This window comes from Phoca vitulina, unplaced genomic scaffold (assembly GCF_004348235.1).
Source record: "Phoca vitulina isolate PV1807 unplaced genomic scaffold, GSC_HSeal_1.0 scaffold1, whole genome shotgun sequence".
Lineage (NCBI taxonomy): Eukaryota > Metazoa > Chordata > Mammalia > Carnivora > Phocidae > Phoca > Phoca vitulina.
The window spans coordinates 56140328-56284506 of NW_022589704.1; the positions used below are offsets into that span (position 1 = coordinate 56140328).

Here is a 144179-nt window from a genome sequence, read left to right on the forward strand (position 1 = left end):
TCCATTAGGAGAGAGGAGCCCAAGATTGCATGCAAGAAGCAGCACATAAAGTTGTCTTCTCCTTCACAAAAATACGAGCTTATGTGCAGCACAAGTACCGAATGAAACATACGGACACATTTCCTGAATTTCTGGACTGGTCTCTATTTCGAAAAGTCATACCCATTTTCTGTGTGTCAAGTTTCTTGGCAGTGAGGGGAATTTTAGAACATGAGCAACATATTTGAATGGCAGCATCAAAGAAAAAAAATATAAAAAATATATATTAACAACTGGCCAATTAAGTATCTTTAATTTTCCTTAGATAACTAACAATGGAACTTATAGCTGAGACTTGATCTTGTAAAATTTTTTTAACTGTAAAAACACACACACACCACCACCACCACCAACAGAAAAAAAGAATCTTTGCCTTAAGTTGAGTTTGAGCATTTCAAAGCTGGTATTTGCAAACTCAGAAAAAAGAGCCTTTCATTAATCCATGATTTTGGAAACAGTTACTCTAACCCACAACCACATACAAATACAAAAATCCTAATGGGACTATTTTCTTACTAAGCCTGTAACAGTTTACATTCACCTAATGGCCTGGGGTTATGAGCAAACTACTCAATTAGAGAATTTAGGCTGGTTGCCCACATATTTTAGAGCAAATTATCCTTTCACAAATGCAGAACCCCCTATATAAAACGCCTAACCAGTATTTCCTGTAAAAAAATACTATTCCCTAAATTCCCACCTTGAACCTACTAAGAATTTCTCTTTTTGCTAGGGCAAAGATTTTATGGAAATATTTGTTTTTATATCACATACCTTACTGTTGGTCTTCCTGTGGGCTTGTGTTTTGACTTTAAAGCAGCTAAGAAATTATAATCAAGACATTTCTAAATAAGATATTTCTTTTCTGAGTACTTTTGCTAAGTACTTAAGCTAAGAACCTTAAATTGGAAGGCATAGATCCTGCCAATTCTTTGATAACAGATCTTCTGCTTGGGGGGTTAAATGAGTTTCATGGTTATCCTTAACACTTACTATTTCTTCTTAGGCCTCTTTCATTTAAAAGGGGGTCGGTGCTTCCAATCTATAAACACCCATTAAAAGTTCTCCACCCTTTTATACTTGGCTGCCGGTCTTAATTGTCTGCAGATGGGTGGGTCACTGCATTTTTATTTCAAAGTAGAGATTTGCAAAATGTAAACGAGCCTATTAAAAGTTCTAAATCAAAACTCTCCACATCCACTAAAGGGATCCATGTATGAATGGAGATAGAACACAATCTGAAAGTGTCTTTTGTAACAAACATTTTCAACCACATCTAGGTAAAATTGTATATCAACACCAATGCATTACACATGTATTCGACATAAACACTGCATTGTTAGAGAGGTATTTAAAAATTTCAGGCAAAAAAAAAAAATTTTCAGACAAAACTTGGAACTAAGGAAAATATGTGTTTGCAGAACACCATTTTTTCTTTTATTATAGTTGATAGATAAGAGATGCCACGTAACTTATCCCGCATTATACATGTTCACTGGGTTGAGAAGAAACAAAAGCATTTTTATATTTTAGACAACAAAATTGAAATTCAATACAATAGAGACCCGAGGTACTAACCAACATATTGGATTGCATTGAATATAAAAATCTTAAAATGTGACAATTTTTGGTTCACCTACTAAATTATTTGTTTCTATCCTGGTAAAATTCCTTTTTAAAAAGTAAACCTCAATTCACAGTTGCTTGTGACTGAGAACTGAAACCTGAGCTAGTTGTTCTTGGCACTGTGGTGTTCTGGCTTATCTTGCCTAAGGGACTGACAGTTTATCTCAGATTCTACGGTTTCTTCCATTCTTCTTTCACTAGCATTTCCCCTAGTCTTGCTTTTCATTAGCCCACCCTGATGGCTGACCACTTCTAGTCGATAAATTAAACAGAAGGAAAACACAAAAGTGTGCTTCTTTTATCTCTGGAAATCAAACCCACCACAAACCAAATTTAGTCTGATTTCTCTGGGTCTAAAATAAAATACCCCAAGTAGCACAAGGTATTTGCTAGAAGACCTGCACTAAGAACCAGCCTTAGATACTCATCATCTTGCCATGGAGGATGCAGTGGGATTGCTTTGGACTATTTTAGTCACTTTGGCTTTGATCCCCATAATCTGTACCCAGCGGTCAAATTAAGGTTTGACATCTGACAACTATATTTCCTTCATCCTTTCTCTAAATGCAAAGCACAATTTATTTAATTTTAGGGGAATGGGGTTTTCCCTAAACTCCAGTTTTAATATACTGATTATAGTGACAATATCTAAAAGACAGTCCAGTCTTTGAGATTGCATTTTCTTTTTTTACGTAATTTTTCTGTGTGACAAAAGGGAAGCGGAGGTTGGGTATCTAAATAGAAACAAACAAACAAACAAAACCCCAATTTAAGCTACTCTCCCTTAGCTTGCAAAAATACATTTACAAGCTCTCAACAAAATTTTACTTTTAAAAGCCATTTTAATATTTGTTATCTTTTTCTGAGTAAAATAAGCTGATGCTTTTACATGTGGATCTTATTATGTGAAAAGCTGTCTAAGCCTGCTATTGAACATAATCATATGAATTACGAACTGTGACTTTATTTCTTTTATAATCTTTGTAGTTCTTGCCATTACTTTTACATGTCTATGTCTGGCATTATGTAGCTTTGAAACTATGCCAAAAATATTTATTGTCGTATATCTGGCATTCTCATACTATGTGGCTGATTTTGGTTTCCAAGCTGGGCAAACCTTATTAGCAGATACAGTTCTTGGCATTTGTTTGAAAAAAAAAAAAAAATCATATGTAATTTTAGTACCCCCCTGAAATACAACCTTTTGCACTCTTTGAAACATGTATGGAGTTGAAATTCCAATGCTTGAACTATCTCTTTTTCCAATGTTGAGTAATTTTTCTGTTATGAAGCACATAAAATAGAGCAAAAATAACTACAACAAAAGAAACATAAAAGAATGAACTTAACTGAAAACGAGGACATTTTGAAAAATTCACATGGTTGGTCTGTGTAAAATATTTCCCTAGTACGTGAAGCCCAGGAAACTGGGTGGGGGGGGTCCGCATGGTACAATGCGGTGCCAGTACTTTGTGGTTCCATGAACTAATAATAATGATAAGAGGCAAAATATGTATGAATACTTCTTTTGCTAATCTCTTTGCAGCTTGGCTGGTAAAATTTTTTAAGGAAATGTTATGAATATAGTCAGTTCCTGTACTGGTTTACTGTGCTCAGGACAGCACGGTGCTCTTCATGTAGTTCATGCTCAACATATATTTGTGTAGATAGAGTGAACCATTAGCATTATTAAAGATGTTTTTAAGGTATTATTAAGATGTTAAGGGATATTGGGGCGCCTGGGTGGCTCAGTCGTTAAGCCTCTGCCTTCGGCTCAGGTCATGATCCTAGGGTCCTGGGATCAAGCCCCGCATCGGGCTCCCTGCTCGGCGGGAAGCCTGCTTCTCCCTCTCCCACTCCCCCTGCTTGTGTTCCCTCTCTCGCTGTGTCTCTCTCTGTCAAATAAATAAAACCTTTAAAAAAAAAAAAAAAAAAAGATGTTAAGGGATATTTATATTTCTTTTAAAGATTTATTTATTTATTTTAGAAAGAGAGAGAGAGCACACTCGAGCAGGAGGAGGGGCAGAGGGAGAGGGAGAGAAGCAGTCTCCCTAACTGAGTGCAGAGCCCAACGCAGGGCTCCACTTGAGGAACCTGAGACCATGACCCGAAATCATAACCTGACCTGAAACCAAGAGTTAGATGCTTAACTGACTGAGCCACCCAGGTGCTCCTAAAGGATATTTCTAAAAGAAGGTAAAGCCCAACTCATACAAATCTAAAATGAGCTCATATCAAATATTTTATTTAATGCATTAATTAATGAGGGAACCAGTAGAATGTTATAAGAATTCCAAGAACTACATACATGTGGGCAATATGGAAAGTTACAATACATTTACAAACAGAGGCAAGACTGATCTATATACAGGACAATAATCAATTGTATTCTACTGGATATAATTTGTTTGCCTTTCTTTGGACAAAAATCATCTGAATTATCCATTTTCTATAATTTACAGAGTAAATACCATGTACTTTAGGTAGTAAAGGTTCTATTATTTTAAATTTAATATAAATGATATAAATTATATTATTATAAATTACTCTGTATATATTCATTGATTTTTTTCACTCAAATTTTTTTGAGTACCTATTGTGTATCACTGCATTTGATGCTGAGGATACAACGGTAATTGAAAACAGCCCTCAGAGATCTATAGTTCAGTGTGAGAGACAGACATTGATCAAATAAGCACAAAAATAAATGTACAGTTGTAACTGATCAGAGCCACAGAGGAGTCTGAGAGAAGTCTGCAAGGCTCTGCGAGGGTAAAATTTATAGAATGGTAATCTCAATATAGGTTAATTTGACTTTAAGTGGCATCTACATTTCCTGATTTTTGTGTTTATCAAGGGTGATACTATAAATTAGAAACCTATTTATTTTATTTTATTTTATTTTATTATGTTATGTCACCATACATTACATCATTTGTTTTTGATGTAGTGTTCCATGATTCATTGTTTGCGTTTAACACCCAGTGCTCCATGCACTACATGCCCTCCTTAATACCCAACACTGGGTTAACCCATCCCCCCACCCCCTCCCCTCTAAAACCCTCAGTTTGTTTATCAGAGTCCATAGTCTCTCATGGTTCGTCTCCCCCTCCGATATCCCCCCCCTTCATTTTTTCCTTCCTGCTATCTTCTTTTTTTTTAAACATATAATGTATTATTTGTTTCAGAGGTACAGGTCTGTGATTCATCAGTCTTACACAATTCACAGCGCTCACCATAGCACATACCCTCCCCAATGTCCATCACCCAGCCACCCCATCCCTCCCACTCCCCACCACTCCAGCAACCCTCAGTTTGTTTCCTGAGATTAAAAGTCTCTTATGGTCTGTCTCCCTCTCTGGTTTCATCTTGTTTCATTTTTTCCTCCCTTCCTCTGTGGTCCTCTGTCTTGTTTCTCAAATTCCTCATATCAGTGAGATCATATAATATTTGTCTTTCTCTGATTGACTTATTTCGCTTAGCATAATACTCTCTAGTTCCAACCACGTCATTGCAAATGGCAAGATTTTGTGTGTTTTTTTGATGGCTGCATAATATTCCATTATATATATATATATCTCACATCTTTTTTATCCATTCGTCTGTTGATGGACATCGTGGCTCTTTCCATAGTTTGGCTATTTTGGACATTGCTGCTATAAACATTGGGGTGCACGTACCCCTTCGGATCACTACATTTGTATTTTTGAGGTAAATACCCAGTAGTGCAATTGCTGGGCCAGAGGGTACCTCTATTTTCAACTTTTTGAGGAACCTCCATACTAATTTCCAGAGTGGCTGCCCCAGCTTGCATTCCCACCAACAGTGTAGGAGGGTTCCCCTTTCTCCACATCCTTGCCAACATCTGTCATTTCCTGACTTGTTAATTTTAGCCATTCTGACTGGTGTGAGGTGGTATCTCATTGAGGTTTTGATTTGGATTTCCCTGATGCCGAGTGATGTTGAGCACTTTTTCATGTGTCTGTTGGCCATTTGGATGTCTTCTTTGCAGAAATATCTTGAGAAACCTATTTTTAAAACATTCTATCTTACTGAGTCAATTACTCAGACAAAACCTAGTAATTCTCCAATACACAAATAAGTCTAATATTCACATACTTCAATATTATTGTAAAAATACTGTGTAACATAAACTTCTGTGTTAATAGATTAATTGGGCTCATAAAAGAGAATCATAGATGGTTACAATTAGTAGAGTCAAAACTAAGTCAGCGAATCTTATGCCAGTTGTTCCTTCTAAAGTCCTCCCTCAGTACCCTTGTCCAAAACAATTATTTGTGATATATCTGGCCCACAGAGAGATGTTACTTTTTAGTGTTTTAGTTAATTTAGAATCCATGGCCTCCTGTATTCAGAAATGCTCTAAGTCTCTGTTGGGTTACCCAGGGCCGAGTATCACTGAGCACATTTGTTGCCCATTCCTCCATTCACTTAAATGTATTCCCTTTGTGTTCAAAGATCCAATTAGAAGATTGCTTTTATGAAGCTTCCTTTGATAATATAGAATAAGATACAAGTGCCTTCATTTTTTGTTTGTTTTTTGTTTTTAAGTAGGATCCACACCCAGTGTGGAGCCCAACACGGGGCTTGAACTCACGACCCTGAGATCAAGACCTGAGCTGTTATCAAGAGTTGGATACTTAACCGACTGAGCCACCCAGGCACCCCCCCAAATGCATTCACTTTTTGAACAGGTTGTAGAAATCCACATCACAAAAGCTAAATTTATATATATATATGAATGTGACCCTAGCAAAACAACAAAAATACACATAGTATATGGAAAAACACATGTTTTTTCCATAGTGGTAGTGCTAAGCCATAGCTATGAGCTAAGTCATTTATAGTTGTCCAAATACTCCTTTTGATCTTACGTGTGAAGCCACTAAAAATGATCCAGCACCTTTAGCCCTTTACCTTGTGTCTTAGATCAGGTTTCTAGAAGCAGGCCATTAGATGAGGATTCATAGGCAAGTGATTTATTAAGAAAGTACTCCTGGGGGAAAGCAGTAAGGGGATGTGGAAAGCAGGACAGGAAAGAGAAGACAGTCAAGCAAGAATGAGTCTTAGGCCAACTCCCATAGATGGTAGCTTCACCATGTGCCTGCATGGGAACTCTGGAATGAAGTCATGCCTCAGAATTGTCCTGACTGGAGGTGGGGGGGGGGGCTGGTCTTTCATACTCCTGCACCCATCAGTCCCCCTTGGGTGAAGTAGAATGGGAGGAAGTAAATTCCTAAACACTTTCCAGTGTTGGCATGGTGAAATCCAGTTTCCCCAGGGCATCTTCCAAAAACCAGCCTATTATTTGCTGTTGGAAGCAGAAACACACAAAGAGGTAAAAAGGGATCTGAAGGGTGCCTGGGTGGCTCAGTCGGTGAAGGGTCTGCCTTTGGCTCAGGTCATGATCCTCGGGTCCTGGGATGGAGTCCCTCATCAGGCTCCCTGCTCAGCAGGGAGTCTGCTTCTCCCTCTGCCCCTCACTCCACTCTCGTGCTCTCTCTCACTCTCTCTCTCTAATAAATAAAGAAAATCTTAAAAAAAGGGATCTGAAAATATTGGGGAGAAACATTGATAGTGTTTGCCACACCTTATCTGGTCCCCTAACATCTATTCTCTTCTTCTTCCTGAATACATGATTAGGCTACATTTCCCAGCCTTCTTTGTCAAGTGTGGCCCTGCAACTGTGTTCTCATTAATGCACAGAGTGGAAGTGATGTGTGCCACTTCTGGGCCTAGGATAGCTCCATCCATACTGTCGTTCTCCTTCCTGTTGGCTGGGACTCAGAGTGACTCAGCTTTTATACTATAAAGATAACGACAGTGACCTAAGCTATGATGGTGCAACATGACAGAAGGACTGGGGTCTCTCAATGACTTCATGGAGCAGAACTTCTTGATGATCCAAAGCAGTCACGCTGGAGTGTTAGGTAAGAAGTAAACCTCTTCTTCGAACCCCTTGGTTATTGTTGGGTCTCTAGCACGGTAGTCTGGTCTTTTTCTAATTACTACAAGATATTTTATTCTTATCATAATGTTATATTATAGATCCATTTTAAATTATTTTTGATTTCTTCTATTAGAATACATATCGTAACATATTGTAAGAGAGCAAGAGATTTGCCTATCTTTTTCTTGCTGGCAAAAAATACTCAATAAATACTTATTTAGTGAATAAATGAAAGTGTAGTTACCTTGTCCTACAATAATTAAAATTTATAAAAGCACAATACAATTAAAGAGCTTGCTATAATACTGTTAGGAGTGATATAGAACAAATGGTAAGGGTTTAATGAAAAGTAATCCAAATGATTAATGAGATAAAATATTGATATATTAAAGATGGATAGAAGATAAATGATATAATCTTGAAAAAACACGGCTGAAGGGCACCTTGGAAAGTGTCTTTTCGCACTGGAAAGGTGATTAGAAAGAGGTCGCCGACCAACCGTTTTTCCATGTCTGCAGAGGAAAAACTAGCAGAAAAGAGCTTAAACTGACTTGACAGAAATAGTGATTAAACATTAGAAAAGGCTCCAGAGTAATATTGTGGAATCTCTGTCCCTGGTGAATTTTAAGGACAAACCATCTGTCTTAGACATTTCAGGCAGAGCCTTGCAGGAAGAGAGAGGTCTGGATTAAATGACTCCTTGATCTGGCTCCTTTTCAATTCCAGGAGCCTGTGCCACTATCCAGGGTGTCAGGGGATCTGGCAGTGACATCTTTCACTCCAGTGACCAGCCAGACTGATGACTAGGCTTCCCCTATCTGTAACTTGAGAGAGTTATTTCTCTGCACGAAGCTGTTGGGGTGGGGTGCATAGTAGAGAGTAGAAAGACTAATTTTCCAAAATAATGATATTAAAAAGTATATTTTGTACCTAGAACTCTAAGATACTAAGTAATTTCTATATGATCAATACAAACTAGAAAAGTCCTAAGATTTTTGACACATTTTAAGTGCTAGGTTCTATTTAGTAAAATTCGTTTTTATAGCAATGATGGAAAGGTAATGATTGAATGTTGACTTTGAATTGACACAGAACAGAGAGAAACACTACTGCTGATATCCATTTATAATACTTATTTACACTGGTATCGTAACACTAGCAACAATTCTATTTATGAATTCCGCATTAAAACTTATACTATATTTATATTACTCATCAATAATAATGTTAGAAAGTCCCTAAAGACAAGCTTTCATTAGGAAAGATTTTCTTAGTCTTAGAAGTTTGCTTTTTCATTACTTAATAATATGGAAGCTATTGTTTTAAAGGAAAACATTTTTTTCATTGGGATATATATTTTTTTTGCATTTTGGCACTGAATTATAAAAAACAATTAAAATGAAGGATATAGGGGTGCATGGGTGGCTCAGTGGGTTAAGCGTCTACCTTCGGCTCAGGTCATGATCCCAGAGACCAGAGATCGAGTCCCGCATGGGGCTCTCTGCTCAGCAGGGAGTCTGCTTCTCCCTCTGCCTTTCCCCCCTACTCATGCTTGCACTGTCTCTGAAATTAATAAAATCTTAAAAAAAATAAAATGAAGGTTATACATATTGTGGGGATTTCCAACTTTACTAACAGATAATTTTAGTGAAACTTTCCAAGCTCTAAATCCAAACATAAACTTTTGAATTCTTCCAGAAAAGGTGGAAAAACCCTGCTTTTATATTCTAAGATGTTGTAGTGATTGATTGATTGATTTAGTTAGTTAGTTAGTTTAGATAGTTAAATGGTAGACAATAATAAGTTACAACTCAATGGGAGTTTTTTTTTCACCGAGGGGGGATATCTAATCAAATTTAGAAGGAAATATTGACTCCTTTTTATGTAATGAATCTTGAAAGTAAGTGTTGCTCTTAAACACATGAAGTGCTTGAGGGCCACTGGTCTTTGCATATTATATTATATTATGTCAGTGTTAACTGACATGGTAGATAAAAATGTTCTCAAATCACAGCGGTGGTTGTGATTCTCCCCTCAGCCTTTTTCCTTTGGTAGGAATGATCCAGACACCTTGTGGACAGGTCAGACACCGACATTTTTTGATTATGTACCTTTAGATGGATCAACACTAAAAAAAAAAAAAAAAAATGTGATGTTTTCTTTTACTCTCCTCAAAACTTTTCCCCAGAAAATTCTTCATTTGTCAAGAGGAGAACTTTGGAGGTGGTTTTGGAGAGAGACTTAGAACATTTGTAATTTGAGGAAGATTAAATCTATTTTCAAGGAAAAAAAAAAACACATGAAGTGATGTTCAACCTCCCTCATAATTAGAAAAATGCAAAACTACAATGAGATACCATTTTTTAAAACCTATCATACTGCCGAAAATAAAAATGTGATCATACACTGCGTTGTCTAGGGTGAGGAAAGAAGCACACTCCTGGTGGGAATGTGATTTAGTACAATCTCCATGGAGGGTAATGGGAAATATCTATCGAAAGGATAGTTACATGTATCCTTTACAGATGTATATTGACACACAAAGAAATGGCACCCGCACAAGGTTTTAGACTGCTGTGTTGTTTGTAGCGGTACGAGATCAGAAACAAGCTACATGTCCATTAATGAAGACTAGATGAAGAATGCTACGTGCTTTCAATTGAATGCAGCCACTGAAACTGCTGAGAATTGATTCTTAAGATATATGCAGATAGTGTTTCTTTGTGTAAGAAAAAAGAGCAAGAAGTATATCCATATATTCATAAAATATATCTGAAAAACCCAAGAACTGCCAACAGTGGTTGTCTCCCAGGAAGGGGAACTATGTTACCCGAGGTCAGGGTGAAAGGGGCACTTAATTTTTCTCTATGCCCTTTTGCAACTTTTGAATTTTGTATCACATGCATGTATTATCCATTCAAAAATAAACAAAATGGGGGCGCTGGCTGGCTCAGTCGGAGGAGTGTGCGACTCTTGATCTCAGGGTTGTAAATTCGAGCCCCATATCAGGTGTAGAGATTACTTAAATAAATAAAATGTTAAAAAAATAAAATAACTAAAAAAGGGAAATATTGTGAATAGTATAGTAACTCATTTATTCTTAGTTTGAGGATTTACTTACATTTAATACAAAATTATCTTCAGTTTCAAAATGTAGAATTAAAGCAATTCCAAAATTTTTTAGATTCTGCTCACACTTTGTGTGGGTTATAATGATGGATTATAATTAATATTTAAAATGTGAAAACACACCTCAAAACAATTTAAAAATATGCTCTATGTAAAGAGCACAAGATATCATTCTTTTCTCCTTCACCCTTAAAGTATGAGGTCCTTGAAGCCAGGGACCCTGTACTCGTTCACCTAGAAGGATAGAATGGGAAGAAACTACTTCTTTAAAAAATTATTTTAATTATAAAAGTAATATGTATTATATATATTTCACATTTGTAGTTGTTTTCAAATTGACCTTAAGCAACTGCCAATTTATACTTCCACTAACAGCGTATGAGAGTACACATTACAGATCACATCTTAAGTAGAATATTTGAAGTATTTTACTCCACCATCTCAGAGAAATAGTCATAAATAAATTTGGCTAAATAATTTAGATGGAAAATAAGAATAACTTACTGATATATAGGTAGAATTCCTAAAGGAAGCATAAGGTCTCTGAAGTACTCTGAAAGAGCCATTCTGCAAGAGGTTGAAAGTGAAATTTAAACAGCTTCAGTGTACAAAAAAATGGAGTAGTGCATTCTCCAGTGATATCATCTCAATAGAAATTACTGAAAGATTTCCAAAACAGTAAGTTACTTCTCAATAGTACAACAATATTTCTAAGATATAACAAAGGCAATTTGCTCATATTCATCTGTTGTGGAGGGTCAAGCGTTAATGCTAGAAAAATTAATATTAGGGGCACTGAAAGATGGCATCTGTAAAGACAACTGAATGTAATGAGAATAATTTAAATTTGCTATGAATCATTACAAAGAGAAATAATATTCCAAAGTCTTCCAACAAGTTCTTTTTTCTTTTTTTCGTCCATCAAGTTTTGCTCACCAGTGCCAACGTGAACCATACTGGAGCCTAAGGCAAAAGGAAAAGTCAGGAATACTGATCCTGTCCTTATTTAAAATTTTGATATTTTATTCATCATGAATTCTTTTGCTTGATTTTTTAAAATATTGAATTAAATTATTATTTATATTGATTAGGGAGTCCTTTGACACTTCTCTATATTTTGGACCTGAGGTGAACACCTCACTTACTTCACTGTACTTCCAGTCCTGATGATCACCTAAATCATAAAATGCTGTCAGAAGAGAAATAAGTAATTTAGGGCGCCTGGGTGGCTCAGTTGGTTAAGCGACTGCCTTAGGCTCAGGTCATGATCCTGGAGTCCCAGGATCAAGTCCCGCATCGGGCTCCCTGCTCAGCAGGGAGTCTGCTTCTCCCTCTGACCCTCCCCCCTCTTGTGCTCTCTCTCTTTCATTCTCTCTCTCTCAAATAAATAAATAAAATCTTAAAAAAAAAAGAAGAGAAATAAGTAATTTAAAGCCTCTCTTAAGCACCATTTCCCCCATGTTCCCAATATTCTATGGAAAGATATTAAAATAAGAAAAAATAGGATTGATAAAATGCTAATTAAAAAATTTTTTTTTACAAAGTCAGCAAGGTATATATTCTTATCCATATTTTATAGATGAAGTAGAGGCTCAAAGGAGTCAGTAATTTGCTTGTGACACACAAACAGCATGTGACCTAGCTAAGACTGAAACCTAGATTTGCCTTTTACCAAAGCCCCATTTCTTTCCAATGCACAGGGTTCTTTCTCAGGGAATTATTGACATTTGAATCAAGCCCTGAACGAAGGGTAGGGATTTGCCAGGAGCAGAAAAAGGGATAAGACAGCACAGGCAGTGGGGGAAATTGTGGCTAATGCCTGGAAGTAATGTCCACAGGCAGATTTACCATGAAGCTGAGGAGGCTGACGTGTCATGACTCCTTGGAGGAAACTGCTACGAAGCTTCTTGACGGGGACTGTAATGATGTGTTCACAGGATCATATGTCGTCTGCAAGATTTGCCCAAGTAAGATGTTTAATGTCAATCAATGAAGATTGCTGTGTCTTTCCCTTCTGGTTTTCCCTCCTTCACAGTTTCCCTTGTATTAGGTGGCTTTGCAATTGGCTCAGGCATTTTGCGGATCCAGCTTAGGGATAGTTGGAGATATGTTTTTGGGTTTAGTGGGATGTATTTACATGGTTTATAGCCACTCCTGTGGCTAGCCTTCTCAGGGTAAGAATAACTTCTAGGCATACTCCCATTGTCCATTCTGACTCACTTGGCATGGTGGTATAAAGGTGCAAGGCCACAGGCTATCAGAAAATGAGCGGCACCTGGGTAGTGGGAATAAATTGCTAGTGGAGCAGACACAAGGTTTGCAATGTGTGGAGCCAGAAGCTAGTCTGGGGAAAATTCTTTCACTCATCAGATGAGTAAAATTGTAAGTGGAGGGTTGAGTTCTCATTAACATCTAATGAAATTAAAAGTTCTTTCCTATACAAAATGTACTTGATAATGCACATATGCAATTATACATAATTCACATTTTTTTCTTTTTTGAGGGGAATTGTGCAAAATAGTTTATCAGAATTCCTGTGTTTGTAGGGTACATAGCTGTAGCAACACTAAAATTACAAGCATTCTATGGATTTTCTGCATCCCAATGTATTGTAAGTTCTCTTAGCCTAACCGGTTTATCTTAGCCTGACAAAGTCTTGTGGTTTAGGAAACTAGGTATGCAAATCTGCCATTAACATAGTGATACAGGGAGAGAGCACACAAGTGTTTCAGTGATGAAACTCCTGCACATACTCATAAAGAAACCAGTGTATGTAATAGGAGCAATAAGTTACACATCTTCCACCTCATCACAATACAGTAACAAATTTAAAAATGCATTTTTATTGCTCCTTGCCATGTTTTAACTTCAGGGTTAAAAAAAAAAAATTTTTTTTTTTTTTAGAATTAATTGATTATTCTAACATTCAGATTTATCTGGAAGAAAGTATCCTTTCGGAAGCCAAAGATTTAAATGGAAGATTCACAAATCCTCAAAGTATCAAAAACAATCTTATTACATTGGGATTTTCACTAAAACTGTCAAAATTGTGCAGAAAAGAAAGCATTCATGAGGGCCAGGAAAATATAGATTATTAAAATTACAACAGAAGAGATAAAGATTATGAGAATCAGGACACTTCCAAAGAGGAAATGAAAAAAGCAGAAGAAATAGAAAATAATAAAGCAAAATAGAATTGTGTAGTCAACAAAGGTTGACAGCAGCTTCAGGCTGATGACTTCATTGACTTTATTTTTTTTCTTGTCAATATTTTGGAAGAGGTTTTTTTTTTTTTTTTTTTTTTTAAGATTTTATTTATTTATTGCTAGAGAGAGCATAGGTGAGAGAGAGTGAGCGAGAATACAAGCAGGGGGAGCTGCAGGCAGAGGGAGAAGAAGGCTCCCTGCTGAGCAAGGAGCCCGATGTGGGACTCGATTCCAGGACCCTGGGATCATGACCTGAGCTGAAGGCAGCCGCTTAACCGACTGAGCCACCCAGGCATCCCAAGGATTTTTTTTAAGTTTTTATTTAAGCACCAGTTAGTTAACATACATTGTGATAAAAGTTTTAGGTTTACAGTGTAGTAATTCAACACCTCCATACAACACCTGGTGCTCATCACAAGTGCCCTCCTTAATCCCCATCACCTATTTCACCTATCCCCCACCCACCTCCCCTCCCACCATCAGTTTGTTCTCTATAGTTGGGTCTGTTTCTTGGTTTGCCCCTCTCTCGCTCTTTTTTTCCCCTTTGTTTTGTTTCTTAAATTCCACATAGGAGTGAAATCATATGGTATTTGTCTTTCTCTGACTGACTTATTTTGCTTAGCAGAATACTTTCTAGCTCCATCCATGTCATTGCAAATGGCAAGATTTCATTTTTTTAAATGTTTTTATTTTATTTTTTTAAGAGCGAGAGCATGTATGTGAGTGTGGGGGTGTGGAGCAGAGGGAGAAGGAGAGAGAGAATCTTAAGCAGGTTCTCCTCCAAGCACGGAGCCTACCTTGGGGCTCCATCCTATGACCCTGAGATCATGTCCTCAGCCGACATCAAGAGTCAGATGCTTAACCAATTGAGCCACCCAGGTGGCCCAAGATTTCATTCCCTTTTTAATGCCTGAGTAATTCCATTGTATGTATATACCACATCTTTATCCATTCATCAGTCAATGGACACTTGGGCTGTTTCCATAGTTGGTTATTGTAGATAATGCTGCTATAAACATTAGGGTGCATGCATCATTTTGAATTAGTACTTTTGTATTCTTTGGGTAAATACATAGTAGTGTAATTGCTGGATTATAGGGTAGTTCTATTTTTAACTTTTTGAGGAACCTCCATACTGTTTCCAGTGAATAGACTATTTTTCCAAAGAAGACATACAGATGGCCAACAGATACATGAAAAGATGCTCAACATCACCCATCATCAAGGAAATATAAATCAAAACTACAATGAGATACCACCTCACACCTGTCACAATGGCTAAACTCAACACTAGAAACGACAGGTGTTGGAGAGGATGTGGAGAAAGGGGAAACCTCATGTACTCTTAGTGGGAATGCAAACTGTTGCAGCCACTGTGGAAGACAGTATGGAAGTTCCTCAAAAAGTTAAAAATAGAACTACCCTATGATTCATTGACTTTAATAAGGACTGTAGTCTTTCATTATGGCCTGTTACAAAAAGTAATGTCATCCAATACTTTAATTAAAGACGTTTTTTCCCTTCAAAATTGTGACTCTAATAATATTTATATAGAATCAAACAGAATATAAAATGGGCAAAGAGATGTTTCTCAAAAGGCTATTTAAAAATTTTTAAATAGTTATACTCTTATGAGTTTATTCTAAGGCAAAAAAAAGGTCATAAATGTTGTTTTGTTTGTAAATTATTTTCAGCAAGACAGACCTTACTTATACTGGATGGGTTTTCAGACTTAATGAATACATTGAAAGCCCTCAAAAGCTGTGTTTATTTTATGCAACACAAGACAACTAGACATAATAGGAAAATAGACGCATAATGAAAGTGTTAACAAATGAATAAAGCAGACAGCAAATCCTGCCCCGTTGCTGTGGGGTCTACGCTGGCTCTGGCGGCACTGATTAGTTGGCCATTATTGTTCTCTACTGCTGTGACTGAAAACTCTATGTATAGCTTTAAACTTTTTTACCCCGCCTGTGGCTTTATCCAACAATGGGAAATAACTTTTCGACAACAGTAACCTGCGGTCGAAAACACCCGTGCAGTGTTGTCCCGCAACACAGCTGCTATGAAAGGTGAGGAAAAGGGATCTTAGCACTCTTTAAAGATATTAATAAGTGCGCAGGGTGGACACCATGTGTAGCTCATTCCTTTAACCTGGTAAGAGAAAAAGCTGCCTCCACAGTTGTTAACCACATTGGCATTTACAGCAGTGATTTTCCTTTCAGGTTCCTCTCATAAATGGAGTATTTTACATACATATACCAACTTGGATTAAAAAAAAGGCCAAGTAGGGGCGCCTGGGTGGCTCAGTCTGCTAAGAGTCTGCCTTCAGCTCCGGTCATGATCTCAGGGTCCTGGGATCAAGCCCCGCATCCGGCTCCCTGCTCGGCGGGAAGCCTGCTTCTCCCTCTCCCACTCCCCCTGTTTGTGTTCCCTCCGCGCTGTGTCTCTCTCTGTCAAATACATAAATAAAATTAAAAAAAAGTCTAAGTATAATATAATGAGTTACCTATGCAAAAGCTGTTAAAGCCTTGCAACATAGGCCAAAGACATTTTATGCATCCTAAAACATATTTCTCAAAGATGGGGAAGAAAAACCTCAACACAAAAAAACCAAAAAACTTATTCAAAAAGTTGAAAAAATAAAATACACAATTTTAACTGTAATTCAGAAGGACACTTCGAAATGCTTCCATGAGACATTTAAGAAGTTGAATCACCTGGGACACCTGAGTGGCTCAGGCCATTAAGTGTGGGACTCTTGATTCCAGCTCAGGTCATGATCTGAGGGTTGTGAGATCAAGCCCCACATCTGGTTCCACATTCAGTGCAGAGTCTCCTTGTCCCTCTCTCTCTGCTCCTCCCCCTGTTCATGTTCTGTCTCTAAATAAATAAATAAAACCTTAAAAAAAAAAGAAATTGCCATTTTTTAAAGATTTATTTATTTGAGAGAGAGAGAGAGCATATGAGGGAGCGGGCCAGAGGGAGAGAGTCTTAAGCAGACTCCATGCTGACTGTGGAGCCAGACGTGGGGCTCAGTCCCACGACCCTGAGATCATGACCTGAGCTGAAACCAACAGTCAGTTGCTTAACCGACTACACCACCCAGGTGCCCCAGAAGGGCACCATCTTTTGTCATCTTTAAATCTATTCATAAAGAACTGAAAATAATTTCCGATAAAAAATTAGTGGAATATAAAACAAATGTAAAAAAAGGTACACAATCAATAAAAATTATTCTGACAAATAACCAAATCATCACCAAATGCAGGAATTCACTAGAAGGAAGAGATACATTTCAAATAGAAATACTGAAAAGGCTCTAAGATTGTCTGATAATCCAATTAACGAGAGGAGGGAACTATATGAACACGTTGAAAAAGGATTTAAAGTTCTTGTTGATTTGACTCCAAATGGTTACTCTGAAAAAAGTAATATAAACTCATGCCATTACAACAAGGACATCAAAGCTGGGTAATAAGTGTCATTGATTAAAAGAATATTTCAGATTAATTAGTACACAAGGAAACTTGAAAGTTGCAGACATCTTGTAGCACATTCTAAAGAATCTAACAACCTGATAGCACTTTCTCCACATTTGACAGCCATTCTAAAAATTTACTATATTAAGACAAAGCTGAAATATTTGCCTAAACTGTCAATAATGCAAAAAAGTTTTTTAATCAACCAGAAGACTGAATTATCTTTCTACTTTTTATAGAAAATGATAAGGGGCGCCTGGGTGGTTCAGTCAGTTAAGTGTCTGTCTTCTGCTCAGGTCAGGATCCCAGAGTCCTGGGATTGAGTCCCGCGTCAGGCTCCTTGCTCAGCGGGGAGTCTGCATCTCCCTCTGCCTCTGCCTCTCTCTGTCAAATAAATAAATAAAATCTTAGAAAAAAAGAAAATGATATTACAAAATCATTGTCACATGGAGAGGCAATTAAAAAGTATGCAGGCTCAACTTTGATGTGGCCAAGATGGAGAAAGCCTATTAGATCCTATCCCTCTGATGATTACAACTAAAATCTCTCTTTAGACAAAATACAAAAAGCAACTATCTGAGGACTTTGAAAAGTAAAGAAAAGCAGATAGATTGGGGAAGAGAGTCAAAACCTGGAGAAGTGAACTGTATGGGGGTGAGTTTCCCATTTTTTCTTCTTTTTGCTCATGTCTTAAACCAAGGGTGGGCCCCTGCAGAGCTGGGGCTTTCATACAGCTAAAACTCAGAGAAATCCTTCCTATCCAGAAGACCAGGAAAGGGGATCCCTGTGGGCCAGAGAATGTAGGAGTAATACTTTTTCTTTCACATCCTCATAGAACTAAAGAAAATAGTTTACTTTCTATTGCTAGTTTATTATAAAGGTTACAACTCAAGGCAGCCAAATAGGAGAGATGCATAGGGCAGAGTATGGCGGAGAAGGGATGGCACAGAACTACCATGCCCTTTCCAGGCGGGCCCCCTCCCAGCACTTCCATCTGTTCACCAGTCTGAACCCTGCAGTTTAGGGGTTTTTATAGGGGGTTTTAAGTATTTTATAAATCTCTATCAGGCTAAAGAAGTGCTTCTTTGGACCCTCACTTTATACCACATTCAAAAATTAACTCTGAACAGATAAAAAAACTGAAGGGTTAAAATTATGAAACTCTTAGAAGAAGACCTATGGTCCAAATATAAAACTTTTGTGTGTCAAAGTACAGTATCAAAGGAGTGGAAAAACAACCCACAGATTGGGAGAAAGTGTTTGTACATTATATATCTTTGAAGGGTTTAATATGTGGAGAATATAAAGAAACTCTAAACTCAAGAACAAAACTCTACAGGTTTTAAGATTTTATTTATTTATTTGAAAGAGAGAGAGGAGCAATCCGGGAACCCTGTGATCATGACCTGAGCTGAAGGCAGACACTTAACCAATTGAGCCACCCAGGTGCCCCTCCTTAAACTTTTTAAGTTGTTCACAATTCAGCTACATTCAGATCTGCATGGCATTTTATTTATATATTCCATCTGTTATAGATGGAATAATACAGCTTGAATGAGAGGTTTGGTTTAGTATCTACTGTTTGGGAAAATTAGCTCTTATGCTTCCTAAAAAAGAGTTGTATAGCTAGGATTTCCAGTTGTCTAATTTCAGAGGTTTGTCAAGGAAATCAATCCTACGTTCTTTCTCATGTATTGATTGGTTCATGTCTTACAGTTGCAAGTCTTTTCCTCCATCTTCATTTTTCCCCTCTTTCCTCATTTCTTAGAACTTTTTCATTTCTCTCATCTCTTTTCCATTCTTCCTTCAAGCTTTTGCAATTTCCTCCCCCCGCCCCCCACAAATCCCTGGCATTTTCCAATTCTCTCTTTTTAGAAGACATTTTTTCTATACCCAGTTTTCCATTGGTTGTCACTTTGCAAATCGTCATGACTTAATTCCTGTTAGCTACTGCTTACACATGTTTTACTAAGCTCCTGAGGGCAGAAAATTTGTCTTCCAATATTTTATGCTTTGTAAAACACCATGTACTCTTATAACTCATATTAACAATAAATCTCAGTATAAATTAGCTAACATTACATCTTCTTTGTTTTATGTGTAAGCTTTAAATGCATAAGAGTGAAGACTCAAGTTTCACCAGTCATGTGTATCATTAATTTTTAGGTAGCATTAGAATGCCACCTTTTGGAATTACTGGGCACCAATACAAGAATTTATTTTAACCTTAGTTTATATATATTTTGTTCCAGAATAAGCAAAAGAAATATTTTTCCATCGTAAGAAGAAAATGCTGCTCTCTTTTTCAATAACTGGATTGAACTCACATAGAATTGTCTACATGCCAGGATACCTTGGGTTCTAGTTTTAAATCATGTCTTTCAGAACAAATGCTCTCTGGAATTATGTATTATTGATGACAATAGGAATCTTTACTATTAGACTTGATAAGTATCAATATCAAAATATATATTTTCAGAGTTATTTCACACCAGTCTAGACTCTATTTCCTCACTTTTTTATTGGAACATGGGAACCACACTTAGCACACATTTGCTTTAGAAAAGTGCGATGAACAAGTCCCACCCTGAAGTGAGCAGCTATTGAGGCGCTGCACTGCTCATTCTGCTGTATACTGAGCTCTTGGCCTTTGTTGCTGTGCTTTCCCTGATTTGTTGTCCCACTGCTCTGAGGTACTATTTTTTTTTTTTAAAGATTTTATTTATTTATTTGTCAGAGAGAGGGAGAGAGCACAAGCAGGGGGAGTGCAGTAAGAGGGAGAAGCAGACTCCCCGCTGAGCTGGGAGCCTGATGCGGGACTCGATCCCAGGACCCCGGGATCATGACCTGAGCGGAAGGCAGACTCTTAACCGACTGAGTCACCCAGGTGCCCCTCCGAGGTACTATTTATCTTGTCTACCAAACCCACTTTCAGGAGGTAGCTGAGAGTAGCTTGCAGGGCTACCTCTCTCTTGGGCATTTTTAGTCTGGATTCTAAAAGGTGAAACAATCTCAATCACAGGATTTGAGGAGTGTGACCTTCTTGCTGTCATCATCCAAGCTTACTTGATGAGCCACCAAAAATATTTTGCTTAATAAGAATGGTGTGTATTGACCACAGCGACTTTTTTCAAGACACGTTTCTAAAGGCAAGGGAAACAAAAGCAAAAATGAACTTTTGGGACTTCATCAGGATATCAAGCTTTTGCACAGCAAAGGAAACAGTCAACAAGAGGCAACCGCCGAATGGGAGAAGATATTTGCAAATGACAGATCAGATAAAGGGCTGGTATCCAAGATCTATAAAGAACTTCTCAAACTCAACACCCAAAAAACAAATAATCCAGTCAAGAAATGGGCAGAAGACATGAACAGACACTTCTCCAAAGAAGACATACAAATGGCTAACAGGCACATGAAAAAATGTTCAACATCACTAGCCATCAGGGAAATACAAATCAAAACCACCTTACACCAGTTAAAATGGAAAAAATTAACAAGACAGGAAAAAACAAATGTTGGCGAGGATGTGGAGAAAGGGGAACCCTCTTACACTGTTGGTGGGAATGCAAACTGGTACAGCCACTCTGGAAAACAGCATGGAGGTTCCTCAAGATGTTAAAAATAGAGCTAGCCCACAACCCAGCAATTGCACTACTAGGTATTTACCACAAAGATACAGATGTAGTGAAAAGAAGGGGCACCTCCACCCCGATGTTCATAGCAGCAATGTCCACAATAGCCAAACTGTGGAAGGAGCCAGGATGCCCTTCAACAGATGAATGGATAGAGAAGATGTGGTCCATATATACAATAGAATATTACTCAGCCATCAGAAAGGATGAATACCCACCATTTGCATCGACATGGATGGAACTGGTGGGGATTATGCTAGGTGAAATAAGTGAAACAGAGAAAGACAATTATATGATTTCACTCATATGTGGAACATAAGGAATATTGAGGAGGACCACAGGGTAAGGGAGGGAAAACAGACTGGGAAGAAATCAGAGAGGGAGACAAATCATGAGAGATTCGGGACTCCGGGAAACTGAGGGTTATAGAAGGGAGGGGGGGTGGAGGGATGGGGTAACCATGTGATGGCTATTAAGGAGGGCACGTGTTGGTGATGAGCACTGGATGTTATACACAACTAATGAATCGTTGAACAGTACATCAAAAACTAATGATATACTATATGTTGGCTAACTGAACATAATAAAAATTAAAAAAAGAAAGGCATTAGCTTTCTTCTGATTCCTTAAAACATTACCACAATGTTAGCATCTTAACACTCATTTATTCTCTCACTGTTCTGTAAGTCAGAAATCTAGGCACTCTGTGACTCAGCTGGTTCTCTGCTCTGAGTTTTACAAGGTTGAAATCAAGGTATCAGCAGGTTGTGTACCTTTCTGGAGACTCAAGGGAGAATTTGTTTTGAGGTTCATTTAGGTTGTTGACAGAATTCACTTCCATGCAGTTGTAGGACTGAGTTCTCAGTTTGCTTGCCAGCTGTCCACCAGGAGATGTTCTCAGATTCTAGAGCCTGTCTACATTCCTTGGCTCATGCTCCTTTTCCTCCATTTGCAAAGTCAGCCACAATGGGTCACGTCTTTCTTATGCTCTGAATCTCTGACCTCTTCTTTGGCCTCATCTTTTGCCTCAGCTTCCCTCTTCGGCCAAATCTCACTGATTGACTCCAGCTAGAGAAATTTCTCTTGCAAGGGCTCAAGTGGTTAGACTAGGCCCACCTAGATTATTCAGGATAATTTTCTTAAAAGTAATCTCTACATCCAACGTGGGGCTTGAATTTACAACTCGGAGATCAAGAGTCAGATGCTCTACCAACTGAGCCAGCCAGCTGCCCCTATTCAGGATAATTTATAACTTTAATTCTATCTGTAAATGTCTTTCACAGCAATACCTGGATTAGTGTTTTACTGACTGACTAGGAGATGGTAATCTGGGAGGGACATCTAGAATTCTGCCTACTATAAGGTATGAGACCCATATGATGAAAATGACAATTTTTTTGGAGAATGTATAAAGACACTTGAACAAATATAGACTTATGCAATATTCCAGGAAGGAAAGGCTCATGTGGAAGGATATTTTTGCCCCTGAAATTAATTCGCACAATTAAAGAAAGTTTTATAAACATTGAAATGGGATTTTGGGGGGGAGGTTCTTGATAATCTGATTCCAAAGATAAGAATAAATGAATAAAAATGACATTAGAGTAGGAAAAAAAAGTATATTCCCCAATTCATTTTATGAGGCTAATTAGTATAACTTTTATGGCCAAACCCGAAGAAGGACATTACCAGAAAGAAAAATCACAGATCAATATAATAAAGTAACATTCAGCAATGAAAATGAATGAACTAATAGACAACGTCCACATAGGTGAATTTTAAAGACATAATCTTGGTCAAAACAATTCAAGACATGAAAAATACTCACTCTAGGATTCTACTTACATAGGAATTCAAAAACAGGCATAAGCTATATTTTTAAGAATGAATAATTAGAAAGAATGTGAAGAAAAGCAAGAAAGTAAATATGCTAATAATCATGGTAGTGGTTATTTCTAGGCATTTGGGGGTTATAAGGGATGAGATACACTGGGGCCTTTTGGGATATTGGTAATGTTTTGCTTTTGACCCAGTGGGGTCACATGAGTGTTTGGGTCACAGTCTTTAAGTAGTACACTTCTTTTTTATGAACTTTTCTGTGTTTGCTGTATTTCCCATCACAAAAAATAATTCCAGTTTTCTTTCTTCCCCATACTTCCTGATTCTTCCTCTAGTTAAAAGCATCTACAGTGCCTCATAGAGACTTAGAGTTGTTACAGCAAGACTACAAAGAGAACAAACAATTTAGTCTTTTTTTTTTTTTTTAAAGATTTCATTTATTTGTCAGAGAGAGAGAGAGCACAAGCAGGGGGAGTGGCAGGCAGAGGCAGAGGGAGAAGCAGGCTCCCCGCTGAGCAAGGAGCCCTGGGACTCGATTCTAGGACCCTGAGATCATGACCTGAGCCGAAGGCTTAACTGACTGAGCCCCCCAGGTGTCCCAACAATTTGGTCTTTAAAAACAAAAACACTTCCAAAGTAGGTTCTCAAGAATAAAAAAACTTTGACAAGAGTGAAACATAGCATTTGACTCTATTTTCCTTCTAGCCCTGGCCAGATAAGCTAAAAAAAACCCTGAATTGGGGGGAATATATGCAGTGTAACTCTGAAGAAGATTGGGAGTGGGGCAAGATAGGGAAGGATGAGGTTTGATGGGAGTGGTGGAAAAAGAGAGCAGTGTGGCACCTGGGTGGCTCAGTTGATTGAGCATCTGACTCTTTTTTTTTTTTTTAAAGATTTTATTTATTCATTTGAGACACAGAGAGAGAGAGAGAGCATGAGCAGTGGGAGAGGCAGAAGCAGGCTTCCCGCTGAGCCAGGAGCCCGATATGGGGCTCGATCCCAGGACCCCAGGATCATGACCTGAGCCGAAGGCAGACGCCCAACCATCTGAGCCACCCAGGCACCCCTGAGCATCTGAGTCTTAATTTTGGCTCAGGTCATGATCTCAGGGTCGTGGGATGGAGCCCCGCATCAGGCTCAATGCTCAGTTCAGAGTCTGTTTGAGATTCTCTCTCTCACTCTGCCATTCCCCCCACTTGCTCTCTCTCTCTCAAATAAATAGATCATTATAAATTATTATTAATAAATAGATTTCATTTATTGGAGAGAGAGTGCATGAGCGGGGGTGAGGGGCAGAGGGAGATGGACAAGCAGACTCCCCGCTGAGCAGGGAGCCTGATGTGGGGCTCCATCCCAGGACCCTGGGATCATGACCTGAGCCAAAGGCAGATGCTTAACAGACTGAGCCACCCAGACACCTCTAAAATCTTTTTTTTAAAAAAAAGAGAGAGCGAGCGAGCATCAGAGTTAGTAGAGTGCCAACTTGGTAGACAGGGCAGGAGGCCTGGGCTAAGGGCAGGAGGCCTGGGCTAAGAGCAAGGGGACAGGACCCATGGGCAGAAAGAGCTAGAGGGGGGTTGTGAAGGGTAGCTGATTATATACTTTCAAGTTGGGAGGGGGTTAGGGACAGCACAAACCTTCAACCCTCCCCTTGCCAGGCCCAGACTCTCTTCTTCTGGAGCAATTACCTATGGAATTTTGTTTCAGGATTAGGTTTTTGGGATGTCTGGCCCCTGGCTAGTTCTTCTTTGTCTCCCCCCTCCTGTTTTTTCCCCCCTTTACAACAGACCTTGATGGCTCAGTTAAAACTAGAGAACAAATCATTAGCAAGTGGAAAACATTTCTTCCCTGTTCTCTTAGGAAAAGATATTCTGAGGTGAGGAGATATATTTGCATTAACTACACAGGCCTTTTAAAAAATATACTTTGAAACAGCAAAAGATGAAAAATGAAATGGTTAAATTTCCATATCAAAATAGATGAAATGTTTCTTTTCCTATTTTCTTCTAGATTGGAAAAGTACCTGACCCAGAGTACACAAGAAGTAAAGTTTGGTCCTCTTCTGTTCATCCTTTCAAGCTTACAAAGCTGTAACTAGAGATTTTAACAGTGAGGACAAGCAACTCCACAGTGAATTATCTGGTAGCTTCCAGTATAATATATTATTCTTACCAACTAGATCCTATGTTCAGTTTCTTACTTTACCGTACCTGTTTGCTTTGTCAAAGTTTAAATGTAGCACATTAAAACAATGACACTCTTTAAAAATTACGGAAACACTATTTTAAAACCTGAATGTAACTAAACAAAATAGAAAAACCCCATGAAAAATGTTTGCACAAAGGGTTAAAACATGTCACAGAGGTAAAACATGACCAAAGCTTTTGCTTGCTTTTCAACCCTTCTCCACTGTTTGTGTGGTTCAAGTATCTTTTGTTATTTAGACTTGTCATTTACAATTGACTAGGAAATTGAACGCTCTGTATACAATGTTTCAAATCTGAGGTGAATGCAGCCTGGGTGGTTTACTCGTGGGCCCACGTATCGGGACCCGTGAAGGGAGTATTCTTGAGTTCAGAGTTTTAAGATAGAAAACTTGGCTTATGTTATCCACGGGTTTGAAATCAACATCTGGCATTTGAAGCTTACCACACACGAGTGAGGTAAGCGTCCTGTCATCAAATGACCCTTTTGACGTCCACGAGTGATTAAAGCAAGCATTCCTGGAGCCTAGGCTTAATTTTCTCCACTGGCTTGTTTGGGAACTGGCCTCTTCTAAGCTCTGTAGTAGTATTAACTTGCTCGGCTGCCGGCTGAATGACAGCTGATCCTGGGACTCTTTAAGGCGGAGTCCTTGCCAAACGCACCCATCTCCACCCTCAACCCCACTCGTCTCTCTCGGCGGTCTAAGACCACCAGGATCAATTTCGGGGTTTTCTTTCTCCAGTAAGAGTTGGCAGAAGAGGCTTGAAAACAAAAAGAGGAGGCAGAGGAAAAGAAGTAACAGTAGTGGTAAGACTCCTAATAAATGGCAGTACACCCCTGAGACGCGACGATGAGCACCCTACTTAGCCGCGGAAGCCAGATGGCCAGGCGTCCTCCGGCCAACCGCCCGACAGGCCCGCCCCAACTGCCCGCCCCGGTCACAGTCACGTGACTGCGGAGCGGCGCGCGCCGGCCGTGGCGCCGATTGGCTGGCGGCGGGAGCGCGGGGTTTGATGGGAAGGAGTTGGCCGGGCCCATCCCTCTGTCAGTGGCGGCTGCTGCCTGCTCCGGAGACGGCTTGCGCGGTGGCCGCCGAAGCTGGCAGACGTGGACGCAAGCGCCGGGCTCTGCCCGCTTCTTGCAGGTAAAACGCTCAAAATGAGGGCAGTTGCGGGGGGGGGGGGCGGGGCTCGGCAGAGGGGAAGCGCGCTGAGCTTTTCTCTGGGAATTACGCTCCCGGTTTCCCTGCTTGCCTCTCCCCGGCGCCCCCGCCCCACTCCGAGTGGCCTGAGAGCGCTAACCAACGTCGCCTCCTGCTCCCCTTGATTTCCCAGCAAAGTGCCAGGGGTGACTCTGGAGTAATAGAGAACCCTTTTGGCAACACCCCTCCCCACCGCCCCCAGTAAAGGAGAGATGTTTTCCCAGCCTTGTTCTCGGAGAGTCCGGGGGGTGACTGGGTTGAGTTGAGCATCGGCTCTTTGGCCCACCTATGTCGAGACGAAGGGTCAGAAGGTTCAACGCTAAGCTGTCGCTTCGAGTGTTTTGTCCATCTCTTTTTGTCTGAGTTTGCGGAGGCGCCACGAATTGGACAGATCGGGAGAGACCGAAAACTGTCAGTGTCATGCTGCTCGGCCCAGGCATGTGGGCGTGGATTACGTGCTGCTCAGAGAAGCCTGTCTACAACCGTTGTTCTTATTTGAGGGAAGGTGGGCGGTGTAAGGGGTGGAGGGATGGGCGAGGTTGCGTAGGTGTCATAGGCAAGTCCTTAGGAGAAGAGCAAATTTAAACTACCTCAATAGTTTTAATTGATGGCTGGCTCGGTTGGTGGAGCGTGGGACTCTTGATCTGGGCTTTGTGAGTTCGGGCCGCATTGGGTGTAGAGATTACTTAAAAATAAAATCTTTTAAGAATAGTTTAATTCTTTAATATTGTGTATCGGGATTGAGAAAGTTGGTATTAGTGAACTCAGTTTTGCTGATGGTGCCCTCATAGTAATAAAACCGGTGACTCACTGAGTTTTCCATGTTCCGCTTTTCCCAGTTGGCGTCTGGTTTATGTCAATTGTTTTCTCCTATCTCTTTGGCCTGGGTGTCATCATTAACATAACTGACCCTGTTCAACAGCAGTGTGTGTGCATGTGAGTAAGCTTGGCTTCAGGCATGTGTTCAGACTGGCAGGGAGTGGCAGGGAATGATAATCTCTTGTTCTCAGCAGCCCCCATAGTTCCATTTTAGGAGAGAGTTGATTTTGAACATGTTTTTAAAAACATGAGTGGTGCATTTAAAATTAGAATTCTGAGACGCCTGGGTGGCTCAGTCGTTAAGCGTCTGCCTTCGGCTCAGGTCATGATCCCAGGGTGCTGGGATGGAGTCCCACATCGGGCTCCTTGCTCAGTGAGGAGCCTGCTTCTCCCTCTCCCTCTGCTGCTCCCCCTGCTTGTGCTCTCTCTCTCTCTCTCTGACAAATAAATAAAAATCTTAAAAAAAATAAAATTAGAATTATAAGTTTCTCTGTCACCTATTAAGAACAACCCACCACTGTTAATAAATTTACAGTGTTTATATATTATTAACTTGACAGAGAATCTAAGAAGCTATATGGCTATCAACCAGGTATGATTTAATATAGAGATCTTTCTACTTAAATAGTCATTTCTTGGTAGTGTTTAGTTCAGAATGGACATCAACTTATCATGAAGACCAGAATTAATCAGCTTTTATATAATAAAAGTGCTTTTAGAGGTGTACTTCTTTTCAGTAATTTTATTTTTGAGCAATAAATGTGGTGGTTTGGGTATTTCAGGATTTCCTCTTCAGTTAGGATGTTTGAAAGAGTTCTAGAACAAATCACTTTTAATCTTAAATTGAATAGTACAATAGAGAGGCACTGTTGATGGTGACTGAATAGTTTGCACTTAGGTTTGGAACTTGATAAACATAAAAGTTAACTTTCTTGGCTGTTAAAGGCCTGCAAGATTATTTTAATGGAAGAGTCTGCAGAGTATTTTGTTTTATTTTTTAATACTAGAGCAAATGAGGGCAATACAATTTCAGTTAAAATACAAACTAATTTATTTTTCCAATTTTAAAATTATGAAAATAAGTACTTTATAAGAAGTTAGAAAGGTGTCTGTGTGAGGAGTATTGTCTGTACTACATGTGCTTCCTGATAATAGTGATAATAATGGCTATAATTTATTCTGCACTCACTACTTGTTGGACACTGTGCCAAGTGATATATAATTTCATTTAATTCTTACAACAGTTCTGTGAAGTGTAGGTATTTTCACCACTACATAGATGTGGAAACTGAGGTTAGAGAGTTTAATTTACCCAAGACCACATTGTTAGTATGCAGCTGAGCCATATTTTGATCCAGACCTTTTTTACTCCATTATTTTACTTTTCTTGAAGATTTATTTATTTTAGAGAGACAGCAGGGGGCGGGGTGAGGAGCAGAGGGAGAGAGAATCTTAAGCAGACTCCGCGCTGAGCACTGAGCCCCATACGGGGCTCGATCTCATGACCCTGAGATCACGACCCCAGCCAACAAGAGTCAGATGCTCAACCTACTGTGCCATCCAGGTGCCCCTCCATTATTTTAATACGAACTTGAAGTGAGCTGAAAATTTAAGAACGACATGGCCCAAGATTTTAAATTCTGACACCCAAACCTGAGTGAATATCAGTTAATAGGAAACATTGAAATAATATGGTGGGCATTGTTGTTTATTGAAAAACACATTAGATGCATCCAGCTCTTAAGGTCATGTCAGGTGCCATTGTGATCAGAGGGGAAAGAGACTACACATTCATGGAAGAGTTCTTGGGGATAAGCCACTTGAGATTGAGCAATCTGTTCACTCAAGGACAAACATTGATTTATGCTTCAGAAAGAAATGCTAGTTATTTGCTTCCCATATATTTCACATGTGTTGGAAGAGATGGACTAGGAAACGGCAATGACCACAGCAGTAAAAACAGTTTGTATTGAGAAATTAGTTATGTGTCGGGCACTGCTATAAATACTTTCGAATGCATTATGTCACTTAAGCCTTTCGACACTTAAGAGGGTCCTTAACTATCCTTTTCCTGATGAAGATATTGAGTAACTGAGAGGTTAAGAAACTTATTTTCCCAAGGTTTCATAGTAAGTAATGGGCCACAGGAATTGGAGTTAAGATGTTTGTGTGGCAAGGAGGGAAAAAGTGTTTGAAAATAGAAGAGGTATGAAATTAAAGCTATATAGAAAGAGTTGATTTATTTAATTTTGTTATGCTTTCATATCTGTTGGAAGGTACTACCATTCCGTGAGTATTATAGCAAATTAGCTTCTTTAACAAATACTGGAATTTGGAATTTTAGGAAAATTGCTGGAACAATGAGGGTTAACTTGTTCTTTATGATCCTGAAAGCATGGATAGGCATTTAATGACTATTTACCCTAATGTTGTTTTAGAGGACAGATTTTAAAGCATAATACTCTGCTTCAGGGATCTTAAAGGCTAAGCCATAGTTTGATTCATTAACATCAAAACAATTCTCCAAGCAAATAATTGATGTCAAGGTTGGTATTAATTACAATATTATGCATACATTTCATATTGCACTTAAAAAATGATGTGCAGTAAACAAGTAAAGGCAGTACTTGCAGACTTTCAGTACCAATTCTGCCCGTTGCTGGTGCTAGCTGCCAAAATGATTTGGCAAATCATTTAGCTACTCTTCCATGCAGATTTAAGCATTCAGATTTAATCAAATGAAGGAATTGGGCCACATGATACACTGTACCAACACTGTCTCTTGTGTTTATAACTTACTTTCCACTTCAGTAGCTCTGTTTACCAGCTATTTGAGAATGTCAGTGGTGCTTTCATATATTTAATATATAAATATTCCAATCTAATTTATATAAAGCAGATTTTATTTTTGATTTTGTGTTATTGGGAATAACTATTTGCTTCATAAAAAAGTCACAACTAAAATGCTGTGTCTGGCTATGCTACATAATATTTTTGGGAGCAAATTACTTCACTTCCCTAGCCTCAGTTTCCGACATAATAAAATGGGATGATAGTGGTATCTAAATAGTAAAATTCATGTAAAGCATTTGTTTTAGGGCCAACTAGAGATAAAGTGTTTATCAAATATTTAACTGGTATCTTTATTGTTGTCATTACTTTTTTTTAAATGTTATTTTAAAAAATTATTTATTTATTTTTTTAGTGAACTCTACCCCCAACGTGGGGCTTGAACCCGTGACCCCAAGATCAAGAGTCCCATGCTCTATCGACTGAGCCAGCCAGGCACCCCTGTTATTACCTTTAAATATTAAAAATTCTGATTTCTGACGGCTACAAACTTAACTCGGAGGCATATAACTGTTACAAACCAAAATGTATAGGTCAATTGTGTACAAAACACTGTGCTAGATACCATACAATTAGTTCCCAAATAGTAGGGAATTACTATATACTTTGAAAGTACCAAATTAAATAGTTTATATAAATCCCCGCCCACAACCAGTCACCTTTCTTGGTGAGTATTTTTAGCATCTTAAGAAGGTTTTAAGATCTATTTAATGTTTTAACTGAGAAATTTATACTTCTATTCATTAAAGTTCCTGGACTTCCTACAACTGCATTTTAGAAATTTGAATACTGAGTTAATATTGAAGGATTAATAGTACTTAGGTTGAAACTTAAATGTGACTTATAACATTCATTTATAAACACCAGAATTTTTTAGGACAGTTTATAGATATTTCTGGTCCTAGAAATCAGTTTGTAAGTGAAAGTATTTTATACTTAGAATCTTTGTTATTTCTCTAACCAAGAAAGTCCGAGATTGGTATGCCTTATGCTAATCCAATCTATAAATAGTGTTGCAGAGTGAATGTGTTTACTTGGTACTGGTGTCATTTTTTATTACATTAATGGTTTTAAAAAAATGTGAGAATTATGGCCTAACTTTTTTTGTGTGTGGAATGAAGTAGTTTTATACACTGATAATATGTAACTATACCTGGTAAAAATATGTAAATTTGAAAGTATACCTATACTATTTCTTGTTAAAAGAATAAAAACTTACATAATTATGGACTGGTAAATTGATTTAGAATCTAAGATGGCTGATACATTTTCATCCACATGGTAATATTGTAATACATTTGAGAGTCATAGAAAAACGACTAAAAGAAGATAGATACACAGCTAGCTGACATGAAGGTCTGCTGGCTTGAGGGACTTAGACACAATTTCAGAGAGAAATGTTTATTTGGGTATTGGAACAGTAGTGAACAGAGCAGAAGTCTGAAGATAGGGTAGCTTTGTGTGTTTTTTTTGTTTGCTTTTTTTTTTTTTTTTTTAATTAGAGAGGCACAGGGAGAGGAAGAGTGAGAATTCCAAGCAGGCTCCACAACCAGCGCAGAGCCCAACTCGGAGTTCCATCTCAAAACCCCGAGATCATGACCTGAGCTGAAATGAAGAGTGGGATGCTCAACCCACTGAGCCACCCAGGCGTCCCTGAAGATAGTAGCTTTGAATCCTGTTTCTTCTGAGCTATTGGGCAAATCACTGAATGTCTTTTCACTTAATTTTCTTATCTGTAAAATGGTAATAATGAAGGCTGTCCTGTGAAAAGTACTGGTATATTAAGTCTAATTTACAGAAAAGGAAATTAAAGCTCAGAAGCATTAAATGATTTGCTCAAGCTTACTAATAGTCTTGTAACCGTTATTTTCTTATTCAAAATACATTGGCTTTCTGTTATTACTTGTAAAATGATATTATTCTAAACATTGTAAAACACCCCTAATTCCAAATAACTAGTTTAGTTGGGAGACAGCTGAATGATAGAAATGTATCTAAGCATGTAGAATTAAAGTAGTATAGTAAAACTTTTCTTACAACATTATGGGACCCACTTTAAAGAACAGCAAGTTGCAAAGTGGTATGAATATACACTGCTAAAATGCCTTTCCATTTAAAAGCCTTTTCAGCTTTATTTTCACTTTTAAATATGTCCTGGTGTGGAAAAAGGGATTTCTTGAAGGGTAGATTCTATCCCAAGACTATCTGAACTAAACTTCCACATAAGTGGAGTTCAAAGAAATTAATATTTTATAGTATTTTTGGGCAGTATTGCAACATCTAAATTTTATAGTGGGTATAGTGTGTGTTTAACTTAAAATTTTTAAATACTTGCTTTATTTCTAGCTGTGAATTCCTCTGGACAATTGATGATATTTATCATTGTGCCCAGTTTCTACACATAAAAGATGGGTGGATTATTTTCTCGATGGAGGGTAAGTTAGTTTTCTTTACAGCCAGTTCTTAGTCTAATATAAATCTAATTGTAAAAGTCTTCTTTGTGGTATAGACTTGAGTAGAGCTTGATATTATACCTAATTCTCTTTAATTTTCTTCCTTCTCTTATGAATTAGTTGTATATTTGGACTTTAATAGTTGTACTTGCTATATAGGTATCTTAATGACTCTGTTTAACATAATTATTTTACTTTGACTTATGAATTATTTTTATTTATGCATTCATGTGCAAATGGTTATCTTTTCTTGTTTTCTTCTATCTCCTACATTTCAGTCTTGTTGAACTATTTGAAATTATAGTTGTATGCTACATAATACTTATGTTTTATGGGCTATATCTTTTTGTTTATTATGTATTTGCTGAAGTCATACTAAATACACTTTTAGGAATTAGAGGTTAAACAAAATTTGAAATGCAGTTTGATTTTATTGGTTAAGGCTTTAGAGGAAGTATCTCCAATTTAGTGCTATAAAATAAAAAATATATTAATGTTCTTTTCTAATATGAGAGAACAAACTCAGACAAACTACTTTGCTTATTTTTAACTCCTTTTTACCATAATGAGTCTAGCAATACTTGGTAGACTAGTTGCTCTGTTACTGGAAATGCTTTGTTTTGGGTTGGTATTCTATTGACTCTCTGCTCCTCCCTTTAAAACTTTATTACAGTTCTGCTTGAGGATCAAATTTATCTACTTTTCCTTTGTCTTTGTTAGGTTGAACCATATGAAATTGCCAATATTCAACCATTTTGACTTACATAAAAAGCAATTTCATATGGTTCAACCTAATGTTAACAACTCTTGTGGGAACTACAATGAACTGATATCCATTGCCCTCCTATATTATTGAGTATATAATTGGTAAGTGGTTTCTCAAGTGTTGTATGAGACATTTTGGCTGGTTTTTATTCTGGGTGTCTAAAAATATATATATATATATATATTTTAAAGATTTTATGTATTTATTTGAGAGAGAGAGAATGAGAGAGAGCACATGAGAGGGGGGAGGGTCAGAGGGAGAAGCAGACTCCCTGCCGAGCAGGGAGCCCGATGCGGGACTCGATCCAGGGACTCCAGGATCATGACCTGAGCCGAAGGCAGTCGCTCAACCAACTGAGCCACCCAGGCGCCCTGAAGATCAGATTTTAAAAAGACATCTAAGAATACTTCATTATAGCAGAGTTTGTTAAAAATATTTTTTAGGGCACCTGGGTGGCTCAGTTGGTTGAGCGACTGCCTTCGGCTCAGGTCATGATCCTGGAGTCCCTGGATCGAGTCCCGCATCAGACTCCCTGCTCGGCAGGGAGTCTGCTTCTCCCTCTGACCCTCCCCCCTCTCATGTGCTCTCTCTCATTCTCTCTCTCTCAAATAAATACATAAAATCTTTAAAAAAAAAAAAAAAATCTGATCTTCAGAAAAATACTTTAGGAATTCAGAATGAAGGTAGCCTATTGATTTTGACTTTCAGAGTCCTCAGTGAACTTTTAGCAATAGTAAATCAGACCATCTTTAGTCTTGAGCTTTTAAATATATGATTTCTTTTGAATAGTAATATCTAAGAAAATTTTTCTTGGAGGAAAACTTCTTTCTTTATAAAAGCATGTTCTATTGGGATTAGGAACGGTAGAAATTAAAAAGAAGAATGGTAGAAATTGAGCTGTTGGAGTTGAAAGTACTTCTAGGACTAAAAAGTCAAGTAGGAAAATGCTTATTTCTGTAACCTTATGTAGTTCTGTTTATAATTATAATTTTATTTAAATCTAAATCTCATTAATAAATAGGAATACATATTGCTTGACACCATTTGAAAAAACTTATTTTTGAATTAAAATGTTCTATGATTTTATAAGTCAAAGTGTTTCTAAGTTAGGAGTAACAAGTTTTAATGTCTCATATCTGTTTCTATAACAGACAAAACCTTCAACTGTAGAAGTTCTGGAAAATATAGATAAGGTATGTTTTTTGGCTCTGCGGTGTTTTAATTCATCTTAGGTATTGCATAAGTATTATTTCAGTATATGTATATTGTTTTGGAGACTGGACCTGGTTTGGGAATTTACAGATGATATAAAGTAAGCCTGAGAACTTTAATGTTATTTTATCTCAAAAAAAATCGGAAGTCTCTGAGTGACTTAAGAAGTCTGTGTCACTAGAACCTGTTAGGTTGAAATTAGATGTATATAGCATGGTGTAAAGCAATGTTACCAGATAGGGTAAAGTAGATTATAAGATAGTCTGCAACAGTTTTTATCAATCCGAAAAGTTCATAAACTTCATTATCAAAAATGGTTATTGCTTAGGAATATTGAGAGTGATGAATAGATGGAAAGAATCTAGTATGGGTCACTGTTTCAATTTTTATTAATTCTTTTTGTAGCCAGATTTTTAAAATTAATTAATTAATTTTTAGCCAAAATTTTTTAGACCTTATACAGAGAGAATTATTATTTATTTAGTTTAATAAATATTTATTGATGTCAATTTCATGCTTGATCTTTGCTAATTTGGTATGTCAAAAATAGTATCTTAATTTTTTATTTATTTTTAAAGATTTTATTTATTTGTCAGAGAGAGAGAGAGAGAAAGTGAGAGAGCGAGCACAAGCAGGGGGAATGGCAGGCAGAGGGAGAAGCAGGCTCCCTGCTGAGCAAGGAGCCTGACATGCGGTTCTATCCCAGGACCCTGGGATCATGACCTGAGACGAAGGCAGATGCTTAACCTACTGAGCCACCCAGGCATCCCTTAATTTTGCATTTAAAAGGGTGACTTGTCAGGGGTGCCTGAGTGGCTCAGTCCTTAAGTATCTGCCTTCGGCTCAGGTCATGATCCTGGGATCCTGGGATCCTGGGATTGAGCCGCACATTGGGCTCCCTGCTAAGCAGGAAGCCTGTTTCTCCCTCTCCCACTCCCCCTGCTTGTGTTCCTTCTCTCGCTGTGTCTCCCTCTGTCAAATAAATAAATAAAGTCTTTAAAAAAAAAAAAAAAAAGAGTGACTTGTCAGGATAGGCATTTTCATATGTTTTTAACTTCATTTCTAATTTTCTTTTTCATATTATGTTCTTTTAAAAAAATATTAAGGTATTATATTTCATTGACTTTTAAGAGTTCTTCCTATATAATCTATCATTTAAAAATTTTTTTGTTAATATTTTGATGTCTTTATGAAATTTGAGATTCAATTCAATAATATAGAACAATTTTCTCTTAACAGGAAATTCAAGCATTGGAAGAATTTAGGGAAAAAAATCAGAGATTACAAAAATTATGGGTTGGAAGATTAATTCTCTACTCTTCGATTCTCTATCTGTTTACATGTTTAATTGTATACTTGTGGTATCTTCCTGATGAATTCACAGCAAGACTTGCCATGACACTTCCATTTTTTGCTTTTCCATTGATGTAAGTAAATTTTTCTTTTAGTTGACCTTTCTTCTTTTTGACCAGTTAAAATATATTCAGTCTCTTTTTATTGTGAAATAGTAATGTTTCAGATTGAGTAAATTTGCTTTTTTTTTTCTTTTGCAAAGTATTTAAAAAAGTAAGCCAACTGTATTAAGCTTTAATTTATAATTCAACATACCTGAGGAATATGACTCAGTGACATCAGTAATAATGGCTCTATATGAGAATCTTTTGTAATTCTCTAATAGATGGTCATGCCCCCCTAGGGATATAGGGCAAGGAGTGGGCATTTCATTCTTTTTTTTTTTTTTTTTTTTTTTTAAAGATTTTAGGAGTGGGCATTTCAGATTGTAGGTAGTTGTAACTGAGGGAGGGTTTGTAAAACAAATAAAAAATAACTGCCCCAGTGATTCTGAATGTATTCCATTCATCCCGTCTCTTTTCCCATCACTGCTATAAAGCAATTGACTCTTACTATAGAAATATTTTATAATATAGCACTTTACTGAAGGTGTGCCATGATTGAGAATTTTGAGAGACAATTGAATAAAAATTGGTTCATTCACTCTACAAATATTTATAGGTACCAGTTTTGTAGATGTTGGAATATAATGGTGTATGGTATACAAAAATACAAAATCTCTGAATGTAGATCTTAGACTACATACATTAAATTAAGTAATAAGTATGATGAGTATCATGAAAGAGAAGTGTCAAATGCTATGGGAACATTTACCAGAGGCTCTAACACTATCTGTGGTGGAGGTGGGGTCAGGGATGAGTCTTTGTATTCATTTTCTATTGTTGCCACAAATTTAGCAGCTTAGAGCAACACCCGTCTGTTGTATCACAGTTTGTGTAGATCAGAAGTCCAGGTGGCTTGACCTGGGGTCTCTGCTTAAAGTCTTGCAGGCCTAAATCAAGGTAATCAATCAGTTGGACGGGGATCTTATCTGGAGTCTCTGCGGGGGGGCGGGGAGAATCTTCCAGGTTTAGTCAGGTTGTTTGCTGACTAGTGCCGCATCTCTCTCACTTCCAGTTCTGCCCTCAGCCCAGGGAAAGCTCTGCGTTTCAGGGTTTAACTGATTATATTAGACCCACCAGGATAATCCAGGATAATCTCCCTTGCTTAGAATCAGCTGAGTAATACTTAATTATATTTGCGAAGTCCCTTCAGTTATATTTGCGAAGTCCCTTCACAGCAATACCTGGATTACTGTTTGATTGTATAACGGAGGATGGAAATCTTGGGGAGGAAGAGAGATAGCTTTAGAATTCTGCCTACCACCGCCGCCCTGAGGAAGTGACCTTTGAGTTTGAGACTCAGAGGATGATTATGTGTTGCAAGGGTGGTGTGACATGGTGGATAATCTTTTAGGCAGAAGAAATGGCATATATGAAGGCCCTGAGGGGAATAGAGAATGGTAGATTTAAAGAATTGAAAGAAGGCCAGGGGCGCCTGGGTGGCTCAGTTGGTTGAGCGACTGCCTTCAGCTCAGGTCGTGATCCTGGAGTCCCTGGATCAAGTCCCGCATCGGGCTCCCTGCTCGGCAGGGAGCCCGCTTCTCCCTCTGACCCTCCCCCCTCTCATGTGCTCTGTCTCTCTCTCTCTCTCATTCTCTCTGTCTCAAATAAATAAATAAATAAATAAATAAATAAATAAATAAAAAAGAAAGAAGGCCAAAGTCTGGTTTATAGGGAAAGTCTGAATAGTGAGGCAAGGGGTATTTCTTGTGGGCCTTATAATCCATAGTAAGGATTTTAGGACTTAATCTAAGAGTAATGGGAAGCCATTGAAGATTTTTAAGAAGGAATATGATGTGATCATATTGTTATTTTGAAAATACTATTGAGGCTGCACTATGGAGAATAAGTTAGAGGGGAATAAGAATGGATCTAAAGCAGCAAGTTAGGTTATGGTTGTCTAGGGGAAAAATGATTGACAGTGATTTGCAACTGAGTGGAGGCAGCAGAGTGGAAGAGAAGCAGATGGGCTGAATGAGGCTTGAATGAGTATTGAAGAGTATTGAATGAGACTTGAATGAGTATTGAAGGGGTAGAATTGAGGTAGTATGGAGAGGCTCTTGGTGATTGGGTGGGTGTGAGGTGACAGGGAATAATTGCCTCAAGGATAAAATTTAAGTGTATGGCTTGGGAAATTTGTTTGATGGTAGTGTCATTCATCTAAATAGGGAATACCATCTAAACAGGGAATCCCATGAGGAAGAGCAGGTTTGCTCACTGAGACTAAACTACCTGTGTTCTATTTGGAGAGAGCTGCCAAGTGGGATGGTTAAGTATGAGTATGAAGCTCAGGAGATAAATTTGAGTGGGAGATATTAATTTAGAATTTGGCATCTTATAAATGTTAAACAGAGTCATTATCTGTTCATTCAGTAAATACTGGGCACCTGCAGTGTGTTAGGTATTGGGCTAGACCCTAGTGATTGAGAAAGTAGTGACAAGATCTGTGCCTTCATGGAGCTTACGTTCTATTGGGATCGGACAGGTAAAAAGTGAGAGACAAGTAAACAAAGAAGTGCACTGAAGGAAATAAACAGGGTGATAGAGAGGAACAGTCCTCTTTTGAGAAGGTGGTATTTGAATTGAGAACTAATGTATGAGAAAGAACCAGCTTGGAAAGAGTTGGAATTTGTGGAAGATAATTTATATAGATACAGTGTATGATGGCATATGTATCCATAGAAAGATGTAGGAAAGGATTATCCTCAAAATATTAATGGAAATTCTCCTTGGGCAGTGGAATTTTTAGTAGTTGTTTCTTTCCATATGTTTTTTGGTATTGCTTGAATTTTTTACATCAGTGTATTCTTCAGATCCTAAAAACAAAAACAAAAATCCAAGAGTTGAGGGAAGGTCTTTACAGGAAGAGAGAACAGAAAATACAAAGGCTGTGAGGTAGGAGAGAGCATGACTTATTTTAGGGTCAAAAAGATCAGTATAAGGAATGTGTGATGGAGAGAAAAAGTGATAGGGGGTGTGCTTGCAGAATCAGATAGTATCTAGATCATGGGAGGGTCATGGCCTAGGAGTTTATATTTCATTTTGGGTGAAATGGGAAGCTTGTAAAGGTTTTAATGGAAGAATGGCATGATGAGATTTAAGTCAAGAGGATCATGTGTACTGCCTGTGGAGATTGAGGAGGACAAGGGTAGAAACGGAGATCAGCTAGGATGCTGTTATAGGAGTTTAAAGGTAAAGATGGATTTGACATCTCAGTGGCAGTGGAGATGAATAGATGACTTGGCAGTATTTCAGAACTACAACTGAGACAACTTGGCAGGAGGAAGTGGAAGGTAAGGGAAAAGAAGGAATTGGGTGATATTTAGGTTTTTTAGTTTGACATTTGGCAGGTGTAGGATCTCTTTCTTTGGGACTGATGTAGTAAAAAATTTTGTTTGTTTAGTCTTTAGTGCAGGGCATATTTTCAAATTGGAACTCCTGGAGATCACAAAATTATAGCTTTGTATATAGATAAAAGAGCCAAAAATTGAGTGCATGCATATTACCAAATAAAACCTCTGCCATTTTCTTTATTTTTTTTCTCTTTTGGGATTTTTTTGAATGCTTCTTATCCCAGGTGTGGCAGTAGATTTTATAATGCTGAGACCCTTTCCCTTGTTCATTTCTAGTTTTTTATAAAAAGAGGGGAGGAAAGAAATTTAGAAAGGGAATAAATGTGTTTGAAGCATCTTTAAAAAACTTAGAAAAAACTCATTTGACCTCCATTTCCATATCAAAATTGATTTTTTGATTATGAAAAATTTTTATCTAGTTGCAAAAGAATGTCTGACAGGGAACTTTACTGTGCTAATTGTAATGGCTCTTCACAAACTGATTTACTGGGTCTGCTATTATGCTGCAGAAGACTTTTTTTGGGCAAATAAATCATATTACTAATTGTTCTTCAAAGTAGAAAAATGTAATTTCTTTAAAAATACCTGTTATTTCTTCAGTTTGATCTTTCTACTGTTTTGAGTATGAGGCTCTATTATCCTTACTGTGTCCTTCTGCCTGTTCTGCATCACCTGCATCTAGTATTTCTTGGTTTGTTAAGCTTCAGAGCCATTTCTCACTTTGTCTCATTCACATTTGTGACCTGGTTCTCAGCTGCCGCAGCTTCTATTTCACTGAGCTCTTCACTTTTGGAAGCATAGGCCAGTTATCAAACAAAGAATAGAATTGTCCTCCTGATTGATGACAATCAAAAATAAAATACAATAACGTGAAAGTAAATGTTGTGGTATGTAGAAAGAAGACTTACCACAGGATATTTTCTTTTGTGTGAGCTATTGCCTTAGCTTATTCCTGGACTTTTTTCCTTTGGAAACAAAAATTTTGAGGTGTAGACCAGGGTTTACTTAAAGAAATGGAAGCAGAAAGAGCAATAAAATGTAGTGTTTTACTTATCACTGTCTATACTGATTATATATCTTAGAAATCTACCTGATAACTGCAAAAAGTGACTGTTATTTCTGCATTCCAGGTTTCCCAAATGCTTTTACTGGACAGAGAAGTCATGGATTCAGGACTGAGCATATATTACATAATCATAACTATCTTAAAATTATCTTTTGTGATAGAATATCAATATTCTATATAAGATGCTGTGATTTTTATTATATTTTCTTTCCTTCATATGGAGGAACTTGGTATGATTCCAACCTATAATTTTTTTGCCTTTCAGAGTCAATAATTTATATCTCTGATCTTTTCAACTATTACTGAACAAATTATAACCTAAATGCTGAACTTATTTCATAGGAGTCATTAAGGCTATGGTCCATGGTGAGGGAAGGTTTGGATTACAGTTTAAATTTTGTATTTCTTGATTATGCTGCCAAGTATGCATTACTGTGGGAATTGGTTCATTTTCTAAGAGTGAACAACCATTAAGCTTTGTCTCTACCCTTAACTAATTCTACAAGCAATCCTAGACTTTTACTCCTGGATACTTTATTCTTACAGATTATAACTTCCTAGAAATTTCGTTCTCTATAAGATCATTACAGAGGCTTATTGGCATAAAACATTGACCTTCCCAGAGGATTTAACAATATTTTCCTTCTGTTTTTTTTTTTTTTTTTTTTTTAATTCCTCTTAAAATGCGGTTAGGGAGGGGAAAAGTTAAGCAAAGAAACTGAGGAAGGTTGTCTTATCCCTGTTTTTTTTATGTTTTCTTGTTTTTTGTTTGTTTGTTTTTTTTTGTTTGTTTTTTCCCTACTTAAATTGAAAGCCATTTGAGGATAGGGCTTTGCTCTTACACAGCTTTTAATGCCTCCTTCCTGCTCCCCCTCAAACTAACTGGTAAAAATATTTCCTCAATCCATCTAGAAGAGTTGACAAGCATAATTTGTAGCCTTTTGAGGAAAGTTAAACATTTCTTCCATGGCACTCTAATAAGAATACAAAGTATCTTTCATCAGCTGTAGTTGGCTCTTAAAGGAGAAGGTATCTGTGAACATCTCTTCGTATGTACTCAAGGAGAGTATTTACTAAGAGGTTTTGGTAGGTAAGAAATCATTTTGCAAGCATCCGTTTTGCAATGTTGATAGATACTTGAATATTGATGGTTGATAGATATTTGAATATTGATAGTTATTTACTTGATAGAATTCTGTACTTAAAGAATAATGTACGGAGACATAATTAAGAGACAGATCCTATTCTTGGATGGGAAGATTTAGTATTGTTATGAGATCAGTTCTCCCTAAATTGATCTAAAAATGTGTGGTCACAATAAAAATATCAACAGTACTTCAAAAATCTTGGCACACTTATTCCATACCTTTATTTATTTATTTATTTTTTTAAGATTTTATTTATTTGCGAGAGAGAGAATGAGAGACAGAGAGCATGAGAGGAAGGAGGGTCAGAGGGAGAAGCAGACTCCCCGCCGAGCAGGGAGCCCGATGCGGGACTCAATCCCGGGACTCCAGGATCATGACCTGAGCCGAAGGCAGTCGCTTAACCAACTGAGCCACCCAGGCGCCCCTCCATACCTTTAAAAAAAGGATTTACTTATTTATTTGAGAGAGAAGGGGGAGGGGCAGAGGGAGAGAGAGAGAATCTCAAGCAGAATCCCCGCTGAGCATGGAGCCCAACAAGGGGCTCGATCTCAGGACCCTGAGGTCCTGACCTGAGCTGAAATCAAGAGGGACACTCAACTGAGTAAGCCACCCAGGTGCCCCTCCATACTTTTTAATGGAAAAATAAATACATAAGAATAGTCCTGAAAATTCTAAAAAAGGAGAGGAATGAGAAGCAGAGGTCTGCCAGGCATCATATACATTATAAAACTTCATTAATTAAAAGTTTGCTATAGTGATTGCTTCTTGGCCTTTTGGCTAAGATCAAGTGTAAAAGTTTGCTATAGTGTATAAATAGTGTATAAAATAATTAAAAGTTTGGCACAGTGTATAAATAAATAGTGTAGAATTAATTAAGTTTGCCACAGACCAAAGAAAGAGACACAAGAATCCAGAAATAAATCCCAAAAGAATTTTTGCATATGATATAGTATGATCTTTATGGTTTTTATATATGATAAAATGACCTTTCAAATCATTGGGGGAAAATGGTGTTGAGTTATATATATATAAAAAATTAAAGTCAATTCAGTGAAAGAAAAAAAGCTTGATTCCTGCCTTATTCCTTATACCAAAATAAATCACTGTTATTAGTTTGTCGGAATGTGAAGGTAATTCTTGCTAAAGCTTTTGATAGTTAAATAAACTGACAGAATAGTCAGCATAGTTATATATTGACACCTGTATATCTTTTCATTTTTAGCTTTATATATTGCTAAATCTCATCTAAAAACAATAAATTGGATGGGGTTTATGTGGTTGTTGGAAAGACAGCACCTAAATTTGGCAGAAAGTGCTTCATAAATGAAAGTTGGTGAAAAACCTTCATGTTTTGGTTGGAGGTTTATGGAATGTTACTTTTAGTAAAAGTGAGGAAGGTTTGATTATATTGATTGAGTTTTAGGTATTCTGCTATATTTTAACATTTAGCATTTTTAATTTTAGTACAGTTAAGCACTAAATATTAAGGATTTAAAATATTTACCATAATTAAAGTGTTATTCTGTTATATTGAGGTTCCAAGTATTCCCTGTTAGTATACCTTTATAATTTTATAGTGCAAGTCACTAGATTATATATAACAGAAATTCATACTGTACTAATTTTTCAAATAGTATCAGTTTCATTCAGAAAAGAACAACTGGGATGATTTGATGAAATAAGGGAGAGTTTTTAGTATATTTTAGAACTGATTGTATATTTGAACTTACTAATTTTCCATACTAATTCTGTGTTCAGCTATAAGAATCGTCTTGTTTTTTTTTTGTTTTGTATTTTTTTTCACGATTTTATTTATTTATTTGACAGAGAGAGAACACAAGCAGGGTGAGCTGCAGAGGGAGAGGGAGAAGCAGGCTCTCCACTGAGCAGGGATCCCAACGTGGGGCTGGATCCCAGGACCCTGGGATCATGACCTGAGCCGAAGGCAGACATCCACCCAACTGAGTCACCCAGGTGCCCCCATCTTGTTTCTAATAAGTTTTTCAGTTGATTTTTTTGAGTTTACAAGTATTGGGGCACCTGGGTGGCTCAGTCAGTTAAGTGTCTGCCTTCGGCTCAGGTTATGATCTCAGGGTCCTGGGATCAAGTCTCGTGTTGGCTCCCTCCTCAGCAGGGAGTCTGCTTCTCCCTCTCCCTCTGCTCCTCTTTCACTATTGCTCTCTCAAATAAATAAATAAAAAATCTAAAAAAAAAAGTTTATGAGTGTTCAGACATTTGTGAACAGCAATAATTTTACCATCTTTCATATTTTTTGTCTGATTTTTTTTTTCTTTTGGCTAATTATGTTGGCTAATACCTTCAGGACAATGTTAAGTAATAGAGAAAATAGTGAATATTCTGGACTTGTTCCATGGGAATGCTTCTAATGTTTCCCCATTGGACATTATTTTGACTTTTGGATTGAAACATTTTATCATGTTAAGGAATTTTCTATCCACATTTAGTTTTCTTTTAAATCAAGAAAGATTGTTGAATTTTGTTAAATGCTATTTCATTATCTATGGAAATAGCCGTTTGATTTTTTCATCTTATATCCCTTAATATGATAGATTATATTAAATATTGAATTCAAAGATTGAAATCGTGAATTCCAGGAAAATATCTACTTTCATAATTGTAATCATTTTTTATAAACATTAAAGTTTTTATTTTTTAATGCTCTAGGATAGTTTAAATAGAACTGGCATCTGTGCTTTATAAGTTTGGTAGTATTCTGAGTTTGGGGCTTTTTATGGAGGGTAGCTCTTAACTTTTTAAATTCAGTAGTAGTTAATCTTTTTGGTTCTCTGCCTCTTCCAAGGTTAGTTTTGTTAATTATATAGATGTAATTACTCATTCTACAGTTTTAAAGATTTATTTATTTTTTGCAAGAGAGAGAGAGAGCAGGAGGGACAGAGGGAGAATCTGAAGTAGACTCCACAGTGAGCCTGAAGCCTGATGCAGGGCTCATCCCACAATCCTGAGATCATGAGTCTAAGATCACGACTGGAGCAGAAACCAAGAGTTGGATGGTCAACTGACTGCACCATCCAGGCGCCCACTCATTCTACAGTTTTAAAATATATTTCTGTAGAGTGTTTTAATAGTAGTAGTCATCACTGTCTCTTACTGATTTAAAAAATTTTTTGTATGGGGCACCTGGGTGGCTCAGTTGGTTAGGCTTCGGACTCTTGATCTCAGCTCAGGTCTTGATCTCAGGGTCATGGGTTCAAGCCCCGCATTGGTCTCTGTGCTGGGTGCTGGGTGTGGAGCCTACTTAAAAAAAAAAAGTTAAAAAAATTTTTTTGTATCTATGATTATTGCTTCCTTATTGTTTCTTATTTTGTATTGTTTCTTATATTGTTTCTTATTTCTTATTTTGTATATTTGTACATTTTCTCTTTTGTGATTGTTTTTATTAGTTGTTTATGTATCTTTTTTCTCTCAAAGAACCAGCTTTTAAAAAATTACTTTTTATTCTTTTTTTCCTCTTAGGCTTATTTTATTCCTGTAACTTAAATTGGGTACTTAATACATTTATTTTCATTCTTTCTTATTTATTAATACAGTAAATACACTATACGTGTATTTGAGGTCATGATATTTTTTGACCACTGCTTAATTTTATTCCTCGTGTTTTGATATGTAGTGATTTGCTTTGGTTATTTTCTAGATATCATGAATTTTTTTTAAATTTAGTGTTGTAATTTAAGCATTTTTCCCAGGTGACAAATGTGTATTTGTATATTTGGTCTCTGGTTTAGTTACTGTTTCTAGTTTTACTGTATTGCTTTCAAAGCATATTGTTTAATATTTCTACTTCTTTGAATTTATTGAGATTTTTTTTTGGTCGTATGCTATTTGGTCAATGGTTGCCTTTCACAAACACTTGAAGATGTATTTTTTTTTTTCAGGTGCATAGAGTTTAATAATATCAGTGAAAACTATCTTCTTATGTTGTATAGTTCTTCTGTATTCTAGTAATATATTTCAACTTCTCGCTGTTTAGTTTTGCTTTATGAATGTTCCTTTAAAAGAAACCTTTTTTTTTTTTGAAATAATTACAGATTCACATGAAGTTGCAAAAAAACACAAAAAAATGTACAAGCAGGTCCCATGCATCCTTCACCCAGCCTTCCCCAGTGGTAACATCTTGCATGAGTATAGTAAAATATCACAACCAGGAAACTGATGTTGGTTCAACTCATAGAGTCTATCAGATTTTACCAGTTTTACATGCACTTTTATGTGTGTGTTTTATATTTCTATGTAATTTTATCACATCTGTAGCTTCATGTCACTACCCCACAATTCAGATTCAGAACTGTTCTAAAACCACAGGACTTGGATTGCTTGCCAGGCTCAGTTGGTGGAGCATGTGGCTCTTGATCCTCAGGGTCATGAGTTCAAGCCACACTTGGGTGTTGAGATTAAATAAATAAATAAATAAATACATACATACATACATACATACATACATACATGCATACCACAGGGCTCCTTTTTGCCATTCCTTTGTAGTTATACCAACCCTCCTCACCTGCCCCATTCTTAACCCTTCCACCCACTAATCTGTTTTATATCTCTGTAACTTTGTTATTTCAAGAATTATAAAATGAGGTCACCTAGTTTATAATCTTTTGAAACTGGCTTTTTTCATTTGGCATATTCTTGAGATCCATTCAAGATGTTAAGTGTATTAATAGTTTCTTTTTATTGTTGAGTAGTATTCCATGGTAATGATGTACCACAGTTGTTTAACTATACACTTGTTGAAGGACATTTGGATAGTTGCCAGTTTTTGGCTATTACGAATAAGGCTTCTGTGAACATTTTTATATAGGCATTGTCTGAACATAAGTTTTCATTTCTCTGGGGCATATACTCAAGAATGTAATTTCTGAGGCATATGGTAGGTACATGTTTAGTTTTTAAAGAAACTGCTAAACTTTTTTTTAGAGTAGATGTACCATTTTACATTTCCACTGGTTGCATATAAATGATCTCTTTTCTCTACATCCTTGTCAGCATTTGGTATTTCACTATTTCCTATTTTGATCATTTTGATAGGTGTGTAGTGATATTTCATTGTGGTTTTAATTTACATTTCCCTAAGGGCTAATGATGTTGAAACTCTTTTCATGTATTTATTTGCTATTTATATCTCCTCTTCTGTTCATGTCTGTTCATGTCTTCTAATTTTCTAATTGGGTTAATGGTCTTTTTGCTGTTGAGTTTTGAGAGTTCTTTATATATTGTAGATACAAGTTATTTGTTGGGTATATGGTTTGCAAATATTTTTTTACCAGTCTATAGTTTGTCTTTTTATTCTCTTAATAGGACTTTTGCAGAGCAAAATTTATTAATTTTTCCTTTTATGGATGTGCTTTTGTTGTCAAGAACTCTTCCCTAACTATAGGTTCTGAAGATTTTCTTCTTTGTTTTTTTTCTATGCATTTTTTCTTCTAACATTTTACATTTAAATTCATAAGCCATTTTGAGTTAATTTTTATGTAAGGTGTGAGGTTCATGTTGAGATTCTTTTATTTTTTTCTTTCTTTCATTTTGCCCATGGGTGCTGAGTTGCCCAGCACCATTTGTTGGAAAGGAACTGCATCATTTTTTAACTCTATGAAATCACTTTCTTTTTCTAGTTTAAAGCTTTCTTGGCGGGGGTGGCGGGGAGGTTCTTGAATTCAGCTTTGTGGGGTATTAAGATACAACCCTTGTTTTGTTAGTATTTGCCTAATATACTTTTGCCTATGGTTTTATTTTCTTCAACTTGCAAAAACTCTTAGTTTTAGGTGTTAGTTTATATTATAGGGTTGGGTTTTATTTTTATGATCTAGTCTGAAAGTCTTTTGCTCTGGTGAGTTCAGCTCATTTACATTTATTGAGAGGAAAGATGTTGGTCTAGGTTTCGGAACATAATTTTGCATTTTTCCTTTTTTTTTTAAAAACTTAAAAATAAATCTCTATGTGGTATGTTTACCTTACTTTTGCCCAGTTATTTGTAGGAGGTTTGTGTGAGTATGGGCGCATGTCTTTCCACATTCCAGGCTATCTAGAATTTTCATTATGATCCAGGATTTAATGTGCTAGTTTGTTCAGCTTTTATCTTTCCCCAGCCAATAGGGTTAGGCAACTGTGTATTTTTTCCTAATACAAAACCTCTTTTCTCTCCTGCTGCCATAGAAACAATGTTCTTTGTAAACATGGTGTTTCTGAATGGTTTCTCTTTAAGTTCTGTCTTTTCTGTTTTGTTGTTGGAACCAAACTGAGGAGTTTCTGCCTATAGCACGTGTGTCTTATTCTTGTTATAAATATGGGCTTTAGGCCTTACACTTTGAGAAGTTTGTCTTGCTACCTCTTTGTGAGATAAGCAGTTTTCCTTTTCTGCTTGCACTCTTGATCTCCATGATCTCCATTACTTTTGGGAGACTGTCCACATATTTTGAGAGTTGGGTTTTAGCTATATCTTATTTTACCAGGACAGGAATTTGTTTTTGTTTTTGATCTCCTTGTTGTTTAGAGTATTTCCTTTTTTTTTTTTTTTTCCAAATCTATTTATTTGAGAGAGAGAGAAAGAGAGAGCGAGCAAGAGAGCACAAGCCATGGGATGGGGGGAGAGGCAGAGGGAGAAGCAGACTCCGTTCTGAGCCAGGAGCCATATTCGGGGCCCGATCCCAGGATCATGACCTGAGCCCAAGGCAGACGCTTAACCAACTGAGCCATCCAGGTGCCCCTGTTTAGAGTATTTCTAAGAAGAGAAGAGGGAAATGGAAATTATGCCACTGTTGTCAAAGTAGGACTCAGTAATAGTGTCTTTAATAGCATCACAAAACATGTTGCTCTATTTTCATAAATTATATTTAATTATTAAGAAAGCAAAAACCTTTATTGGAATAACTAGAGCATAGATTTCTGAAGTACCTTTTTTCCCCTAAACTTTGTTTTAAAAATACAAAAGAATTTCATTTAATTTAGCCTTAAAGATTAACATACTATATATGTTCTGCTGTTCAAGTCTTGAAGGAAATGTGTATTGTTTGATAGCTCATTTTCTCCAGCAGTAGTTCTGATAAAAACCAAAAGGAGAACTTCTTGTCTGCAAAGGAGATTACTGTGTTTTATTTTGAAGTAAGGGAGTATATTTCAAATCTTGTAGTTTTTACACTTTGAAAATTATGTATGCTTTTGAAAAATATCTAAGAAAATTTAATGATTTCCTACGGAATTCTAGTCACTATCTCTACAGTTCCTTCCAGTGTTCTCTGTTTTCCTGTACTTTTTTCTTTTTTTCTAAATCATCTCTCTGCTGCCACTATTTCAGCGGGTTTGTAGTGGAGAAACAGTATGAGTTTCCTGTTGTAGGATCCTTGAGGGTTATGAGCAGTATGTCTAACCTCTCCTCTCCCTTCCCTTGATAAGGACGATGCTCAGTGTCTTTTATTGCTTAGGTAGTTGTCTGAGTCATAAAAATGAATCACCACAACATAAAAAACATGTTTTGGTTATCTATTGCTATAATAAGTTGCCCCAGAACTTAGTAGCTTAAAACAACAAATGTTTATTATCTCTCACAGTTTCTGAGGGGCAGGAAGGAATGTGGGAGCAGTTTAGTTGGGTGGTTCTAGCTCAGGGTCTTTATTCATATATAAATTGCAGTTAAGCTGTTGGCTGGAGCTACAGTTACCTCAAGGCTTAACTAAAGATGGAGAATTTACTTCTAAGCTCACACATGTAGTTTGCAGGCCTCATCTCTTCACTGGCTCTTTGCCAGAGACCTCTGTTTTTTGCCACGTGGGCCTTCCCATAGAGTTCCCTGAATGTCCTCATGTCATACTAGCTGGCTTCTCTTAGAAGAGAAGAGAGAGGGAAAGATGGTGAGTGGAAGAGGAGAACTAACGTGGAAGCTGCAGTCCTTTATAACCTAATCTTGAAGTTACATACTATTACTTCTGCCATATTCTATTGGTTACACAGGCCAGCACTGGTAAGAGAGGACTACACAAGGTGTAAATACCAGGAGACAGGGTTCACTGGTGACTACCTTGCAAGTGAACTCCCAAGAATAGCAATGATGTATTTTAGAGTAAAGAAATAACATAAATTCAGATACAATGTTCTTCTTTTCTTTTCTTTTCCTTTCTTTTCTTTTCTTTACCTTCTTTCTTTCTTTTTTTGAGAGAGAGAGTGCACACCTGCGGAGGAGTGGGGGCTGGAGGGGCGGAGGGAGAGAGAATCTTTTTAAAAAAAATTTTTAAAATTCTTTATTTAAATTCAATTTAGTTAGCATATAGTATATTTTACTAGTTTCAAGGGTAGAATTTAGTGATTCATCAGTTGCATATAATAGCCATTGCTGTTTACATCAAGTGCCCTCCTTAATGCCTATCACCTAGTTACCCCCCCCCACCTACCTCCCCTCCATCAACCCTCAGTTTGTTTCCTAGAGTTGAGAGTCTCTTACGGTTTGCCTCCCTCTTTGTTTTCATCTTATTTTCTCTTCCCTTCTTCTATGTTCATCTGTTTTGTTTCTTAAATTCTATGTATGAGTGAAATCATGGTATTTGTCTTTCTCTGACTGATTTATTTCTTTTAGCATAATACCTTCCAGTTCCATTCACATCATTGCAAATGGCAAGATTTCATTCTTTTTGATGGCTGAGGAATATTCCATTGTGTATTTATACCACATCTTCTCTGTCCATTCATGTGTCGATGGACATCTGGGCTCTTTCCATAGTTTGGCTATTGTGGACATTGCAGCTGCAGCTATAAACATTGGGGTGCATGTGCCCCTTCAGATCACTATTTTTGTATCCTTTGGATAAATACCTAGTAGTGCAATTGCTGGGTGGCAGGGGTAGTTCTATTTTTAACTTTTTGAGAAACCTCCATACTGTTTTCCAGAGTGGCTGCACCAGTTTGCATTCCCACCAACAGTGTAAGAGGGTTCCCCTTTCTCTGTATCCTTGCCAACATCTGTCATTTCCTGAGTTGTTAACTTTAGCCATTCTAACCAGTGTCAGGTGGTAGCTCATTGTGATTTTGACTTGTATGTCCTTGATGCTGTGTGATGTGGGGCATTTTTTCATGTGTCTGTTAGTCATTTGTATGTCTTCTTTGAAGAAATGTCTGTTCATGTCTTCTGCCCATTTCTTGACTGGGTTTTTTGTTCATTGGGTGTTGAGTTGGATAAGTTCTTTATATATTTTGGATACCAGCCCTTTATCTGATAAGACGTTCGCAAATATCTTCTCCCATTCTGTTGGTTGTCTTTTGGTTTTGTCGACTATTTCCTTTGCTGTGCAAAAGCTTTTTATCTTGATGAAGTCCCAGTAGTTCATTTTTGCTTTTGTTTCCCTTGGCTTTGGAGACGTGTCTAGCAAGAAGTTGCTGCAGCCGAGGTCACAGAGGTTGCTGCCTGTGGTCTCCTCTAGGATTTTGATGGATTCTTGTCTCACATTTAGGTCTTTCATCCATTTTGAGTTTATTTTTGTGTATGGTGTAAGAAAGTGGTCCAGTTTCATTCTTCTACATGTGGCTATCCAGTTTTCCCAGCACCATTTGTTGAAGAGACTGTGTTTTTTCCATTGGACATTCTTTCCTCCTTTGTCGAAGATTAGTTGACCATAGAGTTGAGGGCCCATTTCTGGGTTCTCTATTCTGTTCCATTGATCTATGTATCTGTTTTTGTGCCAGTACCATACTGTCTTGATTGCAGCTTTGTAATAGAGCTTAAGTCTGGCTTTGTGATGCCACCAGCTTTGGTTTTCTCTTTCAGCATTCCTTTGGCTATTCGGGATCTTTTCTGGTTCCATACAAATTTTAGAATTATTTGTTCCAGCTCTGTGAAAAATGTCAGTGGTATTTTGATAGGGATTGCTTTGAATGTGTAGATTGCTTTGGGTAGCATAGACATTTTAACAATATTTGTTCTTCCAATCCATGAGCATGGAATATTTTTCCATTTCTTTGTGTTCTCAATTTCTTTCATAAGTATTCTATAGTTTTCAGAGCACAGATCCTTTACCTATTTGGTTAGGTTTATTTCTAGGTATCTTTTTGGTATAATTGTAAATGTACCAAATTTACAATGTATCGAATGTAAAATGTAAAATTCCTTGATTTCTCTTTCTTCTGCTTCATTGTTAGTGTATAGAAATGCAGCTGACTTCTGTGAATTGATTTTATATCCTGCGACTTTGCTGAATTCCTGTATCAGTTCAAGCAATTTTTGGGTGGAGTCTTTTGGGTTTTCCACGTAGAGTATCATGTCATCTGCGAAGAGTGAAAGTTTTGACTGCTTTCCCTATTTGGATGCCTTTTATTTCTTTTCGTTGTCTGATTGTTGAGGCTAGGACTTCCAGTACTATGTTAAACAACAGTGGTGAGAGTTGACATCTCTGTTGTATTCCTAACCTCAGGGGAAAAGCCCTCAGTTTTTCCCTGTTGAGGACGATATTCGCTGTGGGTCTTTTGTATATGGCTTTTATGATATTGAGGTATGTTCCCTCCATCTCTACATGGCAGAGAGTTTTTTTTTTTTATCAAGAAAAGATGCTGTATTTTGTCAAATGCTTTTTCTGCATCTATTGAGAGGATCATATGATTCTTGTCCTTTTATTAATGTAGTGTGTCACATTGATTGACTTGAGGATGTTGAACCACCCCTGCAGCCCAGGAATAAATCCCACTTGATCATGGTGTATAATCCTTTCAACGTACTGTTGGATCCTCTTAGCTTGTATCTTGGTGAGAATTTTTGCATCCATGTTCATCAGGGATATTGGTCTGTAATTCTCCTTTTTAGTGGGGTCTTTGGTTTTGGGATTAAGGTAATGTTGGCCTCATAGAGTTTGGAAGTTGTCCTTCCATTTCTATTTTCTGGAACAGTTTCAGAAGAATAGGTATTAATTCTTCTTTAAATGTTTGGTAGAATTCCCCTGGGAAGCCATCGGCCCTGGACTCTTGTTTGTTGGGAAATTTTTTTTTACTAATTCAATTTCTTTGCTGGTTATGGGTCTTTTCAGGTTTTCTATTTTTTCTTGTCTCAGTTTTGGTGGTTTATATGTTTCTAGGAATTTATCCATTTATTCCAGATTGCCTAATTTGTTGGCATATAATTGCTCATAATATTCTCTAACAATTGTTTGTATTTCTTCAGTGTTGATTGTGATCTCTCCTCTTTCATTTATGATTTTATTTATTTGGGTCCTTTCTCTTTTCTTTTTGATAAGTCTGGCTAGGGGCTTATCGATCTTATTAATTCTTCCAAAGAACCAGCTCCTAGTTTCACTGATCTGTTCTAGTGTTTTGTTTTTTTATTTCTATATCATTGATTTCTACTCTAATCTTTATTATTTCTATTCTCCTGCTGGATTTAGGCCTTATTTGCTGTTCTTTTTCCAGTTCCTTTAGGTGTACGGTTAGGTTGTGTATTTGAGACTTTTCTTGTTTCTTGAGGAAAGCCTGTATACTTCCCTCTTAGGACTGCCTTTGCTGCATCCCAAAGGTTTTGAACTGTTGTGTTTCATTTTCATTTGTTTCCATGAATTTTTAAAATTCTTCTTTAATTTACTGGTTGACCCAATCATTCTTCAGTAGGATATTATTTAACCTCCATGTATTTATGTTCCTTCCCAATTTTTTCTTGTGGTTCAAGTTTTATAGCACTGTGGTCTGAAAATATGCATGATATGATCTCAGTCTTTTTGTACAGGTTGAGACCTGATTTGTGACCCAGTGTGTGATCTATTTTGGATAATGTTTCCTGTGCACTTGAGAAGCATGTGTATTCTGCTGCTTTAGGATGAAATGCTCTGAATTTATCTGTGAAGTCCATCAGGTCCAGTGTGTCATTCAAAGCCCTTGTTTCCTTGTTGATCTTCTGCTTAGATGATCTGTCCATTGCTGTGAGTGGGGAGTTCAAGTCCCCTACTATTATTGTATTGTTATCAATGAGCTTAATTTTATTTTTAATTGGTTTATATATTTAGCTGCTTCCAAGTTAGGGGCATAAATATTAATAATTGTTAGATCTTCTTGTTGGATAGCCCCTTTTATTATGATATAATAAATATAATCATCTCTTATTAAAGTCTTTGGTTTAAAATATAGTTTGTGTGATACAAGGATGGCTACTCCAGCTTTCTTTTGATGTCCATTAGCATGATAAATGGTTCTCTACCCTCTCACTTTCAATCTGGAAGTGTCTGGGTCTAAAATAAGTCTCTTGTAAGCAGTATATTGATGGGTCTTGTTTTTTAATCCATTCTGATACCCTGTGTCTTTTGATTGGAGCATTGAGTCCATTTACATTCAGAGTAATTATTGAAGGATATGAATTTAGTGCCATTGTATTACCTGTAAAATCGCCATTCTTATGGATTGTCTCTGTTCCTTTCTGGTCTTTGTTACTTTTGGGCTCTCTCTCCGCTCAAAGGACCCCCTTTAATATTTCTTGCAGGGCTGGTTTAGTGTTCACAAATTCCTTTAGTTGTTGTTTGTCCCAGAAACTCTTTATCGGAGAGAGAGAATCTTAAGCAGCTTCCACACCCAGCGCAGAGCTGACCCAGGGCTTGATCATTGGATGGCCCTGAAATCATAACCTGAGCCGAAATCAAGAGTTGGACGCTTAACCAACTGAGCCACCCAGGCACCCTTACAATGTATTGCTTTTATAAAATTATGAATAATGTTTGTATGCGTTCTGCCATGTTCTTTGGAGAAAGAGGTATTTTGCTATATTTACATTGAATTTAAGAGATTATCTTGACAAATTTGTGATTAGGATCATTCTTTGACTTACTTTTAATATCATTTGATGTTTTACTGATGTAAGGCCCAAAGAATTCTCCTCATAAAAATCTTTGAAAGATGGTGTTTAGCTCAGTTTACTTATCAAGTACTTACTTGAAGGTAAGCTTTTTTTCTTCTAGATAGCTTATTTTATTTAGTAGAGAAGATCCTTCAAATGTTAAATAATAGGGAAGTAGTAATAACTTATATTTGTACAATGTGCTGGATTTGGGGTAAAATGTGATTTTCCCTCAGTGCATGGGAATAGACAGATTTTTGGAGTTGATGCTTACTTAGTAAGAAGGGATTCTATAATTTGTTTTTTTTGGGGGGGCGGGTTTCATAGACTCCTTACAGAGTGATGAACACAGTGGTCTCTCCAGAGAAATACACTTACGCACACAAAGGCAATTTCATAATTCTGGGGGACCCTCAGAAGGTCTGTGGATTTTAGATTGAGAACTCTTTTGAAAGCAGATATAGACCTCTGATGTCTCTGAAAGAAAGAGTACTTCCTGGTTTTCAAAATATAAAGGAAAGCACTGTACTGAACTCTAACTGGAAGTGTATATTTGTTTTCATTTTATATGGCTTCTAATTCACTTATCCTAATGATGGTTTTTGTTTCTCAATTTTGCTTCCTCTGTAGCATCTGGAGCATAAGAACAGTGCTTATTTTCTTCTTTTCCAAGAGAACAGAAAGAAATAGTAAGTTTAATTTCTAAGTTTTTATAAATACATTTTAAAAAACACCTTCTTATAGTGCATTGGTTTGTAACTGAATGGCAGGTTGTGAAATGGTGTATTGAAATGACAATCTTGTAAATATTGATGGGTTGTTTACTATCAAGCATTTTGAATAATCAAGAGGATTCTCTTTTTCATTTGTGTTATTTTTGTCTTGTTCATTTAGACTTTTTTTACACAAAATAATTCATTTCATTAATTCATCTCTTAAATTGAAAGTATTTGTTAATCTTTATACAAAACCTACATTATTATAGAGTAGAATATAGTTAGACATCTTTTGATTTGTTCTATTAATTGTACTGTTCTCTTTAACCTCACAGCTCCTAGGCTTTTGTTTTTATGGAAATATGCAAATTATGATAATACTTCCTTCTGTATTCTGTGTATCTATAGATTTTAAAGTTTTTCAGGTCTTAAAAGTATGAGTTATAATTAAATAAAGATATAAATTTCATTTAAATGAACTTTATTGTGACTTCTTTCTTGTTTTAACTTTTCATTGTGGAAAATTTCACATACAAAATTACATATACAAGAGTAGGGTGAATAGTATAATAAGTCCTCATATACCTATCACACAACGTAAACAATCATCAACTCATTGTTAGTCTTTTTTAATTTTTAACCCCACCTACTTATCTACCTACTGTATTATTTTGAAGTATATCCCAGTTATATCTATCCATGACAGGCTTTTTAAAAAAATACATTATACAATACATTATCATTAATGTAATGCAATACATTATCATATCTGAAAAAGAATTCTTAATATCATAAAATATTAAATATATTTTGTTTGATTCAAGATCCAAATAAGGTTCATACAGATATATGACTTTCAAACTTCCCCCCTGAGTTATGACTTCTCTTCAACCTGGCTTAGGCTCACTGGGCTAGCCCAATGACCATTCCTTGCAGATACCCTTGATTCCTTTGCCCCTCTTTTTCATCCTACTTGTCTGGCAAAAACTGTACCTTCTTTAAATATAATTATATGCTTAATCTATGACTGGCAAAACTCTATCCTGGTTAAAAACTTTTATAAGCTTAATCTATCTCTGCATCAGAAAAGCTAAATTTATTAGAGGAAAATCATACAGCATAGTCACCAGACTTATTTTATTTTTTATTTTTTTAAAAGATTATTTTTTGTTTATTTGAGAGAGAGAGCATGAGTTGGGGGGGGTGGAGGAGCAGAGGGAGAGGGAGAAGCAGACTCCCTGCTGAGCAGGGAACCTGATGTGGGGCTGGATTCCAGGATCATGACCTGAGCCAAAGGCAGATGCTTAACTGACTGAGCCACCAGGTGCCCCTGACCAGACTTATTTTAAATCTATTATTGTAAATACATGTACTGCTGCACAGTCCTATTTCATAGTTCCCTAGAAAATTTACTTTTTTCTCTTTGAGAGTATTTTTTGAGATTGTATTTCTCTTCAAATAAAATACCTGCCTTCCTGCAAATAAACAAAAACCAAACCAAAATAAAACCAATCAACCAACCAACCAAGTAAAAATTCAAAATACACAGACAAGCAAAATCGCACAAAAATCTACCTGGTTACTCTCATGTGATAGTCTTACTTTATGGAGAAAAAAGATATAAACAGATGAGAGCTACCTCCACCACCAAATATATCAAGTTAGCTCCATCTGTTACTCAGTATGTTGTCATCCTTCAATGGTAGTCTGGAAGACTGACCTTGATTCCGTCTATGGCTAAGCCCTCCATTTATACTTTGGATTCTGGATATTCTGTCCATCTCAAGAACTTTGTTCTTGCAGTTATCTCTTCCTGCAGTTATCCTCTTTTGTATTAACTATTTCTATTGGACTGTCTCTATTGGTGTATAATCTCGCTTCCATATAATGAGCTCGGGGGGAGAAACCCTATCCTGACTTCATATTCCCTTTAATCTACCATGCATTTCTCTCTCCCCTTCAAAGTCCAATCAGCTCTACCTCCACAGTTATTTCAGATCTGAACTTCCAACCCTCTTTACTACAACTACTGTTCTAATTCAGGTGATCATCATCTCCTACTTGTACTAGGAGTGGCTTCCTAACTAGTCTATTTTTAAAGTATAAATGAATTGTGTCTTTTCTGCTTCAAATTCTCTAATGGCTTCCCATGGCAGCCAGAGTAAATCTGAATTCTTTTAGCCTACTTTCTGGCTTATGCCCATTCTCTAACTTCATCTCTCTCTACTCTTCTTTTTTCACTTTTGTTCCAGCCACACTGGCTGTCTTTTCGTCCTACAGATAAGTTTTAATTCTCTGAACCTCGGTTTCCTAATTTGTCAAGTGGAAACATGTATTATCATCATCATAAATATGAAATATTTGTTTAGGAAGGATTATTATGAGTATTAAGTGAAACTATATACCAAAGTATATAAAAATTGCGAAGTGTTAATATACATGTAGGCCGATGGTAGTGATTTTTCTGTTCCTTATTCTTTTTTATTTTTCTTGTCTTTTTAATTTTTCTTGTCTTATTTAATGGGGTAGTACTCAGTATAATAGTGAGTTGAAGTGGGAATAGCAGATTCCTTGTCTAGTTCCTGATTCTCAGTGGAAAAGCTTTTAATGTTTATCATTAAGTATGATGTTTGCTGTGGTTTTAAAAAATATTGATACTTACTATCATATTAAGGAAATTAAGCTTATGGTGTTGTTTCCAGTGATATTTGGTAATATGGTAGATGCTAGGAGGACAGGAAGAAGTTTAAAACAAATATGCTCTCTGACCTCATGGAATTAACAAAATAGTAGAAAATATAAGAGTGCTTGGATATAATATAATATATATAATATATATATTAATATCCTCTTTTGTATTATATAGGATATATAATATAAGAGTGCTTGGAAACACTTTTCTAAGGAAATTAAATGTATGAATATTTTAATTTACAAATAGGCACACCATGATATGGTTATTGTATCATGGAACTCTACATCAAAAACTAATGATGTAATGTATGGTGATTAACATAACATAATAAAATTAAAAAAAAATTAAGGGATTGCTTAAAAATTTATTTCAGGGATCCTTTTATTTAAAAAAATTTACTAATTCAATTGAATAGGTATTACATGTACATTTAAAATAGACTTCAGAAAAAATTATCTTACAGTCCTACATAAATTTTTTTTTTAGCATAAAGTCAGGTGTACTATATATGTTTAAGCCTGAAGCTATTCATTGTGTCCTTGGTTTTTGTTCTCTATTAGTTTTATTTCCTTTGTTTTATACCTTGGACCTAGTATAGATTAAGGGTTGGCAAACTATAGTCTGTGGGCCAAGTCCTGCCCACCACCTTGTATAGGTCATGATTTAAGAATGATTTTTAGGGGCGCCTGGGTGGCTCAGTTGGTTGAGCATCTGTCTTTGGCTCAAGGTCCTGGGATCGAGCCCCGCATCAGGCTCCCTCCTCCTCAGGGAGCCTGCTTCTCCCTTGGCTACTCCCCCTGCTTGTGCTCTCTTTCTCTCTGTCAAATAAATAAATAAATAAAATCTTAAAAAAAATTATTTTTACATTTTTAAATCATTGAAAAATTCAAAAGAATATTTTTTGATATTATATTTATTGAATTTGAAATTCATATTTCTGTTTTTATTGGAGCAAAACTCTGCCCATTCATTTAAATGTTGTCTGTAGCTGCTTTCATCCTACAGTGGCAGAGTTAAGTAGTTGTGACAAACTGTATGTAGTGCTCTCAACACTTCAGACTGTTGCAGGATGTACAACAAATCACAGTGACAAAATTATAACTTGACATTTCATGTGCCATATGTATTGTGACAATTTTAGTTTTTTTTTTTAATTACCAGTGCATATTCAACGTGTAAAAACAACAAAAGAAGAAAGGGTTGGACTTAGAATGTTGCATTTTTGGGCACCGTGGACTGTGGATTATTTTGTTATCAAAACACAAAGCATTGTATTTATTATTCAATGACATTATAGCTGTGCTAAAAGAATACAAATATACATTGACATTACCATACTAAGTACTCCTGACATTCCCAACTCACGGAAAAACAATGGTCAGAAAAATTAGAGCATTTAAAATGGAATATCTCATCGTAGCTGAATTTCTTCATAAAAATAAAAAGTGAAAATGGTGCTTCAACTAAGTAAGTTTGAGTGGCTTATTAGTGAAGCAGGGAAAGCCATTTATTTACTGATGGTGAATTAATTAAATTGTGTTTGATTGCAGCAGCTGAAAAAATGTGTTCAGAGAAGGTATACTTGCTTAATTAGTAAGTAGCCTTTTGGCAAGAACAATTGCTTGAAGAACTGAGAATATTGGAAGCAAGATAGTCAATTTAAAAACATGGCAAATGATTTCAAGTGATCTTCCTTGGCTCCGATACAGCTGAGTTGTAGTTTATTTGAGGAATCAATACTGACCTTGAAGTTATTGAATTAACTTCTATATAAAGTCTGTGTAAAACAACTCCAGGACAGAATATTTTCAAAGTTGAAAAAATGCCAATTCAGTCCAACCTGAAGTGGAATCTGCTAAGATGTATTATAAATATTGGTGGTAAAATATTTCCAAAGAAGATATACAGATGGCCAACAGACACTTGAAAAGATGCTCAACATGACCAATCATCAGGGAAGTACAAATCAAAACTACAATGAGATATCACCTGACACCTGTTAGGCTAAAATCAAAAAAGATAAGAAACAAGTTTTGGTGAGGATATGGGGAAAAAGGAACCCTTGTGCACTGTTGGTGGGAATGTAAATTGGTACAGCCACTGTGGAGAATAGTTTGGAGGTTTCTCAAAAAATTAAAAATAGAAATACCATATGATCCAATAATTCAACTATTGGGTATTTACCCAGAAAAAAATGAAAACACCAACTTGAAAAGATATATGCACCCCTATGTTTATTACAGCACTGTTTACAGTAACCACAGAAGTAACTGAAGTGTCTATCAATAGACAAATGGATAAGGAAAATGTGGTGTGTATGTAAATATATACGTATACAATGGAATATTACACAGCCATAAAAAAGGATGAGACTGTGCCGTTTGAGAAAACATGGATAGACTTAGAGGGTATTATGCTAAGTGAAAAAAGTCAGACTGAGAAAGACAAATAACATATAATTCTACTCATAAATGGAATCTAAAAAAAATGAATAAACAAAAAGCAGAATCAGGCCTGTAAATACAGAGAATAACCTGATGATTGCTAGAGGAGAGGAGGGTGGGAGATTCAGCAAAATGGGTGAAGGGGAGAGGGAGATACAGGCCTTGAGTTATGGAGTGAGTAGGTCATGGGAATAAAAGGCACAGCATAAGGAATACAGTCAGTGATACTGTAATAGTGATGTCATGGGACAGATGGTAGCTACATTTGTGAACATAGCATAATGTATAAACTTGTCAAATCACTAAGTTGTATACCTGAAACTAATGTAGCATTGTGTGTCAACTATACTAAAAAAATGTGGGAAGCAGAAAAATACTTATTTGGATTAATTTACAAACTTGTGAAACTGTAAGTGTTTCAATTTTGTGGTTGTTCATTGTGTTATGTGACAGTAGGTACTTTGCCGAGCATATTTGAACTGACCAGGTGTTATTAAATTAGTGTCAATGGGGAACTTCATTTACTGTCATGAACTTAACCATTGTCAGTTATGTGAACTTTAATCAGAAATAGAAACTGACTATCATAACTTGCCCAGTCCCACAGCAGTTTGATGGCTCAGCAGTAGTAAAGTTTTATTGTGGTATTTTGAGCTCAGGGCCTAGAGTGTAATATTTCTGCATGAAAAGAATCACCTTCAACCACTGTGATTGAATGCTGACTGGCTTTGGAAAATTAGCTTTTGCTGCAGACTTGATAATGGTTCTTAATGAATTCAACCTAAGATTGCAAGACAAAACAGTCCTTATGTGCAAAACCTATACTGCTATAAAGTCAATTAGAAAACAAATATCATTGTAATGACACAAAGTAATTTTTAAAAAAGACTGCGAAAAGTTAAAACAAGAAGCAAGATCTCCATTCCCCCCAGAAATTTGCAGCAAGTACATGATCCAAGCTTAATAGTTCCAGCAGTGTTTTTCACACTTGATCTTAGCCAAAAGAGAAGCAATCCAGCAGTGATTTTCAGACTTCAAGAAGTACAAAGGAAATTTCCATATTTCAAAATCCATTTTAACTGTACAGTTGAGGGGCTTCCACTTATCTTCAGTTGAAAGTGATTAACGTGCAACATAATGATAAGAAAAGGCAAATATCAATAGAAGAATTAAAGAATTCTATAAATGCCTTCCAAACAATGAATACTCAATTAAAATCATGTGCTTGAGGATTGATTTCAGTATTTAGCAGTACCTGTATGTGTGAAAAAACATTTTCAAAAATCAGATGTGTCAAATTGTATGACAGATCAACATTAACATATTAATATTTGGAATCAGTTTTGATGATAGGGAACACTAACTTTGAACCTCATTTAAGTGAAATATTATCTACTCACCCAAAAGAAAATAATTCTGTTCTTTTCAGTGATAGACCTATGTTACAAAAAATTGAGCTCAATTATTATTGCATTTGAATTTTCTCAATAAAGACTTGTGGAAATTTGTTTACTCTTTTGCTTTAAAAGTACTGATTGGTTTTGCCTTTTGGCCCATAATGCCTAAAATATTTACTGTCCAGCCCTTTATAGAAAAAGTTTGCTGACTTCTGGATTAAGGGATAAATATTTGGTTGGTCTTCTCTAACTGTAGATGACTATTCTCTTTAAATAGATGTTAGCAGACTTTTTTTTTTCCCCTTTAGTAGCAAGTCGGCTAACACATTAAAAACTAAAATATTTTGAAAAATTATAGTAAAATCTTTGTATAAGTTTGTATTTGGATTTTTACATAAATAATATACTTTGATTTGGGTATTCAGATGTTTGCTACTCTAGAACTTTAATGAAGAAGTAATAATTTTATTTATAAATTTAAAAATTAATAATTACTTATTTTATTTGATAAAATGTTTAGGTCTTTTTAAATTTTGGAAGTTGTTTTATTCTGTGGGGTGCCTGAGTGGCTCAGTCGTTAAGCGTCTGCCTTTGGCTCAGGTCATGATCCCAGAGTCCTGGGATTGAGCCCTGCATCCGGCTCCCTGCTCCACGGGGAGCCTGCTTCTCCCTCTCCCACTCCCCCTGCTTGTGTTCCCTCTCTCGCTGTGTCTCTCTCTGTCAAATAAATAAAATCTTTAAAAAAAAAAAAAAAAGAAAGTTGTTTTATTCTATATAAAGTCAATTTTTCTCTACTTAGCTTTGTAATATATAGGCAACAATATGAAATATATATGTATAAAGATTGAGATAATTTTTATCTGTACACATCAGTGAGAAATTCTAAGATAAGAAAGTTTTCTTATGGTTGCTTAATATATATTATTTGGCATACTATTTTTAAGGTATCTAAGTATCTTAATATCTGATTTAGCTTTGATTTAAATCTTGTTTTCTAGATGAAGCACTGGATGATTTAAAATCCCAGAAGAAAAAAATAGTAAGTTAACTTATTTAAAATTAATTTATATAAAACAAATACATAAGAACTGAATAAACAGCGTTTATCTGTTATACATTATGACCGTCCAAGTAACAAGTATGCTTTTAGATAGCATTTTAATGATGAAGCTGAATTATGAATATTTTTGCTAGTTAATAATGATTGACAGGAAAAGTAGTTATGTGGACTTTTTTTGAATCTGAGAATCTTTGCAGTTGGAAGCTGAGAGGCAACTAAATGAATCATTGGAGGATTAAATGAGGCAGAGGGTAAAAAGGTAGGTATCCAGATTGATTATTAGGGTTTAAAAAAGGATCATCCATCTACATATGTCACTTCTCAGGTTTTCTGGACACAATAAGGCTAGGTAAGCCTAGGAGAGAGGGAATCAAGAAGATTGGTTGTAAAAGTCAAATTTAACATGAAAAGGCTGAAGGAAGGGGGAAAGAAAGAATTTTTTTTTCTTTCATTTTCTATCAGCAGCTCTGATCACATGGGTATCTTGTGGGGTCAGATAGATGTGTCCTTCAGATGTTTGGAAAGGGGGCCAAGCATGAGAGAAGAAGAGCCCTAGATATTTAGAGGGTGTTATCATACTCTCTAATAAGTGAATTGAACTTGTGTTTGACTTGAATTTACATATGCTTTTTTATATAATTATTTTTGAAGTATGAAAATGATAATTGATAACAATGGCTTGTTATGTAGAAACTTATTTAATGAAATTTAATCAGATGCATATGATCAATGTATTTTAGTGTAACATGTAATAAGTAACAATTATGTATGAAACTAATAAAAATAATGAAGGTTAAGATTAATGTAAAAATTGTTCTGTGAGGGCGCCTGGCTGGCTTGGTTGGTAGAGCATGCAACTCTTGATCTTGGGGTTATGAGTTCAACTCCCCACATTGGGCCTAGAGCTTAAAAAAATTGTTTTGTGAATTGGTAATAAAAGACACTGGTCTTGAGGGTTTAAGTGCTTGAAAAATAAAGGAACTTTAATTCTGAGAGGATTTCCTCTTTGAGCTTCTTCAGTGGTCTGTGAGTTATTTATCAACATTGCATTGACATTTTTAATGGTCCTGAAACAGAAATATTCCCTTATTTCTTATTATATTTCTTGCATTCCATGCATTATGTAACAGCCAGAAATTCAAAGTGAGGAAATACTAGTGGTTCTCAGTAATATAGAAGTTGTGATGTGATTGGCTTGGTTTGCTGATGTGATAAAAAGAAGAGCTGATAGAGGTGATCGGAGCCAAGCCCCACTTGTACCAAAATGGAGAAATTTTTATTAAAGTAGAAAATAGAAGGAGGAAGACAAAGAAAAAAGAAGAAAATTAAAAAAAAATTTAAGTGAAGAGAAGCTGACCCAGTATCAGTGCTATCACATGACCAGAAAGCAGAATCTTGGAGAACAGGTGATTGGGCAAAAACTTAATAAGTAACAGAGCCGACTTGGAACTCTGTGAAAAGACAAGCCAAGCTATTTAAACTTCTTCTTTAATAGCCCTTGAAGGAATCACAGCATAAAGCTGCTTCATCTAGGCCTCACAGTTGGAAAATTCAGTTCAGGGTCAACAGTTGTCTATATCTAAATGGTTCAAGAGGCGTCAATATTACAGAATAGTTTAGTGTGTCATGTATCTTGCAGTATGATTAAAGAAAAATAAGTTGGCTGCTCCAACTCATTTTATTAATTAGGGAACACAATTTGCATTGACTTGACTGTTGTTGGTTATGACTGTTGCTACTGGAAACTAGTCCCTGGCCTTTATTACTCAAGCTCTTAATAGAGCTGCTTTGTTTGAGTTGCTTTACACTTTGTTTAGAACAATAGGTGTTAAGGGTGAGTTAGTAAGGAGTATGGTGCTTGCTGATCATTGTGCTGGTAATGAGAGGAAAAAGAAGGGGCACTACTTTTGAACAAAAGCTAAATTTAGGTAATCAAATTGATCTTGTTCATGGATATTTAAGTTTAAACTCTACATTTTTTAGCTTTAAAAATACTTTTATTATTGAAATGCCTGTAGGAAAATAACTATCAGTCTAAAATTATCCAACTCCTATCCCTCCTCTTTCAATAACAAAATGAATACAAATTACATTTACTACTTGACATTTATTAAAGGTGGTTTCCTTAGGGATGCACCTCTTTATTCTGAATAGATTTGTAATATAATTTGTAATTTGTGTAAGTGTAATTTGTAAGAATGAACGTGAATTATTAATTGATTAAAAAGTTAAATTAGGAAAATTGGTATCTTGACAATGTTTTAAATCAAGAACTTAATGTATTTATTTATTAAAATAAAACTAAGAATTAATCTTTAATTATCTAAAAAACTCCCAAGTTTAGATGTGTACATTTTGCTACTCAAAAAAAATTCAGCTTTTAAAAAAAAAATTACTGTTTAATAGATAATCCCTTTGCATCCATGAGCATTCCATCAAACAGTTCAAAATCAAGATCCATCAAAACACGAGTCGAAATTTAAGTGGGTTCATGAAAATGCTGTACTTTTCCAAGAATAGTATTTCTGTTTTTTTTTTTTTTTTAGATTTTATTTATTTATTTCAGAGAGTGTGTGCTAGTGCACAAGGCGGGGTGGGGGGTGGGAGATGAGCAGGGAGGAGGGAGAGGAGAGGGAAGGGAAGGGAGAGAATCTCTAGCAGGCTCCAGAGGCGGGGCTGGGTCTCATGACCCTGAAATCATGACCTGAGTGGAAACCAAGAGTTGACTTACTGAGCTCAACTGACTGAGGTACCCAGGTGCCCCTTAAGAATAGTATTTGTATGTGGTAATTCCTTTCTGGCATTTCTCAGGAATTTATGTTTTTCTGAATCCTGAGAAAAATCAGTTGAGAAATTAGGAACATGGGAGGAAGTGTTATAATTCTCTGAGTATTATAGCCTAACAATTAACTACAAATGTTACTGGTTCAAAGGAATCCACTAATGCCAGTTGAAAGAAAGAGCAAGAAATACTGACATGCTGAGCTATAGGTTAATATGGACATTTGTGGGAACAGGACAGGAGCATGCAGTAGAGAAGTCTTACAATCTAATTAGTCAGTCTTGCTTTTGTGGCCATATTATGTTTTATGGGCCCCGTTTCTTGTTAATGGTGAGTTATTCTTGCAAATAAGTAATAATAAGCTTATACACATGGTATATTTTATGTACAGTCCTGTGAATGACATCCCATGAAATAAATTTTAGAAGCAAAAGAAGTCCTTAAATTAGCAAGTTCAGCATGTAATTCTGTGTAGGGCTGTTGACTTCACTAGTCTGGAAGTTTCAAATGTTATATTTTTATATTACCCAATAACGTTTGCTGCCATTTTCCAGTATTTGAATATTCACTGTAGGCTACAGATCTTTGTAAATACTTTCACAGAAGAAATACAGAGAGAAAAGATGTGACTATTATTTTGGAATACTCCTATGTGAAATCAGAAAATGATGTAAAATCTGAACTAGTAAAAACAATATTGATTTCAGCAGTATAACCAAAATCAGGGTAAGCAGACAGTATTTTCATCATTGTAAAAAAGATGAGTTTAAATAATGCAATGTGTACCCTAACACTTTGAGTTGAAGATGCTTTGGGGCACACTCCTAATAATTTGACCAGTCAATATGTAACAAAAGAAATTTTTCTACATCTAGAATATTTGCCACAAAGCAAAGATCAAGAATATTGGATAGAGCAATTGATGTTTTGTGTGTTTTAAAATTTTATTTCAAGAATGATAATTTAAATATTAAATATTTATAGGATTACCTATTAAAATTAAAAATTTTTTTCTGACATTTGTATTAATGTTCCCTTCTTTTAGTGTTATCTATGATAAAATGTCTATATCAAGTAGAAATAATTTTTACATGTTATTGAAATATGTAATCTTGTCAACATATTGATTCACAATAAACTGTTTATTATTTTCTTTTTTAAATAAAAAGCCCTGAAACTTTTGGTGTAATGTATCACAGAAGAACAATTCACTCATCTTTATATCATTCATTACTATTTAAAATTAAAAAAAAATATTATGAAAAACACAAAGGAACTTCTATCTTAGGGAATTCTGAGAATGTAATACTTCATTCCTGAATCCTGGGATGAATATGTTGGGTATTTGGAAACACTGCTGTTTTCAGACCCATTCTGAATAATTGGGTTATCACTAAAGATTATGTGTTATTGTGTTAGGTACTGTTATAGGCTCTTTATCTTATCTTATTATATTTAAAGTGCCTAACAGTGCTATGAAGAAAATATTAGTGTATCTGCTTTACAAAAAGAGAAACCGAGGGCAGTGGAATTGCTCAGTCTTTCTAGGTAATTAAGAACGGAGATGTGCTTTGAACCCAGATTTTTTCTGACTTCAGAGTTTAAAGTTTATGTTTTTTACTCTGGTCAGAATGTCTCTATTTAAAAGAAGTTATTCACTTAAAATATTGTATGGATACATGTGTTAATTAAGCTATTATGTGAAAAATTTTTGTTAGAAGTGCTAAAGAAAAGGAGAATATATTTACATCTTTTAGTGCTTTAAAAAATGACTTTATTGAAGATACTTTACATGAACATAGACATAAACATGAATACTTGCTGAATGATGTACCAAGTGTTGCAATCATTTGATGAAATTGCATTTTGGTTTTGAGTTTTCTGTGTTGTTTTAAAAATCACAGTGTTATCTAATCTTTTTAAGTCTAGCAGTCATCTTCGTCTAGAACTGTGCTGTCCACATCAGTGGCCAAAAGCCCCATGTATCTTTTAAATTTACATTGTTTAAAATGGAATAAAACTACAATTGCATCCCTCAGTTGCACAAGCAACATTTGTCACATACGGCTTAGTGGTTACTGTATTGTGAAGATAAAAACCATTTCTATCATTCCATAAAGTTCTTTTGCCACAACATTGGTCTAAAACATCAAAAATTAATTTGTAGAGATCAGGGATTTAGTTCATTGATATTCCACGTAGATTCCATATAGACTATGTAGATTTAGGGATATATGCTATGTCCTTTTTCTATCTTGATTCCCAGTTTTTCTCAACTCTAAAGTGACACTGCAAACATTTCCTTTACATCAGAACATTAAACTTACTTGTTTTGAGAATTTATCATAATTTTGAAATAATTAGGAAAATGTTTAGTTTCACTAAACCAAGGTTAAATCATTCATCTAAGCATTTAGCTTCTTAAATGTTGAATTGAGTTTTTAATGAGGAATCCATTAACTACTATTGGGTAGCATATTTTTAACTCTATTTTTTAACTTGGTAAATGTGCTCTGTGTTGTATTCTAAAATAAATGACCTTTTGAATAAATATGACATTTAATGAATCTAAGTGGCTATCAGGGGCCACTGAGAAGGAAAAGGTCCTATTCCAGTTTTTACAAAGCATTTTCTTCTACACATTAGCTATTCATCATAATACAACTGTCTTGTACTAAAATTAAACTTTTTCTGATACTGGGCCATAGCTGCTAAAATGATAGTTTACTAGTTATTGCTTTTTAAATTAAACCCTGTATTAAGCCATAGAGTGGCTTGAGTGTATTGTAAATAAAATGCCATAATAATGAACTGTTTTAATTACAGTCCCTAGTGTGTGTATAGAACTCAGTTAAATTTTTACTTAAATTCTTACTATGGTTTCTTTCCCTCTAAAGTTGTTTGCATCTAAGTAAAAAAGGGGGAGCTTCAGCTTTTAAAGTCATTTGAGCAAATTCCATGGCTGTTCTCCCAGTTAGTGAGTTTTCACTGCATTTGCAGCAAGCTAATTGCTTCTGCTAATAAATAATCTAAAATCGATGCTGACAGCAGTTAATTGGCACAGAGATTTTATTTTGTAAAGCTCTTGGCTAACGACCTTCTTTAAATTAATAGCATTAAGTGCTATGAGGAAATAAATCTGAGGAATTGCCTGTCATTTGCTTGTCATGTCTAATAACTTCCAATAATGAAGGCTGATAGATTTTTGCACATTCCATTATTGAAGTTGGTGCATGTAATTATTCTCCTCATTATATGTAAACAATTAGCAGTATTTGGTATTTCCTTGCAGTAAAGCTGTTAAATACAAGTAACATATTAGAGGTTAGAAGCCATTTTAAAATCTGGATTTTAATTATTTGAATGTAGGAAGTCTTTGATGCTATCTGGATATATTATATGCTGTTTATGCATTGTACTTGAACACTTTTGGAATAGGACTTATAAAAATAAGTTGTGTATGTTTTAAAGTGTGACAATTTATGGAAATTTTTGTTCGTAGCTTGAAGAAGTCATGGAAAAAGAAACTTATAAAACGGCTAAATTAATTCTTGAAAGGTTTGATCCAGACTCAAAGAAAGCAAAGGTAAGGCTGTTATATCACTGCTATTTTATTATAAATAGTGCATTATATTAGGTCACTGTAATAATGTTATCGTAATTGACAGGAGTTTGAGCCGCCATCTGCTGGAGCAGCTGTAACTGCAAGACCTGGACAAGGTAAATAACTTTGTAGAAACTGCTGCTGCTGTTGGAAAGATCCATATTTATCCAAGTGAGTTCAAAAGTGTGATAGAGGTGTGTAAAAACTTACGTAGAATGCTTTTATGTGAATTCATGTTTGGTAACATGGGTTATGACTTGGAGTGGATGGCAATAAATATATTTCATTTTGATTTTTCAGGAATATGTTGAAAAGTAAAGATGTTATCTGTTGAGATTAAATATGTAATTGGTTTTAAGCTTTTGAAATTTAAACAATTTCACCAGTATTTTGTAAGGTTTTTTTCCCCTTTCAAATAAGAATCTCTTAGAATACCTTGTGAAAATTCTTACGGGGCACCTCGGTGGCTCAGTTGGTTAAGCATCCGACTCTTGATTTTGGCTCAGGTCATGATCTCAGGGTCGTGATATTGAGCCCAGCTTCCGGGCTCTACACTCAGAATGGAGTCTGCTTAAGTTTCTCTCTCCCTATCCTTCTGCCCCTCCCCTCCATGCTCTCACTCTCTCTTTCTCTCTCAAATAAATAAATAAATCTTTAAAAAATTCTTACATTTTTATGATTTATTTTTGAGGAATTTAATGAAGATTTTTGTCAAGCTTGAAGTTTCTTCTAAATACTTTAGGAAGATAACATAATTTAGAAATTTTGAATTTCTAATAATTTAGAAAAAATTGGAATTACTGCTATATAATAACATTAACTCTCTTTTTGAAGTTTTATTACCAGATTATTAGAGAAACCATCATTATTATATCATTAAATATTATGTAAAAATTAAAAAGTCATTATTTTAAGTGGCTACATGAAGTAATTCTAAGACTGACATGTGAAAAGATATTTTTGGGTTTGCATTGACTTTCCTCTTTGTTCTCTTCTCTAGAATATAATAATATAGTTTATAAGGCATTTGTTGCAATATAGAATATATTATTTTTAAAAATGTAACTTTTATTCTTATAAATCATCAGAATTGTAACTTGGAGAAGTCAATTCTTTTATAAATGTCCACAAAGACCATGGGTACTAAATAAGCCATAATAGTTTTAGGTTTTCTGATTGGCAGAGCTATATGGAAAGAATCCCACCCACTCCTATTTTCTATAAGTAGGATTTGGTTTATAGAAATATAAGCCTGATGTTTTGATGAATATAAAAGTTTACATATGATTAAAATAAATTAGATACTTGCACTGAAACTCCTGCCTTCATAATCTGTTTAAATTTTTCTATAATTTATACTTTCTAGTAATTTTAAAAAGAGTGGTCTATAGGCCAGGTTTCTATAATTTTTATGATATTTTGTATAACTGGCACTTACTTTTCAAAAAGACTTTATTTTAGCTTGAGGAAATATATTTTTAAATTTGTATTTTGCAGAAAACTGTTGCTGTTACTTAAAAAAATCTGTTCTCTCATTAAAAAAAAGACATATGACCTCTTTACTGACATTCTTAAGTATTTATTAATATTTAGGGAACATAATTTCCTTGAAGAATTAAATTCATTTTTCTTTAGAAGCTTTTGAAACCCAAATACATTTTTTTCCTTCTGATGTCATATTGTAGTTATAGAAAAACCATTGCTGGTCTCTCTGCTCTTGATTCCTGTGGCACTGCTTTTGGATATCCTTTTAGGGAAAATTAACCCTTAGCTATAATATAAATGAATTGTTTATTTAAAAGATGTTTTAAATAATTCTTAGGTACAAACATCATGGAGAATACAGAGATGAATATAATATGGTTTTTTACCTTAAGCTTGTAAGCTTGTTTTTCTTTAAAAAATATTTCTTCTGGAGTGTCCTATTCTAGTATTACTAGTTCTTCCAGGTCTGTAAGTAATTAATTGGTGTTCGGAATTTTTTCCTTATTTAAAAAAATTCTAAACTATATCTCAATTTCATTCTACTTTTTGAGAATTATAATTGAGTTTTGTTGTTTAATCTTTTCAGATCTCTTTTAGGTTCCTATCATTTTGTAGGTGACTTAGTCATACATTCTATTTATGTTTAAGTTCTGTGTTCCTGTGAATTTAGTCAAATATTTATGTCTTTGCTTGAACCATTGTTCATTCATTCTTTCTTTCCTTCCCCTCTTTCTCCTCTCTCCCTCTCTCTTCCTCCCTTTCTTGTCTTTTCCCTGTTTCTGAACTGAAATAGAAAGAGGGGAAAAAGTACTAAATACGTGTGTGTGTGTGTGTGTGTGTGTGTGTAATGCAAGAGAGCTAGTAAAATAAGTACATATATATATTTTACTAGCTTTCTTGCATGATTGCTGAACCAGAACTGTGATTCATGTGTATAAGGTATCTTTTATTTTTTATTACTTAGTGCTAATGATATATATTATGCTGAGATTGATTATAAAATTTGAGAATAGTGTTCTTCGATTTGCTTAGGTTTAGCACTAAAAGGAGTGTGATATTTACTGGACACAATACTAACCTGACCATCTCCTCCTTTTTAATAAAGTTAATCTTTTAGAATATTTTTAGATTTATAGAAAAATTGCAAAGGCAGTACAAAGAATTCCCATATACCCTTGTACCAAGCTTCCGACATCTTACATTAACATAGTACATTTGCTAAAATTAATGAACCACTATTGATTCACTATTATTAACTTAAAGTCCATAGTTTATTCAGATTTCCTTAGTTTTTTATCTCATGTCCTTTTTCTGTTTCAGGATCTCATCCAGGATACCATATTACATTTAGTTGACATGTCTTAGGCTTTTTTGGCTGTGCCAGTTTCTCAGACTCTCCTTGTTTTCCATGACCTTGACAGTACAGTTCTGACCCCTTTTTTATAAGGAATTTTTATTAGTGGGTGCTTAATCTTGGAAAATCAGTGTTATCATTTGATATGAAGGAATAAATGAACATAAAAGGCAGATATATGTGTATATATACATATTTACATTTAGTAGAATGATATGGTACTTCGGTGTTTAGCATTTATTCTAGTTCTGTAGGAATCATAGACTGAGAGTCGGGAAGGCTTGTCCTTAGCAGATTAAAAAGTAATGAAGTTTGGGGGTGCACCTGTGTGGCATTGTCTGTTAAATGTCCAACTCTTGATCTCAGCTCAGGTCTTGATCTCAGGGTCATGAGTTCAAGCCCTGTGTTGGGCTCCATGCTTGGCGTAGAGCCTACTGAAAAAAAAAAAAGTAATAAAGTTTGGATTTAATGAAAAAATGGTATTTGCCAGTGTAATTTTCTGAATAGATTCTAGAAAAAAAAGAAATTGAGATATTTGGGGTTGGTAAGAAATTACATTTCTTTTCAAAGTTTTAATTGCCCTGCAGGAATAAATTTGACTTCTATGTACTAATCTCTGATTTGTTTTTTATTTTTTGGTTTTTTTTTCAATAAATGTTTACTTGAGTGTGTGCTCTTTGCCAGGCATTGTTTTAGGCCCTGGGGACATAATAGGGAACAAAACAAACAAAAACTGTGTGTGTGTGTGTGTGTGTGTGAAATAGCCATATATATGTTTATATATAAAATGTTAGATGGAGGAAAATGAAATAATGCAGAATAGGGAGTGCCTTGGGTAAGGTGGGTGCGTTGAAGTTTTAAATAAGGGTTATCAGGGAAAGCCACATTGATAAATTGACCAAAGATATGAAAGAAGTGAGGGAGTGAGCCATGCAGATATCTGAAGGGAGAACATTGCAGACAGAGGAATTGGCAAGTGCAAAGACTGAGTAGACAGCAGGCCCAGATTGCTCTGGAAATAACAAGACCAGTATGGCTGCACTGGATTGAACAATGGGGAGACTAGTAGGAGGGGCAGTAAGAGGAAAGAAAGGATCATACCATGTAGGGCCTTATCGAGTGTAGACCATTTTAAGAATTTCAGTTTTCAATTACTTTAAAAAAATTTGGTTTTTGTTTTGAGCAGAGGATTGACATGATCTAAATTATGTTTTAAAGGGAAGGTTACTCTATTGAGGCTGTAAAGGGAGCAAAGGTAGAAGCAGGGAGACTACTTGGGAACCTATTGTAGTAATCTAGGAAAGCATTGATGTTGGCTTGGACCATGGACCTTCAGTAACAGTGGAGGTGGTTTAAGAAGTAGTCAGATTCTGCATATATTTTAAAGTTCGAACCCAGAAGATTTCCTGATGGATTGGATATGGGGTGGGAGAAGGAGGAATCAGAGATAACTTAGGATTTTGGCCTGAGTAACTGGGAAGATGGAATTGTCATTTACCAAGATGTTATAAATTGCAAGAGGAACACTTTTTGGGGAAAAGGGAAGTTTGAGGTGATGTGGTGAAGAACAGGGTTTCATTTTGGACATGTACATTTGAGATGCCAGACATTCAAGTAGATATTTTAAGGAAGCAGTAGAATATAAGTCTGGCAAACAGGAATTATCTGGGTTGGAGATTTAATCTGGGTATCATCAATATGTGGATGGTATTAAAACCCGTGAGATTACCAAGGATGTAAACATGGAGAAAAAAGAGAAAAGGACCAAGACTGCCCTGGAGCACTCTAACCTTAAGATGTTGAGAGTAATGAAGAGGAACCATAAAGAGAAACTGAGAAATGGTCAGTGAGAGCAAATCCTGGAGAATGTGGGGTCCTGGATGCTAACTAAAGAGAGTGTTTCAAAGTAGTGATCACCTATGAGAAATACTGCCAGTTAGTTGAGAGTCGAGAATTGAACATTGATTTTAACAATGTTGAGGTCCATAGTGACCTTGAAAATAAAGGTTTTGGTGGAAGAATGAGGGCAAGAGCCTGATTAGAGTGGGCTTAAGAAAATAGGGGAGTAGAGAGGTTGGAGACAGAAGAGACTATTCTTTGAATGAGAGGGAATGGAAAAATGGGTAGCTGGACGGGGAAAGATTATGCGTATGTGGGTGAACATAGGCTGTATGAAAGAAATAGCATGTTTGTATGCTACTGGGAATGGCCTAGAAGACACATAATAATTGATGATGGAAAGAGTGGACACAGTTGATGGAAGACTGTCCATAAGGAGGCAAGAAGGGATAGGATTTAGTGTACAAGTGTGGGGGTTAGCTTTTGATGGGAGTGTGCATAGTTCATCAATAGTAAGGAGTGAAGACAGAGAACATGGGCAGATACAGGTAAGTGGTGGGAATTGTCTTTTGATTGTATCTGTATTCTAAATGAGAGTGAGAATGGGGAAGATGTTGTTGGGGGCCTGAAGAGAATATATAAAATAAATCTCTAGGGGGATGAGAGAGTAAATGGATTAGGAAAATGTAGGAATGCCAGGGACACTAATGTCCCCTTAAAGTTAACAGTCATGAATTTGGGGCACCTGGGTGGCTCAGTTGGTTAAGAATCCGACTCTTGGTCTCAGCTCAGGTGTTGATCTCAAGGTCATGAGTTCAAGCCCCACGTTGGGCTCCACGCCCAGTGTGGAGCCCTACTTACAAAGAAGGAAAAGAAGAAGGAAGGAAGGAAGAAAGAAAAAGAAAGAAAGGAAAGGAAGGAAGGAAGAAAGAAAAGAAAGAAGAAGGAAAGAAAGAGTAAGTAAGTTAGGTGACAGTCATGAATTTAAAGCATGGTTGTGCATGCTTTCCAGTTGTGTTTAGCTGTATGGGTACAGGCGTGGAGTACGAAGAGAGTTGGTCTACAAGGTTGGGGTTTTACCTAATGGATTAAATGAAGTGATAAAGGGGCAAGGGAGGTGAAATTGTTCACAAGGGAGTGATTATAACAATGTATTATCGGATCTAAGATGATCATGAGGGAAATAAGGACATGAGAGGAGGATGATGGACAGTCGGAGGTGTTGGTAGTATTAATATAGGGGTCTGCAAACTACAAGATCTGTTTAATATGGCTCTTGACCTTAGAACTGGTTTTACATTTTTCAAGTGTTCTAAAAAATAAGAAAGAAGAATAAGAATATGCAAGAGAAACTGTATGTGGTCCGCAAAGCCTAAAATATTTACTATCTAACACTTTACAAAAAAAGTTTGCTGACCCCTTTAATAACAGTGGATCATAGATCCTCTTGGAATTGAAAGAATAATAGAGGAATTAATCTGGAAAGGTAACTGTGGTTTCAGAGTGGGATGCTTGAACTTGAAAAGGGTGCAGTTATCCTTAATGGCAAGGTTCTAGGATTAGGTTATGACTATAAATCCTTAACAGACTCTCCTATATTTGTTTCAAAGGAAGCTATATATGCATTCTTTTTTACCTTTGTACATAACCCTGCATCTCTACTAATGAAGTTAACAAAAGAAAAGTCAATTATATTCTCCCACAGCTAAATTTGAAATCAATAAGTATTGCAGAAAAATTTAATGGCTCTAGAAAATGGATTATAATTTATTAAGTAGGTTTTTAGAGTTTACTCACTTGTGTTCCATGGCATATATGGAAGATTAAAGTAGAAATCACTAATCTTTTTTGATCTTGATAGCAGAGGGAATGATACTTCATATTTCGCTGTTTTGGGGGATGTATGTCTGATTAAGAAAATCTGGAAAACACTGGTAAAACAGTAAAACACTGGTAAAACAGTAAATTCACTTTTTTGCAGTGTTCTTTACTTAAGTGTCATATCTATACTGTTACAGTTATCTATTGTATAACAAGCCACCCCAAAACTTAGTGGCTTAGAACAATATTAATTTGTTTTGCTCATGAATTTGCAGTGTTGGCAAGTTTGGTAAAGATTGTTCATGTCTGCCTCACATCTCTTGGAGCTACCTGATTGGGCCTGGAAGATATACTACCAAGATGGCTTATACACATGGCTGACAAGTTGGTGCTGGCACTTAGTTCCTCTCCACATAGACTTCTCTCATGGGGTCAGTTGGACTTGCTCCAATGTGGTGACTGGGTTCTAAGAGCAAGCAGCCCAAGAGACAGAAAGTAGTCCGGAAAACTGGGGCACCTATATTCTCTTGGTTAAACGGTAACAGAGCACAGATTCAAGGGAGGAGATATAGACATCCTCCCTTCCCCATTTGATGGGAGGCAAATCAAAGAATTTTGGACCTCTATTATAAAACTGCCACATGTACCTTAGTACAGGTAACAAAGGCATTTAGATCCCCATCCATTTTTCAGTGTTCTTAAATGCCACCATTACCATGAACCCTCCCTGTATCCCATCACCGAATTTAATCTCCCCATTCTTGGACCCTCCATGGTACTTTGTTGGTTCCTTTTTTTATGGCACTTACCTGGTGTTTCATGGTTTTGTGTTATCTTTGCTTGCCACCGCTATATGCAACTCTGCATTCCATTCAGTAGTGCCTTGCTCAGAGTGGTTGCTTAATAAATATGTTGAGTTGAAGGAAATAAAAGAAAACTTTTTTTTTTTAGAATTATTGAATTTTATTTAAATGTTGTAAAGTAGTAATTTACCAAATGGGACCTTGATGAACTGCAAGGTACAGGTTGTCTAAAGTCAAAAGAGGTAGGAGTCAAATTAAAGTAGAAATAAATCATCAAGGTGATGAAAAAAAGTAAATGTTGAGATAAAGAACTATAAAGCAAAACATATTCTTTTTTTAATTGAAGTATAATTGACATACAACATTAAATTAGTTTTAGGTGTACAACATAGTGATTTGACAATTGTGTGCATTACAAAAGACTCTCCAAGCTAAGTGTAGTTACCATCTGTCACCATACAAAGTTATTGCAATATTGTTGACTGTATTCCCTATAGTGTACTTTTCATCCCAGTGACTTCTTTGTTTTATAATTGTTAATTTATATCTCTTAATCCCCTTCACCTATTTTCCCTCCCTGCCCCCATTCTCTGGCAACCACCAGTTTGTTCTTTGTATTTATGAGTCTATTTTTTATTTTGTTTGTTCATTTGTTTTGTTTTTTTAGATTCCACATATAAGTGAAATCATATGGTAACTTGCCTTTTTCTGTATGACTTATTTCACTTAGTATAATACCCTCTAGGTCCATCCATATTGTTGCAAATGGCAAGATCTCATCCTTTTTGATGGCTGAGTAATATTCCGCTATATGCATATGTGTGTGTGTGTATGTATGTATGTATGTATCTATTTATATCACATCTTCTTGATCCATTCATCTGCTGATGGGCACTTAGGTTGCTTCTATGTCTTGGCAATGATGCATTGAACATAAGGGTGCATATAACTTTTCAGAAAATTAGTGTTTTTGTTTTTTTCTGGTAAATACTCAGAAGTGGAAGTTGTATGGTATTTCTACTTTTAATTTTTTATTTTTTTGAGGAACCTCTATACTGTTTTCCACAGTGACTGCACCAATTTACATTCCTACAAGCAGTTTACAAGGGTTTCCTTTCTTCCACATCCTTGCCAACACTTGTTATTTCTTGTCTTTTTGATACTAGCCATTCTGACTAGTGTGAGGTGATATCTCATTGTGGTGTTGATATTCATTTCCTTGATGATTAGTGATGTTGAGTTTCTTTTCATATGTCTGTTGGCCATCTGTATGTCTTCCTTGGAAAAATGTCTACTCAGGTCGTCTGCTTATTTTTAAATTGGATTATTTGTTTATAAATAATATAAGCAAAATATATTCTTAATTTAAAAAGCAGAAGAATGAAATAGTAAACTAGAGGCTGGCAAATGGTATATGTGATTAGCATATTTTCTGCTTGAAGGTAACTTGTTTGTATGATCTGAAGTTAGGCTGAAATTCTCAATGTAGCAGGCAACACATATTTAGCTGATGAACAGTCTTAATTCTATCTGCATCTTAATTCCCCTTATATGTAGCATAACATACATAGGTTCTGAGGATGAGGATGTGGACATGTTTGGGAGGCCATTATTCTGCCTACTGCACCATCTAAGTTGGGTAATAGGCAGTTGGAAATAGTTGCATTGAAATGCAAGAGGAAAGTAAATTTATTTCATGCATGTTAAGCTCATACTCTATGCTAGTTACTTGCCAAATCCTGGGGCTGCAAAGATGCAGTTTTTCTCTAGGAGCTCTTGGTTCAAAAGAGTACGCACACGTAAATAATCTTAACATACTAAGGACTGCAGTGAAGGTAGGTACAAATCATAATGCATTATAAATTTTAGTAACAATTTGCTTTGAGAATGTATTGGGAAAGGACTCTTCACATGCAAAGATAAGAAGAGAGAAACAAGTTGGTACCTTTAGGGACTGCAAATAGTGCTATATGCCTGAAAAAGGGAGGTAGTGTTTATGTGAGGGAGGGATAATTATGAAATATTTTGTATGCAACATTATGGAGTTTGGGACTTTATCTTATATGCAACACGGAAAGCCTCTGGAGGCTTTGCATTTTAGAACACTTTTTTTTTTTTTTTTTTTTGGTAATATGGAGAATGGATTGGAGAGAGCAAGGCTGAAGACATGGAATTGATTAGGATATGTTCTAATATAGGAAAGAGGTAAAGGCCTGCACTACATAAAGTTGTGGCAAAGAAGTTGGAAAAGAAGAGATTTAAAAGATAATTAAGATTTAAGAGTAGACTGACAAGATTTGCATAGTGGGGAGTGGGAGGAGGGGTCCAGATATCACCTAGGTTTTTGGCAACTGGTTAGATGTTGGTGTTTTAAGCAAGATAAGAAACATAAGAATTGGAGTAGTAGGTTTATGTAGAAAACGATGGATTTGCTTTTGGCTTTGTTGAGGCAAGTGACATCCAGGTGGTATGGTTTATAGGTAATTGATTATTTTATATGGAGCTCAGGAAAAGGGTTAAGGTTATAGGTACAATTAGGAATCATTGGGACTTATAGATGATAGTTCTTCAAACCATGGGATTGAATGAAATTGCCCAGGGAGAGAAAATAGAGTAAGAAGGCTATGGCAGAACCCCCGGGAATTAAATGTAAGGGTAGAGGGAGAAAGGAGGAACTCAGGAAAAAGACAGAAGGAATGATTAGAGTTAAAAGCAGAACTAAACTGGTGTCTAGAAAGTTGAAGTGTAGTAGGGATGGCATCTGCTGTCATAGTCTGCAAAGGGTCAAGTTAAGTAGAAGACAAATGAGGTCATCGAATCTGATAGGTTGCACAGAGTTGAGGGCACTGTTGTAATAAAAACTGGGATTTGTATCCTGCCTCCATCTCTTATTTACTGTGAGACTTTTGGCAAGTTACTTAGCTTCTGAGCTTTGGTTTCTTCTTTTGAAAACCGAGGGTTGGAATTATCTCAAAGAGTTGGTCTAAATATTAGGTGACATTAGTAAACTCACATTAAGCACCTGTTATAGTTCCTGGCAGATAATAGGGATTTGAAAAGAGTAGCTGTAACAGTAATGGTGATAAGTTTGTTGGTAACCAAACCAATGGTGCCTTCAGTGGTAAGTGATTCTGTGGTAGCTAAGAAAGAGGACAAAAAACAGATTGTGTTAGGTCGAGGAGTGAAATGTTGGGGAAGTTTCTTTCTTCCTTTTTTTCCTTTCTTTTCTTTCTTTCCTTTCTTTCTTTCTCTCTCTCTCTCTCTCTTTCTTTCCTCCCCAAAGCTTTGCCTCTATGGAAAGGAAGAGGTTATGGAGTCATTTTGTTACTAAAAAGTCATGCACCTATTGAGAAAACAATTTAAGTAGAGAAGTAGGGCTGAGTTTAAAGTAGCTTATTATGAGTAGGATATGTAGAAGATGATACAGTGAATATAGACCTTCGAGAACTTTTTGAAAGTAAAAGGAAGAGATGCCAGGTGCATGGTCCTTATTTTGATTATTTAAAGGAATCATATAAATTTAAACAATAGAGACCAGAATTTATATAAATTTAAAAATAGAAACTCTCCTGAAGCTATATCCCCATGTCTCACTCAACTACATTTAATAATCACTTATAAAGAGCCAAATTCACCCTAAATTTAAGAATATCCACTTTTGCATATGTGAATCATTCAAAGGCTTTTTCTTGATGCTTTTTCTTATGAGGCTTAGAACTGGACATAACGTTGAGAAAACCTTTGACCAGTGCTAGAGAAAATATGAGGATTGTCTTTGTAGTTTTGCCAACACTTTAAAGAAATTTGAAACCCAGAGTGGATACAAGACTTTTTTAGTTTGCATAAGGAACTGGTGGTATTGGCTAGGATGAAAATCCAGGCCTCCTAACTATAGTGTGGTATTCTTCCTACTATAGCTTAATACCAAAACGAAGATAAAACCCTCTACAAACAATCAGTGTTTAAAAATCTGATAAATCAAGAGGATTATTTGTCTTATAGAACATTTATCTCAAGAATTATTTAAGAGCAAGCTAGAGTAGGTTTAAGTTTTTGCATAAATTTTGAATTTACACATTTAAATAAGTTCACAAATAAGTTTAGGAAAACATTTAATTTGTACATTAATATCTACACTTTATTTTAATTTTTGCTTTAGAAATTCTAGATTGCTTAGCTTTTGATTTATTGTAATCTCTGGAACCTTTAGATGAATACTACTTCTAATAGTTTTTGCTTATTAAGTACTTATTAAGTACCTGTGCTTTGGTTAAGCCCTTTGCATTGCTTATCTCATTTAATTTTTACAACAGTTAAGAGGTAAGTATTCCTGTTAAAAGGAAGCTGAACTGAGATTTGTCAGCAACTTGGAAAAGGCTGCATGTACATCTAATAAATAGGGTGGAGCTGAAATTTAAATCAACACAGCTTGATCCCAGAATCTGCTTTTTTTTTCTTTGTAGTTTCAAGTTTTTATTTGAATTCCAGTTAGTTAACATACAGTGTAATATTAGTTTCAGGTGTAGAATTTAGTGATTCATCACTTACATACAACACCCTGTGCTCATCACAAGTGCTGTCCTTAATCCCCATCACCCATTTAACCTATCTCCACCCTGCCTACCCACCTCTCCTACAGCAACCCTCTGTTCTCTGTAGTTAAGAGTCTGTTTTATGGATTGCCTCTTTTTCCCCCCTCTATATTAATCTGTTTTGTTTCTTAAATTCCACGTGTGAGTGAAATCATATGGTATTTGTCTTTAACTTATTTCAAGCAGAGTCTGTGCTTTTTAACAACTATCTTGTTTCATCATTATTTTAACTGACTGAGCCACCCAGGCGCCATTTTATCATTATTTTAAACTTTGTTTTCTTTTGTTTATTGTAATATAGAAGTTTTAAATCTCATTTAGATTCTGTTTGCTTCATTTTGAATTTAAAAATATAGACATGTACTCATACTTGGTGGGTGTAATTTTTATTGAATTAGTGATTGATCACTGATAAGGATGTTGAAACATCCTCCAGTCAAGAATTGAACTTATGGAACACTCCTTATGATACTTTATCAGATTGGTGTGAAATGCTTGGTAAATCTTTTTTGTGGGATGGTATTTTACATTTAAATGCAGGAAAAGTTAAATATAACCGATAAAATACTTTGTTGAATAACAAAGTTTTTAGAGTTACTGTATTACAGAGTATTTGTGAATGGCAAATCTTAGATGATTTAAATGATAAATCTTAGATGTTTTAAATTGAGACTACCAGAATATTTCATAACACCTTACCAAATATAGACTTGGTGTTGTATTGCTAGCTATTTTCACTTATTGATATTGTAACTCTGTTACTTGGTTTTCCTTTGAAAACAATGAAACTATGTTTTCTCCCTTTCCTGACTCTTTTATGTCATTTTTCTCCTTTTTCTGTCTAAATTTAGATTCAGAAATTATTAAGCCAAGTCTCTTTCGTGGAATGCTAGACATGGTGTCCTTTGTTAACCTAGCTAGTTATAGACCTCAACTTTCAGTAGTTCATGAGTGATATGAGTGATGTATGTTAAAAGGGTACTTTAATTGTCCCAGGGTAGATGCACATTCAGAGAAAGCAATTTCAAGTCTTTGTTCAAGAAGTGAAAGAATAATAACTACTTTTAATATAGTTTGATACATGTTAAACTTTTATTTATCTGGAAGAAAAATGTCATTTTGTAGAGTTATGTTTTAGCTGAAAATTGGCTAAAAAATGATTTACAGTATTTGATACCTTGTTTTTGTTTTTTGTATTTTTTTTTTTAAGATTTTATTTATTTATTTGATAGAGAAAGACACAGCGAGAGAGGGAACACAAGCAGGGGGAGTGGGAGAGGGAGAAGCAGGCTTCCTGCTGAGCCTGATGCGGGGCTCGATCCCAGGACCCTGGGATCAGGACCTGAGCTGAAGGCAGACGCTTAACGACTGAGCCACCCAGGTGCCCTGATACCTTTTTTTAAAAAAATTAATTTAAATGACCAAATCTTAATATAATTTCAATGATCTTAGTGCCTTTTGTAGCATTTTTTTTTTTTTTTAAAGTAGGCTCCATGCCCAATGTGGGGCTTCAATTCACAACCCTGAGATTGAGTTGCATGCTTTCCCAACTGAGCCAGCCAGGGGCCCCTCAATACCTTTTGCAGCATTTCATGGCTTTCCCAATGTGTAAGCACCTTTTAAGGTGTTCCTTGTGAGTAAAAGATAATTAAGTAACCAGCTAATTCGCAGGAGATATTAGGATACAGTTAGATCAGGTAAGATCTGAAAATTCTATATAAACTGCACGGAAAATAGTCAGATATAAAGGTAGTTCCATTTATATCATGATGATCTGCTTGTAATTTATTATTTCAGTGGCTAGGTTAGAGACTAAATTAAGAGCCAGAGGAAAATTAGTTTGTCTTAGTAATTACAGCTCACTAACTGGTCATTTGAAAATACTTTGTGTGGGGGCACCTGGGTGGCTCAGTCGGTTAAGCGTCTGCCTTCAGCTCAGGTCATGGTCCCGGGGTCCTGGGATCGAGCCCCATGTCGGGCTCCCGAGGAGGGAGCCTGCTTCTCTCCCTCTGCCACTTCCCCTGCTTTTGTGTGCATGCTCTCTCTCTCTCTCTCAAATAAATAAAATCTTAAAAAAAAAAAAAAACTTTTTAAAATTAAAAGAAAATATTTTATGTGAAAACACTGTCATCTGAAATATTATGTATTCGATAAATGTGAGCTATCAATACAAACATCATTTAATCCTTATAACAATTCTATGAGTTAATATTATTATGCTAAATTTACAGATAAAGAAGAGAGGTTTAGTGAAGTTAACCCATCTGAAGTCATGTAATGCTGCTATAAGCTACAGCCAAGATTCTAACCAAACTTTTCTGCTAGATTGTAGTGAACTGAAACCTGATGCTAGAGCTGTACTTTTAGTTGCAATGAACTCTTCATGAAAATCTTTAACTGTCAAATAGAGTCCAAATATAAAATTTTTTGCTTCTGGAAGTATGCATTTTTACCAGTCATGCCAATTAAAATTTAACTTTTTAGTTTCAGCCTACTATTTCAGGATTTGTGATAATTTAAGGTGATATGTAGAATTAAAAAGCAATAAGCACTTCTTGAGATCTTACCATTGACATTCAAGTAAGATATTGGTGGGGAGGGGAAATGATAGAACTGGATTTTGTGTTATGGAGTTAGGGGATCATGAAATTTTCTGTAAAGGGCCAGATAGTAAATACAGTAAATGGCTCTGACAGCCATGTGATCTCTTGTAAATGCTCAGCTCTTCTAAAGCAGCTGTAGACAATATGTAAACAAAAGAGTGTTGCCGTGTTTTAATAAAACTACTAAAAGGAGCGGGAGCCTGGATTTGGCACATTTACCAGGCACATTTACAAAATCTTGTAATTTCTGCAACTAAAAGATAAGACTTATTTATGATGATACTGCTTATGTAGAGTGGAAGTTTTCCTTTATTGAATGTATTGGCAAAAAAAAAAAATTACCAAAAAGACAGTAATAGTATAAAGGAGATTGGGAATAGTACCTAATAGTAAAGACTACTTTTTCAGCATTTCTATGACTACTTAGATTAAATACCTCATAAATTATTTGATAATTCCAGAATATACTTATTCACTCATTTCTTAGAATTAACATTTTTCTTGAAGAAACAAATCTGCCATTTTCATCAGAGTTTTCACAAATTCTGATGAACTTACTTTCCTTTATCATAAATTAGGAAGGATTACTGTGAAAAGACATGACACATAATTGGGTTATGATTTTATTTTATTTGAATTTATTTTGAAAAGTGGTATCTCTAGATAGATCAAGACTTTTGTGTAAATATATCCAGTTGGAAGTGTAGGGTCAGAAATGGAGTACTCTGTTATAGTCAGTTTTCAATGTTACGTCTTATAAACTTCTTATTACAAGAAGTTTTGACCCTACAGATGCTTTCTGGTGCTACAAAACTTTATTAAACGTGAATCATTTTGTGGTATTGGCTAATATGGATATTAAATAAAAAATGCACTTTTTAATTCTTATTCTCAGAGATTCGTCAGCGAACTGCAGCTCAGAGAAACCTTTCTCCAACACCCACAAGCTCTAGCCAGGGCCCTCCTCCACAAGTTCCAGTATCTCCTGGACCACCAAAGGACAGTTCAGCCCCTGGTGGACCCCCAGAAAGAACTGTTACTCCAGCCCTGTCATCAAATGTGTTACCAAGACGTCTTGGATCCCCTGCTACTTCAGTGCCTGGAATGGGTAAACAGAGCACTTAATGTTATTTACAGTTTATATTGTTTTCTCTGGTTACCAATAAAATGGGCCATTTTCAGGCAGTATGGAAATGGCATTTCATTTGGAAATAGCAGAGCAGTTATCTGATTAAGCAGGAGTTCCATATTCAATTAGCCATAACTCTTTACAGCTGGCACCTTGTGATACTGAAACCTATTTCTTGAGCTCATTTAACTGTTATGGCTTCTTTGTTTAAATGGCAATAAAACTTTGTGGTATTCTGTAGTCAACGGTATAGCATATCTTTTTATATTCAGCTTTAGAATGACTCCAGATTTATATAAAATGGGGATAGAAGAGAACACTTTTGGAATATATTCATGCTTTTTGCTAAACTCTTCACATATATTTTTAAACATGACAACATATTCCAGGAAGACTATTTCTGCATTGTATACAATACTATTATTGTTAATATGGGCTGGTAGGTTTTTCTTTTATTTAGCGGTTGAACCTTAGTATTTTCTGACAGATACTTTAGCATAAAGTTCTATTAAATTAACAACTGCCTTTTCTATTTCATTTCTTTGGATTCTCTTTTTTCAGTGTGGTAGATCTCTAAGGGAAGATCCCATTTTTGGAGTGTAGTAGATTAAATTACCCTGCAGCTTTCTTTTGGAGTGTGATGGGACATGGAAGTCTACTGCTTCAGCAGATCACATTATTTTATATAAATTTCCATGTCAGATTCTTGAATATGATAGTAAATTATTTATCTTATTTTAAGATATTTAATTCTAATTTAAATTACTTTGGTATTTCATGACTAATTACTAACATATAATTTATAATGATTTTGAGGCTAGCCGGTAGTTGATATCAGGTATTCAGGGCACTTACATAATAAAAGCAATCTAAATGTTACTATGACAGTAGTTTTTTTTTCCTGCTTTTCCTTCAAAGAAAAGGAGCATAAGATTTTAGAAAACTAGAAAACTGTTAATTTATAAACAAATTAAAGCTGGCTACAGATGAAATATATATAAATCATAACTTTTAAAGTAGTTATTGAAAAATACTTCTAAACTTGACATATAATGATGTCACTTAAGGCAGCCATGTATTTTGTGAAATTGAGAAAAATTAAGTTGAAAATTATTTATCTTTCTGTTGTTATTTGATTGATTTGAGATACCCATGATTTGTAAAGTTCTTAGTAGTTTAATGGAAGAACTTTTTTTGTGTGTGAGAATGCATGAATTATATACATTTGTGTATCTAAGTTTTAAGGAAATAAAAGTTTAGCAATTTGTATAAAGTAATAAAAACTACTGCACATATAAGAATAGGGTTATAGAGGGAACAGTGGCCTAAATTTCATGATCATGTAAATAAAACATATTTTACTGAAGTTTTTAATTTGTTTTCCATGTAGAAGACTAAGTTGTGCATTGCCAAAAATATGAATGAGTTAAATGATTTCTTACAGACAAGATTAATAATTCATTTTTTCATTATGCCATATTTGTGGAAGAGAATCAATTTAATGTGTATTACCACAGGGCTCCCATATGTTTGAAAATTAATAACCAGCAGGTACTTGATAATTTGCCAAGCTGTGTAAAAATGACCAGTATTCCTACAATGATTGCTCTTGATATTTGTATTAATTACTGTTATCTGTAATAGCATAAATATGAAGATGTGTTATTTTAGAAGTTATTAGTATGCACAGCATTTAAGATATTTTTATGAAATCTGTTGTTTTATGTATCCAGATTCCTTTATGGACATTTTCATTTTAAACATATAGAAGTAAAATATTCCAGCAAAAGTTAATTTGACTTAAATATTTTCAAGATATAATTTGGCGTACTTATTCAAGTTGAAAATTTGATAATGAGGAATGACAATGTGTGCATTCAGATTTACTTTTTGATCATAAATGATTGAATGTTGTTAATACAAGTAAACCAATAACTTATCTGATGAAATCTGAAAAATGTTCTTGATTTGTTATACAAAGAACTTATTCTAGAACCTGAATTTCATTTGTTAATCGCTACAATTTTGACATCATTTGCCCTTTTTTAGATGGTAACAACCTTTAGGTTTGTGGTTATTTACAAAGCAAATCTCTTTATTAGCCTTTAAAATATTAATATAGTATTGCTACTCTAAAACCATTCTTGAGTACTTTAAAGTTTTGTCAACAATCGTTTTGAAAACCTTGTATCCTTATATTGTAAGGCTTAATCCAACAAGGCCTCATTTTGTTGCAGTCTTCTATGAGGTCTCCCTGTCAACCTTCATTGCTGCCCGTCTTATTTGTATGTTCATCCTGCCTTGCAGGCAAACATCAACTTACTTATTTTATTCTCTCACTTTCTTCTCAGTGCTGCCTTCTGTGTTGTCTCTCAGTTCAGAGTATCTCCTACAAATAGTTCTTTTTCAGTTTTCAAAGATTGTGGTTACAATTCATAACTCTTTATTTTTGTTGTTAATGTTTTTAAATGATGTAAATCATTAAATCAAACTAGGTTATTCTTCCACTCTCCACTCTCCATTTATCTCTTCTGATATTGCCTAGTTTATTACATGAACACAGTATATTTCTATTTATTTAGATCTTCAGTTTTTCTCAGCAGTGTTTTATAGTGTGCAGTATATAAGTTTTATATATTTTCTTGGTTAAATGTGTATGTAATTATCTCCAATTTTTGAGCCTATTGAAAATGGCTTTGCTTTACTATCTCCAGTTATTCATTGCTAATATATATAGAAATACAATTGATTTTTATATATTGGTCTTCTATAATCTTGCTAAACCTATTAGTTTTATTAGTTTTTTAATAGATTCTATAGTATTTTCCATAGACTATCACATTGTGAATAAAGATAATTCTTCTTTTTTTCTAATCTGTGTTCCTTTTATTTCTCATTCTTGCTTATTACACAAACTAGAACCTTTGGTACAATGTTGAATAGAAGTGGCAAAAGCAGGGGAGCCTGACTGGTTCAGTTGGTGGAGCTTGCAACTCTTGATCTTGCGGTTGTGAGTTCAAGCCCCACATTGAATGTAGAGATTACTTACAAATAAAATCTTTAAAAAAAAGAAGAAGAAGAAGTGGAAAAGCAGACCTTCTTCCTTATTGCTGATCTTAGGAGGAAAGCAGTTACCTTTTCACCTTTCAGCATGGTGTTAGCTGTAGGGTTTGTTGTTGTTGTTTATCAGGTTGAGGAAGTACCCTTCAATTTCTAGTTAGCTGAAGATTTTTATCAGTAATGGATGATGGATTTTATCAAATGTTTTTTTTATGCATCTACTCAGATGCTTATGTGGGGTTTTAGTTTTGTTTTAACATCTGTTAATGTAGTGAAATACATTGATTTTTTAAATGTTGGACTACCTTGCTTTCCTGGGATAAATCTGACTTAGTCATGGTGTTTTATTTTTTATATATATTGTTGGGTTTGATTTGCTAAAAGTTTGTTAAAAATGTTTACATCAATGTTCTTAGGGATATTGGTCTGTAGTATTTTTTTTTTTTTCTTGTAATGTCTTTGTCAGGTTTGGGTATCAGAGGTGTAAGAAAGTATTCTCTCATCTTAAATTTTACAGACAGTTTTGTGTAGAATTTATATTATTTCTTCCTTAAATGTTTGGTAGAATTTATAGGTTTAAGCATCTGGGTCTGCTGTTTTCTTTGTGGAAGTTTTTTTTTTTGTTTTAAACTAAAAATTCAATTGAACAAAATCTACAGACTAATATCTCTTAGGAACATAGATATAAAAGTTCTTTATAAAATTTTAACATATTGAATAATTATTTCTTGTTGAGTGAGCTTTTGTAATTTGGTAGTCTTTCAAAGGATTGTATTGGCATAAAATTATTCATAATATGCTTGTAAACAATAGATTTATGCCATTTCTCTCATTCCTGATACTAGTATTTTGTATCTTCCTTTTTTCCCCCTGATTAGTCTGGCTAGAGGTTTATCAGTTTTGATATTCTCAAAAGAACCAGATTTTCTCTATTATTTTTGTATTTTCTATTTTATTAATTTTTACTCTTCATTATTTTTTATTCTGTTTATCTTGGGTTTAATTTGCTCTTCCTTTTTAGTTTCTTAAGGTGGAAGCTGAATTCATGAATTTTAGATTTACCCTCTTTTATAGATGTTTTAGTGTTATAAATTTTCCTCTACCTACTGCTTTAGCTGCATATCATAAGTTTGATATGTTGTTTTTTCATTTTCATTCAATTAAAAATACTTTCTAACTTCCATTTTGATTTTTCTTTGAACCCTTGGTTATTTAAATGTATGTTAGTTAGTCTCCAAATATTTGGAGATTTTCTTGTTGTCTTTCTGTTGCCAATTTCTAATTTAATTCTGTCATGGTCAGAAAACATATGTTGTATTGTTTAAATTTTCTTAAATGTACTAAGGCTTGTTTTATGTCTCAGAATATCATCTGTCTTGGTAAATGTTTTATATTCACTTGAATATATATTCTGTTCCTGTTGGATAGAGTGGCTATAAATGTTAATTAGGACAATTTGGTAGCACATAGTATTTTTCAGGTCTTCTATATCATTACTGATTTCTGTGTTTATTCTGTCAATTATTGAGAGGAAGCTGTTGAAATCTCCAACTGTACTATTGTGTGTGCCTGTGTATAAATATGTATATAGTATTGTGTGTGTGTATACATATATATGTATATATGTGTATATATATATATATATATATACACATACAAGCATATATATAACATACACACACACAGTAGATATGTATTTGTCTATTTCTTTTTGTAGTTTCTATTAGTTTTTTGCTTTATGTGTTTTGAAACTCTGTTATGATGCACATATATATTTAGGATTATTATGTTCTCTTGATGAAGTGACTCCTTTGTCATTATAAAATTACCCTTTTTATCCCTGATAATATTCTTTGCTCTGAAGTCTACTCTGTTTGATATTAATACAGCTACTCCAGATTTCTTTTGATTAGTGTTAGCCTATTTATATATATGTTTCTATCATTTATTTATTATTTTTAAAGGATTTATTTATTTTAGAGAGAGAGAGAGAGAACACAAGTGGGGGGAGGGGCAGAGGGAGAGGAAGAGAGGGAATCCCAAGCAGACTCCACACTGAGTGTGGAGCCCACCATGGGTCTCGATCCCACAACCCCAAGATCACGATCTGAGCTGAAACCAAGAGTTGGACGCCTAATCAACTGAGCCACCCAGGTGTCCCTCTTTCATTTATTTTTAACTTATTTGTGTCTTTGTATTTATTTATTTTTTATTTTTCTTTTTGGTAAGCAACATATATCAGGTTCTTGCTTTTTTATTCTGACAATCCGTGGCTCATAATGAGGATGTTCAGGCTACATACATTTAACAGGGTTGATATATTTGGGTTTGAGTTTAAATCTTCTATTGTGCTATTTTTTTTCTACTTCTCCCTCTGTTCTATTACTTTTCTCCTTGTTTTCTGCCTTCTTTTGAATTATCTTTATTATTTTATCTTTTTTCATTGCTTTACTATCTATTGCTTTTTCATGTTATTTTAGTCGGTCTTTTGGGGTTTACAGTATATATCTTGAACTTACAACAGTTCATCTTCAAGTGATATAATACCAATTCACAAATAGTTTGAGAATCTAACAACAGTATACTTACATTTCTCCTCTCCTGGCCTTTGTGCTACTGTTGCCATACATTTTACTTCAATATATGTTAATTCTTTTTTTTTTTTTTTAGATTTTATTTATTTATTTGACAGAGAGAGACACAGCGAGAGAGGGAACACAAGCAGGGGGAGTGGGACAGGGAGAAGCAGGCCTCCCGCCAAGCAGGGAGCCCAATGCAGGGCTCGATCCCAGGACCCCGGGATCATGACCTCAGCCGAAGGCAGACACTTAACGATTGAGCCACCCAAGCGCCCCTACTTCAATATATGTTATAAACCCTACAACAAATGATTATTTTTCCTTTAAGCTATCAATTATTTTTTAAGAGTTTTGGATATTTATCCACATGGTAACCATTTCAGTTATTTCCTTTGTACTACCTCTTTCTATCTGGTGTCATTTTTCTGTCTTTTAACATTTTTATAGTGCAGTTCTGCTAATGATGAATTCTTTCAGTTTTGTATGTCTGAAAAAGTCTTCATTTTATTTTCATTTTTAAAAGATGTGTTTACTCATACAGAATTCTAATTGATAGTTTTTCTTCAAAAATATTGCTTCACTGTCTTTTGGCTTGCTTATTTTCTGATGAGAAATCTATCATTCTTACCTCTGTTTCTCTGTATATGATGTATCTTTTTCTGACTGTGCTATGATTTTCTCTTTATCACTGGTTTTAAGCAATTTGATTGTCTCTGCCTTGGTGTAAAATTATGTTTCTTGTGCTTAGGGTTTGTTGATATTCTTGGATTTGTGGGTTTATAGATTACATCAAATTTGGAAAATTTTTGTGCATCATTTCTTGAAGTATTGTTTTCTTTTCTCTCTCCTTTCTTATGGACTCCAGTTATATGTACATTAGGCTGCTTGTGTTTGTTCCACAGCTTGCTGATAATTTGTTTATTTAAAAAATTTTTAGGCTTCTCTTTGTGTTTCATTATGTATGGTTTCTATTGCTATATCTTCAGGTTTACTTCTGTGCCCTCCGCGTCCAAACTGCTATTCATCCCATCTGCTGATTTTTCGTTCTAGACCTTATAGTTTTCATCTGTAGAAGTTCAATCTGGGTCTTTTGAAATTTTTCCATGTTTTGACTACACACATTGAATCTTTCTTCTAGATTCTCAATCATATGGAATATGGTCATAATAAGTGTTTTAACATATTTGTATACTAATTCTATGAACTGTCATTTCTAGGTCATTTTTGGTTGATTTTTCTCATTATGGGTTGTATTTTCCAGGTTATTTGGAAGTCTTATAATTTTTGATCTGATATCAGGCATTATGAATTTTATCTTACTGAATGCTGGATATTTTTATATCCTTATACAAAGGTCCTCTGAATACTTAATCCAATAACCTGTGTGTTATGACATTTTCCACTCTGGCTGGTGAGAACATGCAATAGTTTGGCCCCATGTGAACACTGTTACCTTTAATATTTGGGGGCATTTTTTTCTGTGTACTCAGATAGTTTCATCATACACATGCACCAGTCAGTAGTATGTTGAGCAGTCTTGGGGATCCTCTGTAGATCTTTGGTGTTCTGCTCTGTGCATTCCTCTTCCTGTGAACCCAAGCTGCCTTGGTCTCTCCAGAGTTCCATCTTTATCTCCTCAAACTCAGGAATACTGATACATTTCAGCTGGATTTACCCTCCCTGGGCTGCTGCCTGGGGATTTTCTCCAGGCAATAAGCTGGGGCAGTTGTTGGACTCATCTTACTTACTTTTGGTCTCTCGGGGATCTTTATCCTACATTGCCTGATACCCAGTGTCTTTAAAATATATGTTTCATCATATATTTTGCACAGTATTTTAGTTATTTTAGGTGGGAAGGTAAATCTGACCCCTGTGACTCTATTATTGCCCCAAATGGAAGTCTCCTAATTTGTTATTACATAAGATTTTAAGAGTCTGGGCATTTTATTTATTTATTTTTCTTTTAAAATATTTTATTACTTGTATAATCCTACAAAAATCTATTTAGTTATATCTATCCATACATGTATATACATGTTTTTTAAGTTTTTTATTTATTTTTAAATTATTTTTTAAATTTAAGTTTACTTAACATACAGTGCAATTCAGTAGAATTCAGTGATTCATCACTTACATACAACACCCAACACCTCTTTACAACAAGTGCCCTCTTTAATAAGAGTCTGGGCACTTAAAAAATTAGTTTGTACAGAGCCCAACATAGTTTCATTTCTTAATAGATTATGTTGATGGTTTTGATATAGAACATAATTTAACATTTTTTTGGTAGTGTAATATTTTTATTTTTTTATTTTTTTTAAAGATTTTATTTATTTATTTGACAGAGAGAGACACAACGAGAGAGTGAACACAGCAGTGGGGCAGTGGGAGAGGGAGAAGCAGGCTTCTGCTGAGCAGGAAGCCCGATGTGGGGCTCGATCCCAGGACCCTGGGATCATGACCTGAGCCAAAGGCAGATGCTTAATGACTGAGCCACCCAGGTGCCCCTGTAGTGTAATATTTTTAATGAAAACGTGAATGCTCTGAAGAGATGTATTTTTGTTTTGTTAAAATCTTTCGAATATTCTGACAAGCATGGGTAGTACTTGGTAACTGAATTAAAATTTAAATGTATTTTATACATATATATTTCATATGTATTTATTTATTTATTTACTAGGTCTTCATCCTCCGGGTCCACCTTTAGCAAGACCCATTCTCCCCCGAGAACGAGGTGCTCTGGATAGAATTGTTGAATATTTAGTTGGTGATGGTCCACAAAACAGGTAATGTTTATTAAGGTGGTAGGTAAATGAAAATGAGGAAAAAGTTTATTGGTCAGGGTGTGTGTATGTGTGTGTGTGTGTATGCAGTAGATGTTCTACAGTTTTGTGGCTCTTACTTCCTGATTTTAGAACATAATAGAATATTTTATAGCCCTGCAAAGAGTACATAATGTATTCATTTGTTTTTCAGTAAAAATTTGGATGAAGTATCTAGATAAAATACAGAACAATATATAGAGAAAACAAAATAATGTTATATGATATTTTTAGAGAAATTGTATCATTTCATTGAAACTTTTAAGCTTGAAGAGCAAACAAATAGCGAAAACTTGGTAGGTTGTAAGAAATGGAGTTTTAGGGGCGCCTGGGTGGCTCAGGCATTAAGTGTCTGCCTTCGGCTCAGGTCATAATCTTAGGGTCCTGGGATCGAGCCCCACATGGGGCTCCCTGCTCAGCGGGAAGCCTGCTTCTCCCTCTCCCACTCCCCCTGCTTGTGTTCCCTCCCTTGCTCTCTCTCTCTCTCTTTCAAATAAATAAATAAATAAAATCTTTAAAAAAAAAGAAAAAAAGAAATGGAGTTTTATAGATGTCAGTACTGGAATTGGTGATGGTGATGATTTTAACAATGAGGACAATTTACATATGTTTGACACTTTTAGTTCTCAAAATACTTCTCCACTTATTATTGGATTTTTATGATAACCCTAGGAAGGCAGGGATGATGTCAGCAGAGCAACTGTCGTAGTGTAGACTTTTAAAAAATACTTAGGATGGTAGAGTAGATATTTCACAAGGTTTATGGTTAATATTATCATTTTAATAAAAGGACTGAATTTAATGTTAATATAATAAATTATATATTATTCAAAACAGACAAGTTGTTGTTTGATAGGGCCAAGTATTTGTTAAGTACATACACAGAGAACAGAGAGAGTACATAAAGAGGAAATGAGGAAGATGTATAACTAGGATAGATATAGGAATCATGAAGTATGAAGTTAACCTTTGGATTGGACTAAACAAATTAAATTCATTTCTTTATTACAGACTTCTCAGAGGTTTTAATAACGTTCATTGTGAATCTCTAAGGGGTTCCATCTTTTCCAGTCTTATCTAGTCACAGATTTGGGGTCTGTCATCCTCAGAAATATATGTTAGAAAATACTGAAATTTAAGTGGTCTGTTATTGACTATGTTTCTGTTAACTTAGTAAGGATATATTCATTTGACTCATGACTTGTTTTTAATTTGGCCTATAAATTGTATTTTAAAAGGCTTAAAATTTTGGCTGTTATGTTTAAAGAGTATTGTTCATTGTTTACTAAGTAACATCTAAACTGTTAATGACATATTTCACTATGCTAAAATATAAGTTAGCCATTGGCTAAAGTAGCCTTTCCATGGGCTTTGTCTGCATTTGCAACTGATATGTTCATTTTTCCTTTTCGTGTAGGTATGCCCTTATATGTCAGCAGTGTTTTTCTCATAATGGCATGGCTTTGAAAGAAGAATTTGAATACATTGGTAAGAATTATTGGGCAGTTAGATTTAAATATTTTACTCTTAAATATTTCATTCTATGCCAATTCCTATGTAATGTCACTTTGTTGTAGGTGCCCTGTATGTATTTTTCAGGCATATTGTTCTTATTTTAGAACACAGAGCAAAGCAGGAAAAACAGTGCAGTTGTTTTCCTCATACAGTGTACAACTTCTAGGTCAGTTTTCTCAAACTTCACTGTGTACCAGAATCACCTGAAGAGCTTTTAAAGATTATCATGCCTAGGACCCACCTACAAAGAGTCTGTTTTAATTGATCTGGGGGGAGGGGGACAGGCTTTTTTTTTTTTAAAGCACCTCAGATGCTCATGTGTAGCTACTATTAAAAAAATATTGCACTAAATTAATTATGCTTCTTAAATACAGCATACTACATTTTCTTGGGCAAGTGAGCAGGGTTCTGGATTTTAAAATACCTAATGATTCTAGTGAGTAGAAATGTAATTTCTGTAATACATTTTAGATTGTTATAGATTGTTTTTCTATTAGATAACCTGCTGTGTAACTTACGATCTTTTCTGTTTTAAAATTAATATTCTAATTTTAATAATAATTAGAAAGTATGCTTGAAAATTAGCTTTTGTTAGAGCACTTGCCATATTGTTAAAGCCAGAAGTAATTTCACAAGGGATAAATAATTTTTGAAGGGTTTTTTGACTACTTTGCAAAAGTGATCTTGAGAATTATCTCATTAGTCCTTGAATTTATTTTGGTTTATGGTTTTATTTATTTATTTTTTAATTCTCTGCAGCTTTTAGATGTGCCTACTGTTTTTTCTTGAATCCTGCAAGAAAAACTAGACCTCAGGCTCCAAGACTTCCAGAGTTTAGTTTTGAGAAGAGGCAGGCAGTGGGAAGCTCAAGTTCAGTTGGTCCCTTGCCCTCAGGAAGTGTGATTTCATCAGAGAACCAGATCAGTGAAGGTATGAATATGTTAATTAAAAAGTTTTATCTCTTAATAATGTTTGCTATTTAACAATAAAAGCATAATACTTTTAGATAAGAATGGATTAATTTATGAGATTTTGCAACACGCATGTATCAGCTATTACGCTGATAACTCTAGCCGCCTCTGTGATTGATCTGATGTGTTTCAGTGTTAAAATGTAGGTTATACTGTGTTAAGCAGCATCTAGCAACAGCTAGGTAAACACTGTTTATGGAGTGACATCTTCGTGTAACTGTTGGGAGATTTGACCAGTAATGTTTTCATGGAATCATTTTTTCAGTTTATTTAAGTGAAGCAGGTTATAAGAATTATGCAACTACTTATAAGGGTAAAATTCTGATAAGGTTTATAATTAACATTGGTAAAATAGGTTTTTGCCTACCACTGGAATTGGTAAGGTTACCAGAAGCAGGAAACTTTGGAATTGGAAAGTCATCCTTGCATTCTTTGGATAACTATGTTGATAGGACTGGTATTCCTTTGAAACAGTTTTTTGGGGTCTGCAAGATTAACATTGCTAATGGATGCCTTTGATGTAAAACAACCTTATTTTAGAGAAACAAAATTTTTCAGAATTCATTGGTTTTTAGAACTCATCTTGCAGTTCTGTTTTAGGATTTCTTGAGGAAGTTTCATGAGAAAATGGAAAAGAGATGGAAGATCTGACTATTAATTGCCAACTATTTCTTATTAATATTAGATGGGGAGATGTTTGTTAAGCAGCTCTGAATGATGAGGATGCTAAAATTATGGCACAGGCCATGGTATTTTGGTGCTATGCCTGATATAGAAAAAAAAATCCATATTAGAAGTTTAGTTCACATAGTTTATTTAGCAGTCAGTATTCATCCTTCTAATTTCTTAGAATTGTCATTTACATATATTTGATTTCTTCTTATACAAGTGCTGAGTAGTAAAAAAATCGCTTTAACTGAGAATAACATGAGACAGTGAATTTTCAGATATGAGAAGTTTAGTATGAAAATTTGAGAACCTTTTTTTTTTTAAACTTAAAGAGTGAACCTAAAATATTTGTGTTGATTTAGACTTGGCTTTTGGCTTACTAACATATATCAAAATGAATTTGAACACAGATAATCATGACAAGAAGCCTGTATACTTTCAACATGGAATCAATACCTTCACCTTCTCCAAGGCTGCAACATCAACTCCAAACATAATCACATTTTTGCTTCTGCTTAAGTCATGCTCTGAGCTGCATGCTGTCACATGCAATCACCTGCCTTGCTATTGCAGCCTGTTGAAACAGAAAACTAAAGAATTTCATAGTGAAGATGCCTAGAGGAAAAATTGAAGTCCTTTCCATGAGTAACCTTGCTTATGAAAGCTAAAGTGAATATTTGAAAGCTAATAGTTGGGACAAAAAAACAAAAGAAAGAGAACAACAAACAAAATAAAAGTCTTGATAATGAGTCCCATGCTTTATTTAATATCTTCTGCTAAGGTTGAGGTGGATAGTTAGCAAACAACACCCAGCTATACCTTTCCTTCTCATCAAATCTAGGAGGAACAATACCCTAGATGTCTCATTTTCTATCTGAAATCTCCAGAACGAAGTCTAACTGGCTCAAACTCAGCCCTAATAAGGTAATATTAATAGGTGAAGACAAAACCTGAGGCAAGGTCTAACAACTCTGTAGCACTAGAAACTGAAGCAACAATTCCATTTGGTTAAGATAGTCTTTGGAGTAGTAACTTTTTCATACTTCTCCTTGGATTCATCAAAATGGCTATGAGAACCTTTTACTTCTTTGGCTTTCCAGAAGATTGAAACTTTTCTCCAAGACTGCTGTCTCACCACTATGATATACAATTACCATTTCCAAGTGATTAGGAAGTATTCTGGAGAAAGATGAAGCTGCATTTATTTTGAATGCTGGTGGCATACCTTCATGATTATATTGAACTAATAAGTAAGACCATATCATCTCAATCATCTCTCTGTGCTGACAGCCAGTGTAAGTGAGAGCTTAGATTTCTGATTTCTGCGTTCTTGATGTGAAAACTTTTAGGTCTAAAAAAAACTTTTCTGCATTAATTTTTATATATATATATATATATATATTTTAAGATTTTATTTATTTTTACAAGAGCGAGAGAGAAAACACAAACAGGGGGAGGGGCAGAGGGAGAAGCAGATCCCTGCTGAGTAGGGAGCCCGATGTGGGGCTCAGTCCCAGGACCCTGGGATCATGACCTGAGCCAAAGGCAGACGCTTAACCGACTGAGCCACCCAGGCACCCAATTTTTATATTTTTTAAAGTAGTGTAATAGCTCCTTGATAGTAGCAGAAACTGGAGAGATTAGGTTATTGAATTCACAGAGGGAACCAAAGTGTAACTTTCTTCCATATGAATTTTCCTTTCAACAAATATTCTATAACTATTTGTATGAATAATCTTGAATCATTAGAAGCAACCTTTTAAAAAAAAACTATGATGCAAGACTTTGAGTTTTGTCTTGATTCTGCTACTGGAAGATTTTGCATTTAGGATGAAACATAAGGCTTTTGAAAAATTTTTGGATCACTCTTTAGAACAACTTACGAAATCTTGGAGTTTTCATCAAAGAAGGAGGCCTAGAAGAAATTTCTCCCATTAATTACTCATTTGGATTCCTAGAATTTTCTTCTAGAACTGTGTATCCAGATGCTTTGGTAATACTGTATTAAAGAAACACAAGAAATTAGGACTAGGGATTGCCTTTTTATGTAAGAGCATACTAGATATGGTATGCCAAAGTAATGAACTACTTTTAAGTTACTCGGTTTCTTTTATGGCTAAATGAGTAGTGAATCTCTGCTAAACCACATTAAAGTGGTTTATCAGTTTTGCTTTTCTAAGATGTGCTTTCCAAAATATTTGATATGTAGCATTCTTTTTTGTTAACTATGATAAATAATTAGAATAGAGGTTTCTACATTGTTAGTGTACCAGTAGAGTGATTTTAGGCTAGCATGTTTAAAAAATGTTAATATTGTTTTAATTACTCAGTTGTATTTGTCTAGATCTTATGTAATTATTTTAGTAAAAGATAGCTTTTATTCAACTGGAAATAATGTTCTAATAATAAAACTCATGGCATTTAATCAATACTGTCAAAAATATGGGGTAATTAATTGGGTGATGGGCATTAAGGAGGGCAAGTGATGTGATGAGCACTGGGTGTTATCCGCAAATGATGAATTATTGAACGAATGATGAAACTAATGATGTACTATATATTGGCTAATTGAATTTAAATAAAAATGAAAGAATAAAAAAATAAAAATACTATCAAAAATAGCAAGTAAAATTTATATAAGGTGAAATTTATTTTGGTAATCTGATTTCTGCTTTTTTCTTTCTTTTAAGCAATATATTGTTACAGTTAGGTTATGTTCAACTAGAGAAAATTCTGTTTTTACTGTTGTTTGTTATGATGCTCTAGGAAACTGAACTATTTGATAATGTAAATTTTGTTGAATTATGTATTTACCAGATCCAGAAAGCTTGTACCTTTATTGATATTTAATTATGTACTTCTTCCTCAGGATATAAACATGCCTATAGTATCTTTTTGCTTGTTTGTTTTAGACCTAGAGATTTTTTGGCCTTTTGATTCTCTTTTCTAAAACACCTTCACCTAGTAATTTTATATTGTTGCCTGATAATGACATTTCTTACTCATCTAATGGATTTGTTCACCAGTGGTAAATAACAGTATTATTATTAAATAGCATTCTGTGTGCTCAATATGAGCTATTTTCTCATAGGTGGTTTTTATTTAATTAATTTTATTCATTGAGCCATTGGGTTAAGTTTTGAGATGAGATTCGTATCTTTGTTCCTTAATTTAAGTTGGCCATTTTCCTTAAGGCAGAAAGTCTTGTAAAAACTGCTTTGCTTAAGACCTGTGAGTTCAAAGACAAACTGTCCATTTTAATTTAACAAATTCTCCTTTGGGTAAGTTTTATAGTCTACACATACATTGGGTACTGATGTGTTAGCAAGGCAAAAGTTTGATGTGTTAGCAAGACAAATTTTTGTTGTTATTGTAAAAAGGAATAAAAAGTAAGAATCTAAATGAATTCACCAAAATATGAAGGATTTTCAAAGGCATAAACTAAATAGAATCATGTTTTTTCCCCCCTGTGGAAAGGAAATATATGAATTTGTTTTGCTATTCTTTAATTTTCTTAGAAAATTATTTAAGAGCTAGAATAAAAACCAAAAGGTACGGTGATGTTCTTACCTGTTTTTGCATGTGTGTGGTTTATAGATGAGGCAGTGGAATTCATTATACAGTTAATACTCAGCTTTATGAGTTTGAGTTGTCTGAGTTGAGGCTTTGCCCAAACAAGCGTAAGCCGATTGTTACAATTTGGTAGAAAAAGCTTTCTCTCTCAAGAACACTGGGGAGAGGGGCAGGGGGTAGGAGTGGGGAAAGGAACAAATTCCATAGGTCATTTTTGTTTTATCACATTGTGATATATTGTTTTCTTGACATTATGGATGCCAAAGTTGATTTTAAAAATTTTCTTACAGATGGTATTAGGTCATTCGGGTAACTTTGTTTTAATTTTAGACTTAAACTGGTGTTGCACAGGGGAGAAGAGGCCTGTTTAATTAGTGTGAACACAAGGGCTGGTTTCTTTTTTAGTATTTTATGCCCAAATATTGACATCTTCTATAATGTATTTTATATCACCAAGCTATTTTAAACTATAACTTCATAGAAAAAATTTGCTGTTTTTATTAGAATAGGCAAATGATATTCTCCCATAGAAATAAACTAAATACTTTTGGAATACATTTAATAATCTTATTATAAAGTTCTGTGGCTTAGTTCTTAAACATGTAATTCTCTGTTAATCTTGCACAACTAATTCATTTAAATCTTGTTTGGATGACGTTTCACAAAATGGCATTGGCATCCAAAAATCGAGTATCTATGTCATTTAGACTGATGTCTGCATTATAGGCATTGTGACACATACCAGTTTTTATGTAGTATTACTGCTCTTAAAATTACTTTTCTACAAATTAACCTGGGGGTAGAAAAGTAGTCATTAATAAGCTTTTTCATTATTTCAAGCCCTACCCATCATTTCATCAGTTTTTAGTCTTCTGTATATTCTTTGAAATACAATAAAATATTGACAAGCAAACTTTGGTATGATGTCATTTTCTAATTATGATAGCCTATGGTATTTCTTAGAATTCATCTTTATACATTTAAAAATTTAAGTATTATAGTACTTCTTTTTGTATTATTTGCCTCTAGACCCCAGAGTTTTTTTAAAATTTAATTGGATTTGACCAATGATGTGTCTGTTTCTGAAAATAGTTACATCGCAGAGCTTTAATGTGATAAATTATGAACTTGAGTACTTCTCCTGTTTAAGTTCAGTACTGAGGCAGTTGGTCAGACAGAATATGACTAATTATCTGAGCCTCTGTTCACCTAAACACACTTATTGGGGAATTGAGTCCCAGATTCTGAGCTTCTTATCTTTTCATTTAGTGTGGCTTTGTTGGTTTGTTTCAGAAGGCTTTCTAAAATATAACAAATTGTAAAGTTCTTGGCAAGTAAGTATTGCTCAATGGCCAGAGAGTTGTGGAAAACCATGACTCTTAAAATTCTACCCTGCATAAATTCTGGGAGGGTAGAATTACAAATGGTTGGCAACTCCTGAACTTTGCACTGAAGAACTTGCTTGCCCTTGTGGCAGAAATGATCTGTACATATCCAGAGAGTTTCATTTGCACTTTCTGCTTTTCCTTTGTGCACTGGAACATTCAAATAACAAAACTTGAATGACCTACTGCTTTTCTACCTTGATTTTTGTAAGATTCCAAGTGGTACGTCAATGCCATTTTCAGTTCTTTTTAAGATAAAAATAGCATTTTCGTGACAATTGACACAAGTAGGATTTGTGAACATTCCTCACTACCTTTTGTGATCATATGAATTTTTATATAGTAAGACCTCATTAAATTGGATGTCCCTAACTGGAATTTTGACCTTTCATTTTATATATGAAAGAGCAAAGGAGGTTGTAATTAATTCTGTAAACTAGAGTCTAAGATATCTGTTTAAAGTAATAATTACCTTTTAGTATTTTTAAAGTCTTGGCATGAGTGTGTGGAGATTTAGATAATTTGTATTTATTAAAACTGATTATGGTAAAAGCATGAATTTGTAAGACCTCCACTTCCATGTGTGCATATAGCACATAATTTCTTTGCAAATCTATTAATTAATTTTATTTATTTAGCAAGACTCTGACCTATACTGTAAAGGAACTAAATGTGAACTTTTTACTAATGTAGATTGGCTTTTCCTTCAGATTTTTTGAATTATAATAACATTTGTAGTATACCATAAGGGATCTTCCATAAGCATAGTAAAATCTGCTTATTTGTTTGGCTGATGTGGTTTAACCATATTTATCCTAGGAAGGATGTTTGTTACTATTTATTATAAAAACAAAAGCTAGATTTTTATTTTTGACTTGGAAATTAGGAGGCTCAAAGCTTTCTGCTTCTGACATTCCCTCCCTCATTTCATTCTTTAAACTTTAAAAAATTAAAGGGACTTTACTGAATAAAATTATTATTATTAAGGGATTTGAACTTAATGAAACTCAAAAGAGAATTTAAAGGGAGTAAATTTTTAGATAGGAACCAAGACCCTCACTTAGCTTCCACTATGGAGACAGGGACAAAACACCCTTCCCTTTCTCTTCCTTGTATTCTAGGTATGTAGCATATTCTGACCAGAGATTTAAATCCTGAGAACTTGTCTTGTAGAGGGATGGGAGGAGACTTGTCATGCCTTTGGAAAAGGTGGATCCAGCCCATCCCAGTGTTTGGATAATAGAGAGGTAAATCAGTGTGGGAAACAGCACGACCTGCACATGCACGCACACACACACACAGGGACACCTTTATTGTTTACAGAGTTGTCTGTGTGCAAGGGAGACTGCTCCTTCAGAAAACGTAATCTGGGAGTTGTTTGCCGGGCTGTTGGGACTTCGTTTGAAATATTTGGACATTTAACTTACAAATGCATCTTCAGGAAGGTTCCTAAATATTATGAAAGTTCCTAAACTTTAGGCAAATATAGGGCTTTAGACAAAAGTGTATTTATAGGTTTGTTTTCCCCCAATTTTTTTTTTCTTCATTCATACCAATTCTTGTATGTAATAGGGAATTAAGTACATATTTTAAAAGATTTTAAGGGTAATGTTAGACCATTCTCCTGTTTCTTTTATCTTTTGTTTATCTTAACAGTTTTAACTTTGGCTATTCCTAAAGTCTTTACTCTTTTATCTTTTCAGAATCTGTAGAAGAACAAGATGTTCTTGATAGCAGTACAGAGCAGACAGATGAGAAAATATCAGATACAGAGCAGACAAACCAAGGGACTGAAAAAGTATCTGGCACAGAGGAACCAGAGGAGAAGCAAGAGGCCGTGAATGAGGACGCCTCAATGAATGAAGCCAAATCGCCACTCCCCAGAGCTGATTCTATTCCTAATCCTGAACTCGGTGGAGAATCTTTGATGGCCATGTAGTAAATGCTTCCATGTGCCTTCAACTGGATATTTGTAGTCTTGTTGATGTCAGTTATTGCTTTCTAGGTGGTGCTTTTTTTTTTTCCCCTAAGGATATGCTTGATATCATTTGAATTTAGATTGCTTGGCTATTTGAATATGTCAAAGTTGTAGCTCCTGAGTGTTAAATTAAAGGCAAGTGATAGCAGTAAAGTAAGAACCTTTGGAATGTATAAAGACCCACGCTGTTTAGCCGGCTTTTAGATGTTTTCTTCTACTCTAAAAGTAAACAAAATAGCATTCTTGTTTTCTCTATGTGTGACCTGTAAATAATACCATTTTGACATAGGAAGAACTTTGGTTATGAGTAAGTTCTAATGGTGTTCCTTTTAAGGAATGAAACTCAATTAAGATTTTTAATCATTCATCATCAAAAATGGATAGAATTTTAATTCTTGAGATATTTGCAGGGGGCAAGTCTATTTAGGCATTTACATTAAGTGGTAAGAAAGTTATAACTGTAACCATATAGGCATTGGTACGAATTCTCAGTAAGAATGCAATTGAACAGTCAAGTGCAGTGTTTCTTTTTTGATGTTTCTTATTTTGCAGCTGGGCCAAAGGCACATGATGTATATAATTAGCTTATGTTTACATATTAACACATAGGAAGTATCTCTGCACTTGACTGTACTTGAATTCTGAACATTATTTATACTTGTAAAATAATGGTGATATATAAGTGAATTTTGTGCTCTTGCATGTATTTTGTTAAGGAAAATAAAGGTGATCTGGCAGCGGTTTCTTTTTGTTAAATATCTAGACTTCTTCAGACAGTGTCTTGGTGGATGACTTGGCCACCTGAAAACTCTTAGTAGGAGGAGCTCACAGTTCAATTAATCTATAGACTCTTCTGAGAGCAAGTTATAATGCTTTGGTTCAGACTAATTGCTTTTCAAATTCAGAGAAATAGTGACATTTAGAGGTTCTAATCAGAGATTAGGGTTTTCTGATTCAGGAAAACCTGAAGCCATTTGTAATTTTTAATTTTGAGAGACAAATAAGTATTGAGAATAGGCAGTTAGTTACTAGTAGTAGTTCATTGGATTTAATATATGTATTAAGGATTAACTGGGAAAAAATTTCACCCAGAATAGTGATTCTTGGACCTTAATACAGCGTGGTTATCTTTTTTTATCTTCCTTTTATCTTTCTTCTTCATTATTAAGGAAATTGAAATCAAAGAGAGGCATATATAGGAATGGTATATATAGCAAATATTTCTAAGTTTAATAAACTAAATACATAGTTTATTAAAAATTTAATAAAATAACATTTGTTATTTAAAAATTCATCTTTATGATTTATATCTTATATCTGATAGGTATTTTAATGAATCCAATCTGTTAATAGTCTGAGGCATAATGGTATAGGGACCAGAGTTTTTCAGATCACAAAACTGGGTTTAAATTCTAGCTCTGCAATCTTGGGCAAGTCACCCAACCTCTCTGAGACAGTTTTTTTCAACTGTAAAATGGGAAGTACAATACCTACTTTTTGGGGTATAGGGATGATTAAAAATAATTTATATGCCAAACTCACTGCCTGATAATAATTAAGCAAATGGCAACATTTTATATTATTGATATCCTTGTGAAATATGGAAGAGGTGTAAATTCTCCCTCTTACAAATAAGGAAATGAAAAAATAATATGAACATAAAATTTAGCTGCTCAGAATCAAGCCAGAGTTTTCTGCATCAACTTTTCTCTGTCATATACATGTATATAAATAAATACATAGATGAAAGAAATAGGAACCTGAAACTATGGAATATAATCTCTGAATATAATATTTTTTGGGGAAGGTGGATCTCAGGTTTTGTACATTACTGGCCCATAAACATTTTAGTAACATCATGCTGAGTCTTCTTGTTTGTTTGTTTGTTTGTTTATTTATTTATATTTTTTTGGAGTGGGTGGGAAGGCAGAGGAAGAGAGAGGATCTCAAGCAGATTCCCTGCTGAGCACAGAGCCTGAAGTGGGGCTCAGTCTCACCACCCTGAGATCATGATCTGAGTCGAAATCAGGAATCGGATACTTAACTGACTGAGCCACCCAGGTGCCCCAAGTCTTCTTGTTTTATTTAAAACATTCAAATTCTGATGTACATTGCTTGAAAACGAGGAGTACTTCAGAGAAATATAATTGAATGATAGAATCAAGCAAATATTATGAGAAACATCTTTGAAAGAAAAATGGAAGCAGGTTAAAAGGGGATTAGTAAGATGAATGCAACAGGTAACATGCTGTAATTGTATAGTACCCTTTAAAATAGAAAAGGTTATTCTGATATTGTAATAAATAGTTAATGGTTTTAAAGAGTGGTAAAATGTTCTATTTCTGATTATTAGGACTAGTGTAAATGAGGAAAAACAACCTGCTATTAGCTAGAGTGATCTTAACTTCCCTACTTAGAAATGCTCAACAGATATTTTCCAAACTCTTCTCCCTGTGTCCTGAGCGTCATCCACAAACACGGTCTGGTTTCTTTGTCTCCATCCCTCCTCCAGCGTTATGCTGTAGCCTCCAGGGCTCTCCCAGTTCTGTGACCATGCTAAACCCAGTCCTGCATTAAGTCTCAGCTTAAAAGTTCTCAGAGAGGGATGCTCTTAAATTCCCTATCTAATACACTCTGTCATGTCATTTTCTCTCTACTAATGGTCCTTATCACAATTTTTAGTATTTTATTTGTTTACCAGTTTACTGTCTATCTTCACAACATACAGTCTGTGTGTGCAAGGCTCTTTTATGTCTTATTTACCTGTATCTGTGGGTCTAGCACAGTGCTTGACACATACTTTTTATGTAAATGAATAATTTAGTTGCTAAATCCAGTGAAAACTCTTAGTCCTTAACTTATTTCACTGCTTGGCAGTATTGACATTGTTGAGCACTCCTTTTGGTTTGAAACACTTTTTTTTTTCCTTTGGCTTTGGCGCCCTCACACTCCGGTACTTTCCTCTCAGTGTCCTTGGCAGGCTTCTCTTCCCTTGCCCATCCATTCAGTACAGGTATTCCATAGCTTCTACCCAGTGCCAGCATTTCTTCACTCTGCATATTCTCTCTCTGGAGGATCTCATCAACCCCATGGATTTAATTAACACCCGTCTCTCTGATTCTCTTATCTCCAGCCTTGATCTGTTTGCTTCACTTTGGACAGATATAATCGCCTGCCTTCTAAATGTCTTTCACAATCAGTATATTAAAAAATGAACACTATTTTCTCCTTCAAACCTACAAAACTTAAAAATATTATGTATTTGAACTACAGTGCCCCCTCAGCCCCTTTCCCCTTTTTCCTACATCTTCACTCTCAATTTCTGTCTTTTTTTTTTTTTTTTAAAGATTTTATTTATTTGACAGAGAGAGACACAGCGAGAGAGGGAACACAAGCAGGGGGAGTGGGAGAGGGAGAAGCAGGCTTCCCACTGAGCAGGGAGCCCAATGTGGGGCTCGATCCCAGGACCCTGGGACCATGACCTGAGCCGAAGGCAGATGCTTAATGACTGAGCCACCCAGGCGCCCTCAATTTCTGTCTTCAAAACATCTTCCAGTTAGTTTTTCATTTCTCCATCCCATTAACATTAATAATGATAATAAACATTTGCATTTACTCTGTGCCAGGCAACACGCTGTCATATGTGCCTTATTTGTTCTTTGGCGTAACCCTGTGAGGATTTTTACTTCTGGATTATAGATGAGAAAACTGAGCTGTAGAGAGAGTAAGCAGTTTGGTCAGTGGAAAATCTGGGATTTGAATGCAGACAAATAACTTTAGAAGTTTGCTCTTAATTACTGCCCTACTGCCTTCTCATTCAGGCATCCAGTATCTCCACACTGTCTCTTCACTGGTTTCTGTCTCCAGTCTTGCCCACTTGCTATCTATTTTGTGCACTATGTCCTGAATGAGTTTTCAAAATTGGAAAAGGAATCCTGCTACACCATTGCTTAAACCCTTCAATGATTCCTCATTGTTCTTGGGATGAGGTCCAAACTGACTGATAGGGCCTACAGAGCCTGTATAATTTTGCTTCTAGTTTACCTCTGGCATTTCTGACCGCAACTATTGCCACCATGCCCGCCCCACTTTTAAGGTAGCTATCTTAATGTTTTCTGTGGTTTGTATATGCCAAGTTTTTTCTAATCCCCCAGCTTCCTCTTCCTCTGCCTGGGATATCCTCCCACTCACAAAGACACAGGGACACACAATAAATAGTTGCCAAATTGCATTGAAATAGTAGTAGTTAGAACCAGAATTTGGAAATGTTGCTAGTTGTTGTTAACCTATGCCTTTTATTCCTGAAATTCCTCTTTTTCATTTCATTTTATGCATGACCATATACGATATTGTTATGGAGAACATGATTGAGTCAGGAGAGTTATAGCTTTGTGTGTGTGTGAGAGAGAAAAAGGGTGAAAGAGAGAGATACTCTAATTATATAATGATTTTCATTAAGTATTGTATGCTGAATGTCAGAAAAGCTGAATGACTTACACAGGTCATAGGGATAGCTAGCATCTGAACCACGCCAAAACTCAGATCTCAACTCTTAATGTAGGGTGCTTTATATTGAACCCCCAATTTTACACTGCCAATCAATATTGGTGTTGGCTTTGATTACTTTAAAAATGTGACATGTTTTCTTATTTTTTTTCTAATATTACTTGGCAAGATTACAATACTACTTGTTGGATTGTGTGCGAGTTAGTCAAAGGGCCGAAGAACAGGGATAGTTGACGCAATTATGAATAGCTATTTTGAAACAATCATGGAGAACGGAGCTGCTTTAGAAAATCAGGAGAAAGTAATGTAAGTTATTATACAGTATAACCAATTCATTGTAAAAAAATTGCAGAAGAGTTTTAGATATAGTTTATGGACTCGCAAAGAGCTATTATAAATAATTCAAGTACTTATGTAAAGATGAATCAAGATAAAGATCGTGAATTGATGATCTGCTAAATCTTAGTTTGTAATTTGACTTGTTTCAAAGTTATTGAAGTTCTAAATGTATTAACTCCACCTAGCAAATAAATGTATTCAGGCTCTGAATTTAGACAAAAAAAAATTATAAATAAAGCAAAGTACATTTATTAGAATATAAACTTAAAAATACAGAATAGAAACCTCATTAAATTGTATCAGTCCATAAACTATTAATTTGTCTCAACCTAATTTCTTTCCTTCTCAGAAACAAATGTGTATTTTCTACTTCAATACTATTTAAAAATGTCTTTTTTAAAATTGTTGTATTTATTTGATAGGGGATGTCCCCCCCAAGTGCCCTTTGGTTTGCCTTTGTGTGAAATTTAGATTCCATTTACTTTTCCATTCTTTCTCCTCCAGAGGTCCCATTATGTGGCTTAATTTGTACTACTTGTGGACTTTAGAAGAAAACACTATCCACTTATATAGCTCTATATTATTTGATGTTCTTTTACAACCTAGATTTTCTGCTTTATGCATTTTTCTCTATTTTTTTTTTCTCTAATATTTATACCTTCCTTTTTCTTTGGCAGCAAAAATGGTAGAAGTTGAAAGCACTCAGAGAAGATTAAAAAGTGTTCTCAAAAATCTCCTTCATAAATTAGTATTTTAAAGTTCTTATTCCAGGATTATATGAGAACAGGCCAGATTTTCAGCTGCCAAAACTTTTACCAGATCCCTGGCATTTGGTTTAGGAAAACTGGGGAAAATCATTTATTTTTGTGAAAATAAGTATTTTTATCTTAGTCTGATTTTGAAGGGTGAAGAAAGTAGGGAATTAAATGACCATTTTTGGAATATCCGCTCCTGGTGAGGCACTGTGCTTTAGATACTTTCACATGCATTGTCTTCCAACCATGTGAGGAGGTGGAATCCTATCAGGCAGGAATTAAGTTAATTCCCCAAGACCACTTGGTTTATGGATGTTGTAAATGGAATCAGAACCTAGGATTTTTAAGTCCCTGTCTGTTTCTCCTCTTTTGGTAGCTGGAAGAATAGACTAATGCTCTTTTGGATGTCTCATATTTTTGTGATAATTCCAGGTGTTGCTTCAGGGCAGTCTTCTCAGCTGAACCCTTGTCAGAGTCTCTACTCAACCAAATTAATAGTTTATGGACTGATACAATTTAATGAGGTTTCTATTCTGTATTTTTAAATTTTTATTCTTATGTTTATATTCTAATAAAGGTACTTTGCTTTATTTAAATTTTCATAAATTCTTTCATAATTTATCTCCTACACTTGACAATGAACTCCTTGAAGGCAGGGCCATATCTGTTTTTACTTATCAATATATTCCTAGTGTCTGGCATGTAGAAGACACAATAAATTAGCTGTTGAATAGATAGTTATGTGCACACACACACCCCCAGAATGGAAAATACTGTTGTAGTCTTAGTGCAGATTTTGTAGTGTGAGCAATTGTGTAAATCTCAAATTTGAATTGCTGAGTAGGGAGAGGGCCAGATAATTTGATCCTCACAATTTAGGCAAACTCCAATGGACTCCTTTGTCTTTTTTTTTTTTTTTTTATCCATCATCCATATTGCTGTAGGAGCTTTCTAAAACACAAGCTGGAGGGAAGGGGGGAGGGGGGATGGGGTAACCGGGTGATGGGCATTAGGAGCGCTCTTGATGGAATGCATGAGCACTGGGAGTTATATGCAACTGATGAATCACTAAACTCTACCTCTGAAACTAATAATACACTATATGTTAATTGATTTAAATAAAAAGAAAACACAAGTTAAAAAAAATATTCTAAGGCTCATTTGTATATGGCTGACTCCTTAGGTGGCTTATAAGGATCCCCTTTTCTAGCTTTCTCTTCTGCCACTCTCCCTTATGTTCTGACCACAGAGAAGTATTTGGTGCTTCTGAGAGATGCCCTGCACTGAGCTTATGTGGTGCTATTCTTGTTAAAATCTCATTTCTTTAAGACCCAGCTTTATCTATAATCTTCTGAGTGACATCTTCCTTAGCTTTCCCAAGCAGTTACTTGCTTTTTTGTTCTCATTGTACTTTATACATTATATGTAACTTGTAGTCTCCTGACCTCTTGTAACTGTCTGCCTCCCTCATTTGGTTGTGAACACTGAAGACAGGCTGTGTTTCTCAATTTTTATTTTCTCACTCTTGCTCTCCTCAAACAAAACAACACAAAGCTAAAACCTGGTATGGTATGGTGCCCGCTACATGTATGTTTAGAGAGTGGATTCGTATAAATAATAGACCTGACTTGGTCCCCTAGTGGTTCCTGTGCTACCTCTCTCTGAAACGCACACCTGTAAGTGAAGTAATTACTGCTTGAAACTGAGGAGGACTAGCTCAAGATTTGAGCACATGGAAACCGACAGCACACGGAGGGTGGGGAGGACTCGTTTATTTTTGTATTCCTAGTGCCCAACATAGATGCTCAATAACTAGATGAACTGAACTGGACATGACCTAAGGGCCGATGTACTAGGTGGGATTACAGTGCGGAAGCTCTTCTCTCCCTCACGTGAATCCATTATTTGGGCAAGGTTTCTAAATTGTATATAAAATAATTTGGTTTCATAAACTCCCATTCTTGATGATCTCTACATTCCCCACCCTCTGATCTCATATTTTACTCACCCATAGAATGGGATGTTTTAAAATATTTTTGTTTTTCTGTATACTTTTATTATTTTATATCTGATCCAGTTAATGTTATATCTGATGTTAATGTAGGAATTTTCTGGATTAAGCAGGTGCTTTTTTGACATTGCATCTGGTGGAGCCTAGATACATACACACATGAAACAGAATTTAGGAATATTTTCTCTTTTAGTATATAGGCCATTGGAATTCAGACCTTAAAGTTGAGCACTTGCCTCAAAAAATATTAAAAGGTGTTGTATATTGTACATGGCAGGTGTAATTAAAACCTGCACTAATACATATTTTATGAATTATAGTCAGCTAAGTTTTTTTTTTTCTAAAAATGAAATGTGTGTTTTGTGCCTTATTGTCTATAGCAAGAATGCTAAATGCTTTGCCTACCTGTCAAGAGCTGACACATTTTATTAAATTACAGTGGTTTGCTTTTTAAAAAATATTTTTTCCTAGGAACCAACAGGAATCAAGTTTTGGAATGAACTTGTATTTTTGATTATGAGTGTTCACACAGCCAAATAATACGTGAATTTTTCAAATAGGATGCTGTGAATTTTATAAGCTGACTACAGACTGAAATAAAATTGATATGCTTGAAACATGTTTTGGGTGGATGTTGTGGATTCTTTTCAGCACATTTTTTTTTCTTTTGGTTTTTGAAGACCTGGATTCTTTTTGTGTGTTTGTATGATCTTTCTTCTTTTCAACAGGCAATCTCCTGTAGTCGGGCTTGATGAAATTAAATAGTATTTTATTTATTTAAAGACAGCCACAATTATCACTGAGGAGTGGGTATTTTCTCTTTCCTGCTGTCCTCCACCTCTCCCCACCCTTCCAATCACACCCCCAACCACCAAAGGAGAGAGCAACAGGTTTTAGTAGATTCGGATACAAGCAATTTATCCGCCCAGCAAATAATTGTAAGCAATAGTTTGAAGCAACTGTGAATGTCCAGCATTCCTTTTAGGGCAGGATGTCACAAAACTACTAAATTGTGTGTTGGGACAGGAGTGCCATGTATTTGGAGTTGGAAGAGGAGAAGTGGGGAGGAGATGTCTTAATAAAGAAGCTGAATTCAGGGCTGCTGTGTTCTGGATGAGTAACAAGAGGTATGGCAGTCCACACTCACGTTTTTAACAGTGCCTCCAATACACATGTAAACAATTTGTGCATTATAGGTTTTATTGTCTCTAAAGAGTGATTTATGTCCTTATTTCTGCATTATCGTCCACAAGGTACTGCCCTCTGTCAGAGGGCCTGTGCTCTCTAATTTTTTAGACCTTTGTCTTCATTAGTACAGCAATTTTAGCTTGTGATCATTGTACCAGACCTCATTGATAAGCTAAGACAGTATGAGATTCATAGTGCTGACATCTAACCTTACCACTGGCTCCTTGAACCCTCTGCTTCCAAAACATGGGTTCATTTAAAAAAAAAAAAAAAAAACCAAGGTAGACCTCCATCTATTTTTCACACACATTGTGGGCAGTTTAAAGGTTGGTCAGAATCAAATACTGTGCTTTCAAATTTGATAATGTATGAGTACAGAAGGATGACCTTTGATACATAGTCATTCATCAACATGACATGAGCAGTAAATGCTGCAATTACCTTTACTACATTGAAATGGGGCTTTAGTTTTCATCCTTAGAGCAATTATTGCAAAAGCAAAAAAATGCATTTGAGTTCTTATTATGAATTTTGTAAAATTAAGTCTCTTTAGAAATAGTCCTAATATATGTCCTTATTTTCAGCATGAGTTTGGTTTATATATGATGCAGTAGTTCACTACCAGAAGATGTTAATTGCTGACCTGATCATTTTAGGCAGACTGAGGTAAAGCTATTTTGTGTTTTATGAGTAGGTTATTTTTCAAAAAAATTAAATGCTGTTTCTTTACAAAAGAGTTTTACCACGTGTGTTTTCAAATCTACTAAAGTCTGCTCCCAGTGGTCATCTGAAGGAATATTTAGTGATGACAGGGACCTTTATGTTGTGGCAACACACAGCTGTGTATGGCTCCGGCCACTCTTCATGGGATTGTTGTCCCAGTGTGCTAATGTATACGTCCGTTTCTCCTTCCGTGAGTGCCTTCTACGTGCCAGGCACAGGAGATGCCGTCCCTATTCTCAGGGAGTTCCCAGTCTAGCAGACGTGTTTAGACTAATAGTTCAGTTCTGTCTTGAGAAGTCCCAAGACGGGAAAGCAGTACGTTGACCCAGTAAGTGCTACATGAAATGTATGCTGGACTTACAAAGGCAGGAGACCAGGTTTACGTTCGGATTCCACCACTTTCCAGGAGTATGACTGTGGGGAAGTTACATAACCTCTCTGAACCTTAGTTTCCTTGGCTATAGAAAAATAATATCTAGTGCACAGAGCTGCTGAGAAAAGTAGAGAACAGGGAAGTCTAGGCCAAGTGTGGCCCAGAACAGAAACTTCCTTTTCTACTTCCCATCCTTCTTTCATCACCCCCTACACTTCTCCATCAGCCAGTTTACTATTTCTCTATATGTTTGGTTTTTTTTCTGGCGTAGAGCTGGATAACAGGGTCCACGGGCCTCCAGAAATTGCCTACACCATTTGGTATGGGTGCACACACAATTTTCCAGGGAGAGAATACCTAGCCCTTATCTCATTTTCAAAGTTGGACCATGAGTCAATAGAGCAGGCATGCAGTAGCTCTCTTCTAGAACAGCGAACTAATCAAAGAGATTACTTAACATTACCGTAATATTTGGATTAATGATGTAAAAAAATCAATTGAATCTCAAGTACCTTTTCTCTGGGCATTAACGAATCATTCAAATAATCCCCATGGCCAGAAGTTATATGCCAGGTACAAAACAGCAATGCTGTACCAGGGGCAAAATGAGTGTAAAAATAGAACTCTAGGGGGTAGGTCTTGCATGATTTTAGATTGCTGATAGCTTTATCAGTGATCACGTTTAGACATGAGAACTGCTTAAAACTTGTCAGTGAAGCTGAATTTTGAAAATAAGATGGGGGTGTTGTAAGGGATCACAAGGTATCTTACTGGATTTTGATATTATAAATATTATAGTTCTACCCCTCCAATTGTTCTTTAATTGCCCCTCCCCCCCTGAACCTCCTGCTTGTGCAGTGGTGTCATAAAGTTAGGGTTTTTCCCCCAACACCTGCTTATTTTTTTCTCTCTTGTGTTTTTAAATGTTTTTTAAAAGACTTATTTATTGGGGCACCTGGGTGGCTCAGATGGTTAAGCCTCTGCCTTTGGCTCAGGTCATGATCCCAGGGTCCTGGGACCGAGCCCCACGTCAGGCTCCCTCTCCTTCTACTGCTCCCCCTGCTTGTGCTCTCTTGCTCTCTCTGTCAAATAAATAAATAAAATCTTAAAAAAAATATTTATTTATTTTAGAGAGAGAGAGAGAGAGTGTGTGGGGGGGGGGGGTGGGGAGAGGCAGAAGGAGAAAGTCTTAAGCAGACTCTGTGCTCAGCACAGAGCCCCAGGCCGACTCTATCCCACAACCCTGAGATCATGACTTGAGCTGAAACCAAGAGTCAGCCGCTTAACCGACTGCACCCCTCAGGTGCCCCTCTTGGTTTTTAATATAAGAAATCTAAAGCACAGTGGTAAATTTAAAAAGCTGTTCACTACATTCTATCGTTGTAATGCATTAACTGTTGTTCTTCCTTAGTTTCCTTTCAGTCTTTAGTCCTTTTTGCTTATATGCTTTATAAATTGGTATGTGTACAGTTGTATTCTTACACCAAACTGAGTGAGGTGCTCTATGTGGCTTCCCATTTGCCTCTTGTAATTTCCTTCACGTGGGCTGTTGTCACACTTGTGAGTCAATTACCGTCCATTCTGAAGCACCTGAAGGCATGGACATCTGATAACTGAGAAGAAGCTTGAACCCTCACTTTTTACAGACCACACAGCAGCTATCAAGCGATGAGTTTTTTCCGCTTGTACTCAGGCAAGCACGGACTGAGGGCTTGGATGCCTGGCCCTGCTCCTTCCCCTAATATCTCCTGTTCCATTTCTCCTTCAGAATTAGAGTTCGAGTTTGTGCATTTGCTTTGTAGGTCTAAACATACTGCATTGTAAAATGAGGTTCATCACAGAATTATTTTTGATAGTGAAAAAAATAGGTAATCAATATGCTCAGGATGGGGGAGCGTTAAATGCACTTAAATACTTTTGAAGTATTTTTAATAATGTGAGAAAATGTTCATAATTTAATAATGAGAGAATAGTGGATATCAGTTTGCACAGTATTGTAGTCTGATATTGTACACAAGGATATATAAATGTAAAGAGACTGGAAAGAAAGAAAATAAATTTTAATTATGTTTGGGTTATAATATATGGCTTACTTTTTTTTCACCTTCTTTTCCTGTATTTTCCAAATTAAATATAAAGAATGTATTACTTTCAGCATTTCTAATTTTTCAAGTAAAAATTTTTTTAAAAAATCTAGAATAATGATCTACAACAAAGCACTGTGTTACAGAAAGATGTTTAAATTTAAGTTGATAATTCACTTATTCCCAAATTCAGAACATTTTCATATGTGCAAAGTCATGGGAAAGAGTTGATTTCAGTTTAACTTCAAAAGGAAGAGAAAAAAATGAGTTTTTTGAGCAATAAAAATATAGAGAACTTGGTTACCTTGGAATAAAGGAGAGAAATGAATGCTTTATGAATGATACAGACTTATAAATGAGGAAGGAATCTGAGAAGCTCAAATAATTTTCTTTTTCTTCTAGCAGCTTAAATAAAATATGCTCAGCTTGTAGAGTGGTATGAAACCCCCCCACATTTACGTATTTCCTCCACCTAATTTTATGTGCACACATAGAGACATACACAGCTCATTAGTTCCTTTAATTAAGAGGAATGAATCAAAGGTTTTGTCTTCTAATAAGTAGTCACTTTGTTTTATGCAACATGGCACCGTAATCTTTGATCTTCCCTTAAAATACTTCTTTGGAAATCTTATAACTATCGAGACTGCTTTATGGATATTCAAATAATTTCCTAAATCTGGGTTCTGATAAACATTTAGAAATAATCACAACTCAGTAAATAGTACTGCATCCTAGTACAGTTTGGTCTACAATTGCCTTGTGATAGCAATTATAGTCAAATCTGATTATAGCATCCCAAATTGAGAATTTGTGATAATTTGTGATAGGGATAAGAATGAATTTCATGATTTAGAAGATTAAATAGGTAAATTTATAGTATATGTAAGATTTTGTATTTGAAATGTCTAATTATGTATAGCAGTGAACCTGGAGGACACTTTGATGTGCTGGTTTCCTACTTGGGAAATCATAATTGACTGGATGCTTAACATATACCCAAGCTGCTATGAGACATCTTATATACACAGTGTCATTTAATCCTTAGAAGGATTCTTTGAAATAGTTTTCATCTCCATTCTAAAGATAAGCAAACTAAAATGCAAAGCAATTGAGTAATTCACCTAAGGTCACAGAGTTAGCAAGTGGCAAACGCAGGCTTTGAAGCTAGGTTTATCCATATTTGATTCACTGTATCACACCCTCTCCTATCTCATCCATTTGTTAAAGTTGGCTTTTTACCAGCCACACTTTCTTTACCTTATATACTTTATTTATTTATTTTTAATTTTATTTTATTATGTTATGTTAGTCACCATACATTACATCATTAGTTTTTGATGTAGCGTTCCATGATGCATTGTTTGCATATAACACCCAGTGCTCCATTCAGTACATGCCCTCTTTAATACCCATCACCGGGCTAACCCATCCTCCCACCCCCTCCCCTCTAAAACCCTCAGTTTGTTTCTCAGAGTCCATAGTCTCTCATGGTTTGTCTCCCCCTCTGATTTCCCCCCCCTTCATTTTTCCCTTCCTATTATCTTCTTCTTTTTTTTTTTAACATATAATGTATTATTTGTTTCAGAGGTACAGGTCTGTGATTCATCAGTCTTACACAATTCACAGCGCTCACCATAGCACATACCCTCCTCAATGACCATCACCCAGCCACCCCATCCCTCCCATCCCCCACCACTCCAGGAACCCTCAGCTTGTTTCCTGAGAAAAAGAGTCTCTTATGGTTTGTCTCCCTCTCTGGTTTCATCTTGTTTCCTTTTCCCCTCCCTTCCCCTATGATCCTCTGTCTTGTTTCTCAAATTCCTCATATCACTGAGATCATATGATACTTGTCTTTCTCTGATTGACTTACTTTGCTTAGCATAATACCCTCCAGTTCCCTCCATGTTGTTGTAAATGGCAAAATTTCGTGTTTTTTGATGGCTGCATAGTATTCCATTGTGTATATATACCACATCTTCTTTATCCATTCATCTGTTGATGGACATCTTGGCTCTTTCCATAGTTTGGCTATTTTGGACATTGCTGCTATAAACATTGGGGTGCAGGTGTCCCTTCAGATCACTACATTTGATTCTTTGGGGTAAATACCCAGTAGTGCAATTGCTGGGTCATAGGGTAGCTCTATTTTCAACTTTTTGAGGAACCTCCGTACTGTTTTCCAGAGTGGGTGCACCAGCTTGCATTCCCACCAACAGTGTAGGAAGGTTCCCCTTTCTCAGCATCCTTGCCAACATCTGTCTTTTCCTGACTTGTTAATTTTAGCCATTCTGACGGTGTGAGGTGGTATCTCATTGAGGTTTTGATTTGTTATTTCCCTGATGCTGAGTGAGGTTGAACAATTTTTCATGTGACTGTAGGCTATTTGGATGTCTTCTTTGCAGAAATGTCTGTTCATGTCTTCTCCCCACTTTTTGATTGGATTATTTGTTCTTTGGGTGTTGAGTTTGATAAGTTCTTTATAGATTTTGGATACTAGCCCTTTATCTGATATGTCATTTGCAAATATCTTCTCCTATTCTGTTAGTTGTCTTTTGGTTTTGTTGACTGTTTCCTTTGCTGTTTGGCAATGTTTCTAGGAAGAAGTTGCTGCGGCTGAGGTCGAAGAGGTTGCTGCCTGTGTTCTCCTTTAGGATTTTGATGGATTCCTGTCTCACATTTAGGTCTTTCATCCATTTGGAGTCTATTTTTGTGTGTGGTGTAAGGAAATGGTCCAGTTTCATTCTTCTGCATGTGGCTGTCCAATTTTCACAACACCATTTGTTGAAGAGACTGTCTTTTTTCCATTGGACATTCTTTCCTGCTTTGTCAAAGATTAGTTGACCATAGAGGTGAGGGTCCATTTCTGGGCTCTCTATTCTGTTCCATTGATCTATGTGTCTGTTTTTGTGCCAGTACCATAGTGTCTTGATGATTACAGCTTTGTAATAGAGCTTGAAATCCAGATTTGTGATGCCACCAGCTTTGCTTTTGTTTTTCAATATTCCTCTGGCTATTCGGGGTCTTTTCTGGTTCCATACATATTTTAGGATTATTTGTTCCATTTCTTTGAATAAAGTTGATGGTATTTTGATAGAGATTGCATTGAATGTGTAGATTGCTTTGGGTAGCATAGACATTTTCACAATATTTGTTCTTCCAATCCATGAGCATGGAATGTTTTTCCATTTCTTTGTGTCTTCCTCAATTTCTTTCATGAGTATTCTATAGTTTTCTGAGTACAGATCCTTTGCCTCTTTGGTTAGATTTATTCCTAGGTATCTTATGGTTTTGGGTGCAATTGTAAATGGGATTGACTCCTTAATTTCTCTTTCTTCTGTCTTGTTGTTGGTATATAGAAATGCCACTGATTTCTGTGGATTGGTTTTATATCCTGCCACTTTACTGAATTCCTGTATGAGTTCTAGCAGTTTTGGGGTGGAGTCTTTTGGGTTTTCCACATAAAGTATCATACCATCTGCAAAGAGTGAGAGTTTGACTTCTTTGCCAATTCGGATGCCTTTTATTTCTTTCTGTTGTCTGATTGCTGAGGCTAGGACTTCTAGTACTGTGTTGAATAGCAGTGGTGATAGTGGGCATTGCTGCCATGTTCCTGACCTTAGGGGGAAAGCTCTCAGTTTTTCCCCGTTGAGAATGATATTCACTGTGGGTTTTTCATAGATGGCTTTTATGATATTGAGGTATGTACCCTCTATCCCTACACTCTAAAAATCAAGAAAGGATGCTATACTTTGTCAAATGCTTTTTCTGCATCTATTGAGGGGATCATATGGTTCTTATTCTTTCTTTTATTAACGTATTGTATTACATTGATTGATTTGCGGATGTTGAACCAACCTTGCAGCCCAGGAATAAATCCCACTGGGTCACGGTGAATAATCCTTTTAATGTACTGTTGGATCCTATTGGCTAGTATTTTGGTGAGAATTTTTGCATCCATGTTCATCAGGGATATTGGTCTGTAATTCTCCTTTTTGATGGGGTCTTTGGTTTTGGGATCAAGGAAATGTTGGCCTCATAAAATGAGTTTGGAAGTTTTCCTTCCATTTCTATTTTTTGGAACAGTTTCAGAAGAATAGGTATTAATTCTTCTTTAACTGTTTGGTAGAATTCCCCTGGGAAGCCATCTGGCCCTGGGCTCTTGGGAGATTTTTGATTACTGCTTCCATTTCCTTAGTGGTTATAGGTCTGTTCAGGTTTTCTATTTCTTCCTGGTTCAGTTTTGGTAGTTGATACATCTGTAGGAATGCATCCATTTCTTCCAGATTATCTAATTTGCTGGCATAGAGTTGCTCATATGTTCTTATAATTGTTTGTATTTCTTTGGTGTTGGTTGTGATTTCTCCTCTTTCATTCATGATTTTATTTATTTGGGTTCTTTCTCTTTTCTTTTTGCTAAGTCTGGCCAGGGGTTTATGAATCTTGTTAATTCTTTCAAAGAACCAGCTCCTAGTTTCATTGATCTGTTCTACTGTTCTTTTGGTTTCTATTTCATTGATTTCTGCTCTGATCTTTATTATTTCTCTTCTCCTGCTGGGTTTAGGCTTTATTTGCTGTTCTTTCTCCAGGTCCTTTAGGTGTAGGGCTAGGTTGTGTATTTGAGAACTTTCTTGTTTCTTGAGAAATGCTTGTATTGCTATATACTTTCCTCTTAGGACTGCCTTTGCTGCATCCCAAAGATTTTGAACAGTTGTGTTTTCATTTTCATTTGTTTCCATGAATTTTTTTAATTCTTCTTTAATTTCCTGGTTGACCCATTCATTCTTTAGTAGGATGCTCTTTAGCCTCCATGTATTTGAGTTCTTTCCGACTTTCCTCTTGTGATTGAGTTCTAGTTTCAAAGCATTGTGGTCCAAAAATATGCAGGGAATGATCCCAATCTTTTGGTACCAGTTGAGACCTGATTTGTGACCTAGGATGTGATCTATTCTGGAGAATGTTCCACGGGCACTAGAGAAGAGTGTGTATTCTGTTGCTTTGGGATGGAATGTTCTGAATATATTTGTGAAGTCCATTTGGTCCAGTGTGTCATTTAAAGCCTTTATTTCCTTGTTGATCTTTTGCTTAGATGATCTGTCCATTTCCGTGAGGAGGGGTGTTAAAGTCCTCTACTATTATTGTATTGTTGTCGATGTGTTTCTTTGCTTTTGTTATTAATTGGCTTATATAATTGGCTGCTCCCATGTTAGGGGCATAGATATTTACAATTGTTAGATCTTCTTGTTGGATAGACCCTTTAAGTAGGATATAGTGTCCTTCCTCATCTCTTGTTATAGTCTTCTCTCTAATTTGTCTGATATAAGGATTGCCACCCCAGCTTTCTTTTGATGTCCATTAGCATGGTAAATGGTTTTTCACCCCCTCACTTTGAACCTGAGGTGTCTTTCTGTCTAAAATGAGTCTCTTGCAGGCAACATATCAATGGGTCTTGTTTTTTTTATCCAATGTGATACCCTGTGTCTTTTGATTGGGGCATTTAGCCCATTTACATTCAGGGTAACTACTGAAAGATATGAATTTAGTGCCATTGTATTGCCTGTAAGGTGACTGTTACTGTATATTGTCTCTATTCCTTTCTAGTCTCTGTTACTTTTAGGCTCTCTCTTTGCTTAAAGGACCCCTTTCAATATTTCTTGTAGGGCTGGTTTGGTGTTTGTAAATTCTTTTAGTTTTTGTTTGTCCTGGAAGCTTTTTATTTCTCCTTCTATTTTCAATGACAACCTAGCTGGATATAGTATTCTTGGCTGCATATTTTTCTCGTTTAGTGCTCTGAATATATCATGCCAGTCCTTTCTGGCCTGCCAGGTCTCTGTGGATAGGTCTGCTGCCAATCTAATTTTTCTACCATTTTAGGTTACAGACCTCTTGTCCCGAGCTGCTTTCAGGATTTTCTCTTTGTCTCTGAGACTTGTTAGTTTTACTATTAGATGTCGGGGTGTCGACCTGTTTTTATTGATTTTGAGGGGGGTTCTCTGTGCCTCCTGGATTTTGATGCCTGTTTCCTTCCCCAAATTAGGGAAGTTCCCTGCTATAATTTGCTCCAATATACCTTCTGCCCCCCCTCTTTCTTCTTCTTCTGAGATCCCAATTATTCTGATATTGTTTTGTCTTATAGTATCACTTATCTCTCAAATTCTGCCCTCGTGATCCAGTAGTTGTTTATCTCTCTTTTTCTCAGCTTCTTTATTCTTCATCATTTGGTCTTCTATATCACTAATTCTCTCTTCTGCCTCATTTACCCTAGCCCTCTCCATTTTTTATTGCACCTCATTAATAGCCTTTTTGATTTTGACTTGGTTAGATTTTAGTTTTTTATTTCTCCAGAAAAGGATTCTCTAGTATCTTCCATGCCTTTTTCAAGCCCTGCTAATATCTTTATAATCATCATTCTGAACTCTAGTTCTGACATCTTACTAATGTCCGTATTGATTAGGTCCCTGGCAGTTGGTACTGCCTCTTGTTCTTTTTTTTGAGGTGAGTTTTTCCGTCTTGTCATTTTGTCCAGAGGAGAATAGATGAATGAGAGAACAAAATGCTAAAAGGGTAACAACGGCCTCAGAAAAATATAAACTTCCAGAAAGTGGTTGCTTTTCTGTTCATAGAGTTGTTGCTGTTCTTTTCTTCGATATCTTGTTGAGTTTGTAGGTGTTCAGAATGGTTTGATACCTATCTAGCTGAATTCCTGGGACCAGACGAAATTTAAGTCTCCTACTCTTCTGCCATCTTGTTCCTCCTCCTGAGTTATATACATTAAAGTGATTAAAATATCCTGTAAATTTTTCTATAGTTTGTTTACTATTCTGAAGAAGATCTTCAAGAATCCCTTTGAGTAAGATGACCACTCCTTAGGGTGCCCTGATTTTGCAAAACACTATTGGAGATGTTACTATTATTTTAGAAGCTGGAAAAGAATATTATAATGCTTGCTGGCTTCTCCTCCCCTTTATAAGGAACAGTGTACATTCCTTCTGCTTTTATCATTGGCTATGTCTCTTCTGTGAGGTCATGTGGAGTTGATTTGTGACAACAGAAAAGATGATCATAAGTTGTTCTTTATGTAAATTACATTTCTATTCTTGGTTCTAAGTGAACTTCTAAAACCAACATCTAAATTCTTTGATTCTGTGTTGCTTAAAATGTCTTTCCAATGGGATTTTTTACTGAAAGCCCTCTAATATTTTTTGGCTATCAAAAGGTTTTTCTGAGCACACATCAAATGCTGGTTTGGTTTATACAAAGGATTCAGACTTCTTCCTGGACTTCACAGTCACTGAGAGATCAATTGTTCTCCTAGGTACCTTCAACCTTCCGCATAGAACAGTGCTTGGCAAACAGTATGTTCTCCATGCATGTGTGTTAAATAGTTTCTTAGCAGGACACTGTGTCCCAATACAGATGCTTATCCCTGAAATTTGGGACTCTTAATTGGACTGAATAAGCCTTAATTTTGGATTTCCTTGTACCTCCCTGTCTTCTACTGAAGCTAGGGAGGGAAGGGTATGGACTGCTGCTGTCCACAGCTCCCAACCCCTTGGGGTTTACCTGGAGGTTCAGGCATTGCTGACTGGCTGCCTTTTTTCACCTAACCTTTGACTAGAGGCGCTGGCCATAGAAAGGGCCCCACACTAGTCAGCTGCCTTGTCTGGACCCTGTCCCCTTCCTCTCATATCCTTCCTCTGCAGTCACCCTGTGCTTGCCCACCACAAGTACCACCATGCTTCCAATGCCCTGCTATTGAATTTGGGCTGGGTATCAACCTTTACTTTGTCCTTGATGGCTTTTCCATGTAGTTTTCATGAGTCCTGTTTATTATATGTAAGTCATGTGTTGTGCTGGGGCTATTCACAAAGAGCATGCTTTCTACAAACTTCTGCTAACACATTTTGCTGTCAAACTTTATTGCCAGTTGTTTGGTAAGGCAGGTAGGGAAATCATTTAGGGCCGTGAGCCTTAGGCCCTCCAAGGGCAGGGAGGGGATGTGGGTTGCCCAATTGCTTCCAAGCACATCAACAGCCTCCACGTCTCCTGACACCTCCCGAGAGCAACCTGGGGCCACCTTCATCGGTCTTCACAGGGCACGGCATCTTTCCCAGCAGCCCAGGGAGCTCTAGTTCTCATGCTGTGTTCCACAGAACCCTGAGATTCCACGAAATTCTCATTCCTCAAACATTTGACTCCATTTTCAATATGAATGTGTAGAAACTTTAAAGGATGCACACATCAGTCTGTTTTATAACAAATTTTAACACCAGAGGCAACAGATTTGTGTTCTTTCTGATGGATTGATTTCATAATACATAAATGCTATGAATTAGAATTTGTAAATAAATTCATCTGTAATGTAGATGTTGGCTGTCTCTGTAGGCAGCCTCTATTCTCACTCCACGCTCCATGCTGTCCAGATGCGGACCCTGCTCTCAGCTCCCAGCCCCTCTCTGCTCTCCTCTGGGCTACTGTAACAGGTGCTCATCTGCTTTCCTCACAATCCATTCCCAGGAGCAGCCAAAGCGAGCTTGCTCACTGGGTCGGACCACTCCTACTCAAAACCCTTCCCATAGTTCCCCATCTTTTCTTTGTTCTCACTATTGTTTCATTTGACCCCCAACCCCAGGTTTATTGAGATGTAACTGACATATAGCACTGTATAAGTTTAGAGTATACAATGTGTTGATTTGATACATTTATAAACTGCAACATGGTTACCACTATAGTATTAGCTACCACCTCCATCCCACCACATAGTTACCATTTCTTTCTTTTTTTGTGTGGTGAGAATGTTAAGATCTACTCTCTTAGCAACATTCAAGTATATGATACAGTATTATTGGCTATAATCACCATGCTGTATATTAGATCCCAAACTTGTTAATCTTATAACTGGAAGTTTGTACCCTTTGACCAGTATCTCCCCCTTCCCCCACTTCCCACCTTATTCTGAGTCCCTGTTTGTCTTTTTAAGATTCCATATATAAATTGTATCATAGAGTATTTGTCTTTCTCTGAAATTTCACTTAGCATAATGCCCTCAAGGCTCATCCAGGTTGTTGCAAATGGCAGGATTTCCTTCTTTCTCATTGCTGGATAATATTCCACTGTATATATATATATATATACACACACCACATCTTCTTTATCTATTCATCTGTTGACAGGCACTTAGGTTCATAGTTGAGATCCATAGTTCCCCATCTTATTTAGAGTAAAAACCCAAGTCATTGCAATGGTCTACACCCTAACCCCTTGCTTGATGCTTCTGTTCTTATTATCCCACCTCTCTTTGGCCTCACTGGCTTCCTTTGCATTCCTCCAACATGCCAGCTATACTCCTGCTTCAGAGCCTTTTCTCTCAATGAGCCAACATCTAGATTACAGATGAATGACCTAAACATATTTGCTTAGCTGGGCCCCCCCACCTCCAGGCTTTTACTGAAATATGGACTTGTCTTCCTTGACCTAAATATCCCTCCATTTTCATTTCCTGCTTTTTTCCTCCACTAAAATTTTCCAGAAGTTCTCTATTATCACTAATATTCAATAGCAATGTTATCACTATCTAACACTGTATATTTTGTATCTTTGTTTATTGTACTCCTACCTCCAGTAGAAAGTAACCCATGTTGCCAGAAATTTCTGAATACTTCGTTCCCTCCTGTATTCTCAGTATGCAGCCCCTTGTAGATTGTCAGTGAATATTTGAGTTCTTTTGAAATAATCCATGAGCCCCAGAATGTTAGTAAATAGGGTAGTTTTCCTGGGACTTTTGCAGGAGAGATGGACAAGATGGTTTATGTTCAAGAGGAGATTCTCCTTTCAGGTACTTTCTCCTGTCAATTACTCCCTTCCTGAGAATAGAGACCAAATTGTTTTGACTTAAGAGAGCTGCTCTCCTAGTGCCTTGGATACCTCTAATAAACAGATCCTTTTTAGGTTAGTACAACATGTAATCAAACAAACTAGGTAATAGCATTCATAAGAATCTCAGAGTGAGATGTGTTATAACTCAAAAAGGATTTTGGTGGAGAAAAGATTTATGAAAATTTTTAGTATTACCTTTAAATGCAATGACCTATATAAGCCTAAATAAGTAACTTAAATTTTTCCTAACTTTCAACCACTGACCACTTCCACCCCTCATCTCTACCACCACCCCACTGATGAGGTAAACCAAATTTATTGTCCAAATGGGATTATTCAAGCCACTTGTTTTTTCCTTGTCCCTATTTTCTGTCTAGACTTCTGGCCATTTCTCTGTTGTTTCCCACCTGGGATGACAATATAAGAAGATGTGATTAAGGTAGTCAATGTTATCACTTATAGTACAAAGCTGGGTGGGGAGAAAAGAACAATTATTGCCTAAAAGAAAATTTAAAGGGTCCATCTGGATTGGACCTCCATGTATTTCATGAGTACACATAATCGATAGCAATACCAATGCATTAGAAATGATGTTCTTTACTTCCCAGTTTGCACTATTAGCACACGTGTATTTCATTAACACATATAAGCAAGAGCAATACACATGTGGTAACAAATGAGTTTATTAGCCATTTTGCAAAGTTAGTGAGTGGCCTTTTTCAATTTTTTTTTTTTTTTTTTTTTTTTTTTTTGTGAGTGGCTATTTTTAAGACTGATCTACCAGTATATGTAAATGTAAACACCTCTGTGCGCAATGGCGACACCTTTAAGTAATTGAAAGCTCAGCATGAAAGTTGTGTCCAGCCTTAAGACCACTTTCAGTTAAAAGGTTAATCCTTCTAACAGTTGAATAGGCTGCCCTCTCAGACAGATCTCAGAGAAGAGAATTTATTATATAAGGTACAATCTCATTGGGTATGCAAGGTAAATAACCTCATTAAGAATGGAATGTGAAGGAGATGCAGTACTGTTCAAATAGGGCAAAAGGGGGCCAAGAAGGTAAAACAAAAGGCAGTTATGGAAGTCAACCACTGCTTTTATTTTGTGTTTCATATTTTGTGCTGAATAAAGCAGATTAAAAGGGCAAGCTGCTTAGCATTGAGAAGGGCCCAAAGGAAAGAGGGCTGGGTCAATTCTTTCGGTGAAAAGGGATAGAGTAGAACATAGCTTGTTGGTCATTGATTAATTGAAGAATCCCAAAGGGTGGAAAATGTTGACTACCGTGAGGGCTGTAAATAAAGAGATCCTTCTGGATCTAAAAACCCTGATAGACCTTGGGCACTTGTTTCCCAGAGGCATGGATACCTTCTGATTGATGGCTTGATTAACTCTTCTCTTGTTTGACTGAGCTCTCTTGTAGTGCTGGAATGTCAAAATCATTACCTCTCTCTGAAAAATTCCTCTTCTACTTGAAGAGGAATTGAGGTCCTGAGCTATGGTCTCCTGCCAGTTAGTGTCTACACTCATTGTCATCTATATCTATATCATCTACCATGATGTCATTTACCTATCATCAAAAAAGTGAAATTTCTCTTGAGACTCCAGAATTAAATATTCCTAAAATGGAGGAGTAGATGGGTCTTGGAAGTTGTTTGATTCAGGCTTCTGTCAATAGATTGTTAAAGGAGTAATGGATACAGAACACTTTGATATCTTCTATTTTCTCAGAAAAATACCATGTCAACACGTAGGCAACGACTTTTCTGGTAGGGTCTGTGGTATGTTTTCTACAACATGAATTAGCTCTTATGCAACTAGCTCTTCGGAGAGTGAGGTCGGTATAGCTCAGAAGTCATGTCGGTCAGACACGATTTTTCTCAGCTCATTAATGCTTTGCATCACCAAACAGCAAGCTGTGGAAGAACATAGAATATAGAACCTATAGCCAAACTCACTTAAGAAAAAGACCATGCTGTGAACAGGTGGCTATGTGTTTTGTCTTAGAAGGGCTTAGTGTGTGGTTCTTGCTGATCTTTTGGTATTTTGTTCTTGTCTCCACTAATCAGCAGCCTCAATCCTTCATTTTATCCCTTCTGTCAAGCTATCTTCTCTCTCTCTTTTTTTTTTATTGTGGCAAAATGTACATTTTTTTTAAGGTAAAAATTCCTGTGTTAATGGTAGTTCTTTTGAGTCAGGAAGTTAACTTTTTTTTTAACTGTGAAAATATTTTTATTAGTTTTATTATTCTTTTTGTTGGTGTTTTGGTTACAAAGATGCTTCAGTTCTGAGTGGTCTGCTTCTAACTCTATTTTTCCTTTAAGTCCTGTGATTTTGCAGAATGCAAGTATTTTTTGAAATAGATATATCTCTTAGAGCAGAAGAGCCTCTATTGTGTTTTCTTAATGCATGTTATAGGGCTGTTATAACTGATCATCTTCAAGGATTGTCCTAGGAAGCTGAACTCAGGTTGGAGTAGGATTACTTATAAAGAGCCAGTAAGAAGTTCAAGATCAGCCAGGAGACTTGCTGAAATTTTTGTAGGCTCATTAGTGTCAAAGTTCAGAAGTCTTACAACCTATCAATCTTACTGCAATGTTCTTATTCCTTAAGCTTTTCTACTTTCAATGAGTGAGAACATATAAAATGCTGCCCTACCTTATACTCGTGACTTCTCCTAACTTCCTTGCAACCACCAGAAACAATTTTTGGTGTCAAGAATATAGTTTGCTCAGCACACAATGAAGTCCCTTTCTAAACCCTTTTTAGTTACGTAAGAATTCTGAATTTTCAGATGGGGTATTTATTTTCTGCTCTCTCCTCTGCCCCTCACCCAGCACTCAAGACTCTTGTCCTGTCCTCTGATGCTTCTGCTCATTACTAACTGGACAAATCACATGATCTTAATGGTGCTATTTCAATTCAATAAGTATGTATTGAACACCTACTGTATGTAGGAAACTCTGCTAATGAGTTTCTGTGAACTCTCCCAGATCAGAAATCAGTGTCTTACCAGAGAACTTCTAGGGACAATGTCATAAGCCAAGACAGCAGACAGAATGGAATAAGGACTCAAGAATTCTTTAAGTGTCTCTTAAATCTCTTAAGGGACTAATCCTGATATTTTGCTGGATGACTTATTTGCTACGGTGTCCGCAGACAAGCTGGGTGCCAAGAGAAGGAAAGTCGGAGGCTGATGGGCATTTATGCCTCAGAAGCGACCTCATTTTGTAAGAGCTTTCCTCCATGGCATTAGTTTAATGATGTGTGTATGGGTGCATACGTGTGTGTGTGTGTCTGTGTGTGTATGTGTGTGTTCAAATTACTCCACAAAAGACCTTGAAACCTGAAGCGGCTCAACAACTAAATTTCTCTGTCACAAGGCCATAAGGCTTGCCTGGAATAGTGAAATTCCCATGAAATTGAATTGATCCTCAAATTATTGCTTAAATGATAGGACAGTGGAAACTTAAGAGCATATTAATGCTAATGGGAATCGCCCCACTAATGCTGTACAAGACCAGCTGAGAAGTGCACTAAGCACGTTACAAAAAAGCCATTATGCTCATCTTTTCATAGATGCATGATTTGTTTTATTCTTACAACATTTGAAGTTTAAAGTTTTTACACCGTGCTTTATGAATAGAAGTGTAATGAGGTCGAAAACCAAAATAGTGCTCACCACCGTGCATAGAAATAGAAAGAAGAGAAGCGTTAGCTGAATGCTGCCCATTTGAATCCCCATTTCTAAAAAATCCAATTTAATTTTTTATTACTTGTCTCATTAACCCCAAGATTTAGAAAATTGAGTGCTACCTGAGTAAAATAAGAGTGACAATGCAAAATACTTTGAAAAGACTTGGCTTTTCTATTGATCTTCTCTTAAACATCTTAAAATTAAAATGTTCTTACATTATAAAACTATTTTGCAATACGTATGTGATTTATCCCCAAGTTTGAATCTACCTGTCTTAAATGTATACTGAGCCTTTATTTATGCTTTGAAAATATAGTAGATAAAAAGCATAAGTGTTTCTGATATTATGTTTTGTCATCTCCAGCTAAGAAGATTGAAATCTTGAGAAACAATTTTCTGACGAAATGAAATCGTATGCCCTCCTGAACCCTTGGGGGAAAATAGCCTCTCTGTTTGCTCGGAATACGAAACAGTAAAACAGTACGAATAAAGCAGACAGCCATGCCATGCATGTCACATTTCTCTTTGTATCGTTTGAAATGATGTTTTAAGATTTTCCTGGGGTTTTATTTATTTATCTAAGAAATAACTGGAACAAATAATATTTGCACAATCTCACTGATGTAAGAGTTTCCAAAGCAGATGTATTTATTTTCTGGGAAATGTGAAAGATTGCTTTATAACTCTTGTGTTCTATAACTTCACAGAGAATATGTAAAATTGAGAAGACCTGGGAAGTTCTCTATAGTGGTAACATTTCTGAAAATGTGAAGGGAATCCTTCGACATCTTTGTCTCCTGGATCCTAAGAGAGGCCTCAGTAGTCTCATCGGCTTCATAGGGTAAGTAGAAGAATACCTTATAGAGGAAGAAAACTTTCTAACAGGCAAAAAATGAAAAACATTGTTTATATTTGGACGGCTGTGTTTTTCAAATGAAAATGATCACATTTAAAGTAAGCATTTCTAGATATTGTCACTTCTCATCCCTCAGGGTAATAAATATCCCCCTTGTGTTAGATGATAGTCCAGATAATTCAGTCCTGCTGAAGTTGGAATGTAAGATTCTGTAAAATCCAAAGTAACCTTTTGTTTTTACAAGTTGACACAATACATTCAAACACGTTTGGTGGCACATCTCTTGCTCTTCCTGGAAGACTTTGGACTTCAGGAGAAGAGATTTTCCTTCTCCTCATTTATGAAGCTGATTAGGTAAATCATATAAATAAGATTTTTAAATTTTCCTTTGCAGGTAAGCTGTATTATAAAATTGTAACAGTACATAACTGAGCAAAATCACCTGTCAGAGGCAGTTTGTAAATAATGAAATAAAAGTCTATCTCCATATTTATGTTCAAATGTTATATCTGATGCCAAGTGATTTTCTAAGTTTGATTACTCACTTTAATCAACAACTTTGGCTCCAAACAGTTTGGCTCACTCCAAAAGTCTAGACTTGTCTCCAATGATAAAGATTGGTACCACTAAGAATATTCAGAGGCTGTGAAGGCACCCCCAAAATGGAGTTCCAATGCTACTCTGAGAAATGGCCGCTTCACAGTCTTAGGCTAACGGCTTTTAAGGAAAAGCGCCTATCTGTCATATTTATTTAAAAATCAGTTGCTTTACCCTGGAGTCATATCTTGTTTGCCATTTTGACTCAGAAGTGCATCTCTTCCAGATTCCTTAAGAACTCAGGACACTGTTGGGAGCTGCCATGTTTTAAAGCGCACAGGATCACTTAGCCCTAAAAGTTTGGGGATCAGAGAAAAGGGATAGTCTCAAGAACTGTGGATGAAGTTGAGCCACTTGGCAACGTTAATTCAACTGTTGTTTGCTAATCACTACCTCCACAAAAGTGTTCCCTGACCTCTATGTATATTTATGTGCTATTTTAAGAAATATATACTTTTCTTTATTTAGAAAACACAACAAAATATAAAATAATTAGAATATATATTTTAAAATATTTATTTGAGTAGAGTTGACACACAAGTTACATTAGTTTCAGGTATAGAACAATAGTGATTCACCATCTCTATATGCTGTTATATTCACCACGGTATAGCTCCCATCTGTCACCATACAGCACGATTACAATACCATTGACTATATTCCCTATGCTGTGCCTTCTATCCCCAGGACTTACACATTCCATAACTGCAAGCCTGTGTCTCCCACTCCCCTTCAACCATCTGCCCACCCCGCCACCGCCCCCCTTCCCTCTGGAAACCATCAATGTGTTCTCTGTATTTATAGGTCTGATTCTGCCTTTTGTTTATCTATTCATTTGTTTTGTTTTTTTAGATTCCACATATGAGTGAAATCATATGGTATTTGGCTTTCTCAGTCTGACTTATTTAATTCAGCGTAATACCCTCTAGGTCCATGCATGTTGTTACAAATAGCAAGATCTCATCCTTTTTTATGGCTGTGTAATTATTTATGTGCTCACATAGGGATACAGCAGCCCTTGTTCTCAGGTTGTTTTCTAAGAGTTTTTTGGGGGTATTTTTAGTGCATTAATTCTTTATGCTCATGTTAGTCAGAACCTTTTTGACTGCAAGTGGCAGAACTCCAACTAGTTTCAGCAAGAGGGGAATATTTTAGAAGTTTACAAGTTTGTCTTATATGATCGAAATTCAGGCAGAGGAGGATGTGGTTAGACCTTAGGGACAATGGGCTCTAGACATTCAGATGCCCTCAGAACTCCTGCTCTGTCTAATTCTCAACTCTATTTCCCTCTTTGCACATGCTGCTCCTTCTGCTGGGACGGCCTGCTTCCTGTCCTCCCAACACGCAAAACTCCAACAGTGCCACAGATCCAGCTTCACTCTTCTGAGGCCTCAGAGCATCCTACCGGCAGAAAATGCAGACACACTGTGGTTGGGTTGTCCTGTGGGAGCTTTGAGAGTATGGGCCGTGTCTGGTTCATTTCTATCTTTTCAGAGTTTAGCAGAGGAGAAGAGATCAATTTTTGGTGGTATGACTAAAAGCTTTCACTTTTTAATTTTCTCTTGTTGTCCTCGCCTCTGCCATTCTACCTCACATTTCTTCCTTCAGTCCTTGTCTTATTGACATCCTACCAACCCTTCAAAGCCCAGTCTGAATGCTGTCTTTTTTTGGCCAGGGGTTGTCTGACAAGCCAGCCAAGTTTCTACAATCTGTCAGCACACTTTCCTTCCCAGGCACAGGGCCCTGCCGAGGATGTACATACTGGCTTACCTAAAAATAGATGGGAGATAGAGGTTCTGTTTTCATAGTTGCATAAAGAAACTATGTAGTCAAATAAAGGCACTTCTTTGCTTAGAGGTAGGGTATATGTAACTAACCCTGGCTTTAAAAATATTAGCTTAATGTATTTATAAATATAGTTCTGTTTGCCCTACAGCAAGCAAAGGGCCCATTCATTTCCTACATTCTTCTACTTAATTTTAAAACTTGTTATCATATTCTTGGTCAAAAGATTGCACCTATTAAAAGATTCTGTTATAAGATAAATTGGGAATTCTGCTTCCTGACTCTATTAGATTTTAATTTAATTCCAATTGTTAAGCATAGAGAAGCCAAATAATCTTAAGAAGCCAAAAGAAAATTTGCAGAAAGGGAAGAAGAAACAGGTGGAATTTATGCTATTTCCTAGTAGGTTTCAGGGATCAGATTAAAAAGTAGTGAGCAGTCTATGGAGAAAGACCAGCTGGCAATTTTAAAAATGTGAATTACAACTGAGGGTAGCTAATGTCCTAGGTGCCCTTAATTGTGAAAAATTATGGTATTCCCAACCTCAAGTTGTATAAAAGTGCTTGTTTCCTTGTGCTTTTTATGGTTCAGATGGTCATTTTTTCCCTCCAAGAGGAGGTGCCATAGTAGATGGAGATGGAAACAACTTGGGTTTGGTTCTAGTTTCAGTTTGAGACCCTTGTCTATCTAGACAGAGGACATAATATCTGTGTCGGTGATGATCCATGACATCTGGGAGCACATGTCTGTGAGCACAGTGTCCTTCCTGTTTCACCATTGGCAAGCCTTTATTTTCCCATTCCACAAATAGCAAGTGTTCATTCATGAAATATTTTATCTAAGTATTCATCAGTATTAAAAAAACAATATGCTTTTAATACTTCAATGGCTACATAAAAACTGTTAAAAAAATTTTTTTTTACAAGGTGGTTGTGGTGGGGAGGAGGAGAGTTTCCTAAGCACGGCCAAAATTTTCTAGGTGATTTACTTAAAAAAACAAAAAATATTTTAAATCATGGTTTCTATTGATTGCTTCTACATAGGTCACCATGGCTCAGTCCTCAAAAGCCCAACAGAAAAGGCTGAAATATTTTAAGAACATAGGCATGCCATGTCAAATAATTTGCTTAGACTGGTCTTTTTCCCCAGTGACTTGATGGATTTCCAGAACGGATCCTTTCTTCTGGTTAGGTCTCCTAGCTCCCACCTCAAGACCTTGTATCTGTTTTTCTCTTCCTAATTCCCTCTCCAGTCTCTCCTCTCCTCCCCCATCTCTTCTTCTATCAGCCCAGGTACTCAAGCTTTTGACATCTCTAAGAAATCTTCCCTGCATCCCGCCTCTCTGACGCCTAACCTGCTCCCTCCTCTTTCCAACCAAGTATCTGAAAAGGAAAAGTCTATTTCTGCTGCCTCCACTTGAACCCCAGAGTCTAGCTTCTGCTTCCAGTGTCTACAGCAGCTACTTTGCAGAAGTTACCAATGTCCAGCTGGCTCACTCCGTGGCTTTTCTTGGTATGGCACTGTTGTCAACGCCTTCTCCATCTGATCCATCTGCAACTTCGCTTTCCTTGTTCAAGATCATTGCTTTCTTGGGTTCCTTCAGTGTCTTTTTGCCTCCTCTACCTACCCTGCCATTAGTGGTTGACATTATTTTTGGGTCCCTTCTCACCACTTTATGCTTTTTTATGGGTGAAGTCATTCATTCCCATGGTTCTGACCAATAGCGTGTGTGCCCACATGCTGATAACTCCAAATTTGGCATTTCCACAGCTGAGATGGTCATAAATGACATCTGATCCCATAACTTTGTACTTCCAGCTGTTCCTTCCCTGTATCACTATCAGTTATCTTTAAAAAAATATAATTCTGATTATGTCACCTCCCTGCTTAAATTCCCAGCTGGCTCCTTGCCATGTGTAGGATAAAGGCCAAAGCCCTAAATGTGACATGGGCATGTAAAGAGCTTCCTAAGCCTTACCTAAGCTTCAGTCATGTCGCACACCAGGCTGTCCTTGAACCTGCTAGGTCTTGCGTGCTTCTCAGACTCTGTTCGAGCAGATCCCTCTCCCTGATCTTCTCCTCTTTGGTTTGCTGCTGGAAGACTCCTTATTTCTAAGGTCCAATTCAAATCTCAGTTCCTCTATGAAAATTTTTCTGATTCTCCTTTACTCTAAGCCTCAGATAGAACCAATCTATTCCCCTTTTGTGCTTTTATTGCACTTGGTTCATACTATTAGGGATGTAGTATTATAGTTATTAGTGTGTCTGTATCCTGCTAAAATGTAGGGGCCCTGAGAGTCAGGATCACCTCTCATTTATCTGTCCACCTCATATCCTTGGTTCTAACACATCTGGCACGTGTAAATGCTCAAGAAATTGGGTTGGTTGATGGGGTGACTAAATTGACTAAACCAACTGATGGTTTGGGGGAAGTGTAGCCCCCGCCCATAATTATACCACATATCAAGGAACCCAAATAAGATTACTTCCAAAAAATTATAATCATCCTGATATTTTCACAATATATAATCTCAGTGTTCTTGGGATTGTTATCAGCAATGTTGCATCTATAAATATTGTTTGTTTTGATGATGACAGGTTTTTTTTTTTTAAATTTTAGAGTCTTCTCCAATTTTCATCTAGAATTCCTAGTATCACCCCCTGTCTTTTTCCCCACCAAGGTTAGTTTTTGTGACTTCTGGCCATTTGGCTTTGCCTGTATCAGCTGACAGTGTTGCTTGTGAGAACAGGTCCCACAATTAATACCATCATCTAGGAAATCAATAACCAGAAACTGCTGAGCCGCCAGGAACAGAACAGGGGGGTTGGCACTTGACCTGAAGAGCACTGGGCCCATCAGTCTGGCTCTAGTTTTTCTGGCTAAAGCCATTGCAGTCATGAAGATTGTCTTGTTTCTAGAACCTTCCAGGAAGGAAATGTCATTTTCTCTACCCATACTGTTCACTTCTTTATTGCCCCCCTCCCTTCTCTTCCTCTTTCTCTCTTCTGCCACCTTGTTCCATAGAGGATTTAAGGTACCTTATTTGGTCCATAAATATATCATGATAACATACATTAGAAGTAACTTTTTAAAAGTCAGTGAGAAAGAGAAATGATAGAGAAATCAAATGGAGCCAGGGATGAAGCTAATTCCAAAGTGCTTATTACAAATGTCTAAATGCTTGCTGGAGGCAGAATTTAGTATTTCCAATTTGACTCTGAGCTTTCCTGCAGCTAGTAAGAAGAGGAAAAATCTGATAAGCTATGTAATTCATGATATCTATAAGTACAAGCAAAGTCAATTTCCCCCCTACAACTATTCCTTGTGCTAAGACCTGAAAGACATCTCATGAAGAGGATCTTGGATAAGATGCTGATTGATATGCTCAACTACGTCCTTCTCATAGATGAATATTTGTCTTTTTAAAATGACATTTGCAGGATGGGGTATGACATGATTATTCAGCTGAGCATCGTTTCAGGCCATGGTACTATGGTGAACTAGTCAGAATTTGATTTGGAGTCACTGCAATTTGGACCTTTCTTCCTCGACCTCTAGTGAGTCTTCCTGAAGTAGGCTCTATTTGAGGCAGTTTCAGGACAGTGTATGAAGAGCTACAGGGCAGAGTTGACTAACTTCAGAATTTGCTCACAACAGGTCGGATAACTTGGTACAACAAATAATGCACACACTCAGTGAGGCTGGTTGCCTACTTTAGATGAAATGGCTCAAGCGTCTGCCCCAGGGGCAGCGGATGGCGAAGCAGGGCAGTGACAGAGGGCAAGGAGCGCGTGGGAGGTACGCACGCTCTCATTTTCCTTACATAACCAAATGGGATTGTATGTTCCTACTGTACCTGTCCTGGGCTCAGAAGGGGCGCTGAACCTTCCTGTTGGCCAACCCCACGCCACTGTCCCCTTTGCCTTCTGTCATTCATAAGCCAGATGACAAAGACTGGCCCTGGGTGACTGCTTGGTCCCTCTTGTGTTTCTTGCTCACACTTCCTTCACGCAGCTCCTGGTCTTGTCTCGAGCGGTCTCTGGTTTTCGCCAGCAGTGAGTGGGGGTGTACACCAGTGTGGGCCTCTATACGTCTAATCTCCCTCATTTGTGCGTGTTCTGGCTCACCTGGCCGGCTGACCTGGCTTGGCCCAGTTTTCACTCTGTGACCCCTCCCTACCCGGTTCATGGATATCAGGAGCTGAGCCAAATGTTCACATATTAGACAAATGACGTGTTTGGTAGAAAAACAGTTATGCAATGAGAAATATATAGATTTAAAACCACATGTCAAATACATTGATATCTGTTCTTAATCTTTATTTACCAGAGAGGAGTGATTGAGGATCTAAGCAGCAGAACATTATCTCCTAAAAAAATAGGTTCCAATTTATTTTATTTTATTTTATTTTATTTTATTTTATTTTATTATGTTATGTTAGTCACCATACATCACATCATTCGTTTTTGATGTAGTGTTCCATGATTCATTGTTTGTGTATCACACCCAGACCAAATTTTGAATGGTTCCAATCTAATCCTTGGAATATAAACTGCATGTCATCTTTTAGATTCCCCTAGAGCATCTAATTGGCAGACTCTTTGGGCAAGAGACCATGAGCCTTGGGATTTACAAGGCACCTGTGCTAAGACCCAGGCGCTACTTTGTACTTTAGTTGAAACTTTTTTCTCAATACATTGCAACAATTGCCAACAGTCGTCTAGAAATGACTCTTTTCAGCAACTGTGGTTTAGAGCTTCCTCATGTTTGTGGTTTTCTCTGGAATCCTGCACTTCTGCCTCCTTGGGGGACTTACTGTCTTGTGCACAGGCAACTCATTTTTCTCTTGAACGTTATTATTATCACTTACTACTTATTAGAGCCGTGGTAGATATTTCTAACCCTGATGTTCTTTGCCTGGGACCTGCCAATTTGCTGACAGGATTCCAACACGTAACTGAATCTCTTCCACCAGTTGTGGAAACTTAATCCGGAGACAGAGGATCCTTGCGGTGCTGTGCCTCACTCTTTCTAAATAGAATTTCTCTGTCACGCCACATGTCCTGTGGGGCTTTGATAGAATGAAGAACGAAAGAGCATCCAGGACGAGAAGCCCTTGATTCACCACAGCTGGAGCCTCACGGTGGCTTTGACAAAGCTCCTAAAACAACGATTGTCCTTGGGTTCATTTCCCCATAATGTTGTTTATAGCCTCCTCGGATAATTGCCACCAGTGACCCCAGCCTCAAGGGCAGCCAGCCTCTTCCACCTTAAAGGACTCTAACCTTCCCTACCTCCATGGCACAGAGACGGTCTGCTTCGGGCTTTTGGGGGATGATCGTGGGGTGCTTACCTCAACTGGATTTGGGGACCCCGTTGGTACCATAGCCCAAAACTGGGTACCGACCTCCTCACATTTTCCTTGGCTCCGAAGGCCTGGATAGTTTATGTCCCCATCTCTCCTCTGGGTGTTGGCCAGAAATGTGATCACCGTAAGGTGAAACCTCCTTATTTGCTCCTTAAGCAAATAATCCTTGTGGTTTTGATAAGTAAACAACAAATAAGCCGCCGTGGAACTCCTTTGACTTTCAGGAAAGGTGAGATGTTATGGGTTCATTAATATGTAAACTGTAGTATGTAGATCTCAACGAAAGTGACAAACAAGTGCCACACCGGGTATTGCTGAACACAGGAAATGGTTGGTTTGAGCTAATATATACTTTTGGCACCACTTCATCTTAAAATCATACATAGCATCCAGCACCAGCAGGTTGGTTTTATAGCTTCATCTATTACTATCCTGTCACTGTTAATTGTCTTCTTTTACCTCTGCAGTATTCTACAAATTGGGCCTATCCAAAGTGACAGGAGGAAGAACATTAAGCATCTGACAAGATGATATCTAAGTTCAATTTCCTACTCTTTACCTGATTTATACCTGCAGAAGATAATTTTCCTTTCTGTCATAAACAGCCCTATAAATCAGCGGTGCTTATGAAGCAGCTGCATTGAGAGCCCCCAGCCTTGCAGCCTCTGTGTTTCCTATTAGGAAGCCATTACTGCAGAATTTTCCTCCTTCAAACAAAAATGATGAAATTTAATACCACTGAGATTACAAAGATTAAGAGCTGAAGTACTGCTGGGGCTTTTCAATTGAAGCAGCTATCTGAGCAATCTTTGCAAAACTCAATAAAAACAGGGTTTCTGCCTTTGACATCATTATCCATCTGTTTGGATGAAATTGCTGTATCATGGTATAAATCTGTGAAACAAGTGACATAACCTCTGAAATAAAAGGGAACATTAACTGCTCTATCTTCTGGAGGCCCTGGGACCGGCTGGCTATAAGCTCACTCAAGTGTGATGGCAGTTATTCTGTGTTTTACTAGACTGGAGACAATTATCCTTTGCTCTCCTCCCCTCTTATGACAAACTGCCAGAGCTTCTGCTGAAATGATCTCAAATAGATTTTCTAAAATGCTTAGTACTAGATTGCCTCCATACATTATTTCTTTTCAATGGGCTGAAAATAAAAACCTAATCCACAAATCAATTGCTACATCTATCAGATGCACATTGGTGCACATTTTATTTTGTTCTATCAAGATTTTATACTGCTTATATCCTCTTCACAGCGTTTACGTAGATGGGTGTGCTGCAGGAAGGCGGCTTACCCAGGGTTCAATAGGAGTCAAGAGACATTTAGCCTTATGAGAGGGGAATCTTGTGAGTGGAGCGCTGATGATAATGGCAAGTGTGAAGAGGGCTCCTCCAGATCCTGCTTCTCTGGCTGTGGCATCTCGCCAAGCCCCCTGAAGTGTCAGCCAAACTGAAGGGGGGATGCAGTCGGGGAAGAAGAGCAGGAAGGTGTCCGTTAGGACACCGTCCTGGATGAATTCACTTCCCACCTCATTCTTTTTCCTCTAGAGCTGTTCGGCACAATTGAGGCTTTCTCTCCCCAAGGAACATGGCGCCATCTTGTCCACCAAACTCAATCCCTTGAGTAAAGACTTGAGGTGAATGGAGCCGAGATGTCAACTCATTCAGAAAGGTGGTTGTGGGACCTTTGTGGGTACAAAACTTTTATGGACAGAGATTCGTTCTTTCATTTAATTATGCTTCATGGGTCTTTGTGTGGCGCTAACTCCTCTGAGGAGCTGGTTACTTATTTACTTAGCTCGGTAGACAAACCAACAACAGCAATGAGTTCCTAAAGCTGCAATGCAAGGTACAGATGCTCAATGTGCTCTCATCTGCTAGACAAAATATTCAGTCTCTGGTAAGCATTTACTTCTCTTGTTTTTATAGGTTCGATCTGAAGCGTTAATGGTACCATTCCATTTTCCCAATATGAGAGCTGGTACGAGATCAGGACTGCTAGCTGCCTTTCCAGAGGGCAATCTAGTCCCCTGTGCCCCGCCCCCCACTCCCTTACATTGGCATGCATATACATATTCTCCTAGGACTTCATTTTGTTTGTTTGCAGATGAGGGAAAGAAATGGAAAGGATGAAAAATGTCTTCATAGACTCTTCTGTTTTGGTCAGACAGCCAGAAAAACAAGTCAATTAATAAGCAATCGAATTTCCTTAATATTATAAATTGCTCGGGGAATCCTTGTAATCATTGATATTAGTTGCTTAAAAGGTTGAACCAGGAAAGGGTGAAGCGGAAGTGTTTTCCTGGGACTATGCTGACACGGGATCTAGGACACCAAACCTCATCAAAACCCATGTTTTGTAGAAAAAGTTTGAAGCAGTTTAAACATCTGGGCAATTATACCTATACGAGTTTTATAAAATGTCAGAGGCTAAATCTCTCACACATTTTCTCATTCATTGAAGGCACTATGAGCTGGAAAATCATAATTTGGAGAAAACCAATCTTCATGAAATTAAGAAAAAAAAAAGGAGTTGAGTATGCACAGACTAGCTGATGATCCTTTCCATACATCTCCTGCCTCAGAATTTCAAGGGACGGGGATGCAGAGCTAGAGAAGCTGTACTTTTAGAAGTTCCCCCAGGTGATTCTGATGTGTAGCCGCGGTTAGCTGGGAACCACAGACACACAGCCTACCAGCCGCTCTTCATCTCCATAGCAACAGAGGCAGAAGAAGCAAGCATTCACTGTGGCATCAAGTATTTAAGCTAATGTAAGTTTGCTTTTAATTACTAGATTTGCATTTGTCATTATAACCCTTTAGTGGATATCTTCTCCTTGGCCCCATGCCTAAGATTTGGGTCTCTGCCGCCAGGTGAACACTCATGCTTTTGGCTATCAATTTTTACCAAGGCTTTTACCAATTACGTCTAAGAGAAAAACATATTAGAACCCAAGTCAGTTAAACTTTTTCTCTAGAGACCCACGCCATCAAAAATAATGGTATACAAAAATAATGCATCTAATTTTAAGTCTAAGCAATGGAATAAGATATAGAACCAGATATAAAGAAATATAAAGGCCCAGATACACATTTACTAAGCCTCAGCTGTTACAAACGGTTTTTAATTTAATTCTGGTTCTCCTATCTGAGACTCAATAGGAAAACTAGTATATCTGATTTTACTTATAGAGCCAGAATTCTTTATAGCTATACTTGTTCCCAAATTCCTTCTTTCTTTGAAGCTTTGGAAAGAAGTATATTTTTCCTGCAACCTAAGGCATCAAAAGCTATTTTGCAATATTGTAGCCTTTTCTGGAGAAATTGTAATAATAATATATGCAGTTTCTTCTACCTATTTCCTGCTCTAATTGCCTTCTCTCCTGCTCTTTTTTTTTTTAAATAGAAACATCTATTTCTTCACAGAATTTTCTTACTGTCTTCTAGTTTTCTTTTTTCCTGCCAAGAAAAGCCTCTTGCCTGAATTGACCTTTGTTTCCAAACTTTCCGTGTTTGAGGCTTTGTAAAATCCTGTGATGCTCTCGTATGTTATTTATTATCACTAGTGATGATGATGATAATAAATATCTCAATACATTCTTCAGATATTGTTTAATTTTATTTGTTCACATCAGGAAGTGTTCCCTTGACTACCAAGCTATGTCCTTCTCCCTGGGTGGCATGATTCTGGTGTGAAAGGTACATGACACAAACTAGCCACAGATTATTTTCAATTTAAACCATCATTTCCAGATAATTTACAAGCTACTCCAGATTCTGAATTTCTGTAGGAAAGAAGCCAAGCATTTTTGCTACTTAAGAATCTAAAAACCAAAATGAAAACAAAATGAAAAATTGTGGTTGATTTGCTTTTAATTAAAGAAGAAAGAAAGCTGTGAATACACGGTCCTCACTTTGCCTATTTATCTGACTTACAATCTTGTCATTGCTTCTCTGCCAGTTTGCTTTCTCATTTCAGGGAAGGCGGAGTCAAATACACTGAGTGTTAAACGAGCTTGTGTGTGTGTGTGTGTGTGTGTGTGTGTGTGTATGTGTGTGTATGTACCCAGGTGTATCTCGCAGAAAGAGAGCTTTGTTGTTTGGTAGCTGTTAGGGATTGAATGTTTGTGTCCTCCACCAACTTCCTATGTTGAAACCCTACCTCCCAAAGTGATGGTATTAGGAGGTGGGGACTTTGGGAGATCATTAAGATTAGATAAGGTCATGAGGGTGGAGCCCTTATGAATGGGATTAGTGCCCTTATAAATGTCAGGAGAGAGCTTGCTTCCTCTCTCTGCTCCCCACCATGTGACAATGTGGGGAGAAGTCAGCAGTTTACAATCTGGAAGAGGGCTCTCCCCAGAACCTGACCATATTGCCTCCCTGACCTGCTTCCAGTTTTCCAGACTCAGAAATACATGTAGGTTAAAAAAAAAAAAAAAAAAAAGGAAAGAAGGAAAGAAAGAAGAAAAGAAATGCATGCCTGTTGTTTATAAGCCTCCTGGTTTATGGTATTCCGTTAGAGCAGCCTGAACTGATTAAGATACTAGCCTTAAATTCTCTCAAATCATACAGGTGGTACTAAAGACATGATTCCATATTTTTATAAATAACTTCAGTTTCCCTTGCTTGAATCCAATTACACTATTCACAAAGAATTTTCTGGAAAAAAAAATGAAAGTCTAGAGTTCAACCTTCTTTCTCAACTGCAGGCTTGAATAAAGCATAAGGATGAATAAAAAAATGCTCGTAGTCTACAGTGGCTTGTTCTAGAAATGTGAAAGAGAAGCGCAGACATTCTTTTAAAAAAACTTTTACGTTGTTTTATGGAACATTGTAAAAGCGGTATTACACATATTAAAGAAAATTTGGCAAACTGCAATAAAATGAAAAGTAGGGAAAAAAATTCAAGTTCCATTTCCTAAAGACAAGCACAGTTAACATTTCAAAATATTTCCTTTTTCTTTTTCTAGGAACAGGGGATTCTTTTAAAAAATCAATTTTATAACTCAAAAAGGCTTTATAAGAGTTAAAAGCTATAAAAAAGTCATTTCCTTGCTAATATATTAATATTTAGTAATGTATATGTAGAGGTAAAACATAACAAAAGATTGCTGTTATGTTGTCCTCTAATTAACTGGACACAGAATTTACCCCTCAGCAGCAATACCAGTGCTAACACGCTGTCTTCAAGGGGTAATCCGAAATGCAGAAAGAGACTCAAAGATGTTTATCACAGAATTACTTATCAGGAAATTGTTAGCCAATAATGTCATATCCATATGATTGAATACTACGCAGACTCTAAAGTTATATTTATAAGGATTTTTAAAAATAATATGAAACGTTTATGAACCGAAGTTAAGCAAAAAAAAAAAAAAAAGCAGTTTTCAAAGTTTTATGTAAAATGTGATCTCCATTATGTTTTTACAAAGTAGAAGAACTATGGTATCAAAATAAATCATAAAACACCAAAAGAGTTGTTATACCTGAATGCTGGGATTATGAGTAAGTTTGATTTTTTCCTCTGTAATTTTCTGCATAGTCAAACATTTTCTACAATGAATACGATTTCTTTTATACATGTCTAATAGTAAAAAATAAAACCAAGAACACAAACTATTACCTTGCCCCATTTTCTGGGAACCGTACTTGGAACACAAAGGAAGAAATTAATAGCACCAAACATCGCTTCCTCAAAACATTTCCTGTGTCTCTAATCACATGGCAGCTGTTTGCGCTGTAATAGTCTGCTCTGAGTTTTATAGAAGCCACATTTTTTAATTGAGTGCTTTGAAGAGACTTAAGAACGACATAGAAAGCAAAGTAGGGGCCCTCTCTCTGGCGGGAGCTAGCTTGTAACACAGTTTGAAATGTTTTTCAGGGATGGTTACAGGCCTCCCTGTCAGTAGCCACATTTCTCAGGAACCAGTGGCCCAGACACAGGGCTCCTGCAAGCCTGGGCATAAAATCTCACTTACGGGGTGGAAGCCTCATGGGACCAGCTCAAGGCTCTTCATCACAGCTGGGGCTCTTCCCAAGCTTCCAGCAACAGAATGACTCCAGAAGGTGGCTTAGGGGGCTCTTTGCTTTCCTCCAGGGGAGGTAGAACCTGAAAACAGCATCCATTTTTGATTGTGCAAAAGATACGATTTGGTGAAGCCTCATCTCTGGGCTAGGTCTGCCTACTCTTTTACTGCTCACCTCAATGGCTCCCAAAGGCCTTTCCTTCCATTACCAAACCCATAAGGAGGAACCTTGGTTTTCCCCTACTTTGGTGGGGACAGGAGGTCAAACAGAGGAAGGGACTTACATCTCAAAGCATGAGTGGGATTAGTGTAATAAAAACAATTCTTGCTTTTTCTCACTGGGCTGGCAGAGAAGGAGGAGATTGAGTGGAATTACGCAAGAAAGGAACTCGGGGCTTGTTCAGAAACCATTCAAGGACCTGGGCTGGTGGGACATGTAGGTTTTGTGACACCTTCGATCAGGTGGAAGTCATTTGATCAATTTGGCAAAGTTTCTCCAAAATAGGGGAAATCCCATAGTCTCTGATTAGAAGAGATGCTGGGTGCTCTCCGAGTTGGCTGCGGTGGAGATTCGGAAGGCAGAGTTCAAGGGCTGGTCGTCACTGATGAACCCTTCCCCATTACAATAGGAAACAAACAAATCATAAACCAACCGACATATGAGAAAGGCGTTTCTCTGTGTATATGAAGAAGCTTCTCTGTGTATGTGTGGTCGAGCCGTGGGGCTGATGCCTTGTTCTGGCTGTGCTCCAGCAGCGTCGCTGTTGAGGAATCACAGATTCCTAATGGACTGGGTCATGTGATGAGTGGAGCTAGGCGCTGGA

At 36.2% G+C, this 144179-nt stretch overlaps 1 protein-coding gene across 2 annotated transcripts; it reads left to right on the forward strand.

The window, feature by feature from the left end:
• The first annotated feature begins 26148 nt into the window (after nt 1–26148).
• On the forward strand, nt 26149–103898 carry LNPK (lunapark, ER junction formation factor). Of its 2 annotated transcripts, none has more exons than XM_032407638.1 (13): nt 26149–26279; nt 32352–32448; nt 34376–34417; nt 35676–35863; nt 54914–54972; nt 62534–62574; nt 68880–68963; nt 69046–69097; nt 84374–84586; nt 92927–93032; nt 94486–94556; nt 95343–95513; nt 102885–103898. In XM_032407638.1, the coding sequence occupies exons 1-13, from the start codon at nt 26149–26151 to the stop codon at nt 103118–103120; spliced, it is 1491 nt and encodes a 496-aa protein (XP_032263529.1). In that variant the 3' UTR covers nt 103121–103898. The 2 variants fall into 2 exon arrangements, with proteins under 2 accessions (XP_032263529.1, XP_032263519.1); XM_032407628.1 differs by having other exon boundaries at nt 26190–26279; nt 32352–32440.
• The last annotated feature ends 40281 nt before the right edge of the window (nt 103899–144179 follow it).

Coding starts and splice junctions, on each gene's coding strand:
- LNPK (XM_032407638.1), top strand. CDS start 26,149: ATGGGAAGGAGTTGGCCGGGCCCATCCCTCTGTCAGTGGCGGCTGCTG. Junction 26,280..32,351: donor GCTCTGCCCGCTTCTTGCAG/GTAAAACGCTCA, acceptor CTTTATTTCTAG/CTGTGAATTCCTCTGGACAA. Junction 35,864..54,913: donor TTTTTTGCTTTTCCATTGAT/GTAAGTAAATTT, acceptor CTTCCTCTGTAG/CATCTGGAGCATAAGAACAG.